The following is a 144,179-nucleotide window of genomic DNA, read 5'->3' as shown; positions in this document are numbered from 1 at the left end:
TGCAGAAGGTTCTGACCATAATGTAGACCCTCATTCCCAAACTGTAACTCCTGTTGGTGGAGACAATGAGGAAGACGATGATGAGACTCAAATACCTGATTGGAGCGACAACTTTAGTTTTTTGTCAGGGCAGGAACAGGTTGGCTCTGAGGACGACGGGTGTGATAACGCACAGGGTGATAATGATGAGGTTGGAGATCCCACTTACTGTCAACCCACAGTCAGCCAAGAGATGAGGTCAGCAGAGGAGGTGGAGGAAGATGCTAGTGACGACGAGGTCAGGTTGCGCCTTCCTGGACAGAGACGTAGTACTGGAAGCACGTCAACAACTGCATCCCCAAACACAACTCTGCCTCTCACCACAAGTCGTGGTGGCTCTTCAGGTCGCATGGGTGCTAAGCCTTGCATAGCCTGGGCATTTTTTCAGATCGATAAAGATGACCCAACTCGTGTTATCTGTAACATTTGTCAGCAAAAGCTAAGTAGAGGCCAAAAAATACATAGTTTGAGTACTTCATGCATGAACCGGCACATGGACATGAAGCATAAGTTGCAGTGGGAAGCTCAGTGTGCTACAATGCGGCCTAGCCGGCCGGGCCAACCACCGTCTGCCATATCTTGTGCATCCGTGGCCTCTTCATCCTCTGTGACTGGGGGGACAGCAGTCACACCTGTTTTGGGGCGCAGACCTGCCACCTCTTTACCCGCAACAGCCAGCGTGATTGGCAGGTCATCATTTTCTTTGGAGGTGGTAACACCAGCTGGTGTTGAGCGCTGTCCGACATCGATAGCACCACCTTTGGATCAAGGCAACCTAACATGTCCGCCTGCATCTTCCTCACAGACCGGCAGTTTGCCGGGGACACCCTTATCAACCCCGTCTAAGCACAATAGCCAGCCCTCGGTCCCTCAGATGTGGACAAGTAAAAGACCATTTCCTCCTAGCCATGAGAAAGCTAAGAGGTTGAATTTCACCATCTGCAAGCTCTTGGCTACAGAAATGCTGCCTTTCCGCCTGGTGGACACAGAGGATTTTCGAGACCTTATGTCCGTCGCAGTGCCCCAGTACCAGATGCCCAGTCGGCACTACTTCTCAAAGAAAGGTGTGCCTGCGCTCCACCAGCATGTCGCACACAACATCACCGCTTCTTTGAGAAACTCTGTGTGTGACAGGGTGCATTTCACCACAGACACTTGGACGAGTAGGCATGGACAGGGGCGTTACATGTCGCTGACTGGGCACTGGGTAACTATGGTGACAGCAGGACAAGGGGCTGCTGTCCAAGTCTTGCCGTCCCCACGAGTTGTGCGTCAATCCTCTTTATGTCAAAGTTCCTCCACTGCTTCTGCCTCCTCAACCTCCTCTCGGTCTTCCACCTGCACCCAAAGCCTGTCTGGTCATGCCACAAGCTTTCTAACTGCGCAGAAGGGATCCTGCACACCTCCTTACTATGCTGGCAGTAGGGCTCAACGTCATCAGGCGGTTTTTACTTTGAAATGTCTGGGAAATGTGAGTCACACAGCTGAGGAGTTGTGGTCAGCTCTGGAGAACCAATTTCATGAATGGTTGTCTCCACTGGACCTGAAACCAGGGAAGGCCGTGTGCGACAATGCTGCAAACCTGGGTGCGGCCCTTCGCCGGGGCAATGTCACACACGTGCCTTGTATGGCTCACGTGTTGAACCTGGTTGTCCAGCAATTTTTAGCCCACTATCCCAGACTAGATGGCCTTCTGCAGAGGGCACGGTCGCTGTGTGCTCACTTCCGCCGTTCGCATCCCGCAGCTCAGTGACTTACATCTCTACAGAAGTCGTTGGGCCTGCCACTTCACCGGCTAAAATGCGATGTGCCTACCCGGTGGAATTCAACTCTGCACATGTTGCAGCGACTGTGGCAGCACCGACAAGCCCTGGTGCAATACGTTCTGACGTATAGCCTGGGCCAACGAGATCCGGAGGTGGGGCAAATCACGCTGGAGGAGTGGTCTCAGATCAGGGACCTATGCACCCTTCTGCACAGTTTTGAAATGGCGACGAAGATGTTTAGTGCTGACGATGCCATTATCAGCATGACTATTCCGGTGATTTACATGCTGGAGCACATGTTAAACAGAATTCGGAGTCAGGTGGTGGCACAAGAGGAGGCGGAGGAAGTAGAGGAGGAGGAGTTGTATGCGGAAGGGCTAACATCTGCAAGGTCCAGACGGTCGGCAGCACCAAGGCGGCAGGCATGTGAGGGTGGGGGACATGGTTTTACCAGGGCGCATGGTAGCAGCCAAACTAGTGAGGAAGGTGCAGGAGCCCAGGAAGAAGTGGAGGACGAACTGATGGAAGACTCATCAGATGAGGGAGACCTTGATCACATTTCTGTTGTGCGAGGTTGGGGGGAGAGGACAGAGGAAGGAAGCATGATTGTTACCTCGCCACCAACACAACAGGGACTTGGTGCTCCTGGATGCGCAACACACATGAGTGCCTTCTTGCTGCACTACCTGCAACATGACTCTCGAATTGTGAGAATTAGAAATAATCCTGACTACTGGGTTGCCACACTGTTAGATCCCCGGTACAAAAGTAAATTTGCAGAAATTATTCCTGCCATAGAAAGGGATGCACGTATGCAGGAGTATCAGCAGAGACTGTTGCAGAATCTTACATGTGCTTTTCCACAAAACACCAGTGGTGCACGTAGTGAATCTCACAGTTCCAACTTGCCAACCGTGGGACCGTCAAGTGTTCAGCACTCAAACCGTAACAGAACCACAGTATCTGCTGGTAACATCAATTTTGCGGAATCATTTCACCACTTTTTTAGCCCATCCTTTGCAAGGCCACAGGAGACAAGAAGTCTGACACATAGTCAACGCCTAGAGACGATGGTACAGGAGTATCTCCAAGTAAACATTGAAGCCATGACTGTGTCACTGGACCCTTGCTCTTTTTGGGCTTCCAATCTGGATAAATGGCCGGAGCTAGCCACTTACGCCTTGGAGATCTTGTCATGCCCCGCAGCCAGTGTTCTGTCTGAACGTGTGTTCAGCGCTGCTGGTGGTGTGCTGACAGATAAGCGCACGCGGCTCTCCACTGATAATGTAGACAGACTCACGTTCATAAAGATGAACAAATCATGGATCCAAAACGACTTTTCTACCCCTGTGTCATCCTGGGGAGAGTAAAAGCTTGATGATTGGTTAAAATCACCCTACCAACCGTTTTAAGCTTTCAAATTACTAATCATGTTTATCTGTATCTTGGCTGGAAAATAATTTGGGCTTTGTAGCAGTGTCCAGCACTGATTCTATTAGGCCATCTATAATAAGCTCCACCAGATTTCAAATTACTAATCATGTTTATCTGTATCTTGACTGGAAAATAATTTGGGCTTTGTAGCAGTGTGCAGCACTGATCCTATTAGCCCATCTATACTAAGCTCCACCAGATTTAAAATTAATAATAATTTTTAGCTGCATCTAGCCCGGAAAATAATTTTGGGGCTCCGAGATGCGCAAGACACATAAGTGCCTTCTTGCTGCACTACCTGCAACATGACCCTCATATTGTCAGAATTTGAAGTAATCATGACTACTGGGTTGCACACTCTTAGATCCCCCAAACTTTTCGATCAACCTTTTCATTTTAATAAAGACCAAAAAATGGTCATTTTTGAAATTATAAGCATTAGCAGGTTATTAGAAACTGAAATCAAACAGTTTTCAACTCAAAACTTTATTCTAGGTGATGTTACATTTTCACATAGGACCCCTTGTTCGAAAGGAGCTTCTGAACTCTCTCGTCCGTTGAATTTGTCAGGTTTTGGATGGTTTCTGCTTCAATTGTTTTGCATGAGGACAGAATACCCTCCCAGAGCTGTTGCTTAGATGTGAACTGCCTCCCGCCATCATAGACACTCCTTTTGATGATGCTCCAGAGGTTCTGAATGGGGTAGAGGTCAGGGGAGCATGGGGGTCACACCATAAGTTTGTCCCCTTTTATGCCCATATCAGCCAGAGATGCAGATGTTTTATGTGCAGCATGAGATGGTGCATTATCATGCAAAAAAATGATCTTGCTGTGAAATACATGGTTCTTCTTCTTGAACCATGGCAGGAAGTGCTGTTTGAGAAAATCCACATACATTATGGAGTTCATCTTTAGCGCCTTCAGGGATCCTAAAGGGGCCGACAATCTCTCTCCCCATGATTCCAGCCCAAAACATTACTCCACCTCCTCCTTGTTGGCGCTGTAGCCGTGTTTGCGTGGGGTGTCCATCAACCAGCCATCCTCCACTCCATCCATCTGGACCATCGAGCGCTGCACGGCACTCATCCGTGAACAAAACAGTTTTGAAATCAGTCTTCATGTAATGTTTGGCCCACTGGAGCCGTTTCTGCTTGTGTGAAGTGGATAGAGGAGGTCAACAGGATGGCATATGCACAGCTGCAAACCTCTGAAGGACCCTGCATCTTGTTGTTTGGGGGACGTTGGAGGCACCAGCAGCTTCAAAAACTTGTCTGCTGCTATGACCAGGCTTTTTTGCCGCTGCTCTTTTAACCTGACGTAATTGCCTGTAGGAAAGAGTCCTCAATTTGCCCTTATCAGCACGCACACGTGTGTACTGTGAATCAGCTACATACTTCTTGATTGCCAAGACACTTCATCCTGATCATCGCACAATGTTGATTGTAGTCATGCCTTGACCTAAACACTCCACAATTTGTTGCTTCTCAGCAGCCGACACATCCTTTTTCTTTCCCATTTTGGCAGAAAATGTAGGCTGCTTAATAATGTGAGAGCCTTCTTAAGTAGTCTTGCCTTTCATTGGACACACCTGCCAAACTAATTAGCACAGGTGTCTGCAATTGCTTACAGTGATATAAAGAGCCCTGACACACATCACCATCAATGAGTTTAACTGACAAACAAACAAATTCTTCCCTTATCACTCCTAAACACTTTTTGCATAATAATTTGGAACACAGTGTACATGTGCTTTTCCACAAAACACCAGTGGTTCACGTAGTGAATCTTACAGTTCTAACTTGCCAACCGTGGTCTGTATGGAGTTGTTCAATAAAGGGCCCAAAATTAAGATAACATAGACTGGAGAGGTCTCTATGAATAGGAATTCCTAAGTATTTGATACCCTGTGAGGGCCAGGCAAAGGGAAAGTTGGACTGGATGGAATCCTATATGGATTTGGGGAGGGAGACATCGAGGGCCTCAGACTTCGCTGCATTGATTTTAAAATTTGACCATGTAACAAAGTGATCTATTTCAGCCATAACAGCATGGATGGATATATGTGATTGAGTGATATATACTAGTACATCATCAGCAAATAGAGAGCACTTGTACTCGGTGCCTCCCACCTCAATCCACCTAATATTGGGGTTATGGCGAATTGATGAGAGCAGGTGCTCCGTCACTAGGATGTATAAGAGAGGGGACAGAGGACATCCCTGCCTTGTCCCATTGGTGATTGTGAAAGGTGATGAAAATGTTCTGACGCACCCCCTGGGCCTTGGGACACCCGGAGCCGGACCCTTTTTGGTGGATGCTGGTGGTTGTAGTCTTCGTGGCGGCGACCCGGTTCCGTGGCTCAGGGTGGTCAAACCAGTGGCGGAACTATTTATGTGGTTTTGATGTTTAAATGTCCGACTACGCCACCCGTGGATTGCGGTCAGAGTGAACCGCCGCTGCAGGGCAGACCGCTGAGGCTGGTGTTGTGGGTGCAGCAGAGCGTAGCATAACTCCCCACGGGAGGAGTATAGCCTCAGGGCAGTGTATGCGGAGGATGGGGGTGATGGTGCAGGGCAGCAGCAGTAACGACACGGAGTCAGTGATGCAGTCCAGGGCCTTTACTCACAGTTCTTATTATCCAGACCACGTCTGCAGGTAACGGCTGCCCACGTCGTACTGTGCTCACCAGGTGAGGGGCTCAGACAACTCCCAGATAACTTTGGAGCGCTACACAGGACCCCCTTTGTGTGTCCTTTGTCTGGCCTTTCTTACCAACCCTTATGTCCGGCTGCCTCGGGCCTCCTCTTGGTAAACTTGGCGCCAGTTTTCCTGACCCTATGTGCTGCCCTCCTAGCGGGTGTAGCGAGGGGCTGCGCCACATAAAATGTCACAGCCTCCGGTTTCTAGCTGAGGGTCGTTTCCTGCCTCCACTAGTTTCGGGGACCGGTCTCCCCCTTTGGCCTGACCCCTCCATGCAGGTGGATTCGGGCGTGCGGTGGCGACTCGCCCGTCCGCACCCCTGGGATCCCTTCGTTCCTCGTTCCTGGAGCCTTCTCCGCTCCTCTTCCTTCCTTCTCCCTCTTCCAGGCCTGGGCCTCTGTTACTAGGCCCGCCTCCGGAGCAGAGCTCATGCAGAGCCCCTGCTCCCTGCCACTTCTGCTCAGACTTCTCTGCACTGAACTAAGATGGTGCCCACCTTTTATACTCCCTTCTCAATGCACCCAGGAACTGCTTCCTCCCTGCTCCTGCACTACAGAGTTCCCCTTCCTCAGTGTTCCCTCCCCCCACTCCAGCCAGGGACAGGGACTGTCGTGCCCATCTCAGGGGCATATTGGTCGCCCTGCCCAACGGCAATGTGGTGTAATGCATGCAGGTGTCGGGTCCTGATCCACACTCCATCCTTACCTGAGAGTGAGATATCACACCTCTGGGTGAGGTGCAATACCTCTGTAGCAACCGAGCCCTCAGGGTGCTACAGTTCCATTTATCTTCAGCCTAGGTGACGTATTGCGATACAGGGCCGTGATTTTGGCTATAAAAGGGTCCCCTAGACCCCTACCCCAAGCTTTTTAAGAGAATCATATATGGCGTGCCAGGAGACTCTATGGAATGCTTTCTCAGCATCCAACGAGAGTATCTAATTACAAATTTTTAACTGCATCTAGCCCAGGAAATACTTTGTGCCTAGTAGCAGTGTCTGCTAGTCAGCGGATTATCCCGACTGTTAAGCAAGCTACACCACCTGTAGTTTGGACACTTAATTTTTTCAAAGGAAATGCTTCGGGACCACGGGATACTCAGTGAAGAGCATCAGGAGGCACCCCAAGGCATAGGGGCTGGGACTGGCAGTAGGATGCCTTGCGGTGGACAGCCGAGCTCGATCCTTATAAAAGCTTTTTAACTGCAGCAGCTTTAGTGGATGCTACTGGAGCTGGAATTACGCGGCTGCTGGCATGAGACTTGCCCTCCAATAGATCCTTGTAAATGGATTTAAAGTGTATTCATTCAAATTAGAGAGACAATTTAAATTAAAAAGCTTAGAGCTGCCTCCACCACAGGGGGGCTCGCTCGACCCACCAGCAGACAGGCACCAGTATTGGGAGAGGGGGGCTGGCCGTCAGGGTTCACCGCGGCTCTGGCACAAACCCGGCGACACGGAGGTGGCACGGGCAGGAGCGGACTGAACGTGTCGGCTTCTCACTTTTTGGATTTTAGAAGGGCATGACATGCCTATATCTGTGTCTCCCCCTCCTTTTACTCCTCCACCTCTTTTCTTTTCTCATGACTATATGTACTTGTCACTTTTCCATGTGTTAGTTGTGTCTTCTGAGCAGTTTGTCATCTTTTGGACACCTTTGAAGGTGTTTTCTATGTGTTTCTATGTGTTTTTGTTTGCCTGCCATTGGTTTTAACGGTGTTCGAAGGTGTTCGACGAACAGTTCGACGAACAGTTCGGCGAACACACGGGTGTTCGACGAACCGGACCGAACTCGAACACTACGGGGGGTGGCTCAACACTACTCATGAGGTTTTAAAATTTTTGGGTCGAGTACCTGAAATATCTTGACGTGTGATGCACTGCTAAGCCATCTTGTGACCGCAACTTGTGACTGAGCATAATCAGAGGTAGGGGTCACATTAAGTGTATGATAGCCACATGCTAGCCTTGTTAGGCCTGCCATACACTTTTGCGTTGACGTATAGTCCTAAAACAAGACGTAGAAGGTGATAATTCAATAAATATTGTAGACAAGACGAAACATTAAACCAAATTTATTTTGTTTTTCAAAACATTTTTGGGCAATTAAGGAAACAATAACTTCCCTGACCCAAGTTGACAACTGGAATTAATTCAGACAGCTGTGACTTCTCATCTATCTCTGTGCTGTATTCACAAGCATAGTTCTGCCTTAATTACAGTGTCAACGGTCTCCGGATCCAACTGGATGGCAGTGTGAAAGATCCTCCACTGACTACACATGATTCCGAAGGTGCATTCCACATATATGCGTGCATGACTCAGCCGATAATTAAAAATCCTCCGCCAGGCATTCAGTCCTCTTCGTGGGTATGGGCGCAGCAGGTTAGTGTTTAAGGGAAATGCCTCATCCAATACCATCACAAAGGAAACTCGATGTGTGGAACCTGGCAAAAGGTCTTGGGGCTGGGAGCGGTCCGCCATCTCCAAGAGTTTGCAGCCCAATCTGTGATGATCGAAACTCCCGAGAGTCGCCAGTACTGCCATAAGCACCAACGTCAATGGCAACAAATTTGAAATGTGCATCAGCCACCGCCATCAGGACCACAGAAAAATACTTCTTATAATTAAAGAAGCGTGATCCTGATCGTGGAGGCTGCTGAACTCTCACATGTTTGCCATCAACAGCACCAATGCAGTTGGGGAAATTGGCCACAGTTTGAAAGCCTGCGGCAACCTGCAGCCAAGTCTCCTCGGTTGGGGAAGGCATCACGATGGGTTGCAACTACTGCCAGATGACGTTACATGTGCACCTCACAATTCTGGAAATGGTGGATTTACCAACCCTAAGTTGGAGGTGCAGTGATGTATAGCTCTCTCCTGTGGCCAAAAACCTTAAAAGGAAAAATATAAAATTAGAAAAGCCAGAAAAAGAAAAGAAATACAAGCCAACACTATAATTCTCCATTTTTGATTACTATGGAAAAAATTACGGACTTTATTACAAAATACTATTCTAGCACTGAGCGCCCATTATTTTATTTTATTTTTTTTGGTTACAAATTTTCTAGGTGTTTTTTCATCTTTTGTTTACTCGAGTTCATATATATCAATTCTACTCAGTTTTCATTTTGTGGCTGTGTTTGCCTCCGATGTTTGCTCTAGAGTACACACATCAGTGACCTGTTCACTATGACCTTGGCACATTGTTATATCATGCCCAAGCAAAAATTAGGTACACAAAAACATTAGACACAGCGGAGCCGTCACCACAGGGTGACTAACAAAAACAGGTACACCTGAAGGGAGGGGCGAGCTGCTGTGCCCATTCATTTGTGGTGGAACTACTGATCCCAGTTTGAAAAGACAAGGAATGGATAATTGTAGGACATAGAGTACAGACCAAAAGTTTGGACACACCTTCTCATTTTAAGATTTTTCTGTATTTTCATGACTATGAAAATTGTACATTCACACTGAAGGCATCAAAACTATGAATTAACACATGTGGAATTATATACTTAACAAAAAAGTGTAAAACAACTGAAAATATGTCTTCTATTCTAGGTTCTTCAAAGTAGCCACCTTTTTCTTTGATGACTGCTTTGATGAGCTTCAAGAGGTAGTCACCGGAAATGGTCTTCCAACAATCTTGAAGTAGTTCCCAGAGATACTTAGCACTTGTTGGCCTTTTTGCCTTCACTCTGCGGTCCAGCTCACCCCAAACCATCTCGATTGGGTTCAGGTCTGGTGACTGTGGAGGCCAGGCCATCTGCCGTAGCACCCCATCACTCTTTCTCTTGGTCAAATAGCCCTTACACAGCCTGGAGGTGTGTTTGGGGTCATTGTCCTGTTGAAAAATAAATGATGGTCCAACTAAACGCAAACCGGATGGAATAGCATGCTGCTGCAAGATGCTGTGGTAGCCATGCTGGTTCAGTATGCCTTCAATTTTGAATAAATCCCCAACAGTGTCACCAGCAAAGCACCCCCACACAATCACACCTCCTCCTCCATGCTTCACGGTGGGAGCCAGGCATGTAGAGTCCATCCGTTCACCTTTTCTGCGTCGCACAAAGACACAGTGGTTGGAACCAAAAATCTCAAATTTGGACTCATCAGACCAAAGCACAGATTTCCACTGGTCTAATGTCCATTCCTTGTGTTCTTTTGCCCAAACAAGTCTCTTCTGCTTGTTGCCTGTCCTTAGCAGTGGTTTCCTAGCAGCTATTTTACCATGAAGGCCTGCTGCACAAAGTCTCCTCTTAACAGTTATTGTAGAGATGTGTCTGCTGCTAGAACTCTGTGTGGCATTGACCTGGTCTCTAATCTGAGCTGCTGTTAACCTGCGATTTCTGAGGCTGGTGACTCGGATAAACTTATCCTCAGAAGCAGAGGTGACTCTTGGTCTTCCTTTCCTGGGGCGGTCCTCATGTGAGCCAGTTTCTTTGTAGCGCTTGATGGTTTTTGCAACTGCACTTGGGGACACTTAAAAAAGTTTGCCAAATTTTTCGCACTGACTGACCTTCATTTCTTAAAGTAATGATGGCCACTCGTTTTTCTTCACTTAGCTGCTTTTTTCCTGCCATAATACAAATTCTAAAGTCTATTCAGTAGGACTATCAGCTCTGTATGCACCAGACTTCTGCACAACACAACTGATGGTCCCAACCCCATTTATAAGGCAAGAAATCTCACTTATTAAACCTGACAGGGCACACTTGTGAAGTGAAAACCATTTCCGGTGACTACCACTTGAAGCTCCTCAAAGAATGCTAAGAGTGTGCAAAGCAGTCATCAAAGCAAAAGGTGGCTACTTTGAAGAACATAGAATATGAGACATATTTTCAGTTGTTTCACACTTTTTTGTTAAGTATTTAATTCCACATGTGTTAATTCATAGTTTTGATGCCTTCAGTGTGAATGTACAATTTTCATAGTCATGAAAATACAGAAAAATCTTAAAATGAGAAGGTGTGTCCAAATTTTTGGTCTGTACTGTATGTTCTTTAAAAAATTTCCCAAAGTCGGAAGGAACACAACTAATTACAAGGTTATTGTTCCTATGTGATTATTAAAATACAAAACCACACATGTTAGGGCTCTTTCACGCGTCGGTTTCTCCGGTACGAGTAGTGACAGTTTCCAGACGTACTGAATGTTATTATTTTATTCCTAATTTTTACAAGTCTGGGGACACACTACTAACCCCCTCATCATGGTCCCTGCTGGTGCTGATCACAGCTCTGGCAGAGAACCATGATGAGGGCAGCGTTCAGTACCGACTCATGGGAATAGCGATTGTAGTGCTGTCTCCCAGAAGTTCATCCATGTGATCCAGGTGCAGCACACGTAACGCACACAACTACAACACGGAAAACACGCACGACACATGGGGAACGGATATCTTCAGAACTTTTTTTGTTAAGGTGCTGGAGATATCTGTACGTGTGAAACCGGACAGTCAGTCAGTATTCCGTCAGTATTTTTTGTCAACAGTGTGAGTCAAAACCAGGAGTGGATGATAAATGCAGAATTGGTGAGGTGTTTCTATTTTACTTTCTCTTCATTGTGTTTTTTTTCTCCAATTTCATACAATAATAATGTGCAAGTACTGACAAAATAATTATTGTGGCCGTGGCAGCATATGTTGTTTATATATAAAAAATTAAAAAAAATATATAAATACGGAAACATTCAACTTGCCGCAAGGTGATGAGCAGCCTTTCCTCAGCAGAGATGGCCCTTCGCATTACGGTGTCTTGGTAGTCCAGGTCAGGAGAAAGAAGGCTTAGCAGCCGATCAAACGCAGCAATGGTCAGACGGCAAAACTGCTGAAATTTTTCTGGAAAACTGTAAAACAGTAAAAAAAAAAAATATTAGATACACAGATTAAAATATAATTTTTTACCATAGCATACCAACAAAAACTCATTAAAAAAAATAAAATTAGTACACACGGGTGACAATATAGTTTTTTCCCATATATCTTACCTCCTTAAATCCTGGTAAAGAACATTGAAGTGGCCCTTGTCTGCCCGCTCCTGCAAGATAGGGTGCACCCACATCTTTTTGGGTCTTCTTCTCCTCCTTAACCGCTCCTATGGAAGAATAATAATAGGTTAGTACACACTACATAAAAATAATGTAACCAAAAAAAACATCTACTTTAAATTTATTACCTGCTCGCTGTAGTAGTGCAGGAGATTTATGGCAGTCATCTGCAAAAGGTGCATGCATGGTCTGCTGAGACGCAGGTGCCGCAGTTCAAGTAGAATGCTGTCTATTGCAAAAAGCAAAATGGTGAAGAGGGGTTGAACTAGGAAATGACATCAGCAGTGTCATTTTTTTTCCTCACTAACTTTATTTGTTTTCAAAAACAAATGAAAAACGCTTACAAAAACGCATGTAAAATAAGCATGAAAAAACGCATGTAAAATCCGCATGAAAAAAAAAACGCATGTAAAATCCGCATGCGTTTTTCTGGCAAGGGAGAAGCAGAAATGCTAAGGAAAATTTCTGCCTCATATCTGCATCGTGGGCACATAGCCTATGGCTATGTGCCCACGTTGCATTTATGAAGCAGAAAATTTCTGCTGCATAAATGCAAGTCCTCTCCCGGAAAAACGCATGTGGAATTCCGCACGCGTTTATCGCGCATTTTTCACGCGTTTATCACGCGTTTTCCACATGCGGAATTGCCTTGCGTTTTTTATGCATTGGACAAAGGCAATTCCGCTTGCGGAAACGCAAAATTAAATGACATGCTGCGGATTTTTGAACGCGGCATAAACGCTGCGGAAAAATCCGCAGCATGTGCATAGAACTTCCCTTGAGAAAGCCGATCAATATACACGCGAAACGCGCATCGGGAAGCGGGCTTTCCCTTCTACTTATTTGATTACTGACCTAGGGTAAGCATTGTCTAGCTGTCATCCTCCCCTACTGTGGGGTTTTTTTCTACATGCCCCAATGAGGGGCTTTATTACTATTCTCATTGCAATTTGGACTTTTTATGGCTGACATATTACTTAATTTGGATACTGCCTTAATTTATAGTCCATTTGTAGGGCTCTACTTTGTGGAGCCCCATTGCCACAGTTAGGGGTTCGGGGATTTATGTACTTTATGGATGCAAGCTATATCTATTGATTCATTTATGTATCACTTTGCTATTTCTATCCCCCCTCCCCCCCCCCCTTTCCCCCCCCTAGTATTGTCAGTATTCGCTGCTACTGCTCCTAGCCCCCTTGCACATGTCTTTTTATTATATGTTTTTGTGTTGTCTTAAATTTTGTGTCAATAAAATTTATACCTTTTTATCTTTGCCATAAAAGCTCCGCTCTTTTTTCTTTTGGTGGTATATATGCTTTTGGAGTTTAGTATTTGTTACTGCACACTACCTGTGGTTCATATAGTGTGCTATTAGGCAATATGCCTCTGGGATTTTTTGTGGTACAGATAAAAGCTAGCATCAATGGACACTTAACAGACTCTAAAAAGTAACTAATGCCGCAACCAGATTAAATTGCTGCGAATAACTGAAAATTGTGAAAGCACCTTGTAGGAAAATGATGTCTGTATCACAGATTAAATAATGAAAATAAGGTTCCTAAATAGAACAAAATATGAATGGCATGCTAAGGTGAGAGATAGGAAGTAAATTGCCCTCACCATATGTGTTATAAAAGTACATCATATGTCCATATGATGAAAAGTAGTTTCTTTGCCTGCTTTTTCCTGGTCATTGTTAGGCTACATTCCCACGATGATCTTTTGATGTTGCAGATTTTCTGTACCCATTAAGTAAAATAGGTTTCTTGCATTTATTTGAAAATAAGCAGTATAAAAAAAACTCACCAAATACTCATCATGGGAATGTAGCCTTAGGCTGCGTGCCCACGTTGCGGATTACAAGCGTTTTTGATGCGGAATTTCCGCAGTGGAAACGCTTGTAAAATGCTTGGTAATCCGCACCCCATGGTCCCCAATGAGAATCCGCAAGTTCTATGCCCATGCTGCGGATTTTTCCGCAGCGTTTATGCTGCGTTCAAAAATCCGCAGCATGCTCATTAATTTTGCGTTTCCGCAAGCGGAATTGCCTTATTTAATGCATGAAAAAACGCAAGGCAATTCCGCATGTTGAAAACGCGTGATAAACGCTTGCGGAATTCCGCATGCGTTTTTCCGGGAGAGGACATGCGGAAATGAAGCAGAAATTTTCTGTTTCATTTCCGCAACGTGGGCACATAGCCTTATACTACTATGGAGTGCGCAGAACCATCATTAATCTCCAGCAGCAATGTGTCAGCATTGCTTATTGAGTTCTTTGGGCACGCTTGTGTATTCACTATATAGGATAAAACGGAGGAAAAATTTAGTTTTTTGCTCTTAAAAATTGTATAAGTTTATTAATTCAAAAATTTGTAAAACGCAGACAACAAATAAAGACGAATTACACCGTACATAAGGAGCCAGACAAAATGCCCACCGCAAGGTGTAATAGGTAGTGTTGAGCGAGTATGTTCTGTCCAAAGTATGTTCGGACCAAGCTCCGAGTATTTATAGCTGCTCGGTGATATGGTTGAATCGCTCCCGTGTGCATGATTTGCAACTGTTTGACAGTTTTATTACACGTGAGGAATCTCTATTTCTTACACATTCCTGACATGTAATAAAGCTGTCAAACAGTAGCAAATCATGCAGGGCGGGAGCGATATATAACCTTATCACCGAGCAGCTGTAAATACTCGGAGCTCGGCCCGAGAGTACTCGGCGAAAGGGTTAACAGAACATACTCGCTCAACACTAGTAATAGGTATTAGAAGAATACCTGTACTATATTTAGTAAAGGCAAACATAATAGACACAATGGTCACAGGCATAAAGCGAGTCACAAAAAGGATGAATACATAGAACATCTGTTCATACCCATAATGGTGCGCAGAGTGAGAGGCTACCAAGGAAGGAGGACCCCGATGCGCGTTGTTGCTTCCTCAGGGGAAAATGGTGCATTAACACTGACCAGCAGGACCTTAAATATCATCAGCGCCTTTCATATGACCCTAATGCTGTCCAATGATATTGACAAAAGCAGTGCCGCAAGTGCCTGGCAGTAACCGCCGCCGACGTCATGCGCGGAACATGGACACGTCACCATGGCTTCATCCCTCTGCAGAGACGCTGAGGGATGAAGGGGGCTCAAAGCAGTAACAGGTGCGCATGCGCACATCAAATCATGTAGGCATATGATTGCATTATGTCTCATGCTACAGATAACAGCAAACATATAAAGGTGTCTTTTACTCAATATCAACCATTGTGGAATAAGAAAGATAGTGGCACCAATGATAAGGTGCATATGTGCAAACAAATACCCAAATGAAGCAAAAAAGTGCAACGTTTGTTTACCCCAATTCATTAATAAGGAAGACCAGGGAAAGTTAGGGAGAGCCACCAATGAGCGGGGGTGCCATATCTTTTTAATAGGGTGCCAACCTCCGCAGCTAGGCAGTGCCAGTTAGGTACTTGACTAGGGAATCACAGGTTCCTGGGTTTGCCTGTTTAAAAATGTTATATGTAGGGTGGAACCTATTGGCATCACATAATGAATCAAAGAGGGTTTGGCCACACTGTATTTATAATATTTTATATCAGCATATCTCTACACAGTGTTTTTTAGAAATATAAATAATAAAATGAGTTTTTAGAGGGATTATACGTACACTGTATTTCCACTGTGCAAAAACGACCGTGTCTTAGTTTCCACAAAGTGGATGGGATAAATAGAAATCTCATGCCCACTGGGCTTTTTTTTATGCCACGTAAACTGATCTGCAGTGCGTGTTTGAAATCCACAACATGTCAATATCTCTTGGCTGAGTTTTCTGTGCAGATTTTCCCTATAGCATTGCATTAGATATGGAAAATCTGCTGGTAAAAAACACACATGTATTTTTAGTGCGTTTCCACTCTGGATGTCACATGTAATCTGCACGACTGTATATTAAAGTTTTGTCAAAATATCTATAACAAAACAGCTTTATTTATAATATGACATACCAAAAAAAGACAAACTTTTTGGAAAAAAAAATATCAAACAAACCTGACTTTACTCACCATGTTTGTGTCGATAGGTAAGTCTCTGCAGCTACTCTCCGTGTGTTATTGGCTGCAGCGATGACATAACGACGGACCACCCATATGCTAGGAGGTGCTGATCTCAGCAGTGGCCGAGATTCACCAGTAGACCCCGAAACTGTGAGCAAAATTTTTTTTTCAAAACAAAATGTGCCCAGGAACCAGGATTTTCTGAAAGTGGACAACCCCTTTAACACTATCCCTGGTGGCTTATGGATAGTTATTAATAGACATTCCAAAGAGGTTTCAATCTTTTAGCTTGATGGACCATTTCCATATTTTTAAGTGAGATTAGTACATGCTAGAAAGGCCTGTGAGGTCATCGTCTGAAAGCTGTGATCAGGTATAAGGAGTCTGCGCTTTTAAGAAACGTCATCAAAATATTATTATATACAGGGTGGGCCATTTATATGGATACACCTAAATTAAATGGGAATGGTTGGTGATATAAATTTCCTGTTTGTGGCATATTAGTACACTGCTCAAAAAAATAAAGGGAACACTTAAACAGCAGAATATAACTCCAAGTAAATCAAACTTCTGTGAAATCAAACTGTCCACTTAGGAAGCAACACTGATTGACAATCAATTTCACATGCTGTTGTGCAAATGGAATAGACAATAGATGGAAATTATTGGCAATTATCAAGACACTCAATAAAGGAGTGGTTCTGCAGGTGGGGACCACAGACCACATCTCAGTACCAATGCTTTCTGGCTGATGTTTTGGTCACTTTTGAATGTTGGTTGTGCTTTCACACTCGTGGTAGCATGAGACGGACTCTACATCCCACAGAAGTTGCTCAGGTAGTGCAGCTCATCCAGGATGGCACATCAATGCGAGCTGTGGCAAGAAGGTTTGCTGTGTCTGTCAGCGTAGTGTCCAGAGGCTGGAGGCGCTATCAGGAGACAGGCCAGTACACCAGGAGACGTGGAGGGGGCCGTAGGAGGGCAACAACCCAGCAGCAGGACCGCTACCTCCGCCTTTGTGCAGAAGAGTATAGGCATTTGCCATTTATGGTGGACTTCTATCATTCATGCTTTTAATATTGATAATATAGAGAATTATATATGACATTGGTTACTATTGATATAATACCAGACAATGTATTGATATATCCATGCATTTGAAGACATTTTTCTCTACTGAGATGTTGCCCCTATAAAATGCATTATTTCACACATACACTTTATTCGCTGGGTTTCACCAGCACTTTCTTACTTATTAATATCTATTTATATATTGTTATATATATTTGTAGGATTGTTTTCTTTCATTATTTTTTCCTTATTTATGGTTACTGCATGAACCTTTTAGTGGTTTATCTACCTTTTCAATTCGTGTGTACATACAGTAGCATGTAAAAGTTTGGGCACCCTTGGTCATCAGAAGAAAACCTCTCCTGCGTCCTCATCATAAAATTAAGCATCAGAAATATGCAAAAGAACATCTAAACAAGTCTGATTCATTTTGGAAACAAGTCCCGTGGACCGATGAGGTTACAATAGAACTCTTTGGCCCCAATGATCAAAGGTTTGTGTGGAGAAAAAAAAGGCACAGAATTTCAGGAAAAGAACATCTCACCAACCATTAAGCATGGGGGTGGATCAATCATGGTTTGGGGTTGTGTTGCTGCCAATGGCACGGGGAACATTTCACAGGTAGAGAAAGAAATTCAATGAAATTTCAACAAATTCTTGATGAAAACATAACACCATCTGTAGAAAAGGTGAAGTTGAACAGAGGATGGCTTCTACGAATGGATAATGATCCTGAACACACGTCAAAATCCACAATAGACTACCTCAATAGGCGCAAGCTGAAGGTTTTACAATGGCCCTCACAGTCCCCTGATCTCAACATAATTGAAAATCTGCGGCTAGACCTCAAAATAGCAGTGCATGTAAGACGACCCAGGAATCTCACAGAATTGGAAACATTTTCCAAGGAAGAATGGATGAAAATCCCTCAAAACAAGAATTTAAAGACTCTTGACTGCCTACAAAAAGCATTTACAAACTGGGATACTTTCAAAAGCAGTCGCGCTACTAGGTACTAACCATGCAGGGTGTCCAAATTTTTCTCATTTTTAAAATGTAGAAGATGAAAATATATGTATTTTTTTGTCTAAAATACAAAGGAAAGGTGTCATCCTTAACTTTAGGCCTTTTAGAGATCATTTCATCTTCAACTTGCTTAACTGTTCTCAATAACAAGAATTTCGACCAGGGGTGCACAAACTTTTACATGCCACTGTATATATGTCATAGTGCTGGTATTATTGTGTCTCTTATTGTCCAACGGGGTCCATAAATAGCTAAAATTGTAATTTTTTACCCTGCATTGCCAGAGTCCCATGCATGCTGAAATCATGCCAGTGCTACTGATTTTGCATTCAGTCTTCAGCATTTCAAGGACCTGTGGCAGCAACTCCGGTCACAAGTTCTAGATGTTATCCCTGCTCCACACATGTCCAGACATGCCAGTCATGTGTAACTGTATTCTCAATTGGTAATCACTTACTTGCAAACTCCTTCGTATGTGGTATCCGCTCCATGATGAAGCAATGGCTAAATATACATTGGGCTTATGTATGTGAGGAATTTTGGTTTATCTAGCTTTACTATGTAGTTACTTAAGACATCTTGATTATATCTATCAGTTTATTCACACAGACTAATTAACTAACTTTGTTATTTATTCATGAGCTAGTCGCGGTTTCTCAGATCTCTTTCTAGTACTTATAAAACATTTTCCAAACTCAACACTACTTTAGAGGCACCAATTCATCAATGTGGATTTTAAGTCACTTTTCTTTTTAGTCTTGCGTTATTAGGTGTTTTTGCGCCAAATTCCTCAAAACGAAGTACTTTGAAGCAAAGTTTTTTCTGTTTTGAAGCATGTGTTTTCATGACTTTTTGGTGCAAAAACTTGCACATTTTACAAAATGGTGCAAAATCTGCCCTAAAATACTGACGTACTCAAAAATAAACTGGGTGTGTGAGAAAAAAAATGGAGTGAAGTTGCGCCAAATTTTGCGACTTTTTCAAAACACGCAATTGATGAATCAGGCGAAAATAGCAGGAATTGCTCAACTCCACCCACAAAAGGGGGAAAGAAAAACAGACGAGAACATATAAAGGCACAAACAAGATAATCAATGGAGAGGAAACAAAACAAAAGGCGCAAAACATTATTTAGCTGTGTGCTACTTTAAGTTATTAGTGATCTTACCTACTCATTGATTGCTCGGGTGAGATAAAAACATTTCTTCTTTCTTGGTATTCACATGATCTGTTGTGCTTTTTAACTATGTTTTATATTTGCGATTATGAATAAAACATTATTTACACTTGCACATCAGCGTTTGCAGTACCTTTTTTCCAGGTTTATTAGTTTTATATTTTGCTAGACTGCACCATTATTGACCTTACAAAGGGATCTGTGGCTTTGCCCATTTTTTGTAGGTTTATACACTGGGGAAAATAAGTACACTGCTCAAAAAATAACTTGGGAACACTGAAATAACACATCCTAGATCTGAATGAATTAATGAAATATTCACATTGAATACTTTGTTCTGTACAAAATTGAATGTGCTGACAACAAAATCACACAAAAATCATCAATGGAAATCAAATTTATTAACCAATGGAGGCCTGGATTTGGAGTCACCCCCAAAATTAAAGTGGAAAAACACACTACAGGCAGATCCAACTTTGATGTAATGTCCTTAAAACAAGTCAAAATGAGGCTCAGTATTGTGTGTGGCCTCCACGTGCCTGTATGACCTCCCTACAACGTCTGGGCATGCTCCTGATGAGGTTACGGATGGTCTCCTGTGAGATCTCCTCCCAGACCTGGACTAAAGCATCCGCCAACTCCTGGACAGTCTGTGGTGTAACGTGACGTTGGTGAATGGAGCGGGACATGATGTCCCAGATGTGCTCAATCGGATTCAGGTCTGGGGAACGGGCGGCCCAGTCCATAGCTTCAATGCCTTCATCTTGCAGGAACTGCTGACATACTCCAGCCACATGAGGTCTGGCATTGTCCTGCATTAGGAGGAACCCAGGGACAACCGCACCAGCATATGGTCTCACAAGGGGTCTGAGGATCTCATCTCGGTACCTAATAGCAGTCAGACTTCCTCTGGCGAGCACATGGAGGGCTGTGCGGCCCTCCAAAGAAATGCCACCCCACACTATTACTGACCCACTGCCAAACCGGTCATGCTGAAGGATGTTGCAGGCAGCAGCTCGCTCTCCACGGCGTCTCCAGACTCTGTTACGTCTGTCACATGTGCCCAGTGTGAACCGGCTTTCATCTGTGAAGAGCACAGGGCGCCAGTGGCGACTTTGCCAATCCTGGTGTTCTGTGGCAAATGCCAAGCGTCCTGCACGGTGTTAGGCTGTAAGCACAACCCCCATCTGTGGACGTCGGGCTCTCATACCACCCTCATGGAGTTGGTTTCTAACCGTTTGTGCAGACACGTGCACATTTGTGGCCTGCTGGAGGTCATTTTTCAGGGCTCTGGCAGGGCTCCTTCTGTTCCTCCTTGCACAAAGGCGGAGGTAGAGGTCCTGCTGCTGGGTTGTTGCCCTCTTACGCCCCCTCCACGTCTCCCGGTGTACTGGCCTGTCTCCTAGTAGCGCCTCCAGCCTCTGGACACTACACTGACAGACACAGCAAACCTTCTTGCCACAGCTCACATTGATGTGCCATCCTGGATGAGCTGCACTACCTGAGCAACTTCTGTGGGTTGTAGAGTCTGTCTCATGCTACCACGAGTGTGAAAGCACAACCAACATTCAAAAGTGACCAAAACATCAGCCAGAAAGCATTGGTACTGAGATGTGGTCTGTGGTCCCCACCTGCAGAACCACTCCTTTATTGAGGGTGTCTTGATAATTGCCAATAATTTCCATCTATTGTCTATTCCATTTGCACAGCATGTGAAATTGTCAATCAGTGTTGCTTCCTAAGTGGACAGTTTGATTTCACAGAAGTTTGATTTACTTGGAGTTATATTCTGTTGTTTAAGTGTTCCCTTTAGTTTTTTGAGCAGTGTATTTGATGCAAAATCAGCAGTGTAAGTTTTCCAACTTACAAAGAATAGAGATCTGTAATTTTTATTGTATATACATTTCAACTGTGAGAGACAGAACCTAAAAATAAAACAGAAAATCACATTGTATGATTTTTACATATTTCATGCAATTTAATTAAGTATTTGATACAATAGAAAACAGAACTTAATATTTGGTACAGAAACCTTTTTTTTGCAATTACCGAGGTCAGACGTTTCCTGTGGTTCTTGACCAAGTTTGCACACACTGCAGCAGGGATTTTGGCCCACTCCTCCATACAGATCTTCTCCAGATCTTTCAGGTTTCGGGCTGTCGCTGGGCAACATTGAGTTTCAGCTCCCTCCAAAGATTTTCTATTGGGTTCAGATCTGGAGACTGACTAGGCTTCAAATGCTTCTTACGGAGCCACTGCTTAGTTGCCCGGGCTGTGGGTTTCGGGTCATTGTTATGCTGGAAGACCCAGCCACGACCCATCTTCAATGCTCTTACTGAGGGAAGGAGTTTGACGGCCAAAATCTTGAGATACATGACCCCATTCAATACGGTGCAGTTGTCCTATCCAATTTGCAGAAAAGCACCCCCAAAGTATGATGTTTTCCCCACCCTGTTTCACGGTTGGGACGGTGTTCTTGGGGTTGTACTCCTCTTTCTTCCTTCACACACAGCAAATGGGGTTGATACCAAAAGGTTCTATTTCGGTCTCATCTTACCACGTCCTTCTCCCATGCCTCCTCTGTATCATGTAGATCAGTGTTTCTCAACTCCTGTCCTCAAGACCCACCAACAGATCATGTTTTCAGGATTTCCATTCACATTGCACAAGTGATGGAATTATCACCTGGGCAATACTAAGCATGTCCTGTTGGTGGGTCTTGAGGACACTGATCTATATGGTCATTGGCAAACTTCAAATGGACATGGGCTGGCGTGAGCAGGGGGACCTTGCGTACACTGCAGGATTTTAACCCATGATGGTGTAATGTGTTACTAACTGTAATGTTTGAGACTGTGGTCCCAGCTCTCTTCAGGTCATTGTCCTCGTGTATGGTTCTGGGCTGATTCCTGACCTTCCTCCCTATCATCCTTACCCCACGATGCTAGATCTTGCATGGATCCCCATTCATTTCATTCCCTTGAAGAAGCCACACACAAGTGGAAGAATGCATAGGTTATCCTTCCACCCACCATGGACCGTAGACAGGATTTATGACTTTTTCTAACCCTCTTTCAGAGACTTTACAATAACTTGTGTTTCATCTTGAGCACACTCTATTGCATATAATCATCTCTAATTGAAATATAGTAGGTTACAGTTCAGGCTTGGCACTGTAGCATAATTGCCTTAGGGTATCATCTATTATAGAGCATTACCAATATTAATCTTTGTATTAGTATATTTATACATGCCTATGCATCTTTGTACAGTATTGTGGGTTTCCATAATTACTTTGTACTAACTTGCACGGTTATTTATATATTGTGGTTATATTTACATGGTGATTTGGAGAATAAGAACCTGCCCCTACATGGGCTATCACTGAAGGTTTGACAGTATGGGCTGTTTTTAATGTGTGATTTCCTATTTGTCCAATAAAATTAAATATATTATATTTGTTATCTAAAGGTGATCCCGACCATTTATATACACAGTTTTTTCTTTCTCATACCAGACCGAGGAAGATTGACAGTCATCTTATGTTTCTTCCATTTTCTAATAATTTCACCAACAGTTGTTGCCTTCTCACCAAGCTGCTTGCCTATTGTTCTGTAGCCCATCCCAGCCTTGTGCAGGTCTACAATAGTGTGTCTGTTGTCCTTAGACATTTATTTGGTCTTGGCCATGGTGGAGAGGTTGGAGAGTGATTGATTATTAAAGACACCGGTCTACACACAGTTAAAAAGTTCAAACAGGTGGAATTTATACAGGTTATGAGTGAAGAGCAGGAGTGCTTTTTTAAAGAAAAACTAACAGGTCAGTGAGACCTGTGAATTCTTGCTGGTTGGTAGGTGATCAAATACTTATTTCAAGCAATAAGATGCAATTTAATTAAAAATCATGGAATGTGATTTTCAGTTTTTAGATTCTGTCTCTAACAGTTGGAGTCTACCTAAGATAAAAATTACAGATCTCTTCATTCTTTGTAGGTGGGAAAACTGGCAAAAACGGCAGTGTATCAAATACTTATTTTTCCCCACAGTATACAGTGGGGAACGAGCTCACTAGGTCAAGCAGCAGAGACAGACAGGCTTCAAATGTCTAAAGCTTGGCTTCTTTACAGCTTTTATTAAAAGTAAATTAAAGTATGGGTAAAAAAACATATAGGATGTAAGATCCAAACATAGCAAGTTAAACAAAATCCTACTCGTCTGAGCACTTACTAAACAATATGACTTTCCTGTGTCTTACACACAGAACACTAGCAACCTGTACCTGTCATTTGCAAGTAGCTTGAGAGCAGCCACCCTGCTCTGTCCAGAGATAGAATCTGCCAAGGTCTCTGTACAACTGCCTTTAATCCCTTCCCCGACAAATGACATGTCTGGCATGTAATAGGATGGGTCTCCTACTTTGAGGCGTGATCAGGAAGGAGGTTAATAATGAGACCTTAGCACAAGTAAAAGCAGTAATATGGGCTGACCAGCATCCTCAATGACTAATAATTTACCTATGAATGCCCTCTGTACTCGTATGTGGTATCCACGCTCTGATGAAGCCATGGCAAAATATATATATTTATTAGTCCAGTGACTGGAAGAGTCATAGATGCATATATGGGTCATCTAGGGGTTTCTCACCTATGGTGAATGTCTCCAAGAAATTAAATTATATATAAATAAAACATTGAAATTGGCATAAACGTGCTATTATGGCCTGCAGCGTCTCTTTTGACTTGTATTCAATCAAGAAACTGGGACATCCTTGGTCAGCAATTGCAAAGGGAGCTGCCAGCAGCAGATCTTGATGATTTGCATTCTAGAACTTTGCATAACCTAGTATCTTCAGTGTGAAAAAGAACAAAGGTTTTGGAAGGGATGATATGGCCCTTCAGAATCCGGATGTCAGCATCAGAGTCTGAGTCTGAGTGATAACATGGAGAAAAGGATTTGCACACGCCTACATCCACAGAAGATCTGTGGTTAGTTCTGCAAGATGTTTGGAACAATGTCCCTGCAGCGTTCCTTTAAAAAATATATTTAATTTTATAAATACATATAAACAATGTAGATAGAAATATCAAGAAGGTAAAAATTACAAAAGAAAAATATTTATTTTGGAGAGAAAAGTAAGAAGACATTATGATACAAAAGGTATTCTTCCATAAAGGAGGCAACTGGATTTAACTTCATGTAAAAATGTTGTGACATATTGAAGTGTGAACATCAAGTTTATGGAAGAAGGAAGGGTCATCTTCTGCTTTTCAACAAACCTACAAAAAAAAAACAGGTGACCTATCAGCTACTGAGATTGAAAGTCTGTGTGATAAAAGATTTAGAGAGCTTTTCAGTATAGTGGCAGACGTTAGAGTCCAGGTCTGAGCAGTTCACATACTCTAGCAGATCTGCATTATTGAATAATGACCACTAGATGGCTCTATTGTACACAAATTTAAAAAGACTAAGTATTACACAGATGGACCCCAATATTAAACCAAATGCATAATATTGAGGAGGTTCAATATAAGAACCTCTTACAACAAAAAAATAGTTTCAACTTAGGATCTGCTTTAGTTATCATGGAGCGTGCCAGGCAGTGAAGCCACCAGTGATCAGACACTTAGCAGCTACCCTGTGAATATTGTGTTCATTGTGTGTGTGTATGTGCGCGCGTGTGTGTGTGTGTGTGTGTGTGTGTGTGTGTGTGTGTGTGTGTGTGTGTGTGTGTGTGTGTGTGTGTGTGTGTGTGTGTGTGTGTGTAGAGTACAATCCCTCCACAACTACTGTACATGGGGAGAATCGGTTTTCCTGCACCCTAATTAATCTAAAACAAATGGGTTTCGAAAAGGCAACTATTGAAAAAAAGGCATAATACATCTGCAAGGAGTTTGTATGTTCTCGTGTGTTTACGTGGGTTTCCTCAGGGTACTCCGATTTCCTCCCACACTCCAAAGACATACTGATAGGGAATCTAGATTGTGAGCCCCAATGGGGACAGCGATGATAATGTATGTAAAGCGCTGTGGAATTAATGGCGCTATATAAGTGAGTGAAATAAATAAATAATACAACAGTGCAGCTTTCTTACCATTCATTCTTCCTAATTAGAAATCAGAGTAATGTTTTAACCTATGAAAAAGAACAAGAAATTATAGCATTGCTATTACATTGTATAGCCAACATTTTGTCTTGGGACTTACGACTTCTTACCTGTACAGTAAGGCTTCACCTTTGTTGTTTCCTATTGAAAAGAAGCCACTGTGAGGAGAGAAATCCATTGCTCGGGGAAAGTGGATTATTTTCTTTTTGACTTGTACGGGAAAGTTTGAAAAAACAGTAAATGAAGGTATATGAACCTAATGATAAAAATGTAAAACAATATTTTAGCACAACAAAAAAGTTAAGTCCCAAGAGACATCTTTAAAATCAATAGCTTATATTTAGAATAGGGAACATAGAATCAGTGGGAATCCCACCCTTGGAACCTGATCAATCTGTAAAAAAAAGGGCCATGGAGATTCTTCATTGGTTTCTTGAAGGGAATCTGTCATCAGGATTTCACCATTTCTATGTGCATGTAGCTTTTTCAATGTCAAGTCCAGCAATACCTTCACATGACCAGTCCCTTCACCGTTACTGAGAAATCAGTGTTTGAATTGATATGCAGATGAGGCTGAAGTGATATTGTAAATCTGAAATTTATGTCACTCCAGCTCTATTTCCTACCCGGTACGGCCTCCTCCGGCCGGACTACTTTTTTTGCCTGAAGTCACACGGCATAGAAGCGATCAGTGAAACAGACAGAGCTGGGCAAGGAATAGAGCTGGAGTGACACAGTTTTCAGATCTACAGCCTCATTTACATATAAACTGAAAAGCTGATTTCTCAGTAACTGAGGAATGAACTGGCCATATAAAAGTATTACTGGACCTGGCTTTGAAAAGGCTACATGCATAGTTTGGGTTGTTAAATCCCGCTGACAGATTGCTTTTAAGTTAAGGCACCTGAAATACAAGAGTGGCTGTGCCTTGTACTGCAGCTCAGCTCCGATTACCGGCATGGGTTGAGCTGCAGTGCCAAGTACAGTGAAACCCCTATGTAGTGTGTTCAGCCAGAATAAGCAATGAAGGGGTTGTGACCATGGCCACTCCATTCTTCTCACCCCCACTGATCTAAAAATAGGCCATTAATGAAACATTTTCAGTCCACAATTTTACTTTAAAAAGGGGCTTTCAGGGACTATTTCTTTTTACTTTTGGGCTAAGAACTGACAGTTGATAACTGCCTGTCCAGTCCGGCGCCAGCTCTGAGCGATCACAGACCACTCCAACCGGGTTCCTCCTTCACCTCAACAGAGCAACTCTTCAAAGGGGCGTGACTGACGACGTCCTGCTGATTGACAGCCGGCTCCCTGCAGTTTATGCAGCGGGGAGGCGCTGTCGGTCAGCATGACATCGGCAGTCACGACCTGTCAACAGAGCAGAGCAGAGCGGATGAAAACCAGCTGTTCCGTCGACGTAACATCACCAGTAGTCACAAAATCGCCTGTAGGAGAGACCGCTCTGAACAGGAAGAGATTGGTGCCGGGCACAACAGTCATGCAGTTAGCAACCACCTGCCTGTAAGTTCTTAGGCCCATAATTAAAAAAAATTGTCCTGGATAACCCCTTTAAGTATTACATATTGAAACAGTTCATGTAAAATAATCAAAATGCTTTTGCCCTAAAGCTAACGTGGCATCACAATTCCAAAAAGGAGTCCTTGGATATGGGATTTACTAAATGGGACAACCCCTTTAACCTCTAACACCATTTCTACTGAAACACAATCAATCTTTATTTCCCAGTTGTCATTATGAGTCTATTGCGGCACTTGGTGCTAAGGAACACTAAACGTATAAGTAAATGACAAAGTACACTGCATATAAGTTTGTTTGGCAGTAATTTGCAGATGGGCTTAGAGAAGGGCTGGTGGCTCAGATTGCTCTGTAGACAGAGGGAAGCTCTCACGACAGGTTTGCTTCCAGAAACTAACTGGTCAAATCTGATGTCAGCTTAGGAGGCAAAATGGACATATTCTAAGATACCGATAAAATACTTTGTAACGGGTCAGATCTCTGCAACCCAGTCATTGTTTTTCATAGAACGTTAGAGTTGGAGGGGACCTCCAGGGTCATCGTATCCAACCCCATGCTCACTACAGGATTCACTAAACCTTCTCAGACAGATGTCTGTCCAGCCTCACTCCTTTTCCTCAGAGTCTAAAGTGTTTAGATACTGGTAAATGATGTCACTAGTCGTGGCCGGCCTGCTCCAACAGCGGTGTGCCGAGACCCAATATCAGAAGAGTCTTTGAAGGCATTTTTGGTTACCCATGCCCCATAAGGGGTGTGCAGGATGATGCCTTGGTGTGAAGGTATCAGCCATGAAAGCTACCTATATATTCCCAAGCACTATTTTTTGTAAAGAAATGAAACAGAAAAAAAAAATTGAAATAATGACAACCCTTACCAGTTTTACAGCATCCGCTGTGGTGTTGGAGGCAACAGCCAAAATTTCTGTACATGGATTAAATACTTGCGTAGAGGCTGCTGTTACCAGGTTCATAACAGACTTAAGAGGCTTCGGGGCCGAGCTCTGCAGACAGTCGTCATAACCGTACACATTCACAACTCCAGAGTCTGAGCTGAAACATGACAATTACAACAACGTTACAAAAGTATGGATCGAAGAGAGAATTCAGCTGTATCTGCCTACTGACGGACTATTTTCTATAATACAGAAGAGATACAGCTGCTGAAATAGGGGATAAAGTATTGATAAACTTGAAAACTACTGGATTTTTACATTTTCATATAAAATGAAAAGAGATTGTGGGTCAGCAGATAAAAATGATTCTGCATTAGTAACACTACAGACTGGACACACTTGTGTGTCCACCTAAGAAGACCACCAACAGAACAGCCCAAGGGGAGTCCAAAGTCTGTTCCACTCCCCTGATGGCTCTGTCTGTCTGCACTGGATGGCTGACACATTACCCTTTACAACCTTATGGGAAAAAAAAAATTAACAATACAGCTGTACTTTATGAAGAAATAGTTTAGCAACAGAGGATGCCCTTAAAAATTCTATAGAGTTCTGTGGATCAAGCCGGACTCTGCAGTCCAATCAGATAAGGCTTAATTCCGGATTATACAGCGTATTCATCACATAACTGACCAATGAAACTTCCGGTCTATAGCAGATCTATCTTTGGGTTGCTTTGGAGTGAAGCAACTCATTTTCTTATAGGTAGGAACACTAATCTGCTGTGACTGTGTGCACAATACAGGATACAAAGCATGAAATAAAACTAAAACATTTTGCTAAAGTAAACCTATCTAATTTCATCCTGTTGCCACTGGATCCATGAGGATCAATGTGATACAAAAGGAAACCTGAATAATGAGTGTTGTGGCCTCATGATATATCAGTAGATTATCCTCCATTTAAAAAAAACACAAAAAAAACACAACAGACATTAGAGATGAGCAGATCGCTTCACCCATCCCCGGTCCACAGTCCAGGTCAGTGCCCTCTGGCTATAGATAGGAAATAAGCTAATTTCCGTACTGTCCGGGATCCCAAGTTCAGCTTACGAGTAGCCAGGCTGGCGAGAAGTCATCATTGCACAGGGGAATCCTGACAGTAAGGGAGTTCACGCAGATCTGGTCTACGGCCAGAGAGCACGGACATTAACCATGGCCGCACAAAGCATTCCTTTCATCTATAGTATATATATTTGATTCACTTAAAAAAAGCTCAGGGAGGGCCTGGAAACTTTTCTTGATAAATAGACTATAGGTTGAACGTGATGTTTACCTTCAACCTCAAAAACCATGAACCTATATAGTATAGTAATCAAGCAAGATTAATATGCCATACAAGTGATTGCCAGCAGTACACTTACCCACAAGACACGTATCGGCCGTCTTTAGATGCAGCAAGAGAGGTCCCACATAAGCTGCCATCATCAATAAATTTGTTCAGACACCTCCTGCTTTTTACATCCCACACGTACACATGACCTTCATCTAAAGAAAGAAGCAGGTACAGTAGTGAGGTGGACGGCCGATCAAACAATGTATGCATAGAAAGAGGTCTTAAAGAAGACAACAATAATGTATGAGGACCATAATAAGTATAGGGATCCTCCCAAACTAGATAGAAACATCAATAGACGACATTAGGGAGTTTACAGACCCCAAAAAAAGAGTCCGTAGAAATAAAGTTGCATATAAAAAATAATCAATTTTATTAGGACTTATAAAAAAAGACAATCCATCATAACAGAAATGAAGGTGATTTGATGACACACAAACGTGTGACGCAACTGGCAGGTAAATTAGAAAATATTGCACATAGTAGTTGAACACATAAGGGTGTATATATCAGGGTAATGGTAATGGAAAGAAAATAGTAAAAATATATCCCAAATAGGAGAATATTGCTGTATTGATGAAAGGGGTACTGTATAATTAATTACAGGAAAATCTAATACTAAGGTAAACCCTAGAAAGAGGTCTGTAACAGCAGGAGATGTCTAATGAGGTTACACTGGGGTTTGCTCATGGATATAGTGAAGGAATAGATGGAAGTCACATATACAGGAAATATATTTTGGTCTTCACATTATTGTAGGAGAGGTCAGTGCGAATACAGTATGTTTTATGCCAAGAATGGGACGGAATCTGGGCTGGTCTTTATAACATATTTATTAAGGAAGCAAGAATTAGGGGAGAAATCCTGGATTTTGATTGAAAGATCAGACTAGATAGGGGTCGTTTATTCACTGTAACCATAAAGACATGGTCTGTATACATAAAACAGTAGGAAATTCTTACACGGGATGTCAAAGACTGAACACGTCTTGACACACGACTAGGATGGGCTGCTGTTTTAATTATGTTATATAGAGTGTAAGCTTGCGAGCAGCCCTCACTCCTCCTATAACTGTTAAACTGTGTGTTACTTTGTATTGCCTTTATTGTCTGCGCATGTCCTCACTTAATTGTAAAGTGCTGCGGAATATGTTGGCGCTATATAAATAAAATTAATGTGTGATTGGGACCATTTTATCACATTCTTTGAGAACCCATTTAAGTAATATAAAAATAAAGTCATTGTATTTACAAATCCTTTACCGCAATTTGAGAAGATTTTACTGCTGTCAGAAGAAAACACAGCTTGGACATACTCCGCGTTCATCTTCATACTTCCAATCAGCTCTTTAGTCTAATAAAAAAAAATTATATATATATGACCCGATTGTATACTGTATATGCAGTAATGAACAGAGGAAAGCAGAGAACAGCTTGTGAAATCATCTCTGTTTTACAGGTGGTCTCCACCACACATTTAGTCATGCTGAATCAAGGCAAGGGTCCATTTTATGTGCCTAGGATATGTAAACCGCTTAAACAGCAAATAATTGGAAAACCCAGTACTTGAAAGTTGAAGTATTCTCTAATACGGTCACCATTTATGGCACATTTACGTAAATGAGAATTCTGGGCTAGTCTTTTATCCCACCTAGAAATACAGTCACATCTGGGTGCCACCTGTTTGGGGTATATCCGTACACAGACTGACGCTGCCCAATCAGCACGGAGTATACAGAGATGCAGCCCATTAAAAGGAAATGTGTTACCCCTTTAAGCTTTTTGGAGTTAATAATATTGGGCATACAGGTTGTATACAGGTGAAATTAGTCATACCTGCCAACTTTTTTAACTGTGATCTTGCAGGCTATGGGGCGTACGCTGCCCGGAAGATAAGCCTGCCTCCGTTCTTCATTATACAAGATTTCGTGAGTGGCCGGAAATCCAGCACCTATGCATTCTGCCTGTTGTCTCTCCTCTGCACCGTTCCGCCCTTCCGTGGGCACGGTCTTCAATTTTGAAGAGCGCAGGCGCTGGAGAGTTACTGTAACTTCCGGCGCACAGTAAAGGTGAATTCTCCACAGCGCAGAAGAGTGACGGCAGCCAGAATGCGCAGGCTTTCCAGATCAAGATAGTGGTCAGCTACTTTTTAAAGCAGTCCAATGGTGAATCACATTAGAAAAATGGTTCCTACAAGATAAGTGGATAACAGGTTGGTCCATTGCGGACATCCCCAGTGATTCCACATTTAAAAGGGACTGTCAGCAGAGAATGACTTTCCAGACTAATTACAGGCGCTCTGTACTTAACGGCAAGGCCAATAATTTATATACACCTTCCCACCTGCATCTATACAACAGGGGTGGCATTTGTATATTACCATTGGAAATACACTCATATAGCAACTCTATTTAGTGATAGTATGAATCAGTCTGGTACCATACTGTAATAAGTGGCCTGGGGTGTACTAATATTTACTGTATGCATTTCTTACCTTTGAGATATACTGTCTGCACGTGGTGGTATACTAACTAATGTGTACTTGACACTGTATGAGATATTCCTAGTCCCGTTTCTGTTATTGCAGTCCTCCATCTTGTGTTTCTAACACTTTGTACATGTAACATTTGAGCATGTAGTGCCACTATAACCATTTGTTCAATAAAGGTTTATCTTTCCCAATTATTGTCTTGTTTATAATTGGACCCAACTTTCGGTGGTTCTCTTTGTCAGTAAGGTTCTCACCCGAATGGTCTGGCATTAACTTGCCCATATAGCAAACATATAGTACTCCATGGGTTCTTACCGACTATTGGGGCTCTTTAAAATCATCTATTTATGTTGCTATATTCAGTATGTGTTGTGTCTAATGTTACAATAAGTACAGAATGAGTCAATTATATTGTTAACTAGAGAATATTGCAGTCATAGCACCATTGTCACTGCCTCACCAACAACTAGCTGGTGCCCCATTGGCAAGGCCAGCCATCTGTTTGAGATGCAATTAAGTGACGTGTTTGGTTGTTTTTTAATCATTCTATTCAGAAATAAAAGAGATCATTAGTTAGTGAATAACCAGGCCCAATAAGAGGAGGGGTTTTAGATTGCTTAGGATTAATATTTTACCTTCATGGAAAGCATATGCAAGTATCCAGAGGAACCTCCAAGTAAGAGCAATGATCCATCTGGAGACACTTCAAAATGTTTTATGTGCTTTTCCTCCAAGCCTGAAACAGGAATATATTAAGGAGTAAAAAAGAACAAAAGAAAATAAACATCTATAAAACACACACAACAATATTGTTTTGTATTATAACAATTGTTTAATATCTATCTGCTTTCATTGACTCAGTCTCGTGATCCTTTGGGTCAGGAAACAACATCAATATATATATTTTGCCACAAAAGAGAAGAGCCATCAAATATTAAAGCACAAGTCCAATCACTTCTTGACACACAAGGCACATTATGGGATCACGATGCTGAGCACATGAAAGTAGATAGATATTAGACAATTGCTGCATTCTCTCCAGTCTGCCTAAGGATATGTTCACATTGCATTGGGGCTTACGTATGAAGGGCTGAAAAATGGGATTTTAGCAGAACCAGCAACAAGGCCATTCACTATAAGGAGGCAAAAGCAGTCATCTTATGCTCTCTTTGGTCTCTGTTCCCACAGTATCTGCCTCTGCAAAAGTGTTGTTGTCCACATTCATCGTGGTCCATAATACGGCATTCACATGTACACATTTCACAATCCGGCTATAGACCGATTTCCAGACCAGCGAGGAATCTCCTGACCTAAACTCAACAGCCTAACAGGCATATACGAGACTTTTGCAATTGGGTCCCACGGCTGGTTAGGAAATCATGGTCCATACACAGACATGTGAATGTAAAGGCCGTGTCCACCATCTTTATAATTATTTTGTTTTTTGCAAACCTGTTTCTCGATGACTACAATCCCTGCCTAGTTTGATGCAGTAGGTATAAATCGTCCTAACTACCTAGTAATACTTGCTTCCCAACAAATATAAGTTGCCAAGAAGCAGGAGGGCAGATAGATGGTGACTGGAGGGGTCAGACTACATACAGGGCTTGCTCCCGATCAGATGAACAGGTGTGCAGAGCAGTAGTTGAGACAATGGTAAGAGAATTTGATTAAAAGTATCTGCTAAATTATGAAGATTTTATTTATTTAATATGCATGGATAACCTTTAACACGAGTTTTACACCCACCTCTTATCCTGGTAAATGGAATAATGTTCCCACTCATCATGTCGTAAGCATAAAATATTCTATGCCACATTCCAGTGGCGATCACCTGCTCTCCATCAGCGCTGAACTGGGCTTTAAAAACTGGAAATCTGTCTAAATAGACGCTCTGTATCTTTGGATTTAATTTGCCATCAACCTATAGGCAGAACATTGCAAAAAAAAAGGATATGCATTATTTGCTGGAAATAGAATATTAGTGAAACTAAATTATACACATTTGTTTCAATGTATTTTTGTCTATCGTCTGCTCATTCATTTCAAGATCTCCAACACACAAGGAAGGAATTTTCCATTTTTTCTTTTTTATTCCCCAGTACATGAAAATCTGTGTTGGTATATGGTTCATTAAAAAAAATAGAATGCTCATAACTGCACCATGTGTGCAAAACCATCCCCACCTGCGGTAACACGTGGCCACACTAATTTAAGTGTAAAATCATGCCACACTAGCAGGGCTGTGGAGTAGGAGCTCATTTTGGTGGAGTCGGTATAAAATGGACCGACTCCAACTCCTAAAATATATAATAAATTGGGTACAGTAGTCCAGTGCAGTTTGTGGGGAATATTTTGTCATAAGAATTTGGGAAAGTTATGAAATGTCCTATAAATGTCTGTCCTATTCCTGATCTAAGGGTCTAGACTCTTAGCTGAGATGAATCTGTGCTACAGTAAATTTATCACTTAAACATGAGCCATGTATGAGGGAGTCGGAGTCGTGGAGTCGGAGTCATGGAAATTGAGGAGTCGGAGGTTTGGCTTACCGACTCCACAGCCCTGCACACTAGCTAGGCTGGAAGTCAAGTTTAAAGTATTCTACCCATCTCTTACATTTATGGAATAACTGCAGGATATCCCCCAAATCTATGAGGAATGCTGATCCTACCCCTGGGACCTGCACCTATGGAAGGTAAAAGGTGTGGACATTTCTCTCTATTGATTTCTATGAAAGTTTTGGAAATCATTGAGCAAACATTAAAACCAAAAAACAACAAACCTGAAATAATGATATTGAGCGATCATGACCTGCAGTCATAAGAACTTGAGCCATGGGGTGGAACTGAACTGTTGTGAGTGGAGTTTTGGACATCCTCTCGTAATTGGCATTCAAGCAACTTTTTATCTACAAAATAAAAAGGAAAAGATTCAAAACAGAAGTTACTACGTTGATGTGTAGCGTTCATAGTAATGTTTGCTTGTCGTATCTGACAGGCGCTGGTGATTAGGCACACTGTAATTATTAGGCATTGCTCTGATAAGTAATGGCATAGTGCAGTGATGTGCCATTATTTACCATCAGTGAGGGCTTTCTGCAGCGACCCTCAAAACCCCACTGCTCCCCTGGCCACCCACTGTGCAGGGAACTACAACACTGAACTAGTCGCTTATGTTTCCCGTGCAGTGGGCGGCCGGTAGTGGGCTAGAGACCACGCATCCTTCACTCTCGTTTCTAACCGAAATCCCAGAGATAAGACCTGCTAGTGATTGTAATGTTGTGACATATCAGAAGTTGAAAACTAGACATTTTTCCATTTCATTTGAAAGAAATAACTTATTTTATTAAGAAATTGATGGCAAAAACATCTCAAAAGTTAAAAGATGGCCACGTCTACAATTGTGCAGCATCCCCTCTTATTTTTACAATAGTCAGTAAGTGAGGACAATTCTTGGAGTTCGGGAGAAAAATACTGTCCCATTGTCTGACGTAGGATTTTAGCTGCTCCACGGTCCTGAGTCTTTTTTGCCCAATTATTCCTTTCATAACGCGCCAAATGTTTTCTATTGGTAAAAGGTCTGTGACCATCAGAGATGGATAATACGCTGAGGAACATTTTTCTGAAACGGTTCCAGTTTTTAAATGTAGTTGTTCACAGATTGTTGAGATTCTGCTTCTCTAAGGCCTCCTTCACATGTCCTGATTTTACCGGTACTCGAAAAAACAGTACCGGGTTATCCGTATCAGTGTGCCATCCATGTGACACATACCGGAATAGAATGCAGGGTAGAAATTACAGATGTTTAGGTGTTAAAGATGTGCAAAGGTATAGATAGATATGGGGTGAAGAGATGATAGATAGCTAGATAGATATCTGTGAAATATAGAATTAGTGAAGTGTGTGTTACTTACTGTAAATGTATTAAGCTAATAAATGAATTGACAAAAAAAAAAAAAATTAAGTGGGGTCCCCCATTTTTGATAACCAGCAAAGGTAAAGCAGACAGCTGTGAGCTGATATTATCAGGCTGGGAAGGTCCATGGTTATTGGGCCCTTCCCAGCCCGCAGCCGCCCCAAAAGAGGAGCATCAATTCTGGTGCTTCGCCTTTGCTCTTCCAGATTGCCCTGATGCTTTGTGCAGTCACGGATATCTATCTAGATCTAGCTATCCATTTTCCCCATGTCTATCTATCGAACTATATCTTTGCACTTCTTTAACACCTAAACATCTGTAATTTCTATTCTGCATTCTATTCTGGTACACAGCACACAGATGACACACTTATGTCATCCTAACGGCTACAGAAACCTACCACATGTCCATCGGCAACCAAGAAAGTACAGACTACCATGGAACCAGACTTCTTACCTGTAAAATGCCCTTTGGGAGGTACGTTGATTTTGAAAGCAAATTTCCTGTTTTACTTAACAGGTTTTCTTCATTGTCTTCTTCATCATCGTCATCATCTACGAAAAAAATGTAGGTGATATAAAATATACATCATAAAAACGTATGCAAGTCCTGTCAAGGAATGTGGGAATGCTCATATGTCCAACAGTGATTATACTACTTTCTGAGATAGTAGTGACCCCTATGACATCTTCACCTGGACTATGCTCGCTTAGCATTCTTGTAGACATACAAGATCAAAAATTTTTAGCAAAATAAAACAGCAAGGCACTCTTCCCATACAGAAAGTCATTCGTCTCTCAGAGAATGAATGCAGAGGTAGTGCGCATACTCGACTCCCACTCTGTTCAAATGGAACACAGAAGGCCCTGTTCTGGCGAATGTGGGGGGCTCAGTGATTGGATGCCCACCGGCCTGGTAGCCATGATCAATCCTGCAGACAGGTGATAGCTTGTTGCACTTTTGCCGCAGAAAAAAAAAAACTGCAGTGTTTTACAGTACCAGCAAAATAAATTAGAGGTCTGAAATCTCATGTGCACGTGGCTCATCTCTTCATTGCAGTTTTGAACACGCACGGCAGTTTTATTTTAATCTGCAGCATGTACAATCTTTCAGCGTTTTTCACCCATTCAAATGAATAGGGAAAAAAAACAAGTAAATCAAAAGCGTGCATGTGTTTTTCTTTATAGCTTCATTGGGGGACACAGGACCATGGGTGTATGCTGTTGTCACTAGGAGGTTGACACTAGGCAAAAAAGAAAAGGCTCCTTCTCCGCAGTATACACCCTCCTACAGGCACCAAGCTCACCAGTTTAAGCTTAGTGTCTGTAGGAGGTAGACCTGTATCCTACTGATCCAACCCTGTTGTGTTTTATTAACATTTCTTCTTTATTTTTCAGATACAGCTCTTCAGGGATAACAGGGAACACTGCGTCCCCTGTTATCCCCATTCTCAAGCGACCGAGAGAGCAGTGTGGCATTCCCCCACATCGCCCACTCTCGGACCCGCTGGGCAGGACCTATCCCCTGTCACCTTCGGGTGTCTCAGGGTGATTCTTGGTGGCCAGTCCTTGCCCATTCCCCACCCCAGCCCCCTCCTCGGAGCGGCCTGGGAGGGAGACGGTGGTCACTACGGTGACCTTCCCCCAGATTCTGTGGTCGACACCGTCTCCTGCACTGTCCAGGACCAGTCAGTACGGGAAGGAGGAAAAGCCAGGATCCCCCCTATCCACGGAGGACCTCTTGTGTACATCCTCAGAGGGAAGGAGCAAGAACAGTCATCAGGAAAGGTACAATCCCTCCCTGCTGCCTCCTCAGTCCCAGGTCCCTCACATCTCAGCTATGCACGGGCCCGTAAATCCTGGGTTAATAAGGGAAGCATCTCATTTCCCCGCCGACGCTTACCTACTGCAGCGCTTGGCCACGCCCCCTCTCCTCTCAGACATCGGGAAGAGAACCGAGGGCCTCGTACTCAATGGCGTCCCCCCCCCCTCCCCAACATGGCGTCCCCCACAGAAACCCCCCACCGTTTCTCTGTCCTATTTTTTGCGTGGCATTTCTGCCCGCGCTCTGTCGGGGGGCGGGTCCGGGTGGGCGTTACTCTTTTGGGCGGGTACACGCCCCTCCTGGAAAGCGGCCAATCAGGACTGTGGAGCATTATGATGCTTCCGTCACGCCCACTTTTATCCCGGGGGCCTATCAGCGGCCAAGTTCTTAAGCCCGTCCCCATCCCCTCTACCTATCGGAGCTTTAGCTTCCCTAGCTCGCTCAGGGCAACACGTTCCGCCCCTCTACGCTGCTCTCGGTCTGGCTCCGGCAGCAGCATTCTGTCTGACTGCCTCATCACCGCAGCCCTGCTCCTGTCTCCGCGGCTCCGGACTTTCCGACGTAGGATACGGGACCGTGCACATTCCAGACCGGGTAGGACCCACTCTGGCACCTCCTCACAACACAGGCTCCCTCCTCTGCAGTATTTCTGGTTAGGCACATATGCCCAAACCCAGGGAGCTTTCTGTCCGTCCAGCTCACACAGTCACATAGTACTGCAAAGAGCACAAGCGTAGTAAGTGGCCCGCAGGTCTGACAACGGCTTTTTGCTCGACCTGCAGGCCTCCCATCATGCTGGCACCCCAAGACCCCCCCTGCCGCCCAGGACGAGGTAACTCCCCCCTCCTCCGGAGTGGGCTGTTGCTATGTCCCAGTCTGTCTCCGATCTCACCAAGGTATCTCAATCTCTGGTGCAGGTCCTAGAACGTTTGCCCATGCTATCCACGGCCACCAGTGCTCCGAACGTTCCAACGGACGATTCGCAGGCACCCCTGCCCCCTCCTTCTAAGGGCAGACCGAGAGCACGTTCTCAGAAAAGGACTCACACAAGCTCATCCTCCAGCTCTCCAGACTCCAAATTGCTCCCTGCATCTCACACCTCTTCCCCAGAGGCCGCTCTGGGATCTGACGTGGAATCAGATTCTGACTCTGGATCCGACACGGACCAATATTCTAAAGTCCAGGACATGGTTGACAGCCTTATATCGGCCGTCAATCACACTCTGCATGTTAAAGAGGACGAGAGCCCTTCTCAGGACTACTCCGTTTCCTTCTAGAGAATTAAGCGCCCGGCACGCACCTTTTCTAACCATTCAGAATTTGATGGTGTCTTTCAAAAACAATGGGAGCATCCAGGGAAGCGCTTCACTGGAAAGAAACAGTTAGACATGCTATACCCATTTAACCACGACCTCGTCAGCAAATGGACGGAGTCCCCTTCTGTGGATCCTCCTGTCTCTGGGCTAAGACGGTACTGTCCCTTCCAGACGGTTCTTCCCTCAAGGACACTACGGATAGACAGGTTGAGGCCTTGGCTAAGTCAGCCTTCGAGGCTGCTGGCATCTCCTTTCGTCCTTCCTTCGCCTCAACTTGGGTATCAAAGGCAGTCTCCGCATGGGCCAAACAGCTTAGGCAGGGCATCCTCTCCGGGGCTTCCCCAGACGATCTGGCTGACCTAGCGGATCAGATCGCCCACGCAGGGAAATATCTCCTCACTGCGTCCCTTGACGCCGCTACCTGTTCAGCACGCGTCTCCAGTAATATCATCGCTATACGTAGGATTCTTTGGCTGAAGGCTTGGAACGCCGACCTGGCCTCCAAGAAATCGTTAACAAATCTCCCTTTTCAGGGCTCCAGACTGTTTGGGTCTAAATTAGACCAGATCATCTGATGCCACTGGGGGCAAGAGCACTTCCCTGCCTCAGCCGAGACCTAATCGCCCTTTTCCTAGAAAACGTTACCTTCAGTTCCGGCCCTTTCGTCAGTTCCCTCAACCAGGATCCTCCTCTCAACAGGACCGTACTCCAGCACAGCAAGACAAACGTAAGCCTACCTTTAGGCCCACTCCCAGCTGGCACGCAAAGGATCGCTCTTCCAAGCCCTCTGGATCCCGATCACGATCCAACAGGTTTTCCTCAGCAGGACGGGTCACTCCCACCTGGGATTTCTCCCAGGGTGGGCGGCCGTCTTCTTCTGTTCCAAGACCCTTAGGTATCGGCAATAGAGGATGCCTGGGTCAAGGAGATAGTGACATCAGGCTACAAGATCGAGTTCAACGCCATACCAAGAACACTATTTCTCAGGTCCCGCCACCCGCATCCATCTCTACTTCCCAGTTTCATTCAGGCCATGGCCTCCCTTCTGCGCTCAGGAGTTATAGTTCCAGTCCCCCTTCAAGAAAGGTGTTCAGGTTTCTACTCAAATCTTTTCGTCGTTCCAAAAAAGGACGGCTCACTACGTCCGATCCTAGACCTCAAACAACTAAACAGACAGGTACGCGTACGGCACTTCAGAATGGCGTCCCTCAGGTCGGTATGGAGGCCGGGGAATACCTATGTTCAGTGGATATTCAGGATGCGTATCTTCATATTCTAATTTGCGCACCACATCAGAAGTTCCTTCGATTTGCCTTCCAGAACGCACATTACCAGTTCACTTCTCTCCCCTTCGGGCTTGCCTCCGCCCCGAGGGTTTTCACAAAGGTAATGGCGACAGTCATGGCCATTCTACGAGCCAGGGGGATTGTAATTATCCCCTACCTCAACGACCTAATGATCAAGGGTCCCACGTTCAGGGACTGTCTCCACAGTCTCCAGATCACCCTGAACACGCTTTCTCGGTTAGGCTGGCTGATCAACACAGACAAATCCTCCCTGGTCCCATCTCAGCGCTTAACCTTTCTAGGGATGCAGTTTGACACGACCCATGCCCGGGTCCTTCTTCTAAGTGAGAAGACAAACTCTCTCCGTAGGGGGATTCACCTTCTCTCCGACCCGAGTCCACGCCGCCTTCGCCTGTGCATGAGTGTCTTGGGAAAAATGGTGGCAGCCATGGAAGCAGTCCTGTTTGCCCAGTTCCATACCCAGCCTCTTCAACTGGCCCTTCTGTTGGCATGGGACAAGAACCCGTCATCTCTAGATCGACGGATCAGGTTACCTCCTCATGTCAGAAGGTCACTAATATGGTGGACTCGTCCTTCTTCCTTCAGACCCGGGAAGTCATTCCTACCACTTCGCTGGCAGGTGGTCACAACCGATGCCAGCCTCATAGGTTGGGGGGCAGTTTTCCTCCACCACACAGCGCAGGGCCGTTGGAGTCTCCACGAAGCCTCCCTATCGATCAATATATTGGAGATAAGGGCAATTTACCTGGCATTGCGTCACTGGCAGGACATTCTTGCAGGATTCCCAGTCCGCGTACAATCGGACAACGCCACAGCGGTGGCGTACACAAACCGTCAGGGAGGAACACGCAGCAAGTCCGTCTTCATAGAGGTGACGAGTGCTAGTTTGGGCAGAGAACACTGTTACGGCAATCTCAGCAGTGCACATTCCAGGGGGTCGACAATTGGGCGGCCGACTTCCTCAGTCGGCAGGGCCTTGCCTCAGGAGAATTGCTCTCCATCCCGAGGTGTTCCATCAGATATGCTTACGATGGGGCACGCCGGACGTCAACCTCATGGCGTCTCGGTTAAACCACAAGGTTCCATCCTTCGTTGCCCAGTCCCGCGATCCCCTTGCGATCGCTCAAGACGCGCTAGTCATCTCATGGTCTCAGTTCCAGCTCCATTATCTTTTTCCCCCTCTACCATTGATCCCTCGGGTCGTCAAAAAGATCAAGACAGAGGGAGTACCGGTAATTCTAATAGCCCCGGATTGGCCCAGACGCGTCTGGTACGCAGATCTAGTAAACCTGCTCGTCGACTCCCCCTGGAGACTGCTGGACCGTCCGGACCTCCTCTCTCAGGGACCTATTCTTCATCAGAGTTCTCGGTCTCAGAATTTAATGGCATGGCCATTGAGGCCGCAGTGTTGAGGGAAGCTGGTTTTGCGGACGTCATCCAGACCCTAATTAGTGCCAGGAAACCCGCAACCTCGCGCATATACCACAGAACCTGGAGAGCCTTCTTTCGTCACTGCGAAAAGGATCAGCTAGCTCCAATGTCCTTTTCGCTACTGGTCATTTTGGCCTTCCTTCAGTCTGGCCTGGAAGCGTGACTCTCTCTAAGCACTATCAAAGGCCAAGTTTCGGCCTTGTCTATTCTATTCCAGCGTTTCTGCAAGGGGTGGCTCACCTGGCGTTGCCTTATCGCCCCCCGGTGGATCCATGGGACCTTAATATGGTCCTGAGCGTCCTTCAACAGCCCCCGTTTGAACCCATTCAGGACAACTCAGCCTCTCTTCTCTCCTGGAAGGTGGCTTTTCAGGTGGCTGTTACCTCTATTAGGAGGGTTGCAGAGCTCGCAGCCCTCTCTTGTTGGTCGCCTTTTCTGGTCTTCCATCAGGACAAGGTAGTGCTCGGGCCAGTGCCCTCCTTTTTGCCAAAAGTAGTCTCTCCTCTTTCCACATCAATGAGGACATTGTTTTGCCTTCATTCTGCCCGGCCCCAGTGCACCCTCGGGAGAAATCCCTGCACAAACTGGATCTGGTCAGAGCTCTACGTGTGTACCTTTCTAGAACGGCTTCCCTTCGGCGTTCGGACGCCCTTTTTGTCGTTCCTGAGGGGCGTCGCAAGGGTCTCCCTGCTTCCAAGTCAACAATCGCCTGCTGGATACGTTCTACCATTTTGGAAGCATATCGCGTCTCTGACAAATCTCCCCCTCCGGGGGTAAGGGCTCACTCCACCCGGTCGGTGGGGGCCTCTTAGGCTGTTCGCCATCAGGCTTCAGCTTCTCAGATTTGTAAGGCCGCAACATGGTCTTCACTCCACACCTTTTCAAGGTTTTACAAGGTCCACACTTATTCCTCAGCTGATGCCAGTCTTGGACGGAAGGTTCTGCAGGCAGCAGTTGCCTGCAGTCAGAACTAGTCTGTGGCTACCTTTTTTTGTTCTCCCACCCTAGGGACTGCTTTTGGATGTCCCATGGTCCTGTGTCCCCCAATGAAGTGATAAAGAAAGAGGGATGTTTTACCCTCAGATTTTACATTTTCACACAGGGCAATGGGTAAAAATGGTGCCGAAATGTGTCACACAATTTCTTCTAAAAGTGGCAATACCCCATATGTGGCTGTATCGTACCACTCAGCCATAACGCGAGATCTGGGGGGGACGGAGCGCTATTTGACAATTGGAGAACAAATTATTGTAGAATAGGCATTTGGATTTGGGAGCACAACATTTTTTGAATTTCTTTTGGGGGGCAAGGGCCATTTTGCTTTTCCAGAGCCTTTCTGCTACCAGTAACTTGGAAGTCCCTTATATTTTTAACAGATGACGGACCTGAGTGGGGACTAGCTTTTTTTGAGGACTGAGTTGAAGCTTTTATTGGGAACATTTTACGTAACATTTATCAGGCGCTCTAGGCTGAGCACTTACATCGGGGTTTCCATCTAAATTTCCAAGTGATGTAATTCAGATGAAACCCCTGCGGGATCCATTCACTGTAATGAGGCAGCAGAGTTACTCTGGACTCCGTCTGGCCTCTGTTTAGTGGTGTCCTTTTTTTCAGAAGTGCACAAAACTGTGGCCAACCGCACTTTTATGCACGCCTAAAACAAATGACACCGTGGGATCACAGGCCAGACAGCATCCACAGTGACCTATATCTGCCTCATTACAGGGAATCTTCCGTCATGGGTTCGGTCTGATTCACGTATTTCAGAGATTTACATGGAAACTCTGGTGTAAGTGCTCAGCGCAGGATAAATGTGTGCCGAGCCATACTGCGATCTTTGGGAGACATAATAAACAAATCAGTAGCAGGTGAAGAATTGGTTTTATTTATTTTTTTACGCCGTTCCTCGTGCGGTATAAGTGATGAGATTACTTTATTCTTCGGGTCGGTGCGATTACAGAGATACCAGATTTATATCGGGTTTTTATGATTGACAGCTGTCACACACTAAGACGCTTTTTTTTTTGCAAAAACTAGTTTTTGCATCGCCATATTTTGAGAGCTATAATTTTTCCATATTTCGGCCGACAGAGTCATGTGATGGCTTGTTTTTTGCGGGACGAGTTGACATTTTTATTGGTACCATCTTTGGGTACGGGACATTTTTTGATCGCTTTCTATTCCGTTTTTTGGGAGGTAAAATTAACAAAAACCAACAATTCAGGAATTGTTTTTTGAGGTTTTTTTTTTTTATGCCGTTCTGCGTGTGGTAAAAGTGATCAGGCAGCATTATTCTTTGGGTCAGTACGTTTACATTGATACTACACTTACTGTATATTTTTTTTATGTTTTGGCGCTTTTACACAAAACAATTTTATAGAAAAAATATTTTTTTTGCATTGCTTTATTCTGAGCGCTATAACTTTTTTATTTTTCGGCTGATGGAGCTGTATGGCGGCTTTTTTTTGCGGAACAAGTTGATGTTTTCAGCGGTACCATTTTTATTTCCATTTTGCTTTTTGATCGCATTTTTTTCCACTTTTTGTTTGGCGATATGAGGAAAAAGCATAGTTTTTTGCTCCGTTTTTTATTTATTTTTATTACGGTGTGCACAGAAGGAGTTAATTAGTGTGACAGTTTTATAGCTCGGGTTGTTTCGGACGCGGCAATACCAAATATGTGTACTTTTTTTATTTTTGCATAAATATACGGATTTATCGGTTTAATATTTTATTTATTTTAATTTATTTTGTATTTTTTTTTTAACAGTTTCAAAACATTTTTTTTTTACATTTTCACTTAGTCCCTGTATGGGACATTAATTTTTATTTTTCTGATCCCTGATCTCATGTAATGTAATAGACATATATTACATTACATGAGATCTTCACGGACTGTTTCACAGTCAGAGTCTCCTGCCTGGCTTCAGCTGCAGGCTGAGCCAGGCAGGACACCAAATATGGCAGAGCTGGAGGCGGTCATGTGACCTCCAGCTGCCATAGCAACCCAAGGTCCTGGAAGGTATCAGGGGTCGTCGGAGAGGTAAGTGGACGACCCCCTCTCCTCCTGCTGTCTTCTATATGCCGCAATCACTATAGATCGCGGCATATAGAAGACAGCAAAGGGTTAACATCACTGGGACCTGATCCAATCAGGTCCCGATGATGTTCCCTGTCAGAGCTATCGCTCTGCACCGCTCCTGCAGCGCTGGGGGTCCTGAGCGCTGCGGGACCACCCACCGTTTTTAAACGTCCGCGCTGCACAGAGCCCAGCAAGCGCCGACGTTTATCTACAGTGGGCGGTCGGGAAGAGGTTAAAGGGAGTCTACCACCCCCAAAATTCATTTATTTTAAATGGGGTATACAGTGTTGTAAGGGGCTTGGCCCAAAGAACAAGCATACTAGCACTGTACCTGTTACTGGGACAGTGCCTAAGAAAGAAACTTAATATGCAAATAAGGAGGCTTTGGTGCACCCTAGGTGTAGCCAAGAGCTTGGTGCATTGTTATGCCTCCTCATTTGTAGATTAGTGTCCTTCCCCCGCTTCTGATTGACAGGGCTCACTTCCCAGTACTGTCTGAATGCTGTTAGCTTGTGTGCGGCCATGCACCTTCTGTCTTCTAATGCCGTACGCTGCACTTCCGGGAACGTAACGCTAAACTGCCTTCCCAGTGTTCGATCTGTGGTAAAGATGGCGTATTAAAGAAAAAGTACAGGCTTCGTTATTATATGCTCACCTTCTTTAGAAAGTCTTTTCTTAGGATCTCTGGAAGCCCAAGCTGGTACCCCACCCATTGCTTTCTCAAATCTAGCAGATGGATTTAAGAAAAAAAAGATTAAAAGGAGATTACACACATTTATTGGTACAACATTTTACATGCAGATACAGAAGAGTGGTGCAATGATGGAATGACAGAAAGGAAGTCTTAGACAACGAGGAGGAGCTCCGGTGCATCGCCCGCTGCAAGGGGAGAAAGCCGTGATGCACAATCTGTAGCCCCAGCATCTGCATTAACTACCTACTCTTGCTGCAGTCTGACTTGAAGTTTCTCCTTCTCCAGAGTCGTCTCAGCTTTGCTTTTCATCACGTCTTTCCGGTAGCGATGGGTCATTTTAATGCTGCAAGTACAAAGTATGAAGACTGTCACAGCCAATCTCATTTACATCCAAAGAAATGGCCTCATCATCAAACCCCTTTACTACACCATCCATGACGTATACATTTACAATTAACATAAAAGTGCAAGGTAAAGGCATATTAATTGGACGGAAGGCTTTTAAATTTTGCCTGTACAATATTATAATGGAAAAAAAAAAAAAACTGAATAAAACAATCTGAACCCAACCCCACCATGGCGCCAATACAAACTTTACGCTGTCAGGAAAAAAAAACTGTGTTTTTAGTCTGCAGGTCTGTGCAAATACATTACCACCATAAACATATTGATCCAAAGACCATAGTATCACATGAAATATACCAACGCTGTTAAAACAAATCCAAAAACATTGCTGGATTTACAGTTTTGCACCAACCTCTCCCCCTCCAATTAATAATAATTAGACATTACATGTACAAAGATAAATAAATAAAAAATGCAATTAAAATGTATAACTCATCCAAAATAACAAGCCCTCATATGGCCTACTTAGATACTTTAGTCTTGTACAGTAGTCGACCATCTCTTTTAGACATTACAGCAATTTTTCCGGGTAAAGTAGCGAGTGAATCACTCTGTATTATAACTACACAAGCCAATGTACTACTGTTTAGACCAGGGGTCCTCAAGCTTTTTAAACAGGGGGCCAGTTCACGGTCCCTCAGACCATTGGAGGGCCGGAATATAGTTTTTAAAAAAAACTATGAACAAATTCCTATGCACACTGCACATATCTTATTTTGTAGTAAAAAAAAAACAATACAGGAACAAATACAATATTTAAAATGAAGAACAAGTAAAGTTAAATCAACCGGTATTTCAATAGGTAGGTAACTGTACCCAATAGGCAGTATAGGTCCTCAATAGGCAGGTAAATGTACCCAATAGGCAGCATAGGTCCCCAATAGGCAGGTAAATGTACCCAATAGGCAGCATAGGTCCCCAATAGGCAGGTAAATGGCCCCAATAGGCAGGTAAATGGCCCCAATAGGCAGGTAAATGGCCCCAATAGGCAGGTAAATGGCCCCAATAGGCAGGTAAATGGCCCCAATAGGCATCATAGGTCCCCATTAGGCAGGTAAATGTCCCCAATAGGCAGCACAGGTCCCCAATAGGTAGGTAACTGTACCCAATAGGCAGGTAAATGTCCCCAATAGGCAGCATAGGTCCCCAATAGGCAGGTAAATGTCCCCAATAGGCAGGTAAATGTCCCCAACAGGCAGGTAAATGTCCCCAACAGGCAGGTAAATGTCCCCAATAGGCAGCATAGGACCCCAATAGGCAGGTAAATGTCCCCAATAGGCAGCATAGGACCCCAATAGGCAGGTAAATGTACCCAATAGGCAGCATAGGTCCTCAATAGGCAGGTAAATGTCCCCAAGAGGCAGCATAGGTCCTCAATAGGCAAGTAAATGTCCCCAATAGGAAGGTAAATATCCCCAATAGGAAGGTAAATATCCCCAATAGGAAGGTAAATATCCCCAATAGGCAGCATAGGTCCTCAATAGGCAGGTAAATATCCCCAATAGGCAGCATAGGTCCCCAATAGGCAGCATAGGTCCCCAATAGGCAAGTAAATATCCCCAACAGGCAGGTAAGTGTCCCCAATAGGCAGCATAGGACCCCAATAGGCAGCATAGGACCCCAATAGGCAGGTAAATGTACCCAATAGGCAGCATAGGTCCTCAATAGGCAGGCAAATGTCCCCAAGAGGCAGCATAGGTCCCCAATAGGAAGGTAAATGTCCCCAATAGGCAGGTAAATATCCCCAATAGGCAGGTAAATATCCCCAATAGGCAGGTAAATATCCCCAATAGGCAGGTAAATATCCCCAATAGGCAGGTAAATATCCCCAATAGGCAGGTAAATATCCCCAATAGGCAGGTAAATATCCCCAATAGGCAGCATAGGTCCTCAATAGGCAGGTAAATATCCCCAATAGGCAGGTAAATGTCCCCAATAGGCAGCATAGGTCCTCAATAGGCAGGTAAATGTCCCCAATAGGCAGCATAGGTCCTCAATAGGCAGGTAAATATCCCCAATAGGCAGCATAGGTCCTCAATAGGCAGGTAAATATCCCCAATAGGCAGGTAAATGTCCCCAATAGGCAGCATAGGTCCCCAATAGGCAGGTAAATGTCCCCAATAGGCAGGTAAATGTCCCCAATAGGCAGGTAAATGTCCCCAATAGGCAGCATAGGTCCTCAATGGGCAGGTAAATGTTCCCAATAGGCAGGCTTATAATGCCATATGCAGGCTGTTCCACCCCTTATAATGCCCCATGCAGGCTGTTCCCCCCCTTATAATGCCCCATGCTGGATGCCACCCCCCATATAATGCCCCATGCAGCATGTCACCCCCCCCATATAATGGCCCATGCAGCATGTCACCCCCCCCATATAATGGCCCATGCAGCATGTCACCCCCCCCCCATATAATGCCCCATGCAGCATGCCACCCCCTATATAATGCCACATGCAGCATGTCACCCCCAAATATAATGCCCCATGCAGGATGTCACCCCCCCATATTATACCCCTTGCAGGATGTCACCCCCCCATATAATGACCTATGCCTCCATACATTAAAAAAAATAAATAAATCCAATACTCACCTCACTTCTCACTTGCTGCCGCTGCTCTACTATGGTCTGGACTCCAGCGTCGCGGCGGCGGAGTCGTCCCACTCTGCGCTGCCTGTGACAGCACGGTGTAAAGACGTCACCGCACCCTCTGACCTGAGACGTCACAGGAAGCGCAGAGCAGGAAGACAGCGGATCTGCAGAGGCACGGGGAGAGGTAAGTATCCGCCTGCCGGGGCCCTGAGCAAGCGGGGGGAAGGGCGGGCGCTGACACCGCTCTCCTCTCCTCCGCCCATAGCCCGGCGGGCCGGATAAAAGTCCTCCGCGGGCCGTAGTTTGAGGACCCCTGGTTTAGACAGATACAAAAACCCTACAGTAATAAAAAACAGGTACAAATATAAAGATGAAAAAACACTACTCGTGTCTTGTCCTCAAGGGGTTATTACAAGCGTACCTTTCGTCAGCCTCATCATCTTCATCAACCCAAGCTGGTTTCTTGCTGGGGACGTCAGTGTCCTTTTCCCCTTCATCATCGGAGTCAGTCTCTAGGAGATCTGCGCTGAGATCAGCTCTGGTCTACAAGACATAAAACACACAGCAATGCGAGACAAGCAAAGGACTGGTACATACAAGGCATGTGCTTAGTAGCCACCTGTTTAACCCCTCATAAATCACAGCACTAGTCTGCGATGTGTAAGGCTAGGTTCACATAGTGTTTATTAATCTCTTCAGTGGTTCCGTTGGGACTAATATCTGAATCCTTGTAAAACAGGTATATGCGCCAGTGGGGGCCATTGATTATAATGATGTAGACGGAGTCAGTGTGCTCTGTCGTGCATCATTTTTGGCCGTGTACATCTAGCTACCCGTCTCATATAGGTGTATAAAGCAAAAAATAATGCACAACAGAGCACATTGTGACTTTTACATCATTATAGTCAATGGCTCTGTCGGCATATACACACACAAATCCCGATCAGTGGTAAGCCCCAACGGAGCCACTGAATTGTTGTTGCAAATGCTATGCGAACCCCGTCTAAGGCTGTGTTCATACACAGTTTCTTGTCAGGGTCACTTTTTTTAGTCATGTAAAAAACACACAACAATTTTCTTGTACTTGTGAGGCTTTTTCTCCGTACCTTAAAAGGGATTAGAGTTAAAGGGGTATTTCCATCTTCAAGATCCTATCCCAATATGTAGTAGGTGTATTAATAATAATAATAATAATAATAATAATAATAATAATACCAAATACTTCCAATAAGAAATGTAGTATAGTTTTTCTGATTCACTATGTCTCTTTCCTCATTAGCAGGGCACTGCAGGACCTTAGGTATCCATAGTTACGACCACTAGCAACTAGCTGTCACTGTATCAGTGGTCATAACCATGGATACCTAAGGTCCTGCACATGAGGAAAGAGACATAGTGAATCTGAATAACTATACTATATTTCTAATTGAAGGTAATAATAATATTAGCAAATACCTACAATTAGAAATAGTTTAGTTATTCTGATTCGCTATGTCTCTTTCCTCATGTGCAGGCATTGCAGGACCTTAGGTATCCATGGTTATGACCACTGATATAGTGACAGTTATCTAGTTGCTAGTGGTCTAACCATGGATACCTAAGGTCCTGCAATGCCTGCACATGAGGAAAGAGACATAGCGAATCAGAAAACCTATACTACATTTCTAATTGGAGGCATTTGCTAATATTATTATTATTAATACACCTACTACATATTGGGATAGGATCTTGGAGATGGGAATACCCTTTCAATAAAAACATGACTGTTTTTCCAGAAACCTATCCATGGGTTGGAGTTTGGTGTTGATGGTCTGTTGTAATAAATTAAATACAACCTGCAAAAAGAGGTGGCGCTGTTTCTGGCATAAGGCAACATTCAGTATTTGGTCAGTATTTTACATCAGTATTATAAGTCAAAACCAGGAGTGGGTGATAAATACAGAAGTGGTGACGTGTTTCTATTATACTTTTCCTCGGATTGTTCCACTCCTGGTTTTGGTTTACAAATACTGATGTAAAATACTGACCAAATACTGAATGTGTGAACATGGATTTATTGTTTTACTGTTTAAAGCATTTTCTGAAGTGTTGTCAAATAAAAAAAATTACCTTGGAATCACCAAGAAGTCTGTCCACAAATTCATCCTCACCACCAAAGACCAAATCCTCCAAACACTTCTCTTCATCTGATTTCTTAGCCAAAATCTGTAAGTTTCTAGCCTTCATCGCCGCCTCTTGTTTTTTGTACTGCAGCCGCTTTGTAACGCCTGGCTTCTTGAGAGAAGGGCCGTGGCCCTCGTCACCCTTACGTTTCGCTGAATTCTTCTGCAAAGTCTTTTTGGGAGGAGGGTCAAGACCTTCATGGCTGTCTTGTTTTGCCGACAGCATTTCACTTGACAGCTACAACAAAAGACACAAAAAGCATCATTAGAGCTTAGGTTCAACATTGAACATTTGATGATTTCTATAAAACACTAATGTCATCTTGTGATCACAAGAGTCCTAGAATTGGACCCTTAGTCAGAAAATGATGATCCTAGCAATATGCTACCCCCCCTTTATAGTGCTGGGATCAGAGCCAGTCCCAGCACACGCAGCAGGAGCTTAGGCTATACCTGCTGCAGGTGGCACAGGTGTACCTCCATGCCATCCTCCTGATGTCACTGCATAATTAACACATCAGAACCTACAGTTACATCCTATAAGGAAAGAGGACTTTCACCACTGCTTCCATCAATGGGTGCCTTAGTGAACTGGGTGCAGCAGTTGTGACACAATCAAGAGTTTTTTAGATGTAGCAGAGCTCAGAGAGCTAACCCCGTCCAATACCACAGCTTTTTGTGTACATTACATAGTGACACTTGTTTTTATTCCAAGATCCATTAAATAAAATGAACTCTGTTAGATAACCCCTGTAAGTCCAAGTGGGTGTTAACTCATTAGGTGTCAAATACTTTGATTGTTAATATCTCCACAAAAAAAAAAAAAGTTTTATTCTGCCCCACAGCCACTATTACGTGGTGTGTCCAGCTCAACACTGGGGAAATGTGGTGACACTGGAACAAGAGTATTGGCAGAAGTATATATGTATTTTTTTCTCTTTATTAACAGTGTAGGCTATATCAGGGGATACATCATTCATACAGATTATAAATGGAAAATATTGTAGATTTTACAAGGCGATCTTAATGTGTTTTCTGCCTCCATTCACTAGAAATGGTGGACAGGGAGGGAACCCACAGCCCCTGAATACAGGAGGCTGGGCCAAACTGCTGCACATTCACCTATCAGGCACACGGCACGCCGGTCAATACCGAACACTGCTCTGAGAGGGCAGAATAAGGACCTGACAGGACCTGGAAGAGACCATGAATAAGGACAGGTTACCAGAGATGACAGCTTCAATTACATGGAAAATACCTGCAACTTCCAAGTGCAGGAATCAGCTGACCCCCCCTGGGGCCACACTCTGAAGGGGCTTATAGCTTTATTTAAAGGGGCAGTCCAGACAGGGTCCTTTAAGACCAGCAGTTACAGGAAGGAATGCAGCCCCCTGGGCCACGTGGTACCAGAGGGTGGACAAGCTCTATAAGCGGGCACTGCAGCCACGAGTGGCTGATCACATTGGATCAGTCTGTGGTCCATGAGCAGGGAGGGACAGAGCGGCCCACGGCTGGCAGAGCCCCGGGAGGACGGCGGTCTCTCGGACACGTCAGTGAGTGCAGAGGACTCACAGCTGCCGTTCAATACACCAGACCGCTGACCAACAACAGAACTTACCTCTGCAAAACCACGTGGAGCTTCCTCTGACCTTTAAACCCTACACCGGAATCCCGCCCCCTGCAGCCCCGCTCCTGCCTCTACACCCCGCTCCAGTAATACCAGCACTGAAGTTGTGCACTCTGTAACAGCGACTGGGCGTCATTGACTGGCGAGCCCCGCCCACATCCGCCGCTGCCACAGAACGCAAAGCCAGCCTTCCGCCGGAAGTGGGAGTGGCCGCCAGGAGAAGAGCCTATGAGAAGCTCCAGGGCGCGCAGGCGCAGTGCTGGCGTGCTGCTGGTTTTGTTGATGTTGTGCTAGAGTTCATTGTTTTTGTGCTGAGGTGAGATCACGTTTATCTGCTTGCTTTCCCCGGCGCTGGGAACTCACACACGGGACCTCCATGAGGGGCTGATGGAAAAGGCTAAGGAGCTGGTGAGTGCGGCGGCTCGGGCTGGCCAGCAGCAGGCTTTGTTGTCATTCCTGTGCTGCAGTGAGGCCTGACTGGAGCAGAACCCCAGTGTGTGGGCTCCGAGGGCAGCGAGGTGGCAGAGTGTGGGCATGGCCTGTGCCCTGCCTGCTACAGGTGGTGCTGCTGTGTGCAGGGGGAGCACGTCACCCTATACAGCCTGCTAATCCAGAGTGTGTATGGACTGCAGAGCTGCACTCACAATGCTGCTGCTCCCAGCTGTGACACCTCCCTGCACTGGTTCCTGTCATCTGCATTCTGGGCAGTGTCATGCTTTTAGTAGATTGTACACAAATCTGACAATCTCCTTGTATGATGTGCGCAAATAAATGTGCCTGCTGGTAAAAATGCTGTGATGTATGTGTATACTGACTGCACAAGCTGAATTATGAATGCAGCTCTGGAGTGTAATACTGGCTTTACCAGTTTAGGAGAGAAGCAACGTCTTTATAAAAGTTACTCAATAACTATCTAGAAACTGTAAAAATTGTGATCAAAGGTTATAGGTGTTTTGATATTGTATAGTGAAAAAGCACGCGTCTTCCTCATCCTTTATAGTCGAGCACTGCCTGCTGCTATGGGGACAGCACCGGAGGATTATATGGACAGGGAATATAAAGGCTGTACTGCCCGTGTATCTTCTCAGCATGCGCTCTGCTCCTCTAATATTTGGAGGACCCCTTTAAGCTGGTTGCATTTGATATCACCAATAAGGACACAGTTCACCAGTGTATTTTCTAGATGCCCTAAATTCTGGTTTGGTAACTGCTAGATGGAGATGTGTTGGTAGATCTGACAGGCCCTGAGTAGATCAGTGTGTTAACTGACCTAAAAAAATGACTAAGGGAATGTATTGTAGTGCGGTAAAAAATGTGTACTCGTCTGGTGACCCACCCCCACCCCCTGCTGTGATGAGCAGCTAATCATGTACATCATGCACACATTGGGGAGGGGATGTATTTTTTTGTCTGCCAGTATATACTAAGTTACAGGGTGGTTCAAACAGAATGGGGCACAATGATCACCTCTGTATTCATAACAGAGGACATCTATCTGTGTCTTATCTATATACTACATATGTTCAGAGTGATTTCCACTGGTGACACGGCAGATGTCTAGACTAGTCCGGTCCTGCCCAGTCACGTGCCAGCATATACTCAGATATGGACTCCGCAGTTTCACTGATGCATTGTCTCAGGTCGTCCAGTTCTTGGGGGTTGGGGGGGGTGTGAAGATACACTGAGTACTTGATGAAGTTGCAGGGTTTATGATCTGGCAATCGTTGAGGCCAGCGCAGCATTGGTGAATCGTTTTCCACTAATGTTACGTTAAGTACAGGCCTTTTCTTTGGCACCATCCTTTTTGAAACCTGTTGTATATAATATTCCTGGAAAGCCCGTGAAGTGTTTTATCAAGACATGATTTGATGACTAGGACTCCAGCAATGGTTGGCTTTGCTCTTCTGAGTGTGGAATTGAGGCTGATTGGTGACAGTCTATGAGCGTGGATCTCTTTTCTGACCAGTTGTTCTGTATTAAATTGAAGTGAGTAAAATAGAATTGTTTCTCGTCACTCTCCCACACCAAAAGTTTCACCTGAGGCGTCCTACTAATGCTGTGATCGATGATCTTCCTTTGTCTATTCTGTCCATTAACAGTGCCCGCAGTGTGAGCCATGACCATCATCTGCATATAGATATAGCATCTGTGCTAAATTCTGTAATATCCAGGAATGGGGAATATCACGTGACATAAATCTAATTAATGAATGCAAGTAGGCCATGTAAATGATATGCTGTAGAGGAGGAAGGCAAGAAGAGCCTCCAAGATGTTTGCCTGACTGAGCTGGGGACAATCAACTGCATCCATATGATCAGGGGTCCTGGAAACTGAGATATGGTGAAACTGTTTCGTAGGGTCCTGTAGAATTGGTTTTACTACTTATCTGTACCATGGAGGAACCAGTCATAAGTAATTTTTAATTTTTCAAATAAGTAACAAAATACAGCAAATCTATATATAATATTTTTTTTACCTTCGTAAATGGCTCAAATGATGAGTAAAGTGCCTCAATGGGTCTCAAACTGTGCATAAAGCAATAGTATGAGCAAATATAAGAAACTAATATGTTATCAGAGAATTCTACTACTTCTTTCTACACTTATGAAACCACTTCTCCCCTGCCTCCCGAACTCACCTGAAATTAGACTGACTTCCAGTTCACTATGATTTTATGTAACACTGCCCATTATACTGCATATAAAGGGAAGGATTGAGGAGGAATATAGTCAGGAAAGAAGCAGAGAGAGATGCAGAAAGTTAGTGCTGAGCTTTCTAACAAGTCTTTTACCCCACAGCTGGATTCACAGCTGAGCTGCTGAGTAGTGCTGTATAATTTACTCCATGGTGTTACTGATTCTCTGTGTGCTGTGTATGCGAGTATGGCGTTGCGCAATTCACTTGTATTGAATAAGCCGCGCAGGTCTAGTCAGCCTGTGATCTCATGTATGCAGGTCCACATACTTGCGATCACGCACCTACCTATTCCCAGCAGTGTGCGTTGTGAGGATGCACAAGTCTGCAGTCGCATAGTGGTTGCACACTTGCACCACAAGCCTGGACAACTCCTTTAAGAGCTACAGCCAGCAGAGTGGAAAACTGGTGAGAATGCAGGATACAAGTTATATAATGGCCATGCATAGTGTAATTCCTCATGTACACACAACAGCTAATGTTGAACAAGTTATTTGAAAGTGTAGTTACTCATAAGTTGGGGTTTTCTTTGTCAGGTAAAAAAAAATCATTGCTTCAATTCTAGAAGATGAAAAATATCAAGAATGTTTACAGTCTTGATTAAAAAATAAGATAAAATCTTTTTGGTGTTTCCAGCTCCTCTGCAGACCTAGGGGTCACCATAGTTACCATAAACAAGCCATGTGTAGTCATGTGTTACTCCTCTCTGCTAATAACAATAGGAGAGAACCTGATGGATAATGATGGACATTGAAGCATTTTTAGTGACTGGTTTGGTGAAGATCAATATTTGTATGAATGTTGGTTTCTTTCCTTTTTTGCGCTATAGCCAGACGCGACAGCTACTTCTCCTTCCCTCTGGATCCACTTCTGTTATAAAATCTGCATGTGTTGGCATTGCCTGAATTACCATAGTATGTGTCCTGGGATTTTCTGTAGAGGAAGTAACCTGGTGTGCCTGATCTCTCAAGCTGGGTGTTGGGTAACATAGAAGCAAAATAGACTCAGCCTTTGATGACCCAATATTAGACTGGGTCACACTCCTGCAGCGTGTATTTACTTGGCACCCAATCTTGTGATGACACTCCTTTGTGCCTGAATTTTCAGTGGTAAATGTGACCTGATTGTGGGTGTATTCCAGACTGTCTCTCCGGGACTATCACTCTATGCAATGCTCTGCAGACTGCTAGACTTCTCTACTCATGTGGACTTCTGGCCCAGTGCTTGATGCAGAAGTTAGATTTCTATGTGGGCACACCATCAGTGTTGTGAGTAAAGGGGACAGTCTGACTAGTTTATTTCAGTAGCTAACAGATCCCTTCCATATGTATACATTGGTCATGACAGAGAAGGGAGAGGGTTTAGCTATTAAAATAACCCATTCAGCCCTCTTTACACATGGCTTTGATGACCTTCATTTTGTCTGGATCTCCTGAGACCCCGGACTGATGGTGATGGTTAAATAGGACCTTTCACCAAACTTATGTTGAACTCAACATATAGTGGCTAACAACAGAATTAATCTCCGTTGGAGAGTAACAATCAATATATTTGGCACCTAATGTGTTTAACTTTTGTTAAGTCCAAAATTTGGTGAACGGCTGTCTTTAAAGATCAGGGCAACTTTTTAAATGCAAATCTTATCTTTTATATTGGGCTTTTTTTTCTTGAAATGGACAATTCCTTTAATGCAAGAGAACAATATTACTGATGGCTGAAGTTGTCATCTAGCTCCAACCGAACACCTATACAGTGGGATACGGAGCTAACCGGCTCCAAAGTGAAACTATAATGCACGTTATGCTTTATTGTATATCGTTGTATGGCATGACACAATAATTCCTTACTGCAAAAAAAGGTATCCTGATGTATACCCATCCACCAGCATCCATAGGTGCACTCTATAAGCCTCTGCTGGATGAGTGACAGAGGCATAAAGTGTACATACCCCTATATGCAGATGGACAGCTGCACTGTATGATCCTATGTTTCTGCCAGAATAAAGGGGGCACTAGAGTTTCATGGATGCCACTTGTCCTAATGAGAGGATTACATCTTGGTCTTTGAGCTTTATAAATGTTTCAGCCCTGTGTGTTATGCAGACATTTGGGCCTGATTAATCAAGACCAGCGTTGCTCATGCTGGTATGCTGGTCTTGATGTGGGGGGTTGTTCTGGACTCAGATGCTCCTGATTCATGAAGAGGTACAAAGCTTTGACAGATCAGGCCATTGTGGTAACCGTAGGGAATTTGGATTATTACTCTTATCCTGGTTCTGTACAACACATATGGCAGGTCTTGCAGTCCCTATAGTTGTTGGAACAAATGTATTGTTGCCCATCCAACTGTTCAAGACCAATGAATGGCGTTTTTACCTAGTTAGGTGGGAATATGGGCAGGTGCATCACTACATAACTGGGCAGACTTGCCAATGAGAGGTATGTAACGACCATCCATCCCATGGATCGTGGTCTTATTGGAAAATATGCCAAGAAAAAGCTGACTTGTCATCAGAGGATAGCCTCTAAGTGGTGCTATTTACATGGTCTTTGACGTGTGTGTCTTCTCAGGTTGACCTTTCTTCACACTGTGTGCGGAAAAGACGGGACTCATTCGGAATGTTTGACGGGTATGATAGCTGCAGTGAGGACACCAGCAGCAGCTCCAGCTCCGACGAGAGCGAAGAGGAGGTCGCCCCACTCCAGGCCAGTCTCCCCATTATTAAGAACAATGGTCAGGTGTACACTTATCCAGATGGGAAATCTGGCATGGGTAAGTTGAAGATGTTCTTCAGTAGACTCTGATCTGGCATAGGCATACATGTCAGCAGCTGCTAAGCAGTGTATAGAGCACGGTTTACATCCAGCTGCTGCCAATGGAGATAATGGCTGAGTGGTGGGGGTGTCGGGTGCCTACACCATCCTCACCAATCTGATATTGATGACCTATCCAGAGGATGGGTCATAAACCTAAAAGTAGTGAACAGCCCCCTTTAATAGATTGTACACCTACACTGCAAGTCAACTCTCTGAGCTGCTATTGATCTATTTTTCATCTTTTTGCTTTATTTTATGTATTTTTTTTTTTCAGCTACATGTGAAATGTGTGGAATGGTCGGTGTCCGGGATGCTTTCTACTCTAAAACAAAGCGATTCTGCAGTGTCTCTTGTTCGCGAAGTTATTCTTCAAATTCTAAGAAGGCGAGCATCCTGGCAAGACTACAGGTAGTGGATTGTAATGCTTGTGCCTAGGGCTGGACCAATTAATTTGCCAAGTGCCTTCTCCATGGTTCTGATTTGTCAGAATTGAAAAATCTAATTTGGCCCTGCCACTAAAGTGGCGTTCACTTACCATTGGTGGGAGTGGGCATGAGATGTGTGTACCCAGCTGCTGCACCTAAACAGGAAGCCGAATGTTGGTACATTGAGTCACATAAATAAGGCAAAAATGGGGGGTGTCTGGGCTGTACAGGACATTCGGTTAGCTCCCCAGCATCTGGAGCGTGGTCCCGTCAGCTGTTTTAGGTACAGGGAGAGCCGATAATTATTAGCATCTTATCTCTGCAACTCCTCCTGTCAGCTCAGGCTGATGGGAGACAAAACACTTGGTCCATCTGTGGTCACTCCATGTCCTCCATGATCTGCAATAAATATTATTTCACACCCCTCTGTCTCCTCTTCCCAATCTGACCAGTCTACAAGTTAACAGAAATGTGCAGGGACGTTTCATGTGTATAGGATGTGTCATGGAAAGTCTCTACACTACAGCAAATCCGGAAAATGCAGGGAGATCCATGGTGCAGATTTTGGTATGGATTTTTTTGGCATGTTTCTCTGCAGACACAAGCCAAGCAACCAAAATGACACGTGACAACACATTATAGCTGAAGGGCAGGACCCAGATACTGGCAGGAGTCCATGAATGTTTCATTTTAAGTTAATCCCATTTTAGACATGTATGGCAACTCTCATAGAAAGAATGGGAGGCTCTGTGAACATACGTGGCTACCTCTCTTCATTCATTGTCTGCATGGTGGCTACCTCAGGGGATCAAGGATCACCCTGTTTAATATGGGAATACTGCTTTAAGGACACTTGCTTCACTTTTACTGTGTGGCAAAGGTTATATATTGTTTGAGCACATTCTTCTTTTTACTTTTCAGGGTAAACCTCCTGTTAAAAAAGCAAAGGTTCTCCAAAAACAGCCATTAGTTGCTAAGTTGGCAGCTTATGCACAATATCAAGCTACCTTGAAGAATCAGTCATTAAGTAAAACTGGTAAGAACAAATTTGTTAACTCTACTTTTACTTTACAATGCACCTTGGAGTTTAATTTTATCCATTTTTTTTCCCCATAGCCATAACAGCAGAGGGTTTTAGCTGGGGCAACTACATCACTAGCAATAACTTGGTGGGTGCTCCAGTGTCTTGCTTCAAACATGTAAGTGTGGCCCTTTATTATTAATAAAGTGTGTATTATGGTGGTGCTGAAGTCTTAATAAATAAGCTTTTTACTTAACTTGTTCTTACTGAAATAACCCTTCATCCCGTGTCTGCAGAATAGGTGGTAACTACTGGATCAGTGGGGGTATAATCCTGAAAAACCCCACCGATTGCCAGAATGGGGCACTTACTATTATTGATTTTTTTTTTATTTTTTTTTTAAAGCATCATTGATTATGGTGCTGTGTGTATATATAGTGTTGTACATACAAAATACCGTATTTTGCGGATTATAAGATGCACCCCAAATTTTTGGGTGGAAAATGGAGAAAAACATTTTTTTTTTAGATAAAATGGTAGCACCTTTATAATTGGTGTTAACAGTACCTTACCTGAGGGGTGTCAGCGCTGGAGCTGGGGTCACAGGAGCCAGGGTTGCTGCTTTAGGAGGACGTGGGCTTCGGGAAAATGGCTGACGGAGGTGGTGCTTGCGCCGATTGAGATCTCAGGAGACGAGACATCTTCTTGGAGGACAGAGCCCTTGGCACCGCCCCACTCCTGCCGCCGCCAACCTCCTGAATCAGTGACCCTGGCTCCTGTGACCTCCAGCTCCACCGCCCCCACCCCCCAGGTAAGATGCCTTCGGATTATAAGACAAGCCCCCCCTATTGTCCTCCCACATTTTTTGGGGGAAAAAGTGCATCTTATAACACCAAAAATACAGTACATAAAGTACAGACCAAAAGTTTGGACACACCTTCTCATTTAAAGAAATTTCTGTATTTTCATCACTATGAAAATTGTACATTCACACTGAAGGCATCAAAACTATGAATTAACACATGTGGAATTATATACTTAACAAAAAAGTGTGAAACAACTGAGAATATGTCTTATATTCTAGGTTCTTCAAAGTAGCCACCTTTTGCTTTGATGACTGCTTTGCACCCTCTTGGCATTCTCTTGATGAGCTTCAAGAGGTAGTCACTGCAAATGGTTTTCACTTCACAGGTGTGCCCTGTCAGGTTTAATAAGTGGGATTTCTTGCCTTATAAATGGGGTTGGGACCATCAGTTGTGTTGTGCAGAAGTCAAGTGGATACACAGCTGATAATACTACTGAATAGACTTTAGAATTTGTATTATGGCAAGAAAAAAGCAGCTAAGTAAAGAAAAACAAGTGGCCATCATTACTTTAAGAAATGAAGGTCAGTCAGTCCGAAAAATTGGGCAAACTTTGAAAGTGTCCCCAAGTGCAGTTGCAAAAACCATCAAGTGCTACAAAGAAACTGGCTCACATGAGGACCGCCCCAGGAAAGGAAGACCAAGAGTCACCTCTGCTTCTGAGGATAAGTTTATCCGAGTCACCAGCCTCAGAAATCGCAGGTTATTAGCAGCTCAGATTAGAGACCAGGTCAATGCCACACAGAGTTCTAGCAACAGACACATCTCTACAACAACTGTTAAGAGGAGACTTTGTGCAGCAGGCCTTCATGGTAAAATAGTGACGCGCCCAGGGGATGGGGACGACTCTGCGTCCGGGCCTTGTTGTTGGTTTTGGGGGATGCCACGGTGGCCGGCTCCGGGGCCGTACCCTGGGCCTCTCTTTAAAAGGGTGGCAAATTATATAAAAGTTCGTGATGCAACCTGTGGTGTCTGGTGAGGATCACCAGCGCTGCGGCAGCCCACTGAGGCCGGTGTTAAGGCAGCTTGCATGGTATAGCTCCCCACAGGTGGAGCTAGACCTCAGGGCAGCGGGGATGTAAGGATGCAGGACAGATGGGACCCAGCCGGATCAAAGCAAGAACAGGGACAGACACGATAGTCACTTCAGTACCTTTTACTGATGGTATTCAAGGCACAATCCGGAGCACTGTAGGGTGAAGGGTGCATATCAGGATCCTCCCCAGTAAGCAGGTGTAGGGCCACCTGTTTCTTGCCTTTGTGTAGTAAGTTTCTGACCTGCCTGGAGCTAGGCCTAACTTTGTCTCTGTCCTCCACCGGCTGACTTTGTGGTAGGGCCTTCTCTTGGAGTACACGCTCCCAGCTTGCGGGGCCTCCGTGACTCCTGGCTCTGGTACGTATTAGCTCTTGGGTGATCCTGGGACCTGAAGTCTTCCAGGGGTCTCCGGTTGTCTCTACAGGGGGATATACGGCTCTGTAGACGCGGACCCGGTGTCCGGTATATGTTTTCTTGGGTGAGCTTGTACAGCTCCTCTGCCCCCAATGCTACTCTCTCCTCTAGCCTTCGGCCTGCTCGAGGCCCTCACTAGGCTATACACACTAGCGGCAGCTTGCCGCGCTTCACCGCTCTTATGGCGTCGGCACGCCTTGGGCTCACTATTCTGAGCTACAACTGAGTCTGACTAAACTGACTGAGCTCGACTCTGTATTCAGATCTGCACTTGCTGAACTCTCCAGAGGAACTGCTGACTGCCTAGCTCCACCTTCCCTATTTATATCCCTAACGGGCTCCCTCTGGTGGTCTGAGGTGGAAGGTGGAGGTGTGTGTATGCTGTGGGGGCCTCTTGTGGAGGAATCCGTTCATGCACCCCTCTAGGATCTGTGGCACTCATGCGCAGCAGGGGCGCTACAATAGCTGCTAGGAAACCACTGCTAAGGACAGGCAACAAGCAGAAGAGACTTGTTTGGGCTAAAGAACACAAGGAATGGACATTAGACCAGTGGAAATCTGTGCTTTGGTCTGATGAGTCCAAATTTGAGATCTTTGGTTCCAACCACCGTGTCTTTGTGCGGCGCAGAAAAGGTGAACGGATGGACTCTACATGCCTGGTTCGCACCATGAAGCATGGAGGAGGAGGTGTGGGGGTGCTTTGCTGGTGACACTGTTGGGGATTTATTCAAAATTGAAGGCATACTGAACCAGCATGGCTACCACAGCATCTTGCAGCGGCATGCTATTCCATCCGGTTTGTTCTTAGTTGGACCATCATTTATTTTTCAACAGGACAATGACCCCAAACACACCTCCAGGCTGTGTAAGGGCTATTTGACCAAGAAGGAGAGTGATGGGGTGCTACGCCAGATGACCTGGCCTCCACAGTCACCAGACCTGAACCCAATCGAGATGGTTTGGGGTGAGCTGGACCGGAGAGTGAAGGCAAAAGGGCCAACAAGTGCTAAGCATCTCTGGGAACTCCTTCAAGATTGTTGGAAGACCATTTCCGGTGACTACCTCTTGAAGCTCATAAAGAGAATGCGAAGAGTGTGCAAAGCAGTCATCAAAGCAAAAGGTGGCTACTTTGAAGAACCTAGAATATAAGACATATTTTCAGTTGTTTCACACTTTTTTGTTAAGTATATAATTCCACATGTGTTAATTCATAGTTTTGATGCCTTCAGTGTGAATGTACAATTTTCAGAGTGATGAAAATACAGAAATTTCTTTAAATGAGAAGGTGTGTCCAAACTTTTGGTCTGTACTGTATGTATTACAATGAGCAAACTGAAAGTGATAAATGGGTACAGAGGGGGAGAGGACCCTGCCTTCAGGGGCTTCCAATCTACAAGGTAAAGGGGAAGGAGATAGTATGTTGGGGTGGTTGGAGCAGCTCCAGTGATAGTGAGGTGGCAGCGGGGTTATTGCAGGATGAAAGCTTTCCTGAAGAGATGGGTTTTCAGGTTGCGTCTCAAGGTTACTGGTGTCGGAGACAAATAAGGCAGTGATTTCTAGAGGATGGGGTATACTCGGGAAGAATCTTTTGAGGTAATTGGGAAAGGAATGGCTCGGAGCACAGAAGAGCAGGAGGTCATGTGAGTATCGGAGATTACATGTGGGAAGATATTTGGAGATTAGTTCAGATATACAGAAGAGACAGATTGTGGACTACCTTGCCATGGCGATGTGCACATGGTGCGTTTTTTGTGTGTTTTTGATGCGGTAAATCCGTGCGAAATTGGCTCCAAAAACGCATTGCAAACCTTATCCCAGCATTTCTTATGAGATTTGCAAGATCTGTGCACATGATCAGGATTTTTCCTTACAGAATTTCATGTGTGGAAAAAGAAACAGCATGTCCATTCTTTGAGTGTTTTTGCCTGCGTTTTTCCTTTACAGTGCATTGGAAAAAATGCATGGCAAAAACGTGTGGAATTTCCACAGCGTTTTTGCTGGCAAGAGGTGCAGAACCTTGCAGAAACGCTGCAGAAATTTTTACAAACAAATCCTGAACGTGCGCACATAACCTAAAGTCATTGTTGGTAGCTTAGACTGCATTCATTGGGAATTGTAAGGCAGGTAAGAGACCGGAAGAAGGGAGAGACAAAGGAGTAGTGAGGGGAGAGGTGGATTAATCTGGCAGCAGAGTGAAGGGCAGACTGGAGAGGTACGAAAGTGTTAGCTGGGAGGCAACCGAGGAGGATACTGCGGTAGTGCAGGCAGCAGATGAGGGCATGCACTAACATTTTAGTAGATTCAGTGTTGAAGTGAAGAATTCTGGAAGTATTTTTGAGTTGGAGGTGTTTAGAGCTTGGATTTGTGGTTGGAAGGACAGTACAGTCAATGGTTGCACTGAAGCAGCAGACTTGTGGTAGATGAGAAAGTGTGATAACGTTTATAGTGATAGATGGGTCAGCTAGGGAAGTTGATTAAGTTTGGTTCTGTTCACATTGAGTTTTAGAAAGCGTGATGAGAAGGGGGATTTGGCTGATAGACACTTTGGGATTCTGGACAGGAGAGATGTGCCATCTGGCATAGAGAGGTGGATTTGAATGTCATTAGCGTTTAGGTAGTACTGTAATGAGTTGACCCAGGCCAAAAGTATAGATGGGGAAGAGTAGAAGTCCAAGGACAGAGCTTTGAGGGGACACCAACAGATAGAGAGCAGGGTGAGGCGGTAGTATGGAAATGGGAGATGTCAAATGTGCAGTTAGTGAGGTATGAGAAGATCCAGGAGATGGCAAGGTCTTTGATGCAAATGGAAGAGAGGATATGCAGTGGGAGGTAGGGATCAACTGTGTCAAAGGCAGAGGGCAGGTCTTGGAAAGGAGTGGAGAATATTGTCTTTTATCTTTGGCGTTGGTAAGTCTTTAAAAACTTTAGTTAGGGTTGTTTCAGTGGAATGGTGGGGACGGAAACCGGATTGCAAGCTGTTGAGTGAATTAGATGAGGGATTAAAGGAAAGTTGAATGTGGATGTGCTGTTCAAGCACTTTTTGAAGTGAAAAGAAGTAGTGATATGGGCAATAGCTGGACGTAGAGGTAAGCTCAAAGGAAGGGTTCTTCATAATGGGCATGATTGAAAGTGGAAATGGATGACACCAGAGGTTAAAGGGAATCTGTCAGTAGGATCAACGCTCTTAAACCGTCTACATGGGCACACGGGTCATAGGAAACTGAATAAAATGATCCCTTGACATCTGCGACCCAATATTTTAATCCAGAGAAATCCATATTTTTCTTATATATAAATTGACTGTTAAGTTCTATGGACCAGACACAGATGTCCCTCAGAATCTGCCTCCAAGGGGGAGTTACCAATGTGAGACATGTAATGACCACACTCTGCTCTCCTGATCTCATTGCAGAGCTGTGTGTGATTATACCTGACACATCTGCAGGTCCCTTTCTCAGCTTCAGCTTCCATCTCACAGACAGACAGGGGTGCAATACAGCAGAGCTGTGAGAGCTGCAGCAAATGTGTTTTTAAGAAGACAAAGTTTAGTTCTACTGTTCTGTGTTGGTTACATGTCTCACACTGGTTACTCCCCCATTTAATTTAAAATAAGCTCCGGAGGCAGATTCATCTGCCGTTCATTGTCTGGCCTATAGATATTACAAGATCATTTACATGTTAAGAAAACGTGGATTTTTCTGGAAAAGAAATTGGATCTCAAATATCAATGTATCATTTTATTTAACGTCTATTACCTGCATGCCTATATAGATGGCATAGGAGGGTTGATCCTATTAACTGATACTTTGAAAAGATGGGTTAGGTATTTCAGTAGTACCAGTCAGAATCGGGCATACCTATGAATGAGAGAGATGTAGAGATGGAAAATGGATGACTATAGTCCATGTAATTATATTTCTATTGTGCACTTGAGCTGCACAGGTAGACGACTTGAGTCCGCAGTTTGAAAGGATTGTTTGTTTTGTATGGGATTGCCAGAGATGGCTTTCAGTGTTGGTTCCCCACAATCTAGTACTTATAGCCTAGCTATTCAGTTAGTGGGTGAGAACTCTTGACTTTTTGAGATGCCCCTTCAATCTTGTTACAAGCGGTATAGTATAAACATGTGGTGGTCCAGGTCAGGTAATGGTTACAAGTACTGTTGTATAATAAAGCAGGTCATCACAAGAAAGGAGTTCTGGCTAATGGCCATCTGCATGTACTCTTTGTAACCTGCCTGAAGGAGTTCTGAAGAAATGCTCAGAAGAATGAACATATGTAATGCAATGTAAACACAACTTGCTGTTCATATCTTTAGTCCTTTTTCAGTTTTTTTTGTGTTTTTTTAACCATTTAAAGTTTTCAAAAATGCAAATCTGTTAAAAGGAGTTGGCTGACCATTGGATTAGTTTATATAATATAAGTAAAATATATTTCAATGCCATGATGACCGAAACAACTGAAAAGACTCAAAGGGCAAAATTTACTGGTGTGTCTTTAAAGCGTCCTCCTGAATAATTCAGTGGGTTTACATGCATCTAAAAAATGTTGTGTGTAGATACTCTAAGGCTGACCAAAGACTTCTCGAAAAGCAACCCAAAAACGAGAGGTGAAAAGCAGCTCCCTTCTAAACAACTAATAAAGCTGTACTTGCACATCGCTACTCCAGTGCTCGCACTCCGCCACGGTCTCTGGTCTTTTCTGATTTGGGTGCAATGGTGACATGTTGATATTATGTAACCGCTGCATGCAATCACTGGACTCAGCGGTGGTGCTGATGTCAATTGCACCTGAAAAGAGTAAATGGGCAATCACTTTAAAAAAAAAAAAAAATTCTGTCGGGACCATAGGGCGGGCATCATAAGTGTGTGTGTGTGTGTGTGTGTGTGTGTGTGTGTGTGTGTGTGTGTGTGTGTGTGTGTGTGTGTGTGTGTGTGGTCTGCCAGCATAAGAGAATTGCTTGTGACTGTGTTGTACACTACACCCATTACCACACATTCTTCTACAGTCAAAGCTCTTATTCTTTAATCCTACATCTAGCATTTGACCTCTATTGCATTTACTTGTCATCACATTTAGATTTCTAAATTCATCTGAAAAGTCATGGGGGACTTTCTAACCGTACATGCAGAAAGTATTGTGGACTTGAAATGATGGCCTTCTTTTACAGGCACCTATGGGGAATTGCTGGGGTGACATTTCAGAAGGTGTAAGAGTAGAAGTTCTCAACACAGATAACAGTTTATCTCCAAAAGTGTTCTGGATTGCAGCCATCGTGCGATTAGCAGGTCAGTGCTTAGTGTCCTAAATTCACTGTGCGTCAGCACACTGCGATTACTGGATACATGAACTCCACTATGCTATTCATGTAAAAAGCATGAGCTACTTAGTTAACATTTATTTATTTTATTTTTTTCATCAAAACACATAAAAGCTATGCGCTGTGAGGATCCTCTGGTGCCGGGAGAGGCGTGCGCCTGACTGCAAGTATGTAAATGTCATATATGCGGTCACGTGCCGACTAGACGTGTGGTCTCATTCAATGGAAGTGTATTTAGCGAGGCCGGACACGTCTAGTCAGAATGTAGTCTGAAATGTGTAAATCGCATACTTGTGGTCACATGACCTCCTGGTGTAGGCACTGGAGAATCCCCATAGTGTGTAGTGCACTGTGATGTGAAGATTCACAAGTCTCTAGTCACATAGGCTACAAGTCTGCAGTCACTCTAAGGCCAGACAACCCGTTTAATGGATTTGTATTTCCATTAAAGGGGTTATCCAGGCTTGGGGTTTAAGTCTGCAGACTTGTGAATCCTCACACTGCGTGCTTTCAGGATTCTCTGGTGCTAGTAGCTGGAAGGCTCTTGACTGCAACTATACAATTTTCATACATGCCGTCACGTGCTGGACACATCTAGTCACAATATGCCCGGGTGTATACAGATGACATACGTGCCCGCTCCCAGCACTGGAGATTCCTGACAGCACAGTGTGAAGATTTACAAGTCTGCAGTCACATAAAGTGACTGCATACTTGAATCCCAAGCCTGGAAAATCCATTTAACTAATGTTACTCCTCAAATAAAATATAAATATCCTTTTTATATATATTTTATGTGTGTTTTTTTTTAGGTTACAATGCCTTGCTGAGGTATGAAGGCTTTGAAAATGATGCCAGCCTGGACTTCTGGTGCAATATCTGCAGTAGTGATGTCCATCCAGTGGGTTGGTGTGCAAGCAGTGGAAAGCCCCTTGTCCCTCCCCAAAGTACGTGTACAAAATTCAGAGGTATCTTTTTGTTACAATGATATATTCTCAAGGACATACCATTTCAAATTTTACAGTACAGATTTCATAGATTAAATATATCTTAGACCTCATGAGGCTGGTGTAATTACTTTGTAAATCTTTGTCAAAATGGCTGTATGTTGTTTAAAAGGTTTTCCGAATTTTAATACCAGTGTTTGAAAATCTGCATCAACATGGCTGTCTCCTACAGGCATTAAAATTTCCATTTTAAATATCAGGATGGAAAACTTTTTCAATTGGATTATGCAGACCTTCTGTACGTATACCAGCCTCACCATGTTGTGCTTTTGTTGATGCATCTGATTTAAAGGGGTACTCTGGGGAGATAAAGTATTTTAATGGGCATGACTTAATAAACTATAAAGCTAACATCAACTAAATAGCAGTACCTGCTATTGAATGGGACAGTGGATCTGCTGCTCAGTGCGCTTTCCCTTCTGGGATGTCACGTCACAGATCAGAGGCATGACCTTCTCCTGGCTTCTAGTAACAGCCCGAGAAGAGGGGACATGGCCAGTCCCTGCCATGTGTTTACAGTCAGACTATCTGAGCTCTTCATGCCTCCTCCCTCACACTCTCCACTCATGATCAATGCAGTCTAATTCACAGGTTCTTTATTACAGTCCCATCTCCCTCAACGCACCTGGACATGAAATAAAGAAGCTGCAAATACAGGCTACGATCATCTGAAGAACAAGGCAGAAGAGTGCATTATGTGAACAGTCATGTCAGGCAGAGAGCTGATATACATGTCAGTGCATGTGCAGTGCAGAATAAGCCACAGCAGCGCATTATGCCCTGATCTGTGACGTAACGTCACAGAAGGGAGGGAGGCGCACTGAGGAGCAGATCCACTGTTGCATTCAATAGAACTTACGGTCAGGATTACCAATAACACTATGGATGTTAGCATTCTAGTTTATGAAGGCATGTCCATTAAAATGCTTTATCTCCTGAAGTACCCCTTTAAAGGGTATGTACACCTTCTTCATTCCTAAACACAAAGATAGGCCATTTTCAAAATCGTCTTTTGGTTTCAGAGACACCCTTTTCTCGGCTAATTTTGTTTTCTAAAAAACAAACTGCGCTCTACCCTCTCTGGGTCAGATGCTGAGGCTCTGTCAGTGTGTTATTGTCTGCAGCGCGGACATCCTGTCAACAGCACAGCAGCCAATAACTGAGCTCAACAGTTTTGCACCAAGTTGACTTCATGAGATTCTGAGCTCCGTTATTGACTGCAGTCCTGACAGCGACAGACTCAGTGCTGAACCTGGGGAGGGTGAGTAAAGTCAGTTTTTTTTGCTTTTTGTTTTTTTTTTTCAAAACAAACTTCAGCTTGAAAATAGGCAGTTTCCAAAATCACAACACCTCTTGAAACTTTCTAATATCTTGCTGCTGTGGAGTGTCCTTAAGTCCTTACTACCTGCCTTCTTTTCACGAGGACTACAAATCCATTAGAGAAAAGTCAGAACTGAGCAGAAACTTTATGTACTCCCTTCTCTTAATGTTAGAGATAGCAGTGGGTTTCACACAAATATCCACAATGTGGCGAGCAGTTAAAGGGGTATTCCCATCTCCAAGATCCTATCCTTATATGTAGCAGGTATAATAATAATAATATAATAATTAATTAATATTAGCAAATACCTTCAGTTAGAAATGTAGTATAGTTTTTCTGATTCACAATGTCTTTCCTGATGTGCAGGCATTGCAGGACCTTATCCATGGTTACGACCACTGATATAGTGACAGTTAGCTAGTTGCTAGTGGTCGTAACCATGGATACCTAAGGTCCTGCATATGAGGAAAGAGACATAGCAAATAAGAAACTATACTACATTTTTAATATTATTATTATTACACTTACTACATATTGGATAGGATCCTGGAGATAGGAATACCCCTATAAAGCATCTACAGTTTCAGATTGGCAGAGAAAATGGGCTACAGATAAGGAGGAAATCAAATGAAGAGGAAGTAAGTGCAGGACAGATGCTATGCTGACATATGAGCTAATGAACACCGCAACACTCCAGATGCACACGGAGCTCTCATCTTTCCTATGTTGAGGTGAATCTAAGACTTTGATCAGGCTGCAATTTTTTTTTAAATTAAAGGTAACCGCCAACATTTAAAAAGTAATTTTACCTCATTAAAGGTGTCCATGGCCTTTTGAGTTAGTAACTAAACAAATGGCTGTGGTATAAAGCATGGAGCCACTGTTCAGACAGGAACGGTTTTTCACATTCAGACTCCAGTTACAATAGGAAGTTAAACTGGACTTACTGGATTACAACTGTGCCTGTATGGAATAGAGCTACATTGCAGGCATTGCTGCATGGATTATTAAAAATAACAGATACTGGCCTGCTGTCACCCCTGTGGATTCAGTGCAGGCCGCTCTTATGGGCAATGACTTCTTGGAAGTGATGACTCTGGATTTTAGTGGGCCGCTGAAGCCTATAAGTGGCCCAGCAATTAGGTGATTGGAAGCTTGCAGTCATTGGCTCTGGAGCCAGGATCAACCACCAGAATGCCCAATGCTGGATCCACAGAGTTGAATGCAATTTTTTTTTTTCTTGCTTTCATGTTTTAATAATTCTTAACCCAGGAAAATGTATCTTTGTTGCTATAATAATGGATTACAGTACCATATTTAATATATTTCACCTTATTTTGATTTCCCACCAGAATAGCTAAATACATTGAAATTTATTTATTTTTTCTATACAGCGATACAACACAAATACTCTAATTGGAAAGCTTTTTTAGTCAAAAGACTGACTGGTGCCAAGACTCTCCCTCCAGATTTTGCGCAAAAGGTAGGTAAACCTACAGCGTAAGGGACTTTAAAGCAGGCAAGAATCTTAGGATAAATCTTATTGGGTCTTCGTATTAAATGCAAGGATTTTGTTTCATGTATGGCATCACTGGAGGTTGAACATGGGGAAAGATGAGGGTAACAGGCTGGGATCTTTCTTTGTGAGGCACGTGCAACTTAACTTTCTCACTATTTAACATGCTCACACAGAATCGGCATGGGGATCTTTACTTTCTACACCCTTCATATTATATTTAGAATACGGAGCCTGTTATTTGAAAGCTAGAATCTTGAGATGTGTCTTAATGCATCTTAAAGCCCATTTACACTGCACAATATGCAAGATGTTAATTTAATAGCCTGTCTACACAGGCCAACCCCTTTATTTTTTAATGTATAAAATTAATCAATATATTATAAATATAATGGCGCAAAGCAAAAAAAAATCACCTCCAGAATTGTGGGATTTTTTTGGCTGCTGCAGTAGCACAAAAATGTGTTAAGAAGTGATCAAAACATTATATCTGTCCCAAAATGGTATCAATAAAACATTCTGAATTTTTTTTTTCTCACTACTTATCAAACATGCATTTTTTTATATATCCCCATAATCGTACTGACCTAGAGTATCCTATAACCAGGTCATTTTTGCCCTATAAAGCTGTAAATAAATTGTGTGTTTTGTCACTTGCAATTTTTTTCCCTGCTTTCCAGTACATCACATAATACATTGAATGGTGTCTTTCAAAAGTATAATTCATCCTGTGTATCAGCAGAAAAATTTAAAGTTATGGCTCGAGGGGAAAAAAAACAAAGGCAGAAAAAAAAATCGCCCTACGGGAAAGAGTTGCAAACATGATGTATTACTTGAACCCTTTTAATTTAATTTCTCATTTCCTATAATCACATCAGTAACCTTGTTCTTTTTTGGGAGGGGGAGGGGTTTATATATTTTTTTTGTGGTGGGATTTCATATACTTTTTTTTTTTTTCTTCGTAGGTATCAGATAGTATGCAGTATCCATTCAAGCCTTTAATGAAGGTAGAAGTAGTGGACAAAACACATCTTTGCCGGATGCGGGTTGCCATTGTTGACACTGTCATTGGAGGCAGATTACGACTTGTGTATGAAGAAAGTGAAGACAAAACAGATGACTTCTGGTGTCACATGTACAGCCCCCTCATTCATCACATTGGTTGGTCTCGAAGTATAGGCCATCGCTTTAAGAGATCAGGTATGCAGGATTGCAACTTAATTGTCATTATTTTTATTGGATCCTGTGCTTTGTTCTAGACTTTCAATGCACTGCTTTTATTTTATCTTCTAGATATATTAAAGAAACAGGAATCGCATTATGATGCCCCTGCCCATTTATTTACAAAGGTAAATGTATACCTCAAAATATATATGCTGCGTTATTCCCAAGAGGGCACCGAGCGCCTGTACTTGAATTGGACAGTAATTGTGCTGACAGTCATTTAAAGGGAACCTGTCGCCATGAAAATGCAGTCTAATCTCCAAACGTCTTCTTATAGAGCAGGGGATACCGAGCAAATTGATTTATATAGACCATATTCAGTATAACCCATGTTTTTATCATTTAATCTTCTGCACTTTCTGGGATATCTGGTTCAGTGGGTGGTCTGCTCATCTTTTTAGAAGTATGCAATCGGGAAAACACACCTCATGTACTTCACATGATGACTTATTCTGAAAACTCATCTGAAAGTTTGGTTATTTAGCCTTGTTTCCATACAGTTGACTACAACTGTACAGAAACAAGGCCTGGATCATAACTAAGTAAAATGTTTGCTTGCAATAACCCAATGAAACAACGGTTTAAATAGCTCAACACAACTCATACAACAAGTGGTTTCTCCAAATTCTACTCAAAATACCATTTTTTTGTGACCTCTGCAGTTTCAAAATTATTCACCCCGTTTCGTAGATCATTTTGGCTATTATGACCTGCTTCAAACGTGATGTATAGCCAGATACCTGCTTGCAGCAGTTTTCCTGAGGAATTTTAGACTACTCCTCATGTACAATGGTCTCCAGTTCACGAATACTTGGTTTTGCTTCCCCCCAATCTTCGGCTTCTTCACCAACCATGACGTTTCCTAACACTTGATTGAATCCATCTTGCCCTCCACATATTACAGAGTTCCAATGCCAAGAAAGTAAAACCTTTCCAGAGTATCACTGAGCCACCTCACTGTAGGCCAGGTGTTATTTTCAGTGTATACGTCATTCTTCCTTCTCCTGACCTACCAAAGATCTATAGGTGTGAAAAGTTCCAGTTTTGTTTCGTCATTCGACACAACAGAGTCCCAAAACTAATGAGGCTTATTTTTATGGTTTTGAGCATATTGGAGCCAACTTCTTTTGTGCTTTAGGGTCAATAGAGGTGAATGTCTGAGCTCAGGCATGGAGACCTTCAGCTTTTAGCATGAGCCTTAATGTCTAAAGTGAAACCTGGCATGTGCTGCCACCAAAGCTCACTGCAGGTCTCCTGTGGTCACTTAAAGGTTTTGACTGGAACCTGATGGTAGACTGATTGCGTCCCCTTTCTGCCACGTCCAGATAGTGCAACCAGTGTTCCTTTAACTCTGCACTTGTAAACTATGTTTACAACTGTATCTCTGGGAACATTCAAGGAGTTTACTATCTTTGTCAGTTCACTTTTTGGACCACTGCCTTTGAGCAATGGGCTAAGATTCCTCAGGCATGCTGCCAATAGCTGGTGTCACATTTGCAGCAGGTCCGAACAGCCAAAGGTTGCTCTACTAGGTGCTGAAGACTCTCGTCTTGAAAGAGATGAATAATTCTGAGACTGCAGTAGTCATTAAAAGTGACATTTTGTGTTGAATTTAGAGAAATCACTTGTTATATTAGTGGAGTTGACTTACTTAAATTGGTCTTGTATATTTGTTCTAACCGCAGAAAATTTGTAAATGTTTCTAAGTCGCAGGGTGTAATGTCTGTCTTTGTGGAGAGTACCAAGCTGTCGTAAAATGACTGATAAGCCAGGTTCTTGCTTTCCACAAGCATAGCTGTTATCCTTTAGGTACCTGTTGGAAGCCTCTCATTCATCCAAATCAGACCTCTTGCTTTGCACTGATGAGGAGCAAACAACCTGAAACATGTCTGGTTTGGCCTTTATCCGAAGTCATGCAGCAAGACTCGTTAAAGGGTCGATACTTCTACTTTCAATAAGTAGCACTAGAGTTCGAGTCCTCTTTAAGAGGCAATTTGCATATTACATTTTGCAATTAAACTTAATTTGCAATGGGGTTTTAATAATTTTGATTACAGCTGTTTGAAGCCATTCAGCTTTTTTTCCCTCTACTGTGGAACAAGGACACAGAAAAACTGATTTAAGCGCTGATTCCACAGTATGCTTTGGGATCCTTCTATTTATCCAGTGCATCAGTTATTACATTGGATTGGTTTTGGAGCCGGAACGGGTAACAAAACCTAAACTGGCTATGAATGCCTGACTGGTGCACTACTTGGCTTAAAAACTGTCTGGACACAACTCGTAAATGAAAGCCCAGCTTTAACTAAAGAAAATTTGTTCTAACCTCATCCCAAAAACATTACTTTAAAAAAAAAAAAAAAAAGTAGAGAGTTGCTTGTCTGTAGATGTAATTTTCTGGGATTGCAGCTCTGCTGATTCTGCCAGGTGGCAGGTCAGACCCCATCCAATCCAACACTGGTGGCCTACAGTTAGGAAAAGCCATCAGTGTTTTACTCCCAGAAAGCTCTTGGCCCACTATGTCATTTAGGACCACATGAACCATGTGCATTTATTATTTTAGCACACGAAAATCATTTTTTAATGTGGAGAAAAAGAGGAATTTTTGACTAGGCCAAATGATCTCTACTAAATTTGAGAAGAAACTGGTGTAATATAATGTATACTGTAGCAATATATTCATTTTTTGTTATTATCAGGTCAAAGATGTTGACCAGAGCTCTGAATGGTTCAAAGAAGGGATGAAACTGGAAGCTATTGATCCCCTAAACCTTTCTGCAATATGTGTAGCGACCATTAGAAAGGTGAGTAATAAAGGTAGATGTGTCCAGAAGTAAAAATACTGTCCACGTGATTTTCAACAGTCCTGCTGTTCAACTTTGATGTTCAGCTGGAAGCAGAGAAAAGTGGCCATGTTTGCGCCAGTGCCCCAACCTTTCCTAGTGCTGGTATATTCAAGAATTACATTGTCATTATGTATTTATTTAAGGTTTTGGCAGAGGGTTACCTAATGATTGGAATTGATGGCTCTGAAGCAGCAGATGGCTCAGACTGGTTTTGTTACCATGCATTATCCCCCTCAATATTCCCTGTTGGTTTCTGTGAAATTAACAAGATTGAACTAACTCCACCACGAGGTAATATTTTTTTTTATTTTTTTTTTGTTATACCAATCATATAGAGCGTTGGGCTCGAGGGGAGCTGGTCCAACCCTATTAACATTTCATCAGTTTGCTTCCTTTAACCACTGTATTACACTCTGTCTGTTTCTGGCTACAGAGAGGGTTAACTGGGTTGGCCACTTTATCCTTATTTTAACAGATGTGTTGGGAGGCCTGATTTTGTGGCACTTACCATTATATACTGTAGATGTGATGGGTTCTTGCGCTGCTCTCTCCTGTCCATACAATGGCCGCTAGCATGTGACCAGACCTGTCCATCAGTCTCCAATCGGAAACCTCACATGAGAAAACTACTTTTCTATTGGAGGAGACTGATGGACAAGTCTGGTCACATGCTCCTCCATCAGTGGCCATTGTATGGAGAACTGTGCAGTCTATAAAGAAAGCTGCAGTAACAATTGCAGGGGGAGAACCGGTCATACCTATATAATAGTAGATGTACACAATCCTTAGCGGTCAGTTGGAAAGTTGTGCCAGTTATCAGTAAGACTACATGTGAAGCGTATTTCTGTCTGTTGATGTAAACTCCCTCTTTAGAAAACTACACCTCCAAACACATGCCACTGCATATAGGGACGCATGGACTATGAACTCAACAAAGGCGTGCACATATAGTTCACGGAGACGTGTCACATGCTGGACACCTCACACATACCACTCTCCCATAGGACACCTGCTACACACCTTACTCATACCACAGATGCCCATTCACATGTCACATAGCAAACCAGGCAATCATATTCATCTGTCGTCAAATTCTGATTAAGACATCGCCTGCAAGGATCAAACCCCTACTAAGCCACGTCCACTGACCTTGCTAGGGCACGTCCACCTTTATTTGCAAGACCACATCCACTCCAGTAAGCCATGCTCCCTTATAATGGCGTGGTAGACTCTGATAGACTTTTTCTTTATGGTGTTGCAGTGTCAGCGTTGAGAAAGGTATAATCAGAGATATGAAATCTTCATTCTCGCGTAGCATTACAGTTTACAAATATGTATTTGCCTTTTTTTATGTAATGTTTTAATAACCTAAATCTGCTACATTAAAAAATTAGCCTTATAAACTGTGATTGCCAGCCCAGACAAGATGACTAGCAATTATTTATTTTCTAGGCTACGCAAAACTACCTTTCAAATGGTTTGACTACCTCAGGGAAACTGGATCCATAGCTGCTCCTGTAAAGCTTTTTAACAAGGTAATTTACACATTACAATATGATCAAAGCCATATGGTGGATGTGCATTGTACATGTATGGAACGAGCTCAGGAGCTAAGCCCACTACATGCAGCCCCGGGACCCCTGCGCTAGCTGGAGCACTTTAGCTTTTAAGTTTGTACTGTCAATCCAGATGAAGGCATTTAAAAGGCAGTAAATATGATGGATGTCATCTCTTTTGCCTTTTGTCCCCCTCCACCTTGACGCAATCTTGGATGGCATTTTTCATGGCAGCTGAGGACCTACTGAAGGATCTTGTGTTTGGCAGTTTAGTACACATATGAATCCCAGAATGTGGCTGGGTTAGATAGTCACTGCAGCAAATATGGTCTCTGATCTGTATGGCTCAAGTTCCCAAAGGCAAAGAGAGAAGAGATAAAACAACAAAAATATGAACCTCTCTTCTCTTATGCCAAAATATTAATTTTAAAACCTTATCAATGTAACATATTTGGTATCGCTGACTGTGTGATTTGTCCTAACTAATAAAACAATAAAATATTTATCCTTGTAGAGCTGGGAAACCTCCAGTCTGTGACTTTCTGCGGCCCCCGGGCAATATGTATAATAGATCTGCTTTTGTAGCTCATTACATGGTAAAATGAAGGGTGTCTTTCAAAACTATAAAATGTCCCACAAAAAAACAATGCCTCATATGGCTGTTTGAAAGGCGAGTAGGTAAAAACAAAAGTGGAAAAAAATGGCAGTATCTTCAAGGCATTAAAGATGTTGGCCAAGAGGAATGGTGATAATTCTATTCTCATTGTGGTTGAAACACCAGAAGGGTCACATGAATGGGGTTCCATGTCCCTTGTTTGCGTATAGTCGACGGCTGCTCTAGTCTGTATGTATGGGATTGGGCAAGATAACCAATTACAGTGCTTGAATTTGTCCCTTTTTTTTTTTTTTCCCTTTAAAAAGTAGAAAAGTCAAAACTGTCAGCATCATTAATCTCCGTTCTTCAAAAGCTGTAACTTGCTTTTCTATTTTCCTTTTTTTTTTCTTCTTTTTTTTTTTTTATTGCACCATTTTAGGAAACACATAATGAATTCTATAATGTGCACTAATATTAATAAACTGATAAATATACAGTACCTTGAAATGGTATTCATGCCATGTGGACTTTCGCATTGAACCTACAAACTTAAACGTGTTGGTATATCACAGAGATTCCCAATAAAATACAAAGTACCAAGTATTTGTGAAGTATAAAGGAAATGATACATGGTTTTCTAATTATTTAAAAAATATAAATCTGAAAATTGTGACGCTCATTTTGTATTCTGCCCCATATATAAAATAAAAAGAGCTCAAATTCTGAACATCTCATGGAGCACTGTTCAATACATCATCCGAAAATGGAAGGCATATGGCACAACTGCAACCCCTGGCAAAAATTCTGGAATCACTGGGCTCGGATCACAGACATGGCACAAAACTAAAGTCATTTCAAATGATAACTTTAGGGCTTTAAGAAACACTAAAAGAAATCAAGATTAAAAATGTGGTACTCAGTAAGGGTAATTTTTTTCAGACCAAGCAGAAGGAAAAAAATTATGGAATCGCTCAATTCTGAGGAAAAAATTATGGAATCACCCTTTAAATTTTCATTTCCAAAACTAACACCTGCATCAAATTAGATCTGCTCGTTAGTCTGCATCTAAAAAGGAGTGATCACGCCTTGGAGAACTGTTGCATCAAGTGGACTGACATGAATCATGGCTCCAACACGAGAGATGTCAATTGAAACAAAGGAGAGGATTATCAAACTCTTAAAAGAAGATAAATCATCATGCAATGTTGCAAAAGATGTTGGTTGTTCAGTCAGCTGTGTCTAAAATCTGGACCAAATACAAACAACATGGGAAGGTTGTTAAAGGCAAACATACTGGTAGACCAAGGAAGACCTCAAAGTGTCAAGACCAGAAACTTAAAGCAATATGTCTCCAAAACAGAAAATGCACAACAAAACAAATGAGGAACGAATGGGAGGAAACTGGAGTCAATGTCTGTGACCGAACTGTAAGAAACCGCCTAAAGGAAATGGGATTTACATACAGAAAAGCTAAACATAAGCCATCATTAACACCTAAACAGAAAAAAACAAGGTTACAATGGGCTAAGGAAAAGCAATCGTGGACTGTGGATGAAAGTCCTATTCAGTGATGAATCGCAAATCTGCATTGGGCAAGGTGATGATGCTGGAACTTTTGTTTGGTGACCAAGACAACTATTAGTTGTATACTCCATAAATCTGACTTTTATGGAAGAATGGCAAAAAAGCCATTTTTGAAAGCAAGCCATAAGTCCCATATGCAGTTTGCAATAAGCCATGTAGGGGACACAGCTAGCATGTGGAAGAAGGTTCTCTGGTCAGATGAGACCAAAGTAGAACTTTTTGTGCTAAATGCAAAGCGCTATGTGTGGCAGATAACTAACACTGCACATCACCCTGAAAACGCCATCCCCACAATCATGCATAGTGGTGGCAGCATCATGCTGTGGGGATGCTTTTTTTTTTTTTTTCAGAGTTGATGGGAAGATGGATTCAGGAAAACTTGTTAGAGGCTGCAAAACATTTGACACTGGGGCGTAGGTTCACCTTATAGCAGGACAACGACCCTAAACTGTAAGAGCTACAATGAAATGGTTATGATGAAATCATGTTCATGTGTGAATGGCCCAGTCACAGTCCAGACCTAAATCCCATTGAGAATCTGTGGAAGACTTGAAAATTGCTGTTTACACACGCTCACCATACAATCTCACTGAGCTAGAGCTAGTTTGCAAAGAAGAATTGGCAAACATTTCAGCCTGTAGATGTGAAAAGCTGGTAGAGACAGACCCCAAAAGACTTGTAGCAGTAATTGCAGCGAAAGGTGGTCCTACAAAGTACTGACTTAGGATGGCTGAATACAAAAGCATGTCACAATTTTCAGATTTATATTTTTAAAATAATTAGAAAATCAAAAATTTAAATTAGAAATTTAAAAAAAAAATTCTTGCACAAATACTGTACTTTGTTGGTATATCAAATGAAATACCAATAAAATACATTTAAATTTGTAGATGTGGAAAAGTTCACCGGGTATGAATTCTTTTTCAAAGCACTGTAAATTTATAACTTTTTTTTTTTTTTTAATGTCTTGATAAATGGAACGTAGCTGCCTGCAGATCTGTCGCATATCAAATTGCAATGCTTTCTTCCACGGATTCACTTTCAAAGCTGCATTGAGTTTTTCCACTTGCAAAACCCTGTGTGAACATCTTTGTCAGCATTGTCTTCTTTGACTTTCCTAGGAAGTACCGAACCATGGCTTCCGTGTTGGAATGAAGCTTGAAGCCGTAGATCTCATGGAACCCCGGTTAGTGTGTGTGGCCACAGTCACACGCATTATACACAGACTGCTAAGGATCCATTTTGATGGCTGGGAAGAAGAGTATGATCAGTGGGTAGACTGTGAATCCCCAGACCTCTATCCTGTTGGCTGGTGTCAATTAACAGGCTACCAACTACAACCTCCAGCGCCACAATGTAAGTTGAATTTTGCTGAGCTGTAGTTATCATGTTGGTATCCCTTCATTAGGCACAATGTTATAGTTCAGCTTTCAAGTATTTTGGTTTTCAGCTAGTAAATTTTAACCCCTTAAGGGCGGTCACGAACACTTCAGCGGATCCCACTGATTCTGAGATTGTTTTTTCGTGACATATTGCACTTCATGATAGTGGTAAAATTTCTTAGATAAGTCTTGCGTTTAAGTGTGAAAAATAAATAAATAAATTTGGCGAAAATTTAGCAATTTCCAAATTTTGAATTTTCATGCGCTTAAATCAGAGAGTTATGTCACACAAAATAGTTAATAAATAACATTTCCCACATGTCTACTTTACATCAGCACAATTTTGGAACTAAATTTTTTTTTCTGTTCGGAAGTTCTAAGAGTTAAAAGTTGACCAGCGATTTCTCATTTTTCCAACAATTTACAAAACCATTTTTTTAGGGACAACATCACATTTGAAGTGACTTTGAGGGGCCTATATGACAGAAAATACCCAAAAGTGACACCATTCTAAAAACTGCACCCTTCAAGGTGCTCAAAACCACATTCAAAAAGTTTATTAACCCTTCACTTGCTTCACAGGAACTGAAGCAACAAGGAAGGAAAAATGAACATTTAACTTTTTTTTTTTTTTTTTCACAAAATGTTTACTTCAGATTCAAATTTTTTATTTTCACAAGGGTGACCAGAGAAAATGGACCACAAAACTTGTTGTGCAATTTCTCCTGAGTTAGCCGATGCCCCATATGTGGGGGAAAACCACTGTTTTGGCGCACGGCAGAGCTCGGAAGGGAAGGAGCGCCTTTTGACTTTTTGAATGTAAAATTTGCTTGAATTAGCGGACGCCATGTTGCGTTTGAAGAGCCCCTGATGTGCCTAAACAGTGGAACCCCCCCCCCTCCCCCACAAGTGACACCATTTTGAAAACTAAACCCTTTAGGGAACTTGTCTAGATGTGTGGGTGAGCACCTTGAACTGCCAAGTGCTTCACAGAAGTTTATAACGTAAAGCCGTGAAATTAAGAAATCTAATTTCTTTCCACAAAAATTTTACTTTTAGCCCCAATTTTTTTATTTCCACAAGGGTAACAGGAGAAAATGGACCCCAAAATTTCTCTGGAGTACGGACATACCCTATATGTAGGGGAAAACTATTGTTCGTGCGCACGGTAGGGCTTGGAAAAGGAGTGATGTTTGGAACAGTCTTTGATGGAATGGTCTGCGGGTGTCATGTCGCGTTTGGAGAGAGCCCCTGATGTGCCTAAACAGTGGAAAACTCCCGCCAAGTGACCCCATTTTAGAAACTACACCCCTCTAGGATTTTATCCAGGGGTATAGTGAGCATTTTGACGACCTAATGTTATCAAATTCTGTGTCGTACCTGTGGGTTTATACTGAAAATTTTTCATTTTTTTCATAAAAATGTAGTTTTAGCCCCAAATTTATCATTTTTGCAATGGATAATAGCATAGCAAATTATGGGGTCCATTTTCTTCTATTTCTCCCAAACGCGATGATGCCCCATATGTCATCAGAAATTACTGTTAGGGTACATGTCAGGACTGAGAAAGAAGGAGCACTACTTGGCTTTTAGAGCATAGATTTTGGTAGAATAGTTTGTGAGCAACATTTGCGGAGCCCCTAAGGTGCCAGAACAGCAGAAAAACCTGAAAAGTGACCCTATTGTAGAAATTACACATCTCAATGAATTCATCTACTGCTGCAGTGACTATTATGTAACATCCACGCCAGACTTTATTCTGCAGAATTCCAAATATGCCACTTTAGTGGCCATGCATTGTGCCACCATACATTTCTTCTGGTGACACACGCCGCGTAAATTAAGTGCTCCCTGTAGTCCCAGTGACAGATGACGGACCTGAGAGGGGGCTGGGATAAATTATTGGTTTTATAAGTAACATTTTGGGGTACATAATTTTTGATTGCTTCCAGAATAAGACTGGATCGCCAGTCTACGCTGAGCACATACGATGGGGTTTCCGTGTAAATCCCGCAATCGCACAATAAAAATGTTTTTTTTTTTTATAAAAATAGTTCTTTTCGTTGCCATATTCTGAGAGCTGTAGCATTTATTTTTTGGTTAACAGAGCTGTATGATGGCTTATTTTTTGCGGGACGAGTTGCAGATTTTTTTTGGTACCATTTTGGAGCACATAGTAATTACTCTGTCACCTCATTGGGGGACACAGGACCATGGGTGTTATGCTGCTGTCCACTAGGAGGCGACACTATGCATAATCTGAAAAAGATTAACCGTGGCTCCTCCTCTGCAGTATACACCCCTGGACGGCATCAGCCTTCTCCAGTTTTTGCTTAGTGTCGCAAGGAGGCACACCTAAAATTTTTACTCCGTTTTTTTCCGACGGGATTACAGATGAAGAAAAGTGGGTCTCCTGCGAGACTCCCGGCATGGCTCCTTCCTCTGTCCCCTATTATGGGGTGCACAGTTGAGGTCGAGATGTCTATTCACCATGTCGCTCCTTCCCCAGCCCCTCGGGTGCTGGTTCGAAGTCGAGACCCCCCTCCTTCCCCAATTCCTTTTTGGTTTCTGGGTTGAGGTCGAGGCGAGGATATAGCCCCCTGATGGTGACAACAGCACCCTCCCTAATCCCCCTCTGGGGGTATTCGGTTGAGACGCCTCAGGTAGGGCCTGTACAGGCAGCAATCTGCAGCTCCCAGTAGCTAGCATACTGCACTGAATCCAGGGACTCCAGCCCTGCTGCGGACTCCTGTCGGGGCCGGGGGGGAGTGCAGGCACGCATGGCACAATACAGACACAGGCCTTCCTGGCCCTGTCTCTGCAGCAGCACCAGCGCTATGATGCCTCAGGGGGACCCTTCAAGGGCCCCCCCTTCCGCTGATATCCCCACCGCTATCCGGCCTTTAAACCCGGGGGGGTCCGGTTCAGATTCGCCCCCCCCCCGGACTTCCGCGCCGGCCTGGAGCTCCTTTGGGCATCAGGTTTCTAATTTAGACCGTGGCTCCGGCCTAGCCAAAGCCGCGCCACGTCCTCTCCGCCCCCCGGCCCGCCCCCTGGATGACGAATGACACTCCACAGTGTCATAGAAGGGGCGGATCCAGACTGAAAGGGTGCGATTTCACAGTAAACTGCCGCCCTTTTCAGCTCTTGGACCCCCTTCTTCCTCAAGTTTACTCCGGCGGCCATTATCTGCTGCAGGAAAAGATTAACCCTGCAGCTACCGGTCGGCAGATACAGACCAGGCCTGCCAGTCTCCGGGGAGGCACAGGACTGTGGATGTTCGGCGTAGGACCTACAGGCACACTGGTGGGTTAAGATCACAGCTGGAGTTTTCTCCCTCGGCTGTGAATCCTATAAGCTCCTCTGCATAGCTAGGGCCCTCTGCATAGCCACCCCTGTGTACTATGCCAGGCACAAGGTCCAAGAGAACTAGGCAGGACTGCTATTATGTACTCTGTACAGCCTGCAGTAATACTCTCCCCAGTGGCAGCACGTACCCGCACTGCCAGGACTGCATCCAGACTGCTGTGCCAGAACCCCAAGAAGCCCCTGCCAATACTTCGGTGTCTAATGCCACGCCGGAATGGGTCACTCGGATGTCTCAATCTATGACGCAGTCTATAGATAACCTCACATCCACATTGCTTCAGGCTCTGCAGAGTCATGCCTCGGCTATGAACACTACCCAGCAAAGGGAGAATTCCACTCAGGGACATGATGGCACGGGCACATCCACGTCTAGGTCAGGACGCAAGCGGACCCACAGGTCACGTTCATCTGCGTCATCCCATACCACACTTTCATCCCCTTCTAGGGAGAGACACCGTAGTCCCAGCTCATCTAGACCGTCCCCTGCCAGGGACAGACAATGCAGATCCCCACAGCCATCCCTGACCAGAGAAGGCCTCCGCTCCGGTTCACCCAGCAGGAGACGCCTTAGCGATACACAGGATTCGGAAGACATCTGTGATTCCGACTCAGACAAGGAAACCGAAGGGTCCCTAATCCCAATCCCTGCTAGCAATACAGTGCTAGTTGATGATCTAATCTCATCCATCCATCGGGTGCTGGACATCTCTGATCCGCCCCCGGAGGCACAAGGACACAAGATTTCCTTTGAAGGAATTCTGAAACCGCCTAAGGTCGTCTTTGACCACCCAGAGTTTAAGGCGATCCTTAAAAAGCAGTTCTCACAGCCTGAGAAGAAGTTTACCAATCGCAAATATCTGGAGGCGCGGTACCCCTTCCCACAGGAGGTCCCCAAACAATGGACAGATCCACCTGAAGTGGATCCCCCAGTCTCTAGGCTAGCAGCACAGTCACTCCTTTTCACTGCCAGATAGCTCAACCCTCAGGGACACAGCAGACCGGCAGGTAGAACGCATGGCTCGTTCAATTTTCGAGGCCGCAGGGGCCTCCCTGGCTCCCGCATTCGCCTCAGTTTGGGCTGCAAGGCCATCTTGGCTTGGGCCCAAAATTTACAAGCTAGCCTACAAGTATCTGCTCCTGAGCTGTCGGACCAAGCGGCCCAAATAGCAGTTGTAGCAGATTAAATGTTTCATGCAGCTCTGGATTCTGCTAGGGGTGCAGCGGGGATAGCATCAAATGCCATCACGATTCGGCGTATCCTCTGGCTGTGGGAATGGAAAGCAGATGCAGCCTCAAAGAAGTCCCTCACGCACCTCCCGTACCTCAGTGGTCGACTTTTCGGTGAACAGTTGGACACAATGATATCCAGCGCCACCGGGGGTAAGAGTACCTCTCTCCCCCAACTGAAGCCCAAACACACTTACAAGAAGCGTAACCAAACTCTATTCCGATCCTTTCGGAACTCTTCCGGCTGCTCCGTCTCGCGACCAGCACAAAATAGCAACCGCGCCCCACGCAGGGACAACTCGCGGTCGACGCAAAAGTCGGACAAGACCTGGCAGTCAAGAGCACGCCAGTCAAAGTTCAAAGGAGGAAAATCTCAGACTTCCTCCTCATCATGACTCAGACTCCGGAAGACACCCCACCTGTAGGCGGCCGTCTTTCGCCCTTTCATCAAGTCTGGCTGCCTATTACAGAAGACAGGTGGGTCAGGGAACTAGTGTCTCCAAAACCGCCAGCCAAGGCTCGTGCCTTCCACCAAGCAGTCTCCTCTCTTCTTCAAGCAGGAGTCATAGTACCTGTCCCCGCGGCCGAGCGCTTCCAAGGGTTCTACTCAAATTTATTCGTAGTCCCCAAGAAAGGAGGTGGCGTACGGCCCATACTGGACCTAAAACAGCTCAACAAATATGTATGGGTACGTAACTTCCGCATGGAGTCCCTTCGGTCCATCATTGCGTCCATGGAGAAGGGAGAATTTCTCACCTCCATAGACATACAAGACGCATACCTGCATATACCAGTTGCTCCCGCCCATCAAAGATTTCTCAGGTTCGCAATCAACCAGGACCACTACCAGTTCGTGGCTCTCCCGTTCGGTCTCGCCACAGCTCCCAGAGTGTTTACCAAAATCATGGCTGCCACCATGGACGTCCTGCACTCCAGAAGCATAGTAGTCGTTCCATACCTGGACGATCTCCTTATCAAGGCTCCCACCTTCAAGGACTGCGAGCTCAGCGTCTCAATCACAATCGACATTCTGAGTCTCCTGGGCTGGTTAGTCAACCTACAAAAGTAATCACCAACCCCGAGTCAGTCTCTGATTTTCCTGGGAATGTTATTCAACACCTTCAGGGGTCAAGTACTCCTTCCCAAGGACAAGGCACTGCCTCTCCGTTTAGGAGTTCGCACCCTCCTAAGCAAACCCCCTCGATCTCTCCGGTTTGCCATGAGAGTCCTTGGCAGGATGGTGGCGGCAATAGAAGCGGTCCCATTTGCCCAGGTTCACCTCAGGCCTCTCCAACTAGCCATCCTCAAGTCATGGGACAGGAACCCTTTTTCTCTCGACAGGGAGTTCCAGTTGATGTCGTCAACCAGGAGGTCCCTGCACTGGTGGCTCAAGCCAACCTCCCTAACAAAGGGGAAATCCTTCTCACGGGTCAATGGAAGGTTCTGACCACCGACGCGAGCCTGACTGGTTGGGGTGCGGTACATCTACACCACAGAGCACAGGGCAAATCAACCATACAAGAGGCCTACCGCCTCAAAAATTATCCTCTGCCAGCAGGTATTACGGCACACTCTATGCGTGCGGTAGGGGCCTCCTATGCCATTCGGCTCCAGGCCTCGGCACAACAAGTGTGTAGGGCAGCCACCTGGACTAGCTTACACACGTTTACCAAACACTACAGGGTTCATACTCGGTCCTCAGCAGACGCGAGCCTGGGTAGACGTATTCTGCAGGCGGCAGTTCCCCAATTATAGAGGCCGGTCTACACAATATTCGTCCATTGCTTCCCACCCAGGGACTGCTTTGGGACGTCCCATGGTCCTGTGTCCCCCAATGAGTCGACAGAGTAAAGGAGACTTTTGTGTACTCACCGTAAAATCTCTCTTAGCCTCTAATTGGGGGACACAGCTGCCACCCTGTTGCCCGTTCCGGGCCGTTATGTTGAGTTCTCATATTGTTTTTTCTTGAGATCGTACATAGTTGCCTTCTTATAGGCATGATATGTTATCCATGTTGCGTTCCTCCTATTGCTTTTGCACAAAACTGGGGAAGGCTGATGCCGTCCAGGGGTGTATACTGCAGAGGAGGAGCCACGGTTAATCTTTTTCAGATTATGCATAGTGTCGCCTCCTAGTGGACAGCAGCATAACACCCATGGTCCTGTGTCCCCCAATTAGAGGCTAAGAGAAAGAGATCTCCTTTTTTGATTGCTTTTTATTCAGATTTTTCAGACACAGAATGAACAAATGCCAGCAATTCAGTTATTTTTATTTTTTGCGCTGTTCGGCAAAAATGATCAGACCAATTTGTCCGCCAGGTCAGTATGATTACAGCGATACCAGATTGTGTGTGTGTGTGTATATTTTTTTTTTTATGCTTTGCTATTTTTACAGACTAAAGACAGTATTTTACAAAAAAGAATTTGATTTTGCATAGTCACGTTCTGAGAGCTGTAACTTTTTTAAATTTTTTGCAGATATATTATGGCTTGTTTTTGGCGAGATGGTTTGGCGTTTTTATTTATAACTTTTTTTTATATAGTACACTGTATGGTAAAGTGAATAGTGTCATTCAAAACTACAATACATCCCACAAAAAAATAGCTCTCATACAGCTATTTCAATGGAAAAATTAAACTTGTGATTCTCGGAAGAAGGGTAAAAACGAAAATTGCCCACAGTTCGAAAGAGTTAAAGAAGGTGGTCCAAAGGCCAAAGTAATTTTCATTCTAAATCCCGATCTTTTATCAGGGCTGTGGAGTTGGTAAGCCAACCACTGACTTGGACTTCTCAATTTCCCTGACTCTGACTCCACAGCCCTGCCTTACTACAGTGCAGCACAGATTCATCTCCACTAAAAGCCGAGACCCTTAGATCAGGAATAGAACAGACATTTATAGGACATTTCATAATTTTCCAAAATTCTTATGAAATCATTTACACCACATCCTGCATTGTACTAATGAGCCCAATTTATTATCATTTTCGGAGTCGGTCCATTTTATACCGACAGATTCCACTAAAATGAACTCTGACTCCATGACTTCGACTAGCTCCACAGCCCTGCTATTTAATGCCATAATCTAAAGTGTTTTCTAATATACACTGCTTAAAAAGATAAAGGGAACATTTAAACAGAATATAACTCCAAGTAAATCAAACTTCTGTGAAATCAAACTGTCCACTTAGGAAACAACACTGATTGACAATCAATTTCACATGTTGTTGTGCAAATGGAATAGACAAAAGATGGAAATTATTAGCAATTATCAAGACACCCTCAGTAAAGGAGTGGTTCTGCAGGTGGGGACCATAGACCACATCTCAGTACCAATGCTTTCTGGCTGATGTTTTGGTCACTTTTGAATGTTGGTTGTGCTTTCACACTCGTGGTAGCATGAGACAGACTCTACAACCCACAGAAGTTGCTCAGGTAGTGCAGCTCATCCAGGATGGCACATCAATGCGAGCTGTGGCAAGAAGGTTTACTGTGTCTGTCAGCGTAGTGTCCAGAGGCTGGAGGCGTTACCAGGAGACAGTACACCAGGAGATGTGGAGGGGGCCGTAGGTGGGCAACAACCCAGCAGCAGGACCGCTACCTCAGACTTTGTGCAAGGAGAAACAGGAGAAGCACTGCCAGAGCCCTGCAAAATGACCTCCAGCAGGCCACAAATGTGCATGTGTCTGCACAAACGGTTAGAAACCGACTCCATGAGGGTGGTATGAGGGCCCGACGTCCACAGATGGGGGTTGTGCTCACAGCCCAACACCGTGCAGGACGCTTGGCATTTGCCACAGAACACCAGGATTGGCAAAGTTGCCACTGGCGCCCTGTGCTCTTCCCAGATGAAAACAGGTTCACACTAAGCACATGTAACAGATGTGACAGAGTCTGGAGACGTCATGGAGAGCGATCTGCTGCCTGCAACATCCTTCAGCATGACCGGTTTGGCAGTGGGTCAGTACTGGTGTGGGGTGGCATTTCTTTGGAGGGCCGCACAGCTATCCATGTGCTTGCCAGAGGTAGCCTGACTGCCATTAGGTACCAAGATGAGATCCTCAGACCCCTTGTGAGACCATATGCTGGTGCGGTTGTCCCTGGGTTCCTCCTAATGCAGGACAATGCCAGACCTCATGTGGCTGGAGTGTGTCAGCAGTTCCTGCAAGATGAAGGCATTGAAGCTATGGACTGGCCCGCCCGTTCCCCAGACCTGTATCCGATTGAGCACATCTGGGACATCATGTCTCACTCCATCCACCAACGTCACGTTGCACCACAGACTGTCCAGGAGTTGGCGGATGCTTTAGTCCAGGTCTGGGAGGAGGTCCCACAGGAGACCATCCGCAACCTCATCAGGAGCATGCCCAGGCGTTGTAGGGAGGTCATACAGGCACGTGGAGGCCACACACAATACTGAGCCTCATTTTGACTTGTTTTAAGGACATTACATCAAAGTTGGATCAGCCTGTGGTGTGTTTTTCCACTTTCATTTTGGGAGTGACTCCAAATCCAGGCCTCCATTGGTTAATAAATTTGATTTCCATTGATGATTTTTGTGTGATTTTGTTGTCAGCACATTCAACTTTGTACAGAACAAAGTGTTCAATGAGAATATTTCATTCATTCAGATCTAGGATGTGTTATTTGAGTGTTCCCTTTATTTTTTTGAGCAGTGTACTTGGATTGAAAATCCCCCATCCTTCCCTAACTCCCTAACTGCTATTCTATCTTTTCCCCTACTTCCTGTTTGACGCTTTGTTTGAGAGTCCCATTTTATGCTGCGATTCTAAAGCAAAGCATTATCAAAGGGCAGATGCTGCGGTCACTGCCCCCCTGAAACAAATAGTAATCAGTGACTCGTTTCAGGGGCTGGGCTAGTCCCTGCACGCTGTGCGATGTGCACAATGACAGCCCACTCTCTGTTGCCGCCTCAGATCAACTGTATTAAGGCAGCAAGCAGAATCAGAATACCCGGCGTGCAAAGACCAGTGATGTCACCTGCAGAGGGTGTCAGAGGCTGCGGATGTGAAAAAAAAAAAACAGTTAGTGTAGTTAGGGAAGGATAAGGAATTTTGTATGCAAGTATATTAGAAAATAGTTTATATTATGGCACTAAATAGCTAGGGATTTAGAATGAAAATTGCTTTGCCTTCAGACCACCGTTTTAAGCATGGTCAGCAGTTTAATTGTAAGTGCGGCTGCAGGGAGAAAATCATGTTCTGTTTTCCTAGCAGCCACTCGCTTCCAGTCATCGTGGTGGTGAACAGTCAGCACTCTAGTGAACCCTGACTATTCCTAGTGCTGCCCCAATCACTAGAACCGAGCGGCTGCCAGGAAAGCAGAACATGATTTTCTCTCTACAGCCGCACTTACAATTAGACAGCGGAACACATTTAGTTTACCTGCAGATCAGCACTATGTCTGCAGGTAAATACAGTTGTTTGTATTTTTTTTTTTTTTTTACATGTTCCCCATGAACATATTTCTCAATTGTCATTCCTGCATTTAGTATAAAGACCCACTGTAGTGTGAAGTGGCTACTTTGTCATACGCATTCACATGGCATTCTCCTGAGTGTTCATGCGGCACAGCAGAACAGAGAAAATGCAGTTCGGCTAGGTTCAGATGGTTGTATTAAAACTCAGGCCAGAAACTGCACCCTGATGAGCCCATCTGTTGAGCACACTGACAAAGTACAGCTATCTGTATGAGTCCTTACTGAGCCAAGGATGTGTGCATATGAATAATGGGAGATGTGTATTTTGCATGCAGCATGCAAAATCGTATGCTCATTCTAAAGTTCGGATAATTATGGATGCTGCAGTAACCATCCCGTGTAGCATTATTTTTACGGTTTACTCCCATATAAAATGTATTATATAAGGAAAGAGAGGCTCTTTGTTTTGCATCTGATTGGCAGGGGTCCTGATGGTCCTGCAGAATATGCCTCTTTGCTGTATGAAACCACTATCGAAGGGGTGGTCCTGTCTTTGGGTACAAGTCTGCAGTCATTCCTGGTGACTGCTGACTTGTGAATCCTCACATCGCGCACACTGTGTGGTGCTAGGATTTTCTGGTGCCAGGAGCAGGCAGCCAAGTGATCACAATTATGCAATTTGAATACTTCTGGCCACATTCCAACTAGACGTGTCCAGCCTCAATCAATACATTTGCATTGAGTAAGGCCGCACACGTTTAGTCGGCACATGACCGCATTTATGCAGATCATATACTTGCTGTCATGGGCCTGCTGCTCCCGGCACCTCAGAATCCTCGCAGTGTGCGCCATGTGAGAATGTAGTCACATAGTGATAACAGACTTGTAGCCTAAGGCCAGACTACCCCTTTAATGCATAAATTTACAGCAGAGGCATTAAATTGGTTGTCCACTACTTGGACAATCCCCTTCTTCATCCAAATGTTTGGCCTCGATAAAAGAACAAGCCTATACTCCCGTAGTGGCGCTGTTCCCGCGGAGTCAGCACTCGCTCTCCCAGGGCTCCTGTGCTCTTGTTGTGACACCGGTGCCCAATCTGCTCTGGCGTCACGGTCCCCGACTTTGGTGTAATCAAACATTAAGCGGAAGTCCGGGCTGTGCTCTCGTTTGCTCATGTTCGATTCGACAGGAGGCGGGGATAGTGACGCCAGTGCTGACTGGGCACCGGTGTCACAGCAAGAGCAGGGGAGCCCCGGGAGAGCGAGTGCTGACACCGCGGGAACAGCGCCAGCACGGGAGGGGAGTATAAGCTTTTTGGTGGTCGTACTTTGGGAATGCTGTATTTCTGTATGTACCGCCATATAGGTAATGCTGTCATCACTGAATATGATTGCCACATAGCTCCTAAGCTTATAGAAAGCTTGAATTTCCATGATTTTTCTGCTACTGTTTGGGGCTCACTACGTTCTTGCATATGAATTGATCAGCTCTATAAATTTATATTCCAAAATCTTCCTTCAGCTGCTCCTAAAGACAGAAATGTATATTGTTTTCATCTACATAATGTGGTGTTTCTGACACCAGAGGGCGGAATTTTAAAATCTGTAGGTGAACACATGCAAGAAATGGGCTGATATGATTGTATAACTTGATTACTAAAGCAATAGTCTTCCTGTGCTTTATAGCAACGAAAGACAACCAGACGACTGTCTCCAAACAGAAGAAGAAGTCCAAGTCTCAACCGTACAAAGGACCTAAAAAGAGTAAGTCAGATTTTTGCATTTTATAAATATCGCATCTGAATCAAAACTTGTGCATTAGTTAACATTAAAACAGATCTGTTAGGGGTTAATGCTCAAGTATTGTTTTGTATAAATTTGAATACAGGAGGCGCTGTCAATCACTTTTCCTGGTTGGCAAGCTGGATTTACAAGCTTTCTTGTGACTTCACGTCAAGTGAATTTAAGAGCTCTATTTATTAAAGAATAACTCTCCCTTTTTTTTTATTAAAATAATTGATTAGTCTTTGATAGTTATGAATGTGTGTGATAAACTATATTGGCTTACATGTATTAGACTAAGCTGAAAGTGCTGGCTTATCTGCCTAGCTCATGCTGTTTCAGTAGCTGATTTGAGCTCTAGCTAAAGCAGAGCGCTCCTGTTTTTTCTGAGACATTTCGGGCTGCGACTTATCGCCTAACCTGCAGTCCGAACTAAAGTTTGCTTTATCCTTATCCTTCTCCTACAATCAATCTTCTGTTGGTAGACCTCATACACATTAGGCTATGTGCCCACGTAGCGTTTTTGCGGCGTATTTACGGCCGCGAAAACGCTTGTAAAACAGTCTGCCATGCAAAGCAATGTGAATTCGGATGTGCTGTGCACATGATGCGCTAATTTGCGCGCCGAATTCGCATTGGTTTGCAAAACGCAGCATGACCATTTCTACCGCGATTACGCTGCAGCGTAATCGCGGTGCGTGTGGTACCTGGGATGAAGAGGAGACTAGAACTCCTCTTCATCCCGGCTACCACGCGGTGAAAAAAAGAAATAAAAAAGTTAAAAATAAACAAAACCTGTATTTTTCTGTCACCCATGACTGCACAACGAGAGAGGGGATCCGCCCTTCAAGGACAGGAAACCTTCAAGATAAAAAAGGGCGGCGCCTCTCCCCGCTTCAGTGGTTTCCTGTCCTTGATGGGGGACCTTTCTTCTCATCGGGCGCAAGAATGACCGTTGTCTTACCTGGGCCGGGGCCGGTCTGGTTTGGCAGGGCACAGTCTCTGCTGCGGCCGGTCCCGTGAATCCTGGAAGCGCTGCGGGGAGCGCCAACATGTGGTCTCCCCGCGTGTGGGCGGTGGTCTTGCGGCACCTCCACAGCATGATGGCCGGCAACCCCGCGTCCTGGATGTGACATCACGGGGCGCGACGGGAGATGACGAAACCGGAAGTCGCGCGCCGGGGCCTCCTGACCCCCGTGGGGGGCGGTACCGGAAGCTGCGGGGATGCCGGCGGTGATCTCCCTAGCACAATGGAGGTACTTAAGGGTAGATCACCGGCCAGGCAGCGGCGCCGTGAAGTAATGGCCTCACAGCAGCCCTCCCCACTGCATCAGCTGCAAGAGCTGCAGTCCATGCTGCAGCAGCCCGGGGAGATGGCGCAGCCACAGCAGCCTTTGCACCAGAAGCGTACCAAGGAGCAGCGTCCAGCGCAGAGTAGGAGCAGTGGATGTTCTGGGACGCGCAATGCCAAGGATTCCAGATCCAGCCGGCATAGCTCCAGCAGGGTTGATGATTCCGCGGTCTCCAGAGGAGAAGTATCTGATACCGTCCTGCCTCCCGTTCCGGTACCCTGTCTTTGTTTACTGGGTGGTGAGTGAGCTACGTGAAAGTCGACGTATTAATGTAGACTTTTTCTGTTTTGTCTCCCTCTCCCTCTCCCTCTCCCTCTCCCTCTCCCTCTCCCTCTCCCTCTCCCTCTCCCTCTCCCTCGGTAATGGGCAGGATGTCCCTAAGAAGTGTAAAGAGAAGTCCAAGCATAGAGTATGTGCCCTGTGTGAACGGGGCCTAACGAATGATTGGCCCAAAAGATTATGCCAGTCCTGTATTGAAGAGACCATTGCGGAGGAAGCCCCAACTTTTTCTTCAAATTTAAAGACTCTGGTTAGGTCTGAGGTAGAGAGATCGTTAAAATCCCTTTCCCAACCATCCCAGGCCCATAGAGCAAAAACTCCACCCCGACTTTCAGGCTCTGAGTCCGACGAGGGAATGTTGGATGACTCCACTGACTCTTCCTCCTCGGATAGCGAAGCAGGGCCAGGTCATGGTTTTCCCCTGGAAAATGTGGATGGCTTGGTAAAAGCAGTCAGGTCCACAATGGGGTTGGTTGACCAGAAAACAAAGAAGTCACTGCAGGATATTATGTTTGGCACCTTGGATCGCAAGAAACAACGAGTTTTTCCTGTTAATGATAAAGTGCAGGGTCTTATCAGGAAAGAGTGGGATAGGCCGGATAAAAAGGGCCCCCTTCCATCCTCCTTCAAAAGGAAATATCCGTTTAGTGAGGAGGATACCGCTTCCTGGAGTAAGGCCCCGAAGCTGGATGTGGCAGTATCCAAAGCTTCTAAGAGATCTTCCCTCCCTTTTGAGGACTCAGGGATGCTGAGAGACCCGCTGGACCGGAAGGTAGATACCTTCCTTAAGGGTACTTGGGAATCGTCGGCGGGGGCATTGAAGCCAGCCATAGCGGCAACTTGTACAGCGAGGTCCCTTATGGTATGGTTGGACAGGTTAGAGGACCAGATTAAAAGCAATGAGTCACAGGACTCCATTCTGGCCTCTCTGCCGGTATTGAAGGGAGCAGCGGCCTTCTTATCAGACTCCTCGGCAGATTCCGCCAGACTAGCGGCAAGATCTGCGGCCCTGTCTAACGCCTGCCGTAGAGCGGTCTGGCTGAAGTGTTGCCCAGGGGACATACAGGCAAAAGGGAAACTATGCTCTCTTCCATGTGAGGGGGATTTTCTGTTTGGTACCTCTCTGGGCTCAGTTCTAGAGAAAGCGGGGGACCGTAAGAAAGGGTTCCCTAAGCCTTCCATCCCATCCTTCAAGCAGTCCTTTCAGAGGAAGAAATTTGGCCGCAGGAGGGTGTCCGGGGAACAATCTAGATGGGAGGATCGTTCCAGAAAAGGGAAAGTATTTTTGTTCGGCGGGCCCTCCCAGGATAGTCGCAAGCCGCCGAAGTGACACTCTATCCCAGGTGAGGGGGAGGCTCTCTCTCTTCCTTCCAGCCTGGGAAAAGATCTCTTCCAGCAGGTGGATCCTCAATTTAGTGAAATCAGGGCTAAAGCTAGAGTTTCGGAGGAATCCACCAGACAAGTTTATTCTGACTGCCCCAAGATCCTCTCTACAAGAACAACGGGCACTAGAGGAAGAAATATCAGTTCTCCTACAAAAGAATGTCCTGCTAGAGGTGTCTCCACAAGAAGAGAGAGGGGGGTTTTATTCCCCCTTATTCCTTATAAAAAAGCCGGACAACTCATACAGAGTCATCCTCAATCTGAGAAGGCTAAATGCGTTCCTGAACATTCCGTCCTTCAAGATGGAGACAATAAAATCAGCTATAACCCTTCTATTTCGTGGCTGCTACATGGCAGTATTGGACCTAAAGGACGCATACTATCATGTGCCGATCCATCGCAATTTTCATAAATACCTCAGGGTAGCCGTAAATATGCAGGGAATTATCAAGCACTTCCAATACAGAGCGCTTTCCTTCGGACTGGCAGTGGCGCCCCGCATATTCACAAAACTGATAGCGGAGGTTACAGCCCATCTCAGGGAGGAAGACAGACTGGTCATTCCGTATCTGGACGACTTCCTGATAGTGGGCAGAACATACGTTCACTGTCTGGGCCAGGTTGATCAGGTATGCACCATCTTAGACTTAGGATGGTGTTTACATCTACAAAAATCCAAATTGATCCCTCTCACTACTCAGATCTTTTTCCCCTCCCCCATGACAGCACACCTTGAGAGAGAGGATCCGCCCCACCAAGGACAGGAAACCGTCTGAAATAAAAGGGCGGCACCTCTCCCTCGCTTCAGTTGGTTTCCTGTCCTTGATGGGGAACCTGTCTGGAAGAAAGAAGACTTACCTGGGGCTGTCCCGGTGTGGAAGAGCGGGCACTGGCCTGTGCACCGGGTTCAGTATCCCAGAAGCGCCGTCCGCAGCTTCCCCTGGGGTCTCTGCGCCGAGCGGGGCGCACGCGGTGAGGCAGGCTCTGTCGTCCCAGAGACCGCGGCGCCGTCCTCCCCCTGCAGTGTGGAACGCTTCCGGGTGTGACGCGCCTGACGTCACGGCGCAGGGCACGCTGGGAGCGGCGCACTGGGTGACGTCAGGAGGCGGCGCCGATCCAAGATGGCGGCGCCCATCGGAGCATCCCAGGCCGTTTTTTTTCAACGGAGCTCTGGCCTGAGGAAGGGGGAGGGCCCACAGACCGGAGGAGGCTGGATGGCCCTATATTTAAGGGGGGGGGGGGGAGCTATCCTGGAAGCGTGGTGCGCTTCTGAGACATGGCTGATCCAGATAGCCAGGAGCAGCAGCTTACCCCCCCACCTCAGCAACAGAAAAAGCAGAGGGATGCATCGTATACAGACAGCCGCTCGAGTAATCGTAGTGGCAGCCGCAGGAGTAAGGCTTCGAGTGCCTCGGGACCATCCAGAATGGAATCATCGGTTCCGCAACAGCCTCCAAATCCGATACCCGTTTGTGACCTCCGGGGGTGAGTGAGCTTCGTGAATGTCACTGGTTAGTAACGGGAAGTCTCTTATGTGCTTCCTTTTTTTTTAGGAGCCTAAGAAGAGTAGTGCCAAGCAAAAGCATAGAATATGTGCCCTTTGCCAAGCTCTCAGTAGAGTGGCAGAAACCACTTTGCCAGGGCTATGTGACCAAAAACCATAGCTGAGAATTCCCGGGATTTTGCTGCAAATTTAAAGTCCATAGTACATGCAGAAGTTCAGGGGTCCCTGAAAGGGTTCCTTAGAGGGAAGAAAAGACCCCGTAGAGAGGTTTCCTCCGTCTCTGATTCCTCCCAGTCCGAGGAGCAGTGGGATTCATCGTCCTCTTCCTCATCGGGGGGCGGTAGACCCTGCTTCCCCATTGAGAATACAGACAGACTGGTTAGGGCAGTAAGATCAACCATGGGTCTGGAGGAAGAGAGAGCATCTAAATCCCGGGAGGACATCATGTTTGCGGGCTTGGGAGAGAAGAAGAGACGCTCATTTCCGGTTAACAGTAAAATTCAGGGCCTCATTGACCGGGAGTGGAGGAGACCTGAGAGATCAGGGGCTTTACCCTCCTTCTCCAAAAGAAGGTATCCCTTCGAAGAGAAGGATGCGGAACCTTGGGATAAGATCCCCAAGGTGGACGGGACTGTGGCAAGGTCATCGAAAAGATCTTCCCTGCCCTTGGAGGACTATGGCGTCCTAAAGGATGCACTGGATAAAAGAGCTGACTCCTTCCTACGCCACACGTGGGAGGCGGCGGCGGCAGGCGGCCTAAAACCAGCGGTGGCTAGCACCTGTGTGGCGAGGTCCTTGATAGTGTGGCTCCAACAGCTGGAAGACCAGCTTAAAGATAAAAAGGTCTCCAGACAGGCAATACTTGCAGAGCTACCTCTAATACAAACAGCATCGGCCTTCCTGGCCGACTCTTCAGCTGACTCGGTCAGACTGTCAGCTAGGGCAGCGGGACTATCCAACGCAGCCAGGCGGGCCTTGTGGCTCAAAGGTTGCCCAGGCGACCTACCTTCGAAACAGAAACTGTGCTCCCTCCCGTGTGACGGTAGACTCCTGTTTGGCCAAAAGTTAGAAGACCTGTTAGAAAAAGCAGGCGATAAAAGCAAAGGGTTCCCGGGATTTTTGGGGGAACCAAGAAGATTTAGTTTTCGGAGGAGAAAATTTAACCGGGGTCGTCCTCCGGGAGACAAAAAGAGATGGGAAGCCAAGTCCAAAAAAGAATCTGGCTACGTGTTTGGAGGACCATCCTCGAGTTCGAAGAGATCCTCCCAATGACGCCAGGCTGGAAGTGGGTGGAAGGCTTTCCCACTTTTTTCCAGCTTGGGACGCGATAAAAACAAACCCCTGGATTCTGAAAATTATCAGTGGGGGCCTGAAGATCCGGTTCAGCCAGACCCCCTGGCGGACCTTTGTGGTTACCCCCCTACGAAAGGTCCAGGAAGAACAATTAGCCCTGGAAACAGAAGTGTTAGTTAGTAGGAAAGCAGGTCCTTCTCGAAGTACCAGCAACACAGAGAGGGAGGGGGTTCTATTCCCCACTATTCATGATAAAAAAAACAAACAGGTCCTTAAGGACCATCATCAACCTCAGGAGTCTGAACCAAGTAGTAGAAAACCAGACTTTCAAGATGGAGTCAGTAAGCTCGGCAGTGAAGCTCTTACATCACAACTGCTTTATGGCTGTAATAGACTTGAAGGACGCATATTATCACGTCCCAATCCATCCGGAGTATCAGAAGTATCTGAGAGTAGCCCTGTTTATTTAGGGGAAGCTGAGGCATTTTCAGTTTGCTGCCCTACCCTTTGGCCTCTCCATTGCCCCGAGAATATTTACGAAATTAATAGCAGAAGTGACAGCCTTCCTACGGATCAAGAATGTAGTCATCGTGCCATATTTAGACGACTTCTTGATAATAGGGAAAACAGAAGCCCACTGCTCCAGTCAGCTCCTAGTGGTCACGGAAGTGTTGCATCAGCTGGGGTGGTTTAGTAAATTTCCAAAAATCAAGACTAACCCCCTCCAGGACTCAGACCTTTCTGGGTCTAATCCTAGACTCTCGTCGCCAAACCTGCTTCCTCCCAGAGGACAAAATCTGCAGGTTGATTGCATTAGTCTCGAAGGCCATTCAAGCTCCGGAGATGTCTCTGAGAGAGGCAATGTCCCTCCTGGGTTCTATGACTGCCTGTCTCCCAGCAGTAATGTGGGCCCAGGGGCATATGAGGCGGCTTCAGTGGGAGGTCCTGTCAGCACAGAGGTCCTGCAACGGGCATTTAGAAGGCAGGCTCTCTCTCTCTCCCCAGAAGTAGTAGATTCCCTTTCGTGGTGGACAGTCAGGGGAAATCTGACCGCAGGCGTTCAATGGTCCAGACCAGTAGATCGGGTAATTACGACCGACGCAAGCAGTTCCGGATGGGGGGGTCATCTGGCAGAACTCTCAATACAGGGTCACTAGGCTTACCACGAGAGGGGAGCATCCTCAAACTTAAAGGAGCTTTGGGCAGTAGAAAGATCCCTCAGGGGCTTCCTCCCTCACATCCAAAATCACCATGTCCAGGTCAGGTCCGACAACCGGACAGCAGTAGCCTATGTGAATCACCAGGGAGGAACAAGGTCACGCCCTCTGATGGTGGTGGCAGACAGGATCCTTGGTCTAGCAGAGCGAAACCTCCTATCCCTCAGCGCCCTTCACATAAAGGGGGTAGAAAACGTGAAAGCAGATTTTCTAAGCTGCCATACCCTAAGACAGGGGGAGTGGGGGTTGAACCCGGAGGTCTTCCATCAGATTGTCCAGTTATGGGGGCAGCCAGACATAGACCTGTTCGCCACAAGGGCAAACAGAAAGGTGCTGAGATTTTGCTCCCTAAATCCGGCAGAAAATCCCCATGCCGTAGATGCCCTCCAGATTCCTTGGGGGTTCAGGAAGGCCTATGCCTTTCCGCCATTAGTGATGATTCCAGTAGTGGTGAGGAAGATCCGGGAGGAAGGCGCCAGGGTGATTTTGATAGCCCCTTTTTGGCCCAAGAGGCCTTGGTTCTCTCTGCTTCGACTGTCTGTGTCAGATCCCTGGATTCTACCAGAGAGGCCGGACCTTCTCATGCAGGGACCAGTATTCCATGCCCAGGCCAGGGGGTTCCATCTTTCGGCATGGAATTTGAGAGGTCACTATTGAGTAGCAAGGGGTTTTCACCAGGCTTAGTAGAAAACCAATTAGAACCAAGATTTATAGCGGAGTTTGGGGTAAATTCCTAGAGTTTATAGATATCCCGCTATCGAGCAAACCTCCGATAAGGGGGATCCTGGAATTTCTGCAAAAGGGGCGGGACCTGAGTCTAGCTACAGGGACCCTTAAGGTTCAAGTTTCAGCTTTGGGAGCACTCTACAATTGTAATCTGGCTGGGAATAGGTGTATCTCGAGGTTTATCAAGTCCTGTGCCAGAGCAGGACCGGTTAGGTCCATGGGTGTTCCTCTTTGGGACCTGAATTTAGTCTTGAACGCTCTTACTAGTGAACCATTCGAACCCCTACACAAGGTTTCTCCAAAAATTCTCACCCTTAAGACCATCCTCCTAGTGGCCTTAACGTCAGCCCGTAGGGTGGGTGATCTGCAGGCCCTCTTGGTTAATCCTCCTTACACACAAATCTTTGAGGATAGGGTCACCTTGCGGCCAGATCCAGCGTACCTTCCCAAGGTGGTATCTAGATTTCACCGTAGTCAGGAGATTGTGCTACCCTCGTTCTGCAGCAATCCCAAGAACCCAGGGGAAGTCAGGTTCCATAGCCTAGATTTTAGGAGGTCCCTGCTACAGTACATTCACATGACTAGTCCGTGGAGGAAAGACTGTTCTCTGTTCCTGGCCTTTCAAGGGTGTAGGAAAGGTCACGGGGTGTCCAAGGGGACCATCTCTAGGTGGCTCAGGGAGGCCATTTGCTTAGCCTATACGTCCACAGGGGTTCCAGCCCCGGACAATGTGAGGGCTCATTCCACCAGAGCCGTTGCAACCTCCTGGGCAGAGAGAGCAGTCGTCTCGATCGAGCAGATATGTAGGGCTGCTACTTGGTCTACACCATCCACCTTCTTTAAGCACTATCGGTTGGATCTGTCCTCTTCTGATCTCACCTTTGGGAGAAGGGTACTTCAGGCGGTGGTCCCTCCCTAGGGTGCTCATAAATTCTCCAAAATTCTCTCAAGGTGTGCTGTCATGGGGGAGGGGAAAACACCAAGGTTACTTACCGGTAGCCGGTTTTTCCTGAGCCCATGACAGCACCCGTAGTTTCCCCCCCTTATTTTTTCTATGTTTCTCACACCCTGGTGTGCACTGTTTGGGGTGGTGTGTATATGTATATTGTGGTGTTGGTTATGTGCCTAACCTGTTTAGGGAGGTCCTCTCAATGCTCTGTAAACAACTGAAGCGAGGGAGAGGTGCCGCCCTTTTATTTCAGACGGTTTCCTGTCCTTGGTGGGGCGGATCCTCTCGCTCAGGAAAAACCGGCTACCGGTAAGTAACCTTGGTGTTTTGGGCCTTACGCTGGATTCGATTCGGCAAGAATGCCGCCTCCCCGACCAAAAGAGGGAGAAAATAAAGAATCTAGTTTCAGCAAGAATAGCGGACCCAGCCATGACTCTCAGGGGGGCAATGTCTCTGTTGGGATCCCTCACCTCCTGCATCCCCGCAGTACCCTGGGCCCAATATCATTCAAGAGAGTTCCAATGGGATGCACTAAGAAACGAAGTGATCCTGAGGGGACATCTAGAAAGCAGGCTAATTCGCCCCCAGAACGTGATTCAGTCTCTGTATTGGTGGTTGGAGACAAGAACGTTCCAGACAGGCGTTTCTTGGGTTCCCCAATTCACCAGGGTGATTACTACAGACGCCAGCCCCAGGGGATGGGGGGCGCACTTGGACAACCACCCGATACAGGGGACTTGGTCACAGGAGGAGAGTCTGGAGTCCTCCAATTTGTGGGAGTTACGGGCGGTATAGAAAGCACCGATCAGCTTCTTGCCCCTACTAGGAGGTCATCACGTGAAGATTCTGTCCGACAACCAGGTTGCGGTGGCTTATGTGAACCACCAGGGGGGAACCTGTTCAAGGTCACTAATGCAAGTTGCGGGGAGAATATTTTCGCTGGTGGAGGGAAAAGTTCTCTCGTTAAGGGCCCTTCATATCAGAGGAGAGGACAACATGAAGGCAGACTTTCTAAGTCGCAGGCCATTATTGCAGGGAGAATGGGCTTTAAATTTCTCAATCTTCCGCCAGCTAGTGGCCATGTGGGGGTCTCCAGAGGTCGACCTGTTTGCAACCAGTCAGAACAGCAAGGCAAAGAAGTTCTGCTCACTGAATCCCTTAGAGAACCCGCTAGTAGTAGACGCCTTCCAGTGCAGGTGGGATTTCAGTCTGGCCTATGCCTTTCTCCCAACGTGCCTAATTCCAGCGGTGTTGAGGAAAATTCAGGAGGATCAGGCTCGAATGGTCCTCATAGCCCCCTTCTGGCCCAAGAGGCCGTGGTTTTTTTGGCTTAGAAACATGTCCATCACGAACCCCTGGATTCTTCCAGAGATTCCCGACCTTCTTGTTCAAGGGCCTATATTCCATCCTCAGCTGAAAGGATTGCACTTAGCGGCCTGGAACTTGAGAGGTCGTTGCTAGAAGGTCAGGGTTTCTCATCAAATCTAGTCACTACTCTTCTAAAGAGTAGGAAGCCAATCACTACCAAGATTTACAGTAGAGTCTGGAAGAAGTTTTTGTTGTCATCTCAGGGAGTTTCCCTGGGGGTGGGGGGGGTCCCATTACAGCCATTTTAGAATTTCTTCAAAGTGGGCTACAAAAGGGTCTAGCAGTGAGCACCTTAAAGGTCCAAATCTCTGCCTTGGGAGCCTTATACAGTTATAATCTGGCCGGTAACAAGTGGATTTCCAGGATTTCCCTAAAAACAGTACTTCTGGTGGCCTTAACATCAGCACAGAGGGTTAGTGAGTTACAGGCTTTGTCGGCAGATCCACCTCTTAACCTAGTGCTAGACTATAGGGTAGTTTTGAGACCAGACCCTGCTTTCCTACCTAAAGTGGTTTCTAGGTTTCATATGTCTCAGGAGATAGCCCTACCATCCTTCTGTCCTGAACCCAAAAATAGCAAGGAGGAAAGGTTTCATACCTTGGATGTCAGGAGATGCCTTATACATTATTTAGCATCCACAAGCTCATGGAGGAAGGATAGGTCTCTCTTTATCTTCTTCCAGGGCTCCCGAAAGAGATTGAGGGTCTCAAAAGGCACTCTGTCAAGGTGGATCCGGGAAGCCATTGCGAAGGCCTACACGGGGTCAGGCAGAGATCCCCCTGACAATTTGAAAGCCCACTCTACTCGGGGCATGGCTGCTTCCTGGGCAGAAAGGGCGGACGTGCCCATTGAGCAAATATGTAAGGCGGCCACATGGTCATCTCCGTCCACTTTCTATAACCACTATAGACTTGACCTTTCTGCCTCCTCTGATCTCACGTTTGGGAGAAGGGTTCTGCAGGCTGTGGTCCCTCCCTCACATACTTAGTTCTCTGTAATTCTCTTGTTGTGCCGTCATGGGTGACAGGAAAACACGTATATTACTTACCGGTAATGTGTTTTTTCTGAACGCATGACGGCACCTTTATATTACATAGGCCCACGTCAATTTTTTTAAAATAATTTCTTGAATTTCATGAAATAATTTAAAAAAAAATACGTGGGGCTTCGCCCTATTTTTGTGTCCAGCCGGGTACAACTAGGCAGCTGGGGGCTGGAATCTGCAGCGCAGGGAGGCCCAAGCTTTCTGTGCCCCCCCCCCCCAGCTGCAAATTGCAGTCCGCAGCCACCCCGGAAAATGGCGCGTTCATAGAAGCGCCATCTTCTGGCGCTGTACCTAACTCATCCAGGGCCCTGGTACGGTGGCTCACTGGGTAATAAAGGGGTTAAGGCCAGCTTGGCATTATCAGCTGGCCCTAAGCCCGAAATTCATGGGGTCACGCCAATATTAGACATGACCGCCATGAACACCCAGAATAAAGTCCTTTAATTGAAATAAACACACAATTCTTTATTGTTCTAAATTAAACCATACTTACCGTCACGCCCATTCCAGCTGAAGCCAACGATCTCCTGCAATAAAAGTAAAATAATAAAGCAACATCATCCTTACCTTTCCATGGTTCCCACGACAGCTTCAGCTCTGCTACATTCACATGACAGGCTGGATCGCAGCAGAACGCTGCCATCCAGCTTGCCATGCCGCAGACACTGAGAAGCGTAGGCATGCTTGCGCTCCTCAGTGTCTGGCTGTGATGGCATCCAGATGAGCCGGGTTCATGTCCAATGAACTCAGCTCACCTCATGCACGTCACTGACAGCGTGGGAAAATTCTCCTGCACTCGGCGCTTCATCAGGAGAATTCTCCCACGCTGTCAGTGACGTGCACGAGGTGAGCTCATGTCCAATGAACTCCGCATTGGACATGCAGCTGGATGTGTGATGCTCTATCTTTCTGTTCTAAATTGTCGGGTACCGCTGCTGAATTGCCGGCCGGCTTTTTTAAAGAGACGGTGCATGAAAACACTATTATTTTTTTAAATAAATCCTTTACACTAAATGACAAGTACAGTAAGCTGAGCGCTGCCATCCAGCTTGTCATCCTTCAGAGACACTGCAGAGCGCAGGCATTATGGGAACTTCCGATTCCGGTATTCGATATTCTAAAAGTATCGGAACTCAGTATCTGAACTCCGATACCGCGAATATCGGTCGATACCCGATATTTCAGTATCGGAATGCTCAACACTACTGGTAAGTTATATATGTGTATTCACCTCTCCGGCGGCCCCCGGTCTCCTCCAGTCTGCTCACGGCCGCGTCTTCTCTCTTCAGCGTCCCGCAGTGTATTGTCAGGACCTGCAGTGACGTCATTTAGTCAGCTGATGGTCACGCGACCGCTGACGTCGGCGGTCAGGTGATGGTCGCGTGACCATCAGCTGACTGAGGTCACCGCAGGTCCTGACAGTACACTGCGGGACGCTTAAGAGAAGACGCTGCCGGGAGCAGACCGGTGGCCGCCAGAGAGGTGAATATACAGGTTTTTGTTTTTTGTTTTTTTTTAACGTTTTTAATTCTTTTTTTTTTTTTTACTATAGATGCTGCATTTAAAGCATCTAAGTTGTTCACACCTTATAAATCCAAGCCGGTTGCATGGATTTATATTGTGTGATCAACTTGTCAAGCACTTTTTCAAGTGATGCTCAAAATCGCTTGGAAAAGTGCTTGAAAAAATGCATGTAAAAATGCCGAAAAAACGCTTCTCTCTGGCAGAAAAAACGCATGTAAATCTGCATGTAAATCTGCATGCGTTTTTTTTCTGCCAGAGAGAGGCAAAAACGCTCTGCATCAAATCTGCTACGTGGGCACATAGCCTTAGACTGTCGACCAAACCCATCAATATCATTGGGTTTGTATGACATTAGTCTAATTGTATGTATCCTTAACATGAGTTAGGCAGACAAGCCAACGCTTTCAAAATGGTCTTAGAGATAGAAGGAGGCAGAATAAGATAATAAAGTATATTAGAAAGAAGCATCACTTTGTAAAGGCTGATCAACGAGTAAATAAAAGTTTAGTTACTTGAATTCCCCATGAAACTTCAATTTTGGAGCGCCTCTTTTTTCGGCATTCTACCATTCCTCTGATACTCCAAGAAATGTAGTTATACATTGGTAACTGCATGTTACCAATAAGGGTGTCTGTACAGTCAGACACGATCAGCACTGATTGGACAGTGATGTAGTGTGTTGGTGCCCACCCACGGAGGAATGGCACAATTCACAGTTCTAAAAATGATCATCCAGGCTTATAATTACATGGAGAATAAATTAATTTGCTTAAAAAAAAATTCAGTAAACTTCTTTCTACATGAACATGTATACATCCATAAAACTTAAAGGGGAAGGTCCAAGGGCAAAAGTAAATGTTATCTAAATCCATCTATTTGATGCCATAATCAAAGCTATTTTCTAATATACTTGCTTTAAAAATTCCTTAACTACACTAACTGCTATTCTATTATTTTATTTAAAAAAAATTTTTTTTTTTTACTTCCTGTCTGACTACTTGAGTGTTTCATTTCGTCCTGGGATACGAAAACGAAGCGTCATCAGAGCAGGTGGCAGAAGCTCACCACCACAGCCTCTGCCCCCTCCCTGAAACAAAGCGTCATCAGACTCGTTTCAGGAGTGAGGCTGGTCCTTGCTCTGTCCCTGCACTGTGCGATGTGCACAGTGATAGCGCCCGCTCTCTTGTCTGCTCAGATCTGCAGTAAAGAGTCGGCAACACGGCGGTGTTACAGTACCCCGCAGAGACCTGTACGCCAGGTATTGTAACACCAATGTGTTGCCAGCTCATTACTGTAGATCTGTGCCAACAAGAGTGCGGGTGCTGCGATAAGGGGGGTGGGGGGAAATTGAATAGCAGTTAGATGGTGTTTTTGGGGAACGGTAGGGAATTTTTAAATTTAGTATATTAGAAAATAATTTAGATTATGGAATCAAATAGATATTGATTTAGATAAAACTTACTTTCTTTATCGCTTCATTGGGGGACACAGGACCATGGGTGTATGCTGTTGTCACTAGGAGGTTGACACTAGGCAAAAAAGAAAAAAAGCTCCTCCTCCGCAGTATACACCCTCCTACAGGCACCAAGCTCACCAGTTTAAGCTTAGTGTCTGTAGGAGGTAGACCTGTATCCTACTGATTCAACCCTGTTGTGTTTTATTAACATTTCTTCTTTATTTTTCAGATACAGCTCTTCAGGGATAACAGGGAACACTGCGTCCCCTGTTATCCCCATTCTCAAGCGACCGAGAGAGCAGTGTGGCATTCCCCCACATCGCCCACTCTCGGACCCGCTGGGCAGGACCTATCCCCTGTCACCTTCGGGTGTCTCAGGGTGATTCTTGGTGGCCAGTCCTTGCCCATTCCCCACCCCAACCCCCTCCTCGGAGCAGCCTGGGAGGGAGACGGTGGTCACTACGGTGACCTTCCCCCAGATTCTGTGGTCGACACCGTCTCCTGCACTGTCCAGGACCAGTCAGTACGGGAAGGAGGAAAAGCCAGGATCCCCCCTATCCACGGAGGACCTCTTGTGTACATCCTCAGAGGGAAGGAGCAAGAACAGTCATCAGGAAAGGTACAATCCCTCCCTGCTGCCTCCTCAGTCCGAGGTCCCTCACATCTCAGCTATGCACGGGCCCGTAAATCCTGGGTTAATAAGGGAAGCATCTCATTTCCCCGCCGACTCTTACCTACTGCAGCACTTGGCCACGCCCCCTCTCCTCTCAGACATCGGGAAGAGAACCGAGGGCCTCGTACTCAATGGCGTCCCCCACAGAAGCCACCACCCCCCCCCCCCCCTCCCTCCCTGTTTCTCTGTCCTTTTTCTGCACTGCATTTCTGCCTGCGCTTTCTCTGTCGGGGGGCGGGTCGAGGTGGGCGTTACTCTTTCGGGTGGGTACACGCCCCTCCCAGAAAACAGCCAATCAGGACTGTGGAGCGTTATGACGCTTCCCTCAAGCCCACTTTTATCCCGGGGGCCTATCAGCGGCCAAGTTCTTAAGCCCGCCCCCATCCCCTCTACCTATCGGAGCTTTAGCTCGCTCAGGGCAACACGCTCCGCCCCTCTACGCTGCTCTCGGTCTGGCTCCGGCAGCAGCATTCTGTCTGACTGCCTCATCACCGCAGCCCTGCTCCTGTCTCCACGGCTCTGGACTCTCCGGGGGATACGGGACCGTGCACATTCCAGACCGGGTAGGACCTACTCTGGCACCTCCTCACAACACAGGCTCCCTCCTCAGCGGTATTTCTGGTTAGGCACATATGCCCAAACCCAGTGAGCTTTCTGTCTGTCCCGCTCACACAGTCACATACTACGCCTGTGCTCTTTGCAGTACTAAGTCCCCCGCGTGTCTGACAACTGCCTTTTGCTCGACCTGCAGGCCTCCCACCATGCTGGCACCCCAAGACCCCCCTGCTGCCCAGGACGAGGTAACTCCCCTCTCCTCCGGAGTGGGCTGTCTCTATGTCCCAGTCTGTCTCTGATCTCATCAAGGTATCTCAGTCTCTGGTGCAGGTCCTAGAACACTTGCCCATGCTATCCACGGCCACCAGTGCTCCGAACGTTCCAACGGACGATTCGCAGGCACCCCTGCCCCCTCCTAAGGGCAGACCGAGGGCACGTTCTCAGAAACTGACTCACACAAGCTCATCCTCCAGCTCTCCAGACTCCAAATTGCTCCCTGCATCTCACACCTCTTCCCTAGAGGTCGCTCCGGGATCGGACACGGAATCCGATTCTGACTCTGGATCCGACACGGACCAATATTCTAAAGTCCAGGACATGGTTGACAGCCTTATATCGGCCGTCAATCACACTCTGCATGTTAAAGATGACGAGAGCCCTTCTCAGGACTACTCTGTTTGCTTCAAGAGAATTAAGCGCCCGGCACGCACCTTTTCTAACCATTCAGAATTTGATAGTGTCTTTCAAAAACAATGGGAGCATCCAGACAAATGCTTCACTGGAAAGAAGCAGTTAGACATGCTATACCCATTTAACCACGACCTCGTCAGCAAATGGACGGAGTCCCCTTCTGTGGATCCTCCTGTCTCTCGTCTTTCGGCTAAGACGGTACTGTCCCTTCCAGACGGTATTTCCCTCAAGGACACTACGGATAGACTGGTTGAGGCCTTGGCTAAGTCTGCCTTCGAGGCTGCTGGCACCTCCTTTTGTCCTTCCTTCGCCTCAACTTGGGTATCAAAGGCAGTCTCCTCATGGGCCAAACAGCTTAGGCAGGGCATCCTCTCCAGGGCTTCCCCAGACGATCTGGCTGACCTAGCGGATCAGATCGCCCACGCAGGGAAATATCTCCTCACGGCGTCCCTTGACGCCGCTACCTGTTCAGCACGCATCTCCAGCAATATCACCGCTATACGTAGGATTCGTTGGCTGAAGGCTTGGAACGCCGACCTGGCCTCCAAGAAATCATTAACAAATCTCCCTTTTCAGGGCTCCAGACTGTTTGGGTCTAAATTAGTCCAGATCATCTCTGATACCACTGGGGGCAAGAGCACTTCCCTTCCTCAGCCGAGACCTAATCGCCCTTTTCCTAGAAAACGTTACCTTCAGTTCCGGTCCTTTCGTCAGTTCCCTCAACCAGGATCCTCCTCTCAACAGGACCGTACTCCAGCACAGCAGGACAAACGTAAGCCTACCTTTAGGCCCACTCCCAGCTGGCGCGCAAAGGGTCGCTCTTCCAAGCCCTCTGGATCCCGATCATGATCCAACATGTTTTCCTCAGCATGACAGGTCACTCCCACCTGGCATTTCTCCCAGGGTGGGCGGACGTCTTCTTCTGTTCCGAGACCCTTGACATCAGGCTACAAGATCGAGTTCAACGCCATACCAAGAACACGATTTCTCAGGTCCCGCCACCCGCATCCATCTCTACTTCCCGGTTTCCTTCAGGCCATTGCCTCCCTTCTGCAATCAGGAATTATAGTTCCAGTCCCCCTTCAAGAAAGGTGTTCAGGTTTCTACTCAAATCTTTTCGTCATTCCAAAAAAGGACGGCTCACTACGTCCGATCCTAGACCTCAAACAACTAAACCGACAGGTACGCGTACGGCACTTCAGAATGGCGTCCCTCAGGTCGGTAATCGCCTCGATGGAGGCCGGGGAATACCTATGTTCAGTGGATATTCAGGATGCGTATCTTCATATTCTAATTTGCGCACCACATCAGAAGTTCCTTCGATTTGCCTTCCAGAACGCACATTACCAGTTCACTTCTCTCCCCTTCGGGCTTGCCTCCGCCCCGAGGGTTTTCACAAAGGTAATGGCGACTGTCATGGCCATTGTACGAGCCAGGGGGATTGTAATTATCCCCTACCTCGACGACCTAATGATCAAGGGTCCCACGTTCAGGGACTGTCTCCACAGTCTCCAGATCACCCTGAACACACTTTCTCGTTTAGGCTGGCTGATCAACACAGACAAATCCTCCCTGGTCCCATCTCAGCGCTTAACCTTTCTAGGGATGCAGTTCGACAGGACCCATGCCCGGGTCCTTCTTCCAAGGGAGAAGACAAACTCTCTCCGGGGGATTCACCTTCTCTCCGACCCGAGTCCACGCTGCCTTCGCCTGTGCATGAGTGTCTTGGGAAAAATGGTGGCAGCCATGGAAGCAGTCCTGTTTGCCCAGTTCCATACCTGGCCTCTTCAACTGGCCCTTCTGTCGGCATGGGTCAAGAACCCGTCATCTCTAGATCGACGCATCAGGTTACCTCCTCATGTCAGAAGGTCACTATTATGGTGGACTCGTCCTACTTCCTTCAGACCCGGGAGGTCATTCCTACCACTTCACTTGCAGGTGGTCACAACCGATGTCAGCCTCATAGGTTGGGGGGCAGTCTTCCTCCACCACACAGCGCAGTGCCGTTTGAGTCTCCACGAAGCCTCCCTACCAATCAATATATTGGAGATAAGGGCAATTTACCTGGCATTGCGTCACTGGCAGGACATTCTTGCAGGATTCCCAGTCCGCGTACAATCGGACAACGCCACGGCAGTGGCGTACATAAACCGTCAGGGAGGAACACGCAGCAAGTCCGTCTTCAAAGAGGTGACGAGTGCTAGTTTGGGCCGAGAACACTGTTCCAGCAATCTCAGCAGTGCACATTCCAGGGGTTGACAATTGGGCGGCCGACTTCCTCAGTCGGCAGGGCCTTGCCTCAGGAGAATGGTCTCTCAATCCCAAGGTGTTCCATCAGATATGCTTACGATGGGGCACGCCGGACGTCTACCTCATGGCGTCATGGTTAAACCACAAGGTTCCATCCTTCGTAGCCCGGTCCTGCGATCCCCTTGCGATCGCTCAAGACGCGCTAATCATCTCATGGTCTCAGTTCCAGCTTCCCTATCTTTTTCCCCCTCTACCATTGATCCCTCGGATCGTCAAAAAGATCAAGACAGAGGGAGTACCGGTAATTCTAATAGCTCCGGAGTGGCTCAGACGCATCTGGTACGCAGATCTAGTAAACCTGCTCGTCGACTCCCCCTGGAGACTGCCGGACCGTCCGGACAGCCTCTCTCAGGGACCTATTCTTCATCAGAGTTCTCGGTCTCTGAATTTAATGGCATGGCCATTGAGGCCGCAGTGTTGAGGAAAGCTGGTTTTGCGGACAATGTCATCCAGACCCTAATTAGTGCCAGGAAACCCGCAACCTCGCGCATATACCACAGAATCTGGAGAGCCTTCTTTCATCACTGCGAAAAGGATCAGCTAGCTCCCATGTCCTTTTCACTACTGGTCATTTTGGCCTTCCTTCAGTCTGGCCTGGAAGCGGGACTCTCTCTAAGCACTCTCAAAGGCCAAGTTTCGGCCTTGTCTATTCTATTCCAGCGTAACTTGGCTTTCCATCCTCCGGTCAAGACGTTTCTGCAAGGGGTGGCTCACCTGGCGCCGCCTTATCGCCCCCCCGGTGGATCCATGGGACCTTAATATGGTCCTGAGCGTCCTTCAACAGCCCCCTTTTGAACCCATTCAGGACATCTCAGCCTCTCTTCTCTCCTGGAAGGTGGCTTTTCAGGTGGCGGTTACCTCTATTAGGAGGGTTGCAGAGCTCGCAGCCCTCTCTTGTCGGTTGCCTTTTCTGACCTTCCATCAGGACAAGGTAGTGCTCAGGCCAGTGCCCTCCTTTTTGCCAAAAGTAGTCTCCTCTTTCCACATCAATGAGGACATTGTTTTGCCTTCCTTCTGCCCGGCCCCAGTGCACCCCCGGGAGAAATCCCTGCACAAACTGGATCTGGTCAGAGCTCTACGCGTGTACCTTTCTAGAACTGCTTCCCTTCGACGTTCGGACGCCCTGTTTGTCGTTCCTGAGGGGCATCGCAGGGGTCTCCCTGTTTCCAAGTCAACAATCGCCCGTTTGATACGTTCTACCATTTTGGAAGCATATCGCGTCTCAGACAAATCTTCCCCTCTGGGGGTAAGGGCTCACTCCACCCGGGCGGTGGGGGCCTCTTGGGCTGTTCAGCCATCAGGCTTCAGCTTCTCAGATTTGTAAGGCCGCAACATGGTCTTCGCTCCACACCTTTTCAAGGTTTTACAAGGTCCACACTTATTCCTCGGCTGATGCCAGTCTTGGATGGAAGGTTCTGCAGGCAGCAGTTGCCTGCAGTCAGACTTAGTCTGGCTACCTTTTTTTTGTTCTCCCACCCTAGGGACTGCTTTTGGGTGTCCCATGGTCCTGTGTCCCCCAATGAAGCAATAAAGAAAGAGGGATTTTTGGTACTCACCGTAAAATCTTTCTTGGAGCCTTCATTGGGGGACACGGCACCCTCCCTGATTTTGGGCATAGGTACAGTGGGCCCTGTTGGGCATCTAATAGTTTTCGCAGTTGTGCCACGTTGGGCATTGCGTAGTTAATTGTTTAAGTTCCTCCTACTGCTTTAGCCACTAACTGGTGAGCTTGATGCCTGTAGGCGAGTGTATACTGCGGAGGAGGAGCTTTTTCTTTTTTGCCTAGTGTCAACCTCCTAGTGACAACAGCATACACCCATGGTCCTGTGTCCCCCAATGAAGGCTCCAAGAAAGATTTTATGGTGAGTACCAAAAATCCCTCTTTTGCCTTCGGACCATCCCTTTAACCTTTATTCCAAAAAATACTTGGAGACCTTTTTCCTGTGTATATGTATGTGTATATATAACACACAACCCCTGGCAAAAATTATGGAATCACCCTGTAAATTTTCATTTCTAAAACTAACACGTGCATCAAATTAGATCTGCTCGTTAGTCTGCATCTAAAATGGAGTGATCACACCTTGGAGAACTGTTGCATCAAGTGGACTGACATGAATCATGGCTCCAACACGAGAGATGTCAATTGAAACAAAGGAGAGTATTATCAAACTCTTAAAAGAAGATAAATCATCACGTAATGTTGCAAAAGATGTTGGTTGTTCAGTCAGCTGTGTCTAAAATCTGGACCAAATACAAACAACATGGGAAGGTTGTTAAAGGCAAACATACTGGTAGACCAAGGAAGACATCAAAGCATCAAGACCGGAAACTTAAAGCAATTTGTCTCCAAAACAGAAAATGCACAACAAAACAAATGAGGAATGAATGGGAGGAAACTGGAGTCAATGTCTGTGACCGAACTGTAAGAAACCGCCTAAAGGAAATGGGATTTACATACAGAAAAGCTAAACATAAGCCATCATTAACACCTAAACAGAAAAAAACAAGGGTACAATGGGCTAAGGAAAAGCAATCGTGGACTGTGGATGACTGGATGAAAGTCCTATTCAGTGATGAATCGCGAATCTGCATTGGGCAAGGTGATGATGCTGGAACTTTTGTTTGGTGCCGTTCCAATGAGATTTATAAAGATGACTGCATGAAGAGAACATGCAAATTTCCACAGTCATTGATGATATGGGGCTGCATGTCAGGTAAAGGCACTGGGGGATGGCTGTCATTACATCTTCAATAAATGCCCAAGTTTACATTGATATTTTGGACAGTTTTCTTATCCCATCAATTGAAAGGATGTTTGGGGATGATGACATTTTTCAAGATGATAATGCATCCTGCCATAGAGCAAAAACGGTGACGATATTCCTTGATGGAAGACACATAAGGTCAATGTCATGGCCTGCAAATAGTCCGGATCTCAATCCAATTGAAAATCTTTGGTGGAAGTTGAAGAAAATGGTCCATGACAAGGCTCCAACCTGCAAAACTGATCTGGCAACAGCAAACAGAGAAAGTTGGAGCCAGATTGATGAAGAGTACTGTTTGTCACTCATTAAGTCCATGCCTCAGAGACTGCAAGCTGTTATTAAAGCCAGAGGTGGTGTAACAAAATACTAGTGATGTATTGGAGTGTTCTTTTGTGTGTTTGTTTTTCTTGATTCCATAATTTTTTCCTCAGAATTGAGTGATTCCATAATTTTTTCCCTCTGCTTGGTCTGTAAAAAATTACCCTTACTGAGTACCACATTTTTAATCTTGATTTCTTTTAGTGTTTCTTAAAGCCCTAAAGTTGCCATTTGAAATTACTTTAGTTTTGTGCCATGTCTGTGATCTGCTTTTTTTTTCAACAACATTAAACAACTAAATGAACATCCTCCGAGCCCGGCGATTCCATAATTTTTGCCAGGGGTTGTATTAGTTATCTCCTGGAGTTATACTCAGAATCTGCATTGCTTTGGTGCACTTTAGGTAGGTAGTATGTATTGTTATGGTTGATTAATTTTTTGAATAAAGGTTGAGTTTTATGAATGAATATCTATTTCAGTGATTCTTATTTATTCTGGGATTGAATTTGAGATTTTTCAGTGAATTCATTTTACATGAAAATACATAATCAAATAATAGAAAATAAAGTATCCTCTAACTAAGCATCTCTCTCTAATCTATGCTGCCCTCGTATGGGGTAACAAAAGTGATATGACTGATCTGCCTATGGTCATGGTGCATATAAATATGGCATTTTGTAATCTATGGGTACAGTGGCATCTTATCGTATTCCAGCAGTCTGTATTTCCCCTGTTTTAAATAAGATAACTTGAAACCGTCTAAAATGTATCTGGTCCTAAAGGACTGAAAATATAGGTTGCAAAGATAGACCAGATGTAGTTTGTGGAGTCACAATTGTACCCAATAATGGCTTTATGTACGTCTAGGTAAAATCTGGGGAGAAGAGAGAGTTGATTCTAGAAGCTGTGAGCAAAAACCGGTTTTAACTGTCTATGGGGCCCTTTCATTCTGTAAATGGCAGCCCAAGATAACCTTGTGATCTTCTGTCATTATCTTCTATGACAAAGACTATAAAACAATGAGTGTAAAGCCCCCGTCTCACATAGCGAGATCGCTGCTGTGTCACGGTTTTGGTGACGCAACAGCGACCTCACCAGCGATGTCGCTATGTGTGACACTTTGCAGCGATCAGGCCCCTGCTGTGAGGTCGCTGATCGCTGCAGAATGTCCTGGACCATTTTTTGGTCATTGCCCTCCCGCTGGTCAGCACACATCGCTGTGTGTGACCAGCGGGAGCAGCGATCAGGCTGGTAACTATGATAAACATCTGGTTACTAGGGGCACACGCGCACTTAGTAACTCGCTGTTTATCATGGTTACGAGCCTGCTAAAGTGAGCGGTAATCTCCTGCTCACCGTAGCAGAGTGGTAACCATGATAAACAACGGGTTACTAGGTGTGCGTGTGCCCCTAGTAACCCAATGTTTATCATGGTTACCAGCCTGCTCCTGCTTCAGCAGGCTGGTAACCAGGAGCAGGACATTGTGGAAAGATTCTTTCCACGATGTTGCTGCTCCCCTGATCGTTGGGGAGCCTGCCTGTTTGACAGCTCACCAGCGACCACATAGCGACGCAGCAACGATCCCTGACAGGTCGTATCGTTGTCGGGATCGTTGCAGCGTCGCTAAGTGTGACGGGGCCTTTACTGAGACACTTGTACTCATACTGGCTCATAAAATGAAGCACAGAGCGGAGCAGCCTCCAAAGATAACCACAGCTGCAGTACAGGCCATACTACTGCCAGTTAGTTTGCATGGTCATTCAATGCCACCTTTGCCACATATATTATTTTGCGAATGTTTTTATCTGCTGGACAACTGTGCTGTAATTGTGGAAGCATTTCTGGGTAAGAGCAGCTCCGCCATAAAGCAGTAAACCATGCAGAGGTAGCCAAGTTCTGAAGTGCATGGCTCATAGAAATTGCTGATCTTCTATTGCATCACCCACTGAAGTTCCTGAAACTGTTCACCAGTACTGTGCGTCAGAACATTCATTGAATGGGTGTCATAGTCAAACGGCTGTTAGGTCCACACTACGTTTGCCTACTGTCAGATGCATACGCTCTAGAACACACATGTCAAATTCTGGCCCGCGGGCCAAATCTGGCCCGCAGGGTGATTTTATTTTGCCCTCAACACCAGAACCACCACCCCTACGTGGGGGCATTATTCTGTATGGAGGACTATGTGGGGCCCATTTATTCTGTATGGAAAGCTACATGGGGCCATTATAGTGTATGGAGGACTTTGTGGGGTCCATTATAATGTATACTGGATATGTGATTTTGTCCAAGTTTTTCATTTTGGCCCTCGTGTGTGTTTGAGTTGACATCCCTGCCCTAGAAATATGCATCTGACAGTGGCCACCGTCAGGATGGTTGCCAAGGCATCCTTCCACCATAGTGACCCAAGGTAAAGGAACAAACTGCAAGGTATACATTTCTTTGCATTAGCTCTCGTAGGAAAGCACAGTCTGCTATGATTTCCTATACAGTTAGACAATATGTTGGCGCATAAAGGCCGAACTGAGGTTGATAGAACACTGCCTCTATCTGGGGAATTGGGTCCTCTGGGCATGTAAGAGTATGTCAGGCCAAGCTCCTGATGTATACTGTAGGTGAAGTGCTCAGATGGAACGTACACCTACCTAAGATCTGCATGCACAGTGTGGAGCGCCGGCTGGAGACATGTGAAGCCTGCTACCACTGGATTCAAAGTCCAAATCCCTTCTCTGGAGCGATGAATTGTTTCACCACTTGATGGAGAAAACTAAGTTTGCAGACAAAGGTGCTCATTATAAATAATGGTGAGGAAGGAATAAGAGTGTAGGACCCTTCAGGGTTTGGGACCTTATTTCTAGTGAAGAAACGTATTAATGCTAAATTGTACAACAGCATTTTATACCCATGTATGCTTCTGTTTCACACTTGTATGGCTGCAGCGTCCTGCACAGCATTACCTAGGCTTATGTCCGTTATCACTCGAGTTGTCCAAACCCATGACTTTTTGTTTTAATGGATTAAAGTAAGAAAAGGTGTAATAGCCCCTGCTGTTTTGTGGGGGTTCTGTCTGGTCTCATTCAGTTATGGCTCCTGGAACACCAAGACAAGAATTACCTTTGCAGGAAATGTACATACAACATGCACTGTAATGTGGACACTGGGAGCACATGTGTACTGTGTCCTTTTTCTTTCAAAATTCAAAAAAAAAAAAAACAGCCCTTATTTTTCTAATACTGTAATTTTTAGACCGTGTAAACTAGGTATTTACAGTCTGTCAAGTTGCCGTATCGGGCACAATCAATCTCCAGGCATGGTGCTGTTTTTGGATACATGAAGCCATATTTTATCTAATCCTCAGACCCATTTAAGGAGTTAATTGGGACTTTAAAGTGATGTATTCACTTTAGAATAGTACATTAACCCATTTCCACTACATGGCGTACTATTATGTAATGCAATGGGTGCAGACGAATCGAGGGGGCTCACGAGGAGTCCACACCATACCCAGCATCCTCATGCTGCTTTCAATCTGACCGCGGCATTCATGGCACAGGTTCCATGCGCCTGTCTGCCCACCCAAGACATGGACATGATTACGGGGTGCTGAAGGGATGCCATAGTGAAGGTTTCCTAGGAGACTGTATGTATGTATGTATGTATGTATGTGTGTGTGTATATAGATATAGATATCTATGTATTATATTTATTTAGTAAATTTAATTGCATTACAGTATATAAAACAAGTGATCAGATGCCCACCGGTGCAATCACACAAAAGGCACGTTAAAAATTTCTAATTACATCCTTTTTTTTTTTTTTTCCCCTTCTGTTACTAAATAGGATTTTTTTATTTTTTTTCATTATTTGTATCGCCATGTCGTTTAAAAGACTGATCTGTCAAAATATAAATTTATTTAACTTGTGCGGTAAACATGTATTGTAAACATGAAACACTAGAATTGCCATGTTTTTTTGTTTGTTTTTTCAGTTGCTGCATTTTACACTCAAAATGCAATAAAAACAATCAAAATATTATATGTATGTAGTACCTCAAAATGGTATCTTTAAAAAAATAAAAAAAAAGTTTGCTACTCTGTAAAAACAAGCCCTCACGTAAAATAAATCGACAACAGCAGGTTTTGTTTTTTTTTAATACAAATTTGTTAAAATGAATAAATAACCCGACCAGTATTGCCATAATCATACTGGCCTATAGAAGAAGACTACCAGGTCATATTTACCCCATGATGAGGGATATGGAAACAAAACCCTAAAAAAAAAATCTCGCCATTTTGGTGCACTTACAATTGTTTTCCAGTATATTGTATAGTAAAATGAGTGATGTCATTCAAACATACTCTTCTTGCAAAAAAAACAAGCTCTCACATGGCCATTTCGAAGGAAAAATAAAAAAAAGATTACTGGGACTAAGAGAAGGTGGGGAAAAAAAGGCAATCTCAAAAATAAAATTTGTCCAGAGTACATAGGTGTTAATGTATCCTCTTGGGGGCGTCTGATTACCTCCCTCTTCCGCTGCTTCACCAGGACCACCATCTGTATTCAGAGTACAGGAAACCATGCCTTTGTTATTTATCCAGACACAAAGAAGTACTAATTCTGATTTAAATTCTAAGTGTGAATGCTTGTCAATAGAAGCCATGTGAGTTTACAGAGACTGGCCACTACTATTTTTTTGTATTGATGGCCAATCCTTGGGATAAACCATCAGTATCTGATCAGTGTGGGTACAACACCCAGCACCCCCACTGTTACTGGTGGTCAGAAGTTCTCAAATGCTGCCGAAACGCAACAACTTTGCCAAAACTATAATGGCCTGTGGGTGGATCTGCTATGGCCACTAAAGAAATGACAGAGCTGCTGTGTTCCAGCAGCATCCGAGAGCTTCTGACCACCAGTAACAGCTGAATGGCGAGGGTACCGGGGGTTGCACCACCACCATCAATTAAGTGTTTGACCACTATTTTTTTTTTTATTTTTAAGTGCTTGTTGCCTGGGATAATTTTTTTTATATTGCTTATTATAATCAACTGACAGACTGACACACGAGTTGAGGAGGGGATTCATTTAGAAGTGTACGTGTTGTCTACACCATGTTTATGACCCTGGTGTATGCGACACCTGAAAGAAGAAATGCTTCAGTACAATTCCCTTTGCAGTTTGATCTGTTAATTCTTCCATATTGACATGTAATTAATATTTAATTGGCTACACCTGTAGAGTGGCCACTTTCCCCCAGGAAGAGTTACCGTAATCCCTAAAAAGCTCACTGCAAAGCTCTTTAGAAATAAGTGTAAGTCTCTACACTAACATATAAGATTTCAGAGAGGTAGATATCCATCCCTGCTCCAGATGCACTCTCATTTGTTGTCAGTAATGAATAGTGAACCCCAACTTAAAAGTTCGGGGTTCCTAACGGACACTTAGTGTCTGGTGGTAAACTCTGAACACTGACTAATCCCTGTAGTCCATTTTAATGTTTGGAGATGGAGATAGAGACATTTACAGCTCCAAAGTTCAGATCCTTTTTCATTTAAATGGGGTTCAAGTTCTGGTACCCGAACCGAACTTTGGACTAAAAGTACGGTCGGGTACTAGAACCCGAACTTCGAGTCAGCTGTCACCACAACATTTTTCAATTTTCGAGGTCATGCGGCCACAAAGTTTAAGAAAAAGTATCTATCTGCCATTCGTTTCTACTTCAGCCACACCTAAGTTCAACTATTGGCTTTAGGCCACGGCCCCACTATAGTATTTGGTCAGTATTCGGTCAGTATTTTTTCTCAGGAGTGGGAGCCAAAACCAGGTGAGGAACAATCAGAGAAAAGGTATAAGGTTATGTGCTCACAGTGCTTTTTTGGTGCGTTTTTCAGCACGGACTTGGGCCAGAAATGCATTGCATACCTTATCCCATGACTTCCTATGACATTTTGCAAGGTCTGTGCACATGATCAGGAATTTTCATGTGCGGAAAAAAATTCATCATGTCCATTCTTTGTGCGTTTTTGCCTATACAATGCATTGGAAAAAAACACATGGATTTTCTGCAGTGTTTTCCTGCCAAGGAGATGCAGAAATGCTGTGAAATTTCTGCTTCACATCCTGAATGTGCACCCTTACCCTAATAGAAACAAGTCACCAATTCTGCATTTATCACCCACTCCTGGTTTTGGCTCCCACTCCTGAGAAAAAATACTGACCAAATACTGATAGTGGGGCCAGGGCCTTGCATGGTAAATCTTGAAGTGGATGGGTGTCCATTTAATACATGGATACATTTGGCTCACCAGATTAGAGACATTTTTTTGAGGCTGTTTAGACGGGCGTATATCAGGCAATGTGATGCAGACAACAATTATTTTTATGCTGGAATAAATGATCCGATCACCCAACAAAAGAGTATTTCACTCATTAGTCTGGTGATAAGCAGCCAAAAATAGGGAACATAAAAATTATCTTATTCCCCAATTAGAGAAATGCAAAAATAGATTATTTTTCAAATTATGCTGTGTACATAGGTTTTTATTTTTCTATTTTTACAAAGCCCCACTCAATACTCCACCCCCTGCACACACTGACAGGGGTCCAGGAAGCAAACGTATGAGTGGGTGTTGGGCGAGGCTCTCACTCTATAGAGCTGCATTCATTATTGCCTGTGGGGTCTTAGGCTGAGTGCCCACGTAGCGTTTTTCAAGCGTTTATGCTGCGGATTTTCCACAGCGGAAACGCTTGTTAAACGCTAGGTAATCCGCACCCCATGGTCCCCAAGGGGATTCCGCATGTTCTATGCACATGCGGCGGATTTTTCCTCAGCGTTTATGCTGCGTACAAAAATCCGCAGCATGTCATTTAATTTTGCGGAAGCGCAGCGGAACTCCCGCCATTGACTTGCATTGAGACGCATAGAAACCGCGACTCTACATTTGTACAAGCGGCTTCTATGCGTCTCTATGTGCGGATGGTACCCAGTTCTGGAGGAGAGGAGACTCTCATCCAGACCTGGGTACCATTGTACCTGTAAAAAAAAGAATAAAATAACAAATAAAGTTTATACTCACCTGTCCGGCGTCTTCTCTCTGAATGCCAGCAGCGCTGAAGGACCTTCGGTGACGTCACAGTCATGTGACCGCAGGCCCTTCACCGCTCTGTCTCGCGATATGCCGGCAGCCGGGAACCAGACAGGAACGAGCGCTGCAGCCACGCCGGGGCCTCGGGGGTGAGTATAGCTTTATTTGTTTTATTTTTACAGTCACACTGTATAAATCCATGCTGGTTGCATGGATTTATACAGTGTGACCTAGTTGTCAAGCACTTTCCAAGTGATGCTATCGCCTGGAAAGCGCTTGTCAATCTGCATGCGGAAACGCATGTGAATCCGCATGTATTCTGCAGGAAAAACGCATGCACAATCTGCATGCGTTTTTTTCTGCCAGGGAGATGCAGAAATGCTGCAGAAATTTTCTGCTTCATTTCTGCATCGTGGGCACATAGCCTTAGAATCACTGGTGTTTTTTGGTTTTGTTTTGTTTTTCACCACCCCTTGATCCAAATTAAGAACTCACTTTTTTGGCTTAGATTCAACCTTATCAAGTTAAGGTGCACTTACCCTGCACGATTAGGCTGTGTGCCCACTATGCGTTTTTGCTGCAGAATTTCTGCACCATAAACGCTTGCAAAATGCTTGGTAATCCGTGCCCCATGATCCCCAATGATAATCTGCATGTTCTGTGCACATGCTGCAGAATTTTCCGCTGCTGATTATCATTGCGGAAAAATCTGCAGCATGTCCATTATTTGTGTGTTTCTGCATGCGGATTTGAGGTCCCAATGCATTTGAAAAACGCAAGGCAAATCCGTATGTAAAAACGCGTGTAAAATCCGCAAGCGTTTTTACTGCCAAGAACATGCAGAAAATCTGCAGAAATGTTCTGCATCGTGGGCACATACCCTTATTGTGAAGTAGAGCTCCTAGGAACACTTATTGCATGATAGACAGCCAGTTTAGACGAGTAATTATCACGCTCACACGTCGGCTGAAATGATCATTTGATTTGCAAACAGATCACCGTTCTCGGCAGCACATTATCCTGTGTAAATAGCTCCTGTGCTGCCAACAACTATGACAGTCTGTCCGCACTGAATGATCTATGCACATCTGAATCGCGGTCTGCCGCTGTCTGCTGGTCGTTTAGTAGCCTGTTTACGTGTTGCTAGACAGCGGCTGCACACTGCACTGTGTAGATGGACCTTTACACTTTGACTCTACAGAGCTGCTATTTTGTTAGCCAGGAATATATTGCAGCTCTACATTGTTAATGCCGGCTTCTTGGGCCTCTGTCAGTATGACATTTAGGAAGTGCTAACTCTCACGATAGAAAAAATACATATAGTAATTTGCGTCTATTGCTAATTCTTTTTAAATTAAATTCCAGATATCAGAAATCTCCCTGGTAGCAAGTTCTAACCAGTGACCACTTCAGCCAAGCATCCGTTCTGTTCTGTGTACATGCAGCCATCTGTTTCTAGTGTCTTGTGTCAAATGTATATCCATACATAGATTTTTATTTTCTTATAAAATCGATAGAATTTTGTTTTGTGGTCCGCTCTTGTCATTGCTGTCTTCAGCTATTTTTACACCGGCTGCTCCATGCTTGTGTTCAGAGTTCTGCTTTACTGTTCCATTATAGAAATTGACACACTGAACTCCTGAAGGAAACTGATCCTTTCTATAAGGACAGATGCAGACAACGGTTTTCTCTACCGCCTAGAAAATCTGTCCCATCATGCTGATCATTCTCTGACATTATAGAGAACACTTTTATTCTTTCTCTCTCCACCTCTGTCTGTGGAAATTGAACACAACTCTGATGTCATCCGAGTGCAGTCTGATTTTTTTTTTTTTTTTTTTTTTTTCTATGGACCTATAGAGTTGAATGGGTGGGCGCTGTCAGATTCTCTGAGGCAAATCCTGCATACTGCAACTTTATTTTTTCATTGGACCACTAGGTCCGAGGGGAAAAAAAAAACTGATGTGCACTACCCCATAGAATATCATGGGTAGGAGTCCTATCCACCAGAACCACAGGTGACACTTGTCCAAGATATACTGTTGTATACACGAGTCCTAATGGACACAAACGGACCCCTTTGACTATATTCAGGGTGTGTTTAATTTTCCCTTCGGTGTCCATCCCTTTCCGTGATCCTCTCTGCTTCACTTACCCCACTTCTGGCTTACAAATACAGCCCATAATCCACCAGTGTGAAAGTGGTCTAACGCACAAGCCAAGAAATCGCCTGTCAATGCCGATGTGAATAACCATAATAAAAGTTTGCACGGTTGTTTTTTTATTTATATATTTTTTTATCCAGTACATTCTCATGTTACATGTCAACCATATAAATACAAGTTTTAGAAGGTGCTCTTTTGTACGTATGGGAATAAAGTTTTTGAAAAGGCGGTGTGTCTTTATTAGGTTGGTGTCTGGCTATGACAGTAGGGTATACATGTATGGCTTGATGTCACATGGACTGGAAGTCTGATTGTTGTCTGTATAGATAAGGTTATTCATTGTATTTCAGTGAAAACGACAAGTAACATCATAGTTACTTAGTGGCCAGCAGCTGCGGAGCCAGGACGGACAAGTTCTATTATTGCCCTGAACATCTCCGGATACCTCCTATAGCAGGAGAATGGGGGTCTTTAGACCGGATTTGCATTTGAGAAAAGAGTAGGAAGTAAGACAGGTGTCTGCGGCTCGCTCCACTGTATTTTACTCGCTCCAAAACCTATTGTAGAGAGCCATGGGCGTGCATAACCTCTTCCTTTTTAGGGGTAAATTCAGACCGTTTTTTTTCTGAGGATTAAAAAAATAGCTTAAAATACTCTGAACATGCATCATATTGGTTTTATTGGGAAATGTTCCAAATAGCGTGAAAAACACAGCACTATGTGCACTATAGGGGCTTTTCTTATTATCACTCGGACACTAATTCAGAGAATATTTGATGCGGATTTCGAAGCAGAATCTATTTCTAAATCCTCGTCCAATAACTCTGTATAGTGAGAGTGCTGCCTGGTAGTTGGGTACATATTCTACTTGTAGGATTCTTAGCAGATATTTATGGTATTATATACTTTCGATATGCCATAAATGTCACAGAAGGTAATACCCCTTTTAATTTTTAGTGCGGCCCCTGAATTGCTTTAGTATGGCCCTTGGACTAAAAAATGTTCTGCTGTAGATAAAGTAGATTGGATACCTACACTGGCTCGCAGATTACGGAAAATGTATCCGGATTAGTATACGTTTATTCTTGCATAATAATGCTGGAGCATCTTCGGATTCCTAAGTTGTAACTGGTTTACATTCAGTAGATGCAACTCCCCTCATGTAGGTCACAAATAATTTACTTATTGAAAGTGGTGGCTGCTGAAAACTCAGCCTTTCTATAGGGAAATATCCAATTATTGACCTCCAACACCTGCACCACTAGTGATTCCACACAGCTGCACAATGCCTCCATAGCTCTTGAGCTGCTGATCTACTTTTGTAGCTTTGTTTTAGTTTTTCAACCACATTTCGACAAATCACTCTTCATCTTGGCAACAATTACTTGTCCTAGGACTATTCCAACTACAGGATTTCTCTATCTGAGCCGATTTCAATGTCCCTTACAGACAACACAGTAGATTGAGGAGGAAGGGAGGAATCGCAAGGTTTGCATGACAGTAGGAATGAAAAAAATACAACTATAGAAGTTATTGCATTCATGTGCATTAGCACTCTTAAAGATTATTATTAGTGTCAATTCTATGTGCAGATATGATAGAAATTCCGCTATCAAAGCTGTATCAGTATTCCATAGCGAGTTCCAACAAGATATAGTAACACTGAGAGAACCTAATTCGCTATATAGCAGCTACCGCTTTGAAACAGCTGTCTACAAATGGGTGTCTGGATTGGCTAACACCCTTAGGCCAGATTCACAGGAGAACATGAAAATCAGGCATTTTTAATCTAGAAAAATTGAGGATTTTTCATTTATATTGTCAACCACCTAACATCCGTTCTTTTTAAACAAGTTAAAGCCTATAAAAGGCCAAATACAGCTTCCTAAGTCAATAACTGCAATAGATCCCTTTAAAAATGGATGCCTGAGGATGGGTAATAATTAGTTTCAACCAGAAAACACTTTTGATGTTATGGATACCCAAGTATGCATGATCCGTTCAGTTACTATTGAAAAAAAATAAATGAGCCACGTCCACCAATGCGGAGCCACTTATAGGAAAATCCTGCTTCCTGTCTGTGATTCCCCGGCCCCCTCTGCCTGCTTCCTGTCTGTGATGCCCCGGCCCCCTCTGCCTGCTTCCTGTCTGTGATGCCCCGGCCCCCTCTGCCTGCTTGCTGTCTGTGATGCCCCGGCCCCCTCTGCCTGCTTCCTGTCTGTGATGCCCCGGCCCCCTCTGCCTGCTTCCTGTATGTGATGCCCCGGCCCCCTCTGCCTGCTTCCTGTCTGTGATGCCCCGGCCACTTCTGCCTGCTTCCTGTCTGTGATGCCCCGGCTTCTCTGCCTGCTTCCTGTCTGTGATGCCCCCTCTGCCTGCTTCCTGTCTGTGATGCCCCGGCCCCCTCTGCCTGCTTCCTGTCTGTGATGCCCCGGCTTCTCTGCCTGCTTCCTGTCTGTGATGCCCCGGCCCCCTCTGCCTGCTTGCTGTCTGTAACGCCCCGGCCACTTCTGCCTGCTTCCTGTCTGTGATGCCCCGGCCCCCTCTGCCTGCTTCCTGTCTGTGATGCCCCGGCTTCTCTGCCTGCTTCCTGTCTGTGATGCCCCGGCCCCCTCTGCCTGCTTGCTGTCTGTGATGCCCCGGCCCCCTCTGCCTGCTTCCTGTCTGTAATGCCCCGGCCACTTCTGCCTGCTTCCTGTCTGTGATGCCCCCTCTGCCTGCTTCCTGTCTGTAATGCCCCGGCCCCCTCTGCCTGCTTCCTGTCTGTGATGCCCCCTCTGCCTGCTTCCTGTCTGTGATGCCCCGGCTTCTCTGCCTGCTTCCTGTCTGTGATGCCCCGGCCCCCTCTGCCTGCTTGCTGTCTGTGATGCCCCAGCCCCCTCTGCCTGCTTCCGGTCTGTAATGCCCCGGCCACTTCTGCCTGCTTCCTGTCTGTGATGTCCCCTCTGCCTGCTTCCTGTCTGTGATGCCCTGGCCCCCTCTGCCTGCTTCCTGTCTGTGATGCCCCGGCTCTTCTGCCTGCTTCCTGTCTGTGATGCCCCGGCTCTTCTGCCTGCTTCCTGTCTGTGATTCCCCGGCGCCTCTGGTGTCTGAATGACTGGTCAATGCTGAGATTTCACAAAGAGAAGCCAGTCAAAGACCGGAGGCAGGCAGAGAGGTTGTGAATTACAGACAAGGAGGAGAAGACCCAGTGCACAGTCCGGCCCCTGTGCACCGAAATCTAATTGGCAGAAAACTTCAAATAGTGACTAAAGAAGAACCACAAAGCGGATTTCTTCACTAAAGGTGTCATTATAATCAGTATTACAACCCTGTTTTTACATTTCATTACAAAATAGTGCTGCAGGTTCTGTTTAAATAAAGTCACTGGGGAAGATGTTGTCACTCTGAAGTAAAGAGTAAGTGACATAGTTGCCATTGACAACCAATTAGGTTGGTGCTTTACCTTAACAGAAAGCTGCTGAAAAAGGAGAGGTCAAATTTATTTGGTTGTCACGGGCTGCTACTATTTTATTTCTATTTTCCATTGGTTTTAATTGATCTTAATAAGTAAAATCCTAGAAGAAGCAAGTAGGACTAATTGCTGAGTAACCAACTCCTAAAATATATAATAAATTGGGTACAGTAGTTCAATGCAGTTTGTGGGGAATATTTTGTCATAAGAATTTGGGAAAGTTATGAAATGTCCTATAAATGTCTGTCCTATTCCTGATCTAAGGGTCTAGACTTTTAGCAGAGATGAATCTGTGCTACAGTAAATTTATCACTTAAACATGGGCCATGTATGAGGGAGTCGGAGTTGGAGTCGGTGTTATGGAAATTGAGGAGTCGGAGTCGAAGGTTTGGCTTACCGACTCCACAGCCCTGGTTCACACATTGGTGGGTTTTTTAGTACACTGTAACCACAACAGAAATCCTAAGGAAAAAAGGCCGTTTTGAATGGGACAGATCAAAATGCCCATACAACTCTATGGGCTCAAGAAGATAACAGACAGAACACAGATTCCTGTTCTCCATTTGTAACAAAATATTTGACTGTAATATTGGACGCACTGAGAACACACTGATGACATGAGCTTCAGGTTTTTTTTCCTGTATGGTTGCTTTATTAATAAAATGCTATAAACCTGCAGACATGGGGTTAAATTGCAGGTTAATAGTGTTCGAAAGCCGTGCGGCCACTGCAATGAAAGCCCGGCAGCCTTGGGCTTTCAGTCATGAAGGTTTGTCTGGACACTTCTTCAGTCACAGCTCAGTACATAGTGTGCGGCGGCTGTAACCACGCCCCAGCTGGGGCATGGTTACAGCCGCCGCGCACTATGTACTGAGCTGTGACTGAAGCGGCGCCGGTCCTCTCTGAGGGCGTGCACTTTCACCCCTTCTGGACACTGTCAATCACTGCTCTTCAGTGTCGTAGGCCTCATTCACACATCTGTGTTTAAACATCAACGTGAAAAAATGGTACCCGTGTCGTCAGTATTTAGTATCTGTCTTTTTTCACAGATGGATAAAGAAATAAATGACAAAACTTCTCCAATACTTTGCAATGTTAAATTTGGACACAACATGGACTGTGCACTGATTCCATCTGTGTGCTGTACAGGTTTATCACGGACCCATAGCCTTGTATTGGTCCTTACCATCCGTGCTGCCAGAAAAAACAACGACATGTCTCTTTGTATTTCGCACGGAAACACTGTCCGTGGGAAACACGGTCCATGAAAAACACAGGTAAATAAACAGCACCGCAGATTATAACTGGCACGAGTTGTATCCTGGGAAAAAACGAGGCCTTAGGCAGACTGCTACATCAGCTGCTTGTTGGCAGTGTCTGGGAAGAAGGAGTGATAGTGCACTGTCCCAGACGAGACTGAAGAAATGTCCAGTTGGTCTAGAAACAAAAATTTTACATAGTGCCTCCAAAATCAACACGTGAATATCTGTAATAAAGAGATGCAGCAAAAAACGCAAAAGAGCATCAGAACTGTGAGGGCTGGCTCAGACATTTGTACCTGGTTAACTTTTTTTTATTTCTTGAGCAAGTTCCAGGTCCTCTTTAAAGGGGTTGTCCACTACTAGGACAACCCCTTCTTGATCTAAAAGTTTGGTGGTGATGAAATATAAAAGCTTATACTCCCCTCCCATGCCAGCACCATTCCAGTGGTGTCGGCACTCGCGTTCCCAGGGCTCTCGTGTGGTTGTTATGACACGTGAGCCTGGCGCCCAACCAGCGCTGGTGTCACTGTCCCCGCCTTCGGTAAATCGAACATCAGGAAGAAATGTGAGCAGCCGCAGTCTTGACTTCCTCTTGATGTTCAATTTGTCCAAAAGCGGGGACAGTGACACCAGCGCTGATTGGGCGCCGGACTCGCATAACCACCACACGAGAGCCCCGGGAACAAGAGTGCCGACACCGCTGGAACAGCATTACGCAGGAGGTGAGTATAAGCTTTTTTATTTTATCAGCGCCAAGTGTGGGGTATGAGGAAGAGTTCTACAAGTAGTGGACAACTTCTTTAAGTGTTCTTTAGGCCAGTAAAGCAAAACTTTTAATGTTTTAGAAATGTATACAAATGTACAGAGCTTAATAGATACAAAGGTAAAGAACTAAAGGACATCCATAAAAGGTGTAAAAACGGTTACAAAAATAAAAAGTGTAAAATACTTGGCAATCAATTCCATGTTGTAAATGCCTTTGCCTGCTCCCAAGAACAAGAGCAGAAACTACCTACATTCAATTGACATGGATCCTCAACTTATGTCAACAGACCATTATTTTTACACACTTCAACATTGGGTTAGGTTGGAAAAACAACCCCCCTGCTCCATAGGACAGCCTATAGGATGGGCACTAGATTGTTCATGCTTATCACCACCTACCCATTTCAACCAGCTGTTATGAATAAGGAAGAAGTGGCAATGGTAGGTATCGTTCCATAAGCCACCATACACCCTGACCATCAGATAGGTGCTAACCACCACTGGAAGGGGGAGAGATCATACCAACGGAGATCTCACTAGATGAGACATACTGTACATGTGGTGATGACATGGAAGAATCATACGAAGAAAAGCTTGAAAACATAATTTACTAAAACTATCAGCAGCTGTTTTTAACACACTTGGTTATAAAATGAACCCCATCCTGATATCCACTGTATTTGTGCTACGGAAGTCGTGTCACATGTATGGGGTTTCATCTGAGCCTGCTCCATATGCAGACAGCGCAGCTTTATTATCCCACCACAGTCAATAGCAATCACTGCATCTATGTTGGGGAAAGGGGAGCATGACGGCATAGCAGGGTCCGGATGGCTTTTAGTAGCAGTGGGGGCCTATCTTCCACTGCCATCATTGGGCTTCTATGATGAACATGTATGCAAGGATTTAAAGAACACAGTTAAAATGGCAACATAGGACAAAAGTATTGGGTATTGTGCAAGGGGGCACAAAAGCGATTCTCTAAATTTCCCATCATGTATATTAAAAATCTAAAATATATATTTAGTATCACCAAGTTCATAAAAGTAGAATATTAGATCTTGCGTGATTTTTCACTTACCTCAAAGAGTCTTATGCACCTCAAGATGGTAGATAAGCTTTATATTGGCATACTAGAATAAAAGCGACATCATTTTTTTTTTGCTGGAAGTGTAAAATAAAAACTTACCAACAATGGCAGAATTGTTTGATGTTTTGTTTTTTTTTTTATTTCCATTTTTCTGCAAAAAAAAAAAAAGTTAACTTTTTTTAGTACGTTATGTAAATTTAAATGGTGGTGTTCAAACTTGTCCCACAAACAGGGCCTTACATGGATATGTCGGTAAAAAAATAAAATGATTTTTCTTGGGCGAGACTGAAAAAAAACAAAATGATTAATAAAAATGACCACAGTGAGGAGAAGGGTGAAACGGGGTGTTGGAGGTGTGAGAGATGTAGCTCCATTAGCATTGCTACCAATCTATACTCTCTGTCATGGGATTCTCAGGCCGGGTTTACCCTACACAATTGCCTTGGTTAAATGACTGCTGATTGGCTACATGCAAGCCGATCTGTGGTCATTTATTGGGCTGTTTGGACCGGCTGACTGCACTCCAGTGTGCACAGAACGATCATTAAGATGATCGTTCTGTGCACATAGAACATCATGCTGTCGGCAGCACATCACTTGTTTAGAAGACAATGTACTGCTGATATTGATGACTTCTAAGCTTGCTTAAAAATCCTCTTAAGCGACAAATGAACGGCTTGCTCTTTCATCAGGTGTTTGGCAGTCTGTTTAGACAAACTAATAGCCAGGAACAAATATTCCTATGAACGCTTGCTTCTTGATTATCGGCTTGTCTGAATTGTTCAAGTGCTTGTATGTTTTGGACAATTTCCAAAAGTTAAACAGACCCTAAGCTAATGAAAAAATGTCATCCTACTGAGACCCCCAGCAAGCAACTGTAATCTGTGGGACAATCTAGCAGTAAGTGTTGAATTTCCGTGCAGCATCTAACAGGAGAAATTTCTAATTGGTCATTGTACAGTCCCCATCTAAATCAATAGACTGTGCATTAGAGTTTTTGTGAATTTATTTGCATGACCCAATCTAGCAGCCATGTCAGTAAATTGTGGCATTCGGACAGGAGCCTTGAGAACTACCTCACCTCATATCTCCCTCCCAGCATTTGAAGTTCTCCTTTTGATTACCTGGCCTGGCACAACCATCACGTGTGTCAAGCCATAATGATGACATTGCACCAGGCCAGCTAATCAAAAGAGGAGCCTTGGTTTCCAGAAGATAGGAGGCGATTATCAGGGTTCCCATCCAACAGTCCATTGGCCACATATTACTGACTTGGCCAATGGACCAGGTTCTGCAAATCAATTAGCACCATCTCTATTGTGCATATGCTCTTTAGTGTAAGTACACTGCTTACCAATCAAAAGCTTCATTAATTTCTAGCGCTACTCCGGTCATCTTCTAGCCCACATGGCCAAAAAGTAGACAAGTGTCCCACACAGGGGTTTATAGGTGGACCAGAAGTCACTTTTTCAAGGTAAGTCTATGGACTCTCCACCTTGGCCAAGTTGTGTGAGGATCCTGAAGATAGGATTCTTCTCTTTTAAGTTACAAAATCCTAGTAGGGTCTTTGAAGGTGAGTTTTCTAAACTAGACCACCAAATTAAATTCTATTTTTCAAATGCTTAAAGTGAATGGCCTACCTTGAAGGCCATATTTTTAACCTAACATGGTCCAAAACTGTGTGCTGATGAATTTCCTAATGTCTCATAACACAGCTTGTTTGCGACAGAGTTCATATACTCTACATAATCAGTAAGCTACCTCTGGTGGTGGCTGCTGGCGGCCGGTAGTGAGGACTTTTGAGAATACCAGGCCGGTAAAATAAATTCATAGAGTCTGAAATAGTTTTTTTGTACTTGTACAGTTTCTCAATATGATATTTACATTGTATAATAAAAGAATAGCTGTGACTTTTCCTTTCTTTTTTCAGTACCAATGCTGCAGCTAAAGGAGGAGTTTCTTGACGGAGAGGACTATTCATTTCTGCAAGGAGCTTCAGATCAGGAAAGTAATGGATCTGGCAGCTATTACATTAAACAGGAACCTTGATGCAAATTGAATGATTCTTGATCATAATTTAAGAATGTTTTCATATAAAAGAAAAAAAAACTATTTGAAAAATAAAACACAAATGGACTCCTGTGCAGGGACACTCTGTGAAGTGACAAAGAAAATATTTTGGTGAAGAAGAAAAAAAAAAAAAAAAAAAAAGATTTTACAGTTTATTAAATAACATTAACGATTTTGTGTTGTATTTGAAGTTTTTGAAAAGAATTTTAATATTTTCAAATTTTACAAATATTGTGCATTGTGGGCACTGCAACAAAATTCTTAGTTTTTTGGTACACTTAGCAGGGCTAGATATATTTGTTTAGGAAGGGTGATATTTTGCAGAAAAAAAATAACAAAAAAAATTACACTTGGTACACACTGGGTAGCTTTTTTTTTCCGTGACCAGGAAATTTATGTTAGTTGCTTTTTTGTTTTGTTTTTTTAAATGTTTCAGAATGTTGATCATATAAAACTTGCCCATCTATAATTAATTATTTGAGCTTTAAGCTCAATTTAATTGATTGGAATGCACCTGCTTCCTCATTATTATGGTTCAGACCAATGTCTTTGCTTTTCTGCCATATTTTTATATTATTATTTTTACTTTTCATGTTTCAGTGACAAAACTATTAAAGTAAAATGGTGAAAGGCACATACAAAGATCTTACTTTAACAATGTTTTTCTGTGCTTTTAGTTATATTATAAGACAATTGTTTACTTCTCTTTCATTAGGAAGTGACTGATTTCTTTAGACTGAATACCACATAGCTCTGACTATAAATGTGAATGTTCACCCATAAGCACCCTTTTTTGTAACTGAACAACAGTCGATCGTTCAGGTTAGGAGCCTCCATTGCAGATTGTTTCAAAAATTCCAGTAAAAAAAAATAACCAAGCGCTATTGATTCTAGCATAATGCCAGAAACTCAACAAGACCCTACTTTAGTCAATTGGGTCCTCCTTTAAAGAAGCATTCCCAGACAAATTGTATTCCTAATTCCTAGCTAATTCCATTGACCGATTGCTGTCTTCTCCGATGTCCAGTGGCACTCCTGTCCTCTTGTAGACCTTATGACCTCAAATCCAACTTGCCAGCTCACAAAAGGGTATTTGTGGGAACTAGAAGTTGCATTCCCAAGGTAAGTCTATGGAATCTCGTTCTGAGTTTCATGGGTTTAGATTGGGAAAGCTATACTGTGTGAGGCTGAATAATGACCAAATGATGGGTGCGGAGGAGCAGTGCTGGAACCCTGAGAAGTTGACAATCTAAGTTTTTCAATGCACTTGCCCTACAGTACACACACATTTAGAGGGGACAAGGGAATAAAAATGTAGCCAGGAAGATACTATAATATTTTCTATTATAGAGAATTAGTAACGAAATCGATCACAAGGTTTCTGCTATCTCATGTGAGAGCAGCATGATATCCTCTCTGATACCAGCGATGTGTCACTTACTGGGCTTATTGTTGTAAATGTGATAAAAACATGGTTTTATCTGCTGCAGATCTACAACTTCATTAGATGCTGAGCTCTGTATAACCCCGCCCAAACCACTGATTAGCAGCTTTCTGTGTACACTGTGCATAGGCAGAAAGCTGCCAATCAGTGGTGGGACAGGTATATATTAACCTAATGAATATGGAGGACTACCTGACAGGAAGTTTACTTGTTCTCTAGTAATAATCTCCTGCTGATAAAACTGTGATTTTATCAAAACTACAGCAAGCAGCCTAGTAAGTGACATCCCTGGAATCAGGGTCTCTGCATTTTGCTGCTCTCAGATTAGGTGGCAAAAACCTGATGACGGATTCCCTTTATGTAATAAAAGCCAGGATTTTAGAAGTTTACTATGAGCTGCCATATTGAATTTTTTGTACAAACAGTATGGAGTTAGCTCCTTGGCACCTTCTAGAAGAGTCACTCTTTGGCACTGCAATTTGGAACTCTGTATCTGAAAAAAACCTCCCACAACTACAAAGATTTCTTCAAAATTAATCAGCACAGAATTTTGGTGTTAAAAGGTATCCTTATGTACACTTAAAATAAGAAACATGCATGAAAAGCACAGTAAGAAAAAGCCTTGAGAGAAATATGGCAAGGTGGGGCTGGGGTCGAGAGACCAATACATTCCATCACCCAATAAGCACATAGATCAATGTGCCTTGCTTTGTGTCAGGCACTGAATACCACAAGTTTTCAGATATCTATTTTTGTGTTCATTTGTAAAACCATTCTCAGCCTGCATATTTCATAATTGTCCTGTATGGAAAGCTTGTAAATGATGCCTTCATTATGGAAGCACCCATGCTCGTAGATTACAGAGGGCAGTCATTGGCCCTAAGATCTCATCGATGACTGTTTGCAGTCAATATTTCACTGCTGGGAATATACCGAGTAATGTAGTCTGGTAATATATTAGTTTGGTACACACAAAATTGGCCTTCATTGCAATATTACAAAATAATCTCTGCTCTCCTTTCGCTCTTGAACTTTTGTGTGGGTGTTTGGTTTCATAGGCTATTCTACAGGGTGGGCCACTTATATGGATACACCTAAATTAAATGGGAATGGTTGGTGATATCAACTTCCTGTTTGTGGCACATTAGTATATGGGAGGGGGAAAACTTTTCCAGATGGGTGGTGACCCGGCGGCCATTTTGAAGTTGGCCATTTTGGATCCAACACATCAAACTTATTGAGAATTTCATAAGAAAAAACAATGGTGTGCTTGGTTTTAATGTAACTTTATTCTTTCATGAGTTGTTTACAAGTTTATGACCACTTATAAAATGTATTCAAAGTGCTGCCCATTGTGTTGGATTGTCAATGCAACCCTCTTCTCCCACTCTTGACACACTGATAGCAACACCGGAGAAGAAATGCTAGCACAGGCTTCCAGTATCCGTTGTTTCAGATGCTGCATATCTCTTATCTTCACAGCATAGACAATTGCCTTCAGATGACCCCAAAGATAAAAGTCTAAGGGGGTCAGATTGGGAGACCTTGGTGGCCATTCAACTGGCCCATGATGACCAATCCACTTTCCAGGAAACTGTTCATGTAGGAATGCACGGACCTGACACCCATAATGTGGTGGTGCACCATCTTGTTGGAAAAACTCAGGGAACGTGCCATCTTCAGTGCATAAAGAGGGCAACACATCATCATGTAGCAATATCAGATATCCAGTGGCATTAAGGTTTCCATTGATGAAGAATGGCCCCACTATCTTAGTACCCCATATACCACATCATACCATCAAGATAAGAGATGTGCAGCATCTGTAACAACAGATACTGGAAGCTTGTGCTAGCATTTCTTCTGCGGTGTTGCTATCAGTGTGTCAAGAGTGGGAGAAGAGGGTTGCATTGACAATCCAACACAATGGGCAGCACTGTGAACACATTTTATAAGTGGTCATAAATGTGTAAAAAAACTCATGGAAGAATAAAGTTACGTTAAAACCAAGCACACCATTGTTTTTCTTATGAAATTCTCAATAAGTTTAATGTGTCACATGACCCTCTTCCCATTGAAAAAAATAAAGTTGGATCCAAAATGGCCAACTTCAAAATGGCCACCATGGTCACCACCCATCTGGAAAAGTTTTCCCCCTCCCATATACTAATGTGCCACAAACAGGAAGTTGATATCACCAACCATTCCCATTTAATCTAGGTGTATCCATATAAATGGCCCACCTTGCATAATCTTTATAGTCCAAATATCTCCTAAGATTGCAATGCAACAAAGAAAACCAGAGCATCATCCTGTAGCATCCCTGATAATGTGTGAGCATTGTGCTGGATGGAGGACTAGTTATATCAGATGTAAAGGTTGAAAATCACTATGCCATCTCTGCAGGGCTCAATTTATCATGACTGCTTCTACTCTCATGACCAAAGTTTGGCTAAACGATCTGCTGTTCCAATAGTTTCTTACCTTTCTGGCCTGGAGACACACAGGGATCTAAAACACCATTGCATCAATATATTGTGCTATGCAGGTCCAGACGTACCTATGGCGTGCACATAGTAAGCCTCAGTCTTGTGGGCAGGAACAACCGAAGGTGAAGAACATTCGCACTTCAGAAGAGACATTGATGTGTACAAGGCTAGGTTCACACGTTCAGTATTTGGTCAGTATTTTATATCAGTATTTGTAAGCCAAAATCTGGAATAGAACAATCCGAGGAAAAGTATAATAGAAACACGTCACCACTTCTGTATTTATCACCCACTCCTGGTTTTGGCTTACAGATACTGATGTCAAATACTGACCAAATACTGAATGTGTGAACGTAGCCTAAGGCTGTATGATTCACCCAGAAGATTTGGAAGTTTAAATATGTGAGACTGAAATATTGGGAGATTTAGGAGCTTTTGTCACTAAATTGAAAATGAATCTACTTATGCATAGATTTAGAACCCTGTTTCCGCATTGTCCTCTTTAGTTTTGTCATCATGGTGACCTGACAATGTGACCTCTTACCATAACTGAGAAACACTTTTATAGTCTTATTAATATATTCAGTCCTTTTAAAACATAATAAGTTTCCTCCTTAGGAAAGATTAATGTGGGAAGATAATAGTCTACGTTACCATTACGAGGAGTACGTCAGCAGTTTTGAACTAAGAGGGATAAGGCAGTTTAAACTATCGAGGTGGACGTCATACTGGTTCCATGATTGAGAAAAGCAACCTTTAATCCCCCTTGCGCTGCACAGGCCTTTGGGGGCGTCTCCTTCATGTGAGGTGTCCTGGGCGCTCTGCACTGACTGTTTCCCAGCCTATCCCCTCCACTTGAGGAGTTTGAGGTTTGGCTTATTGACTTCACAGTCCTACTTGTAGCAGACAACCCTTTAGCTCTTGCTAATACCCCTTCATTATAGTGACAACTCTTATCCCAGTCTCCATTTTTTCCTCATTTATTCCCCACAGGAGTCCCGGAAGCTGAGATCAGTGACTGTCTTGCAATGTTCCTTCAGGTTGCTGCTGCCTGTGTAATGTACACCGAAGGTCTCTTTATGGCTAAGGCTGGGTTCGCCTGAGCGTATTTCACGGTTCTTGTACGGCCCACAAGGCAGCAGGTCTCCAGATCTGAACTTACAGCCTTATATCTGCCTGTAAGTGAGGGTCAGGAGACCTGCAGTCAATCCAGGCATTGCGATCCGAATATGGATCTTGGAATACGTAAGTCAACCTGGCCTAATAGTGATATGTCTGACTTCCCTTTAATTGCACTCAATCCTCAATGCATAGGCTTTGATTGAGCATCTAACAGTTATAGGTGGGAATACAGTGCTCATGTCCTCCACATACATGCCAGCTCAGCATGAGTAAAAAGCGCACACAAAGCATGTTCAGTTGTATAGAATATATTGTTGAAGAGAGAGCAGCATAAAATACTGCTTTTTGTTTGGTTGTGATTTTGATGGAGTTTTGTCCATGGTTATGTGAAAAATCTCTTTACTTGTGTATAAACTTAAAACAATTTTTATGCAGACTATGTTTTCATAACTTCAATTCAATTGATGATACATTTAAAGAATGCTTTCATACATGTCAGGAGTGATGAAAAACTTGGAAAAAATGATAATTTCACACTATGTAGTAATGGTCTTCTCATCAGGAACCCTCATTTTAGCCTCTATTCACACATCAGTTCTACTCTGTCAGTTTTTCTTTTGTCTGAATAGCGTAGCAGCTGTAGTTTTTTACCCATTGTAAAAATGGACATCTTTTAAACCCAGAAAATGAAGTTATATTCTCCCTGCAGCCACTTGCTTCCAGTTATTGGGACGATGAAGGGACGTATACAGTCACCACTCACTGTACAGTAAGCGCTGCTATAATCACTTCCCCTGCACCTTGACTGAAAGCCTACTACATGGCATGTGTGCCAAGCAGGCTATCAGTAAAGGTGCGGGAGGAGTGATTGCAGTGCGCTCACCAGTAGTGCATGCTGACTGTTACTGCCACTGGCCCGCCCCGATGACTGGAAGCAAGTGACTGCAAGGAGCAGGGCTGTGGAGTCGGTAAGCCAAACCACCGACTCCTCAATTTCACTGACTTCTGACTCCACAGCACTGCTCACTGCTGAGCATGTACATAAAGTGCAGCTCAGATTCATCTCACTACTGAGCGTGTACATAAAGTGCAGCTCAGATTCATCTCACTGCCTCACTACTGAGCGTGTACATAAAGTGCAGCTCAGATTCATCTCACTACTGAGCGTGTACATAAAGTGCAGCACAGATTCATCTCAACTAAAAGCCGAGATCCTTAGATCAGGAACAGAACAGACACTTTCATAACTTTCCCAAATTCTTATGAAAACATTTACAGCACATCCTGCATTGTACTACTGTACCCAATTTATTATATATTTTTAGAGTCGGTCCACTTTATACTGACTCCAACTCCGATTCCAACTCCACCAAAATGGACACCAACTCCACCTCCGCAACCTTGGCAGGGAGAATATAACTTCATTTTCTCCCGGTAGCCGCTGTTCCAGTTAGACTAGCAAACATGTTTAAAATGGTATTTTTCACTTTCTAAATTTGTTCCCCCCAGTGATGACATATTCATGGTGATGAGCGCAAGTGCTCGTTACTTGAGTTTGCCTAGGGTGCTAGGGTACTCACTGGGTATCGCGGGTGCTTGAGTGACATGTTTTGAGTCTGACGTACACGGCAAATCCCCGCAAGTTTTGTGGCTGTCTAACAGCTGCGAAACATGCGGGGACTCGAACATGTCACTCGAGTCCCTACGATAGTCGGTGCATACCCGAGCACCCTAGGCAAACTCTAGTAACGAGCACCTGCGCTCATCACTACATATAGGACATCAATTACAGAGATAGTCATTTAAGTAAGATACCTTCATTGAGGTTTCCCACGTTCATACATTTGTGAATGTAAACTAACAATTAGCACATTGTAAAGTTTATGGCGAACTGTGGATCAAATCCTTAATGCAGACTGAAACCTGCACTGCTCGGATTTGGGAAGCTTTTTTATTTCTCATTATTATTACATATGTCGGTTAAGTAATTCAGGATTTGTACATTGGTGGAGCAAGGCTAGTGTATCCTGTAATTTAAGTATTCAGAGACTTCTTGAGACCATCTTAAGTACAATAATGCCTCAAAATTTAGCTTATTATATTTTGGCGTAAAGTATATTATTCAGTGCCTCCACTACTAGGGAATTCCTTCACATTTTGATTTTGTGACAAGGAAAAATGAGCAATAATGTATACAGAAAAAGCATGTACAGTTTATAAATGCATAAATATTGAAATGTTTTTGTTTTGTTTTTTTACAAAATTTTAATTATTTTCTTCAGAGTTCTGTTTGCACTGAGATATATGGCAGCTAAAATATTGATTTTAAAATGTACCTGTCACCTGGTTAACTTTCTTTTTTATAGTGTACAGTGCAATATGTTCCTTGTACAAAGTAAAAAAAAAATGGGGGAACCCATTAAGTACACTTTGCCCTGAGAGAAATGTGAATTTTTTCCAAGACAGTTCTTGTATGGGGTCACTAAAGGGAAGCTATCATCAGAAAATTACCTACTAATTAAACCAGGTTTTTGTGAAGATATATATATTGGGTACAGTACAGACCAAAAGTTTCGACACACCTTCTCATGTAAAGATTTTTCTGTATTTTCATGACTTTGAAAATTGTACATTCACACTGAAGGCATCAAAACTATGAATTAACTCATGTGGAATTATATAGTTAACAAAAAAGTGTGAAACAACTGAAAATATGTCTTATATATTCTAGGTTCTTCAAAGTAGCCACCTTTTGCTTTGATGACTGCTTTGCACACTCTTGGCATTCTCTTGATGAGCTTCAAGAGGTAGTCACCGGAAATGGTTTTCACTTCACAGGTGTGCCCTGTCAGGTTTAATAAGTGGGATTTCTTGCCTTATAAATGGGGTTGGGACCATCAGTTGTGTTGTGCAGAAGTCAGGTGGATACACAGCTGATAGTCCTACTGAATAGACTGTTAGAATTTGTATTATGGCAAGAAAAAAGCAGCTAAGTAAAGAAAAAACGAGTGGCCATCATTACTTTAAGAAATGAAGGTCAGTCAGTCCGAAAAATTGGGCAAACTTTGAAAGCGTCCCCAAGTGTAGTTGCAAAAACCATCAAGCGCTACAAAGAAACTGGCTCACATGAGGACCGCCCCAGGAAAGGAAGACCAAGAGTCACCTCTGCTTCTGAGGATAAGTTTATCCGAGTCACCAGCCTCAGAAATCGCAGGTTAACAGCAGCTCAGATTAGAGACCAGGTCAATGCCACACAGAGTTCTAGCAGCAGACACATCTCTACAACAACTGTTAAGAGGAGACTTTGTGCAGCAGGCCTTCATGGTAAAATAGCTGCTAGGAAACCACTGCTAAGGGCAGGCAACAAGCAGAAGAGACTTGTTTGGGCTAAAGAACACAAGGAATGGACATTAGACCAGTGGAAATCTGTGCTTTGGTCTGATGATTTGAGATCTTTGGTTCCAACCACCGTGTCTTTGTGCGATGCAGAAAAGGTGAACGGATGGACTCTACATGCCTGGTTCCCACCATGAAGCATGGAGGAGGAGGTGTGATGGTGTGGGGGTGCTTTGCTGGTGACACTGTTGGGGATTTATTCAAAATTGAAGGCATACTGAACCAGCATGGCTACCACAGCATCTTGCAAGCGGCATGCTATTCCATCTGGTTTGCGTTTAGTTGGACCATCATTTATTTTTCAACAGGACAGTGACCCCAAACACACCTCCAGGCTGTGTAAGGGCTATTTGACCAAGTGGGAGAGTGATGGGGTGCTACGCCAGATGACCTGGCCTCCACAGTCACCAGACCTGAACCCAATCAAGATGGTTTGGGGTGAGCTGGACCGCAGAGTGAAGGCAAAAGGGCCAACAAGTGCTAAGCATCTCTGGGAACTCCTTCAAGATTGTTGGAAGACCATTTCCGGTGACTACCTCTTGAAGCTCATCAAGAGAATGCCAAGAGTGTGCAAAGCAGTCATCAAAGCAAAAGGTGGCTACTTTGAAGAACCTAGAATATAAGACATATTTTCAGTTGTTTCACACTTTTTTGTTAATTATATAATTCCACATGTGTTAATTCATAGTTTTGATGCCTTCAGTGTGAATGTACAATTTTCAAAGTCAAGAAAATACAGAAAAATCTTTAAATGAGAAGGTGCGTCCAAACGTTTGGTCTGTACTGTGTATATACAGTGTGTATATATATATATATATATATATATATATATATATAATATATTGTGCCAAAGTTTTTACCCATCTCACAATCTGTATTAAAAATAAAAAATAGAAATTGTATATTCTTTTACACTGAAACTCATATTTAATGTTTCAGGAAATTCACACATACATTAGCAGCAATGAAAAGACTCTGACCCTAATTTTTGTGTTGAATCATCTAGTGAGCGTGTATAAAGGTCATTGTGAAGGGAGGGGGAGCAGGGTCAGCTGTGACATCACCTATTGTGATTGGTGGATTCTGTTATCTGCTGTGTATAGGGGTGTTACCTGTCATTGTATTCTTGAGCCTGAGGAGTTTACTGAAAACTCTTTCTGAAAGGACAGGAATCTGTGAGTCTGAAATAGCCCCAGTAGTCAGTGCAAAAATGGCAAGATTTTTAATTTTTTTTAGTACATATTGTGAAATGAAAAAATAATATTTTTTTTTCAAAATGCATGCAACACAAAAACTTGATTTAAACAATGACTATGTGCATACAGAGATTTTTTTAGGAGGTTTTGGAGCCGAAATTAAGTGGAATGTCACTAAATCTTCCTCAAAAATGCAAAACTGCTCAAAATTGTGGAGTTTCTGCTCAGTTTCCACTACAAAAACTTAGCAAAAAAGACTCGTTGTGCACATAGCCAATAGATCATTTTCTGATGATCGCTTCCCTTAAAAATAAATCGAGGTATTAAGTTCAGCTCCTTAACCACTTAGTGCTTACCACAGTTCCCGTTTCCACGGAATAAGCTGGATATAATTTCCTGTATATAAATGATTAGGAGACCCACTGACAGGTCACTCTTAATATCCTTATTTTTTTTATATAAAACATGTCCGCATATGCGTAGTTTTACCACAGTGCAAAAATTTTACTGGGTGTAAATTTCCATTATTCCTGGCATGAGATGGCTGCTGTGTGGGTCATCAATATAGTTTTTTCCACTTCACTAAAACTAATTGATTTGTAAAGGTATGGAGCTGTTCAATCCAGGACTAGAATTTATTTTAAAAGCAAATTTACATTTTTGACATTCCTCAATTACTGATAAACGTCTAAACCCTATTTATATCATTGCAATTAGAAGGGCTTTTGCTAGAAGGATGCACAAGTGTAATTTTTGTCCAAGTTTTTGTGGTGATGTATGTATTACTAACATTGGAATACCAGGTCACGGTTGCTACAATTTGAGAAATTTTAATAGGCAAGTGCTAAGAAATGCAAGCTTCATAAGTGTTTTTACATTTGATATGGGATCTAGGGGATAACGTTTCACCTTGTGGAGAGTGAGAAGCCAAGCCTGGCATGTCAGAGTAAGGAGACTTATAAGCCATGCATGCTCCTCTTGGAAATTTAAACATGCAAATTGTCTCTTCAGAGAGGAAGAAAACTAGAATACTAAGGCCACCTAGCAAAAAGTAGCAATCCTAATAGTCAATATCGACTCCTTAACGAGCCTTGCCATATGACTTAGGATAAAAGCCAAACCAAAATCTCAATTATCCGAAGTCATATGGCAAGGCTTGTTAAGGAGTCGATAGTGACTTTTAGAATCGCTGCTTCCAACAGGTGGCGCTAGAGTTCTAGTCTCCTTCCTCTCTGGAGACAATTTGCATACTACATTTGATATGAAAACTCCACATTACTGATATCATTATCTAAAGAACAAATTGTTTACTCCAGTCTTGGAGCGAGAAGGTTTCTTTTGGAGAATTCTCATCTTTCTTTTGTTTTGTCGGGCATATGTTAACCAGTGAATTCTTTATAAGACATAGCTGAGACAATCTACTGGTTCACTTACATCATTTATGTATTAGAATATTGCTGTTATTGTGAAAATGTATACCTAAAAGTAGAAGAATATGAACTATAGAAGCCAACTTCTATTTTTCTAAAAAAAAATAAAAAAAATAAAAAAAAAAGGAAAAAATAAACATTTTAGTAAAATACATTATGTATCTGGATACTATTACCCTAATGCAATGTAAATATAGAATTCAAGTGTGGTTAATATGGCAAAGATGATCTTTAAAAGTCTTTATTAATAGTGTGTGTCCCAATATTCAAATCCTAATTATTTTATTCTTTTTTTTATTTACTACTCGGTTACAGTAGATATTGAGTAGAATACAGTTTTCAGTCTTTGCTCAGAATCCTCAATTAAGAGCTAATATTACCCCTTTCCTGTTTTGTTTTTGTCTACTAAAAGCTGAAGTTAATTCCAACAGGATGATCGTAAAACCATAGACATGATTTTCCTTCATCCCCATCTAACCCGCACTGAGATCCTTTTCTCTTTACGTCTAGAAAAATACAGGTGGCTGAACACATGGGATACTAGTCATCTAAACCCACTGGTTTCACCTTGATTGGCCTAAAATCTAATTTGTATAGGAGCCATCCTTACAGATGTTGGGGAGTAGATGGATTTTGAGTTTTAGATTTATTTGATCCTTTAATACGAGAAATAAAGCACGACCAGAGATGTCTGGCAGCTATCTCATGCGTTTTAGTAGAACAAACAAGTAATTCATAGCATTATAGAATGTTAGAGTTGGAAGGGACCTCCGGGGTCATCATGTTCAGCCCCCTGCTCAATGCAGGATTCAGTAAACCATCTCAGACAGATGTCTGTCCAGCCTCCGTCTGAAGACTTCCATTGAGGGAGAACTCACCACCTCACGTGGCAGCCTGTATCACTCATTGAGTTGTCTAAAGGCCCCGAAACACATTAAACTGGATCCATTTTTTTTAACAGGGAAGTCTATGGAAATGGGATCCATTAAATAGACAATCCTGTTTTCTTCCATTTGAAACTGATCCAGTAAGCAAAACAGATCCTTTTTAAATGAAAGAAAAACAGATGGCTATTTAATGGATCCGTTTTCATAGACTTAAGTGTTAAAAAAAATATATATATCCAGTTGTAGTCTTTATTATCCAGACAAAACCGGTGTGTCTGCACAACTTTTTTGTCATTGGATTGCTGCTGGATGCACGGAGGATTACTGGTCATGTGAACATAGCCTTACAACTATCTATTATCAGAAATTGGTGCCAGAAAAAAGTAGATATTAAGTGAAGGCAGTTCCATTTTTTTTTTATTATTATTTTTGGATTAAGTCAGAAATAAAAGTTGGACCCCTATTTAGTATAAAGGATCAGATTTTACATATGAAAGGCATTCTTATAAAAGAAATTTCTCAAGTACGTCCACTTTGACCATCTTCACTAAGTCCTGATTACTACTCAACTGACCCTGGAGGCAATGAGTAGCCCCTCAGCAGCCAAGTGACTGGTGGTCAGAATGCCATAACTTCCAGTCTCGGGGAATACCAATGTAGAGGCAGTCTGGAGCATGGTCTGATCCCATTGTTAAGTAACGCTTCTTTTATAAAGATGCCTACCACTTATACACTTATCAGAAGCCATGGAATACCCCTATAAAGTAGTACAGTTGGAGAGTATGTTAAGTAGGTTACTTTCTGTAATCTACATAAGAGTCTTTCTATTCTACTACTACTACTACTACTACTAATAATAATAATAATATACTCTCCAGTGCTTAGTCTGAAATGTAGAGAATTATCGTAAATATTTGTAAAATATTGCTCATATTTGCATATATGACTTCCAGAAATAGTATAACTCCTTATTCTCAGGAATGGTGTAGTTTTTGATGTTGAATATCTGAACTTGTAGCAATAATCTCCACAAACACTGGGACGAGCAGACATAGAGGTTTCTATCCATAAAGGACAAAGTCAGGAGGAACCTTGAGCACAGCAATGTAATTCATCTGTTTTATAGTTGTATGTAAATTGTGTAACAACTTATCTGCTACAATATACATTTCACTTGACAAAAATACATAAAACTGAAACATTGGTATCCCAGCCTTCAGACGGCAGTACAGATTGCCTTTTTTTCAATAAACTTTGGACAACAAAATACATTGTTACTTTGTGTTAGGGCTCGTTTACACTGGCCGATGGGTGCCATTAAATGAACGCTGACTGAATTCTATGTAGCCGATCAGTAGTTGTTTAACCGCCTGTTTAAACAGGTCGACCTCACT

At 44.2% G+C, this 144,179-nt stretch overlaps 2 protein-coding genes across 2 annotated transcripts; one reads left to right on the top strand and one right to left on the bottom strand.

Annotated features, from left to right (window-relative positions):
- Window positions 1-24,418: 24,418 nt before the first annotated feature.
- UTP18 (UTP18 small subunit processome component) lies at window positions 24,419-52,253 on the bottom strand. Its single transcript, XM_073684178.1, has 15 exons — window positions 52,076-52,253; window positions 50,405-50,695; window positions 48,717-48,838; window positions 45,549-45,644; window positions 45,263-45,333; window positions 36,105-36,202; window positions 34,516-34,641; window positions 33,483-33,657; window positions 32,369-32,469; window positions 30,506-30,596; window positions 29,272-29,395; window positions 27,834-28,008; window positions 25,534-25,679; window positions 25,412-25,452; window positions 24,419-24,596 (listed from the first exon to the last, which is right to left on the bottom strand). Exons 2-14 carry the CDS (start codon window positions 50,681-50,683, stop codon window positions 25,428-25,430), a joined length of 1,629 nt encoding a protein of 542 aa, XP_073540279.1. The 5' UTR covers window positions 50,684-50,695; window positions 52,076-52,253; the 3' UTR covers window positions 24,419-24,596; window positions 25,412-25,427.
- Window positions 52,254-52,284: 31 nt separating this feature from the next.
- Window positions 52,285-133,372, top strand: MBTD1 (mbt domain containing 1). Its single transcript, XM_073684176.1, has 16 exons — window positions 52,285-52,492; window positions 57,349-57,550; window positions 57,869-58,002; window positions 58,941-59,055; window positions 59,136-59,218; window positions 66,524-66,641; window positions 67,486-67,620; window positions 70,396-70,484; window positions 71,483-71,717; window positions 71,811-71,866; window positions 74,441-74,545; window positions 74,731-74,878; window positions 76,040-76,122; window positions 79,444-79,678; window positions 91,424-91,501; window positions 130,682-133,372. Exons 1-16 carry the CDS (start codon window positions 52,472-52,474, stop codon window positions 130,798-130,800), a joined length of 1,956 nt encoding a protein of 651 aa, XP_073540277.1. The 5' UTR covers window positions 52,285-52,471; the 3' UTR covers window positions 130,801-133,372.
- The last annotated feature ends 10,807 nt before the right edge of the window (window positions 133,373-144,179 follow it).

Source organism: Phyllobates terribilis, unplaced genomic scaffold, assembly GCF_046119375.1.
Source record: "Phyllobates terribilis strain yellow unplaced genomic scaffold, ASM4611937v1 Scaffold_5__5_contigs__length_657084704, whole genome shotgun sequence".
NCBI lineage: Eukaryota > Metazoa > Chordata > Amphibia > Anura > Dendrobatidae > Phyllobates > Phyllobates terribilis.
The sequence above is the reverse complement of the archived record's forward strand: the minus strand, read 5'-3'. Positions and strand labels throughout refer to the sequence as shown.

Bases quoted from the DNA above. Each gene is read 5' to 3' on its own strand.
- UTP18 (XM_073684178.1), bottom strand. From the start codon at position 50,683: ATGCTGTCGGCAAAACAAGACAGCCATGAAGGTCTTGACCCTCCTCCC. The intron at 36,203-45,262 runs GTGAGCATATAA...TTTTTTTCGTAG, and splicing joins GAAAAGACTTTCTAAAGAAG to ATGATGACGATGATGAAGAA. The intron at 30,597-32,368 runs GTAAAATATTAA...TTTTTTTATTAG, and splicing joins TGCATATGCTTTCCATGAAG to ACTAAAGAGCTGATTGGAAG.
- MBTD1 (XM_073684176.1), top strand. From the start codon at position 52,472: ATGGAAAAGGCTAAGGAGCTG. The intron at 57,551-57,868 runs GTAAGTTGAAGA...TTTTTTTTTCAG, and splicing joins AGATGGGAAATCTGGCATGG to CTACATGTGAAATGTGTGGA. The intron at 76,123-79,443 runs GTAATTTACACA...TGACTTTCCTAG, and splicing joins CTGTAAAGCTTTTTAACAAG to GAAGTACCGAACCATGGCTT.